The 144,179-nt window shown below is 42.8% G+C and overlaps 1 protein-coding gene and 1 non-coding gene across 2 annotated transcripts; both read left to right on the top strand.

Annotated features, from left to right (window-relative positions):
• The first annotated feature begins 971 nt into the window (after positions 1-971).
• Positions 972-1,081, top strand: LOC126084909 (U6 spliceosomal RNA). The gene has a single exon (XR_007519137.1). It is a non-coding gene; the product is annotated as a U6 spliceosomal RNA (small nuclear RNA).
• A 25,508-nt stretch (positions 1,082-26,589) lies between these two features.
• MAP3K9 (mitogen-activated protein kinase kinase kinase 9) lies at positions 26,590-128,327 on the top strand. Its single transcript, XM_049897951.1, is given in 12 exon segments — positions 26,590-27,305; positions 37,344-37,757; positions 92,598-92,778; positions 103,185-103,333; positions 104,305-104,480; positions 107,436-107,676; positions 109,696-109,856; positions 109,858-109,963; positions 111,086-111,239; positions 115,842-115,954; positions 117,142-117,945; positions 119,336-128,327. Coding segments are annotated over 12 exon segments (3,387 nt in total). The 5' UTR covers positions 26,590-26,902; the 3' UTR covers positions 119,821-128,327.
• The last annotated feature ends 15,852 nt before the right edge of the window (positions 128,328-144,179 follow it).

Genomic DNA, 144,179 nt, shown 5'->3' with positions numbered 1-144,179 from the left:
GATTCTTGGTACAACTGTAGAGGTAGGTGAAAAAAAAAAAAAAAGCAGGTATTAATATTCTTATTTTTATATCTACTTTATTTCTGTCTAGGAGGCTATTTTTTAAAATTTCTCTCTTCCATTTGACTTTACATTTACATTTATTTGATAGCAGAGACCATATTCTATTTTTATCTTTGTATCTCTATCCCTAGTACCTAGCTCTAGGACCTGTGCATATCTGTAAAAAAACCAAACCTGTTGCCGTTGAGTTGATTCCAAATCATAGGAAACCTATAGGACAGAGCAGAACTGCCCCATAGAGCTTTCAAAGAATGCCTGGTGGATTCAAACTGCTGACCTTTTGGTTATCAGCCATAGCACTTAACCACTATGCCACCAGTGTTTCCAGCTCTGTGCAGCATAGTAGGTATTTAATTGATATTTATTAAAATTGAATTCCTATTTTACAAATGGGGAAACTGAGCTCCAGAGAATACAGAGAAGCCCCCAAGAACACCCAGTTATATCATGGCTTACACCAGGCTCCCAAGCTGAGAGAGAGGGTCTCCAACAACACAGAAAAATCATGCAGAGGGCTCAAGATCTGATGTTTGAAGCCTGGGGTCTGGAAGCCTCCAGGAAAACAATCTCAGCCCTCTAAGAAGGCTCCTTGCCAGAGGAGGCAGACAAGCAAATCAGAAAGGCAGGCTATTAAAACTTGTCTTAATAAATTCTAAAAAAGGATTTATTTTCTTTTTTGTTGTTGAAAATGTATGCAGTAACACATATGCCAATTCAATAATTTCTACAAGTGCAATTAAGTGACAATTACATTTTTAAAGTTGTACCACCATTCTACCCACCTTTTCTTAATTATTCCTCCACCATTAACATGAGCTCACTGCCCCTTAAGTTGCTTCTCTAACTTTTCCAGTTGCTGTTGTTGATTTGATTTCATATAGATAGTTCTTTAAAAGAGCACAATGCTCCTGCTCACTTCAGCAGCACATTTACTAAAAAAATTGGAACGATACATAGAAATTAGCATGTCCCCTGTGCAAGGATGACACGCAAAATTCGTGAAGCGTTCCGTATTTTTCGATTCTCAGCCCACTTCCTTGTTCAGAGCATGACCCCCTGCTGCAACCAGATACTGGTACCTACACCAATCACCCCTGCCCCTCTAACACTGTTGGAGAGAGCCCGTACCACAACTTGATGATCAGCTACCTGGACACCTGAGCTGAATCCATACAAGAAAAGTAGATGAACTCCTAGACTGATATACCTGATAACAGCTCTAGCCATCTTCTTTTTGTATGTGTGCATTTATTGATATAAATTGGCCTCTGAGCACTGCTTTTGCTGTGTCCCAGAGGTTTTGATAGGAAGTATTTTCATTCTCGTTGCTTTCTAAGAATTTCCTTATTCCCTCCTTGATGTCTTCTATAACCCAGTCTTTTTTCAGGAGGGTATTGTTCATTTTCCAAGCATTTGATTTCTTTTCCCTAGTTTTTCTGTTATTGATTTTTAGCTTCATTGCCTTGAGGTCTGAGAAGATGCTTTGTAATATTTCAATGTTTTGGATTCTGGAAAGATTTGTTTTATGACCTAATATGTGGTCTATTCTAGAGAATGTTCCATGTGCACTAGAAAAAAAAGTATATTTTGCAGCAGTTGGGTGGAGAGTTCTGTATAAGTCAATGAGGTCAAGTTGGTTGATTGTTGTAAGTAGGTCTTCCGTGTGTCTATTGAGCTTCTTACTGGATGTCCTGTCCTTCTCCGAAAGTGGTGTGTTGAAGTCTCCTACTATAATTGTGGAGGTGTCTATCTCACTTTTCAATTCTGTTAAAATTTGATTTATGTATCTTGCAGCCCTGTCATTAGGTGCATAAATATTTAATATGGTTATGTCTTCCTGATCAATTGTCCCTTTTATCATTATATAGTGTCCTTCTTTATCCTTTGTGGCGGATTTAAGTCTAAAGTCTATTTTGTCAGAAATTAATATTGCTACTCCTCTTCTTTTTTGCTTATTGTTTGCTTGATATATTTTTTTCCATCCTTTGAGTTTTAGTTTGTTTGTGTCTCTAAGTCTAAGGTGTGTCTGTTGTAGGCAGCATATAGATGGATCGTGTTTTTTTATCCAGTCCGTGACTCTCTGTCTCTTTATTGGTGCATTTAGTCCATTTACATTCAGCGTAATTATAGATAAGTAAGTTTTTAGTGCTGTCATTTTGATGCCTTTTCATGTGTGTTGTTGGCCATTTCATTTTTCCACATGCTTTTTTGTGCTGAGATGTTTTTCTTAGTAGCTTGTGAGATCCTCATTTTCATAATGTTTAACTTTGTGTTTATTGAGTCGTTACGTTTTTCTTGGCTTTTTTCTTGAGTTATGGAATTGATATTCCTTTTTGTGGTTACCTTTTTATTTACCCCTGTTTTTCTAAGTAAAAACCTAACTTGTATCCTTCTATATCGTCTTGTATCACTCTCCATCTGGCAGTTCAATGCCTCCTATATTTAGTCCCTCTTTTTGATTATTGTGATCGTTTATCTATTGATTTCCATGATTTCCTGTTGTGTGTATTATTTTGTTTATTTATTTATTTTTTAGAATTAGTCTTAATTTGTTTGTTTTTGTGCTTTCCCTATTTGAGTTGCGTTGATATCAGGACGTTCTGTTTTGTGACCTTGTATTGTGCTGGTACCTGATATTATTGGTCATCCGGCCAAACAATCTCCTTTAGCATTTCTTGCAGTCTTGGTTTAGTTTTTGCAAATTCTCTAAACTTGTGTTTATCTGTAAATATCTTAATTTCGCCTTCATATTTCAGAGAGAGTTTTGCTGGATATATGATCCTTGGTTGGCAGTTTTTCTCCTTCAGTGCTCTGTATACGTCGTTCCATTCCCTTCTTGCCTGCATGGTTTCTGCTGAGTAGTCTGAACTTATTCTTATTGATTCTCCCTTGAAGGAAACCTTTCTTTTCTCCCTGGCTGCTTTTAAAATTTTCTGTTTGTCTTTGGTTTTGGCAAGTTTGCTGATAATATGTCTTGGTGTTTTTCTTTTTGGATCAATCTTAAATGGGGTTCGATGAGCATCTTGGATAGATATCCTTTCATCTTTCATGATGTCAGGGAAGTTTTCTGTCAGGAGTTCTTCAACTATTTTCTCTGTGTTTTCTGTCCCCCCTCCCTGTTCTGGGACTCCAATCACTCGCAAGTTATCCTTCTTGATAGAGTCCCACATGATTCTTAGGGTTTCTTCATTTTTTTAAATTCTTTTATCTGATTTTTTTTCAGCTATGTTGGTGTTGTTTCCCTGGTCCTCCAGAAGTCCCAGTCTACATTCCAATTGCTCGAGTCTGCTCCTCTGACTTTCTATTGCGTTGTCAAATTCTGTAATTTTATTGTTAATCTTTTGGATTTCTACATGCTGTCTCTCTATGGATTCTTGCAACTTGTTAATTTTTCCACTATGTTCTTAAATAATCTTTCTGAGTTCTTCAACAGTTTTATCAGTGTGTTCCTTGGCTTTTTCTGCATTTATCCTAATTTCATTTGTGATATCTTTAAGCATTCTGTAAATTAGTTTTTTATATTCTGTATCTGATAATTCCAGGATTGTATCTTCATTTGGGAAAGATTTTGATTCTTTTGTTTGGGGGGTTGGAGAAGCTGTCATGGTCTGTTTCTTTATGTGGTTTGATATGGACTGCTGTCTCTGAGCCATCAGTGGGAAACTAGATTTTCCAAGTAGTAGGCTGGTACGCTGGCTCCTGGTTCTGAAAACGGTCGCTGTCTGCCTGTATTTGTTCGTTTTCCGTCTCTAAGTCTGTGCTTGTTGTTCAGAGTTTGTAGATTGTTATGTATGTGATCGAGTCCCTTGTTTTTCCGAGTCTTTGTTGCAAGAGGGATCCGCGGTAGCATCCAGCTAGTCCGCCATCTTGGCCCCGCTTCTCAGCTCTAGCCATCTGGGGACAGGATGTCAGAGCTCCAAAGGCAAAAATAATCAAGCTAGCTCACTCAAGCAACCCATCTGGGCATATCAAAACAAAATAAAGCCAGAAGCTAGGATACAGTGAACAAACATAAAATAAATCAGTACAATAACTTATAGATGGCTCAGAGACAACAGTCAATATCAAGTCGCATAAAGAAACAGACCATGATCACCTCAATAAGCTCTCAAAACAAAGAATCAATGAATCTTCTGGATGAAGGGTGCCTTCCTGGAATTACTGGATGCAGAATTCAAAAGATTAATATACAGAACTCTTCAAGACATCAGGAATGAAATTAGGATGATTAGGCAATATGCTGAACAAGCCAAGGAACACACAGATAAAGTAGCTGAAGAAATTAAAAAGGTTATTCAAGAACATAATGAAAAATTTAATAAGCTGCAAGAATCCATAGAGAGAGAGCAATCAGAAATTCAGAAGATTAACAATAAAATTACAGAATTAGACAACTCAATAGAAAGTCAGAAGAGCAGAATTGAGGAAGTGGAAGGTAGAATTGGTAACCTTGAAGACAAAGCACTTGGCACCAATATATTTGAAGAAAAACCAGATAAAAGAATTAAAAAAAATGAAGAAACCTTAAGAACCACATGGGACTCTATCAAGAGAAATAACCTACGAGTGATTGGAGTACCAGAACAGGGAGGGAAAACAGAAAATGCAGAGAGAATTGTTGAAGATTTGTTGGCAGAAAACTTCCCTGATATCATGAAAGATGAGAAGATATCTATCCAAGATGCTCATCAAACTGCACATAAGGTAGATTTTAAAAGAAAGTCACCAAGACATATTATAATCAAACTCGCCAAAAACAAGGATAAAGAGAGAATTTTAAGAACAGCTAAGGATAAATGAAAAGTCACCTACAAAGGAGAGTCAATAAGAATAAACTTGGGCTACTTGGCAGAAACCATGCAGGCAACAAGGCAATGGGATGACTTACATAAAAAATTGAAGGAAAAAAATTGCCAACAAAGAATCATATATCCAGTAAAACCATCTCTCAAATATGAAGGTGAACTTAGGACATTTCCAGATAAACGAAAGTTTAGGGACTTTATAAAAACCAAACCAAAACTACAAGAAATACTAAAGGGAGTTCTTTGGTTAGAAAATCAATAATATCAGGTATCAACCCAAGACTAGAACACTGGACAGAGCAATCAGATGTCAACCCAGACAGGGAAATCACTAAAATAAATTAAGATTAAAAAAAGCTCAAAACAGGGAAACAGCAATCTTATTTAGATCTCCATAGATCTTTCATATGGAGAGGAAGACAAGGTGATACAAAGAAATAAAATTTAGGATTTAGGTTTAAATTTAGAAAAATAGGGGTAAATATTAAGGTAACCACGAAGGAGACGAACTATCTTATACATCAAAACAAAATACAAGAAAAAAATAGAGACTCAGCAGAAACAAAATCAACAGCAACAAATATGAGGAAAAGACAATATATAAACTACGCAGGACAAAAAATTAAGTGGGAAAAAGACACTGTCAACAACACACAAAAAAAGACCTCAAAATGACAGCACTAAATTTAAAGAAAATAAATTTAAACCTATGCATAATTACACTGAATGTAAATGGACTCAATGCACCAATAAAGACAAAGAGAGTGGCAGAATGGATTAAAAAACATGATCTGTCTATATGCTGCCTACAAGAGACACACTTTAGACTTAGAGACAAAAACAAACTAAAACTCAAAGGATGGAAAAAATTATATCAAGCAAACAACAATCAAAAAAGAGCAGGAGTGACAATATTAATTTCTGATAAAATAGACTTTAAAGTTAAATCCACCACAAAGGATAAGGAAGGACACTATATAATGATCTAAGGGACAATATACTAGGAGGATATAACCATATTAAATATTTATGCACCCAATGACAGGGCTGCAGGATACATAAAACAAACTCTAACAGCATTGAAAAGTGAGATAGCTCCACAATCATAGTAGGAGACTTCAACACTCCACCTTCAGTGAAGGGCAGGACATCCAGAATGAAGCTCAGTAAAGACACAGAAGATCTAAATGCCACAATCAACCAACTTGACCTTATAGACATATACAGAACACTCAACCTAATGGCAGTCAAGTATAATTTCTTTTCTAGTGCACATGGAACATTCATTAGAATAGACCACATATTAGGTCATAAAGCAAGCCTCAGCAGAATCCAAAATATTGAAATATTACAAAGCATCTTCTCTGACCATAAAGCCATAAAAGTAGAAATCAATAACAGGAAAAGCAGGGAAAAGAAATCAAACACTTGGAAACTGAACAATACCCTGCTCAAAAATGACTAGGTTACAGAAGACATTAAAGATGGAATAAAGAAATTCATAGAATCCAATGAGAATGAAAACACTTCCTATCAGAACCTTTGGGACACAGCGAAAGCAGTGCTCAGAGCTCAATTTATATCAATAAATGCACACATCCAAAAAGAAGAAAGGGCCAAAATCAAAGAATTATCCCTACACCTTGAACAAATAGAAAGAGAGCAACAAAAGAAATCCTCAGGTACCAGAAGAAAGCAAATAATAAAAATTAGAGCAGAATTAAATGAAATAGAAAACAGAAAAACAATTGAAAGAATTAACAAGACCAAAAGCTGGTTCTTTGAAAAAATTAACAAAACTGATAAACCATTGACCAAACTGACAAAAGAAAAACAGGAGAGGAAGCAAATAACCCAACTAAGAAATGAGATGGGCTATATTACAACAGACCCAATTGAAATTAAAAGAATCATATCAGATTACTACGAAAAATTGTACTCTAACAAATTTGAAAACCTAGAAGAAATGGATGAATTCCTAGAAACACACTACTTACCTAAACACTACTTACCTAAACTAACACGAACAGAGGTAGAACAACCAAATAGACCCATAACAAAAGAAGAGATTGAAAAGGTAATCAAAAAACACACAACAAAAAAAAGCCCTGGCCCAGATGGCTTCACTGCAGAGTTCTGCCAAACTTTCAGAGAAGAGTTAACACCATTGCTACTAAAGGTATTTCAGAGCATAGAAAAGGACGGAATACTCTCAAACTCATTCTATGAAGCCACCATATCCCTGATACCAAAACCAGGTAAAGACACCACAAAAAAGAAAAAGAAAATTACAGACCTATATCCCTCATGAACTCAGATGCAAAAATCCTCAACAAAATTCTAGCCAATAGAATTGAAAAACATATCAAAAAAAAAAAAAAAAATTCATCATGACCAAATGGGATTCATACCAGGTATGCAGGGATGGTTCAACATTAGAAAAACAATTCATGTAATCCATCATATAAATAAAGCAAAAGGCAAGAATCACATGGTTTAATTAATTGATGCACAAAAGGTATTTCACAAAGTTCAACACCCATTCATGACAAAAACTCTCAGCAAAATAGGAATAGAAGGAAAATTCCTCAGCATAATAAAGGGCATTTATACAAAGCCAATAGCCAGCATCATCCTAAATGGAGAGAGTCTGAAAACATTCCCCTTGAGGCTGGGAACCAGACAAGGATGCCCTTTATCACCACTCTTACTCATCATTGTGCTGGAGGTGCTAGCCAGAGCAATTAGGCTAGATAAAGAAATAAAGGGCATCCAGATTGGCAAGGAAGGAGTCAAAGTATCTCTATTTGCAGATGACATGATATTATGCACAGAAAACCCTAAGGAATCCTCAGGAAAACTACTGAAACTAATAGAAGAGTTCAGCAGGGCATCAGGATACAAGATAAACATATCAAAATCAGTTGGATTCCTCTACACCAACCAAAAGAACATCAAAGAAGAAATCACTAAATCAATACCATTTATAGTAGCCCCCAAGAAGATAAAATACTTAGGAATAAATCTTACCAGAAATGTAAAAGACTTATACAAAGAAAACTACAAAACACTTCTTTAAGAAACCAAAAGAGACCTACATAACTGGAAAAACCTACCTTGCTCATAGATAGGAAGACTTTAACATTGTAAAAATGTCTATTCTACCAAAAGCGATCTATAGATACAATGCAATTCCGATCCAAATTCCAATGACATTTTTTAATGAGATGGAGAAACAAATCACCAACGTCATATGGAAGGGAAAGAGGCCCCGGAGAAATAAAGCTTTACTGAAAATGAAGAACAAAGTGGGAGGCCTCACTCTACCTGATTTTAGAACCTATTATACCACCACAGTAGTCAAAACAGCCTGGTCCTGGTACAACAACAGATACATAGACCAATGGAACAGAATTGAGAATCCATCCACATATGAGCAGGTGATATCTGACAAAGGCCCAAAGTCAGTTAAATGGGGAAAAGACAGTTTTTAACAAATGGTTCTGGCATAACTGGATATCCATCTGCAAAAAAATGAAACAAGACCCATATCTCATGCCATGCACAAAAATGAACTCAAAATGGATCAAAGACCTAAAAATAAAATCTAAAATGACAGATCATGGAAAAAAAACAGGGACAATGTTAGGAGCCCTAATACATGGCAGAAACAGTATACAAAACATTATTAAGAATACAGAAGAAAAGCTAGATAAGTGGGTGTAAAAAAAAAAATTTTTTTTTTTTTTTAAGTGGGAGCTCCTAAAAAATCAAACACCTATGCTCATCCAAAGACTTCACCAAAAGAGTAAAAAGATTACTTACAGACTGGGAAAAAGTTTTTAGCTGTGACATTTCCGATCAGCATCTGATCTCTAAAACCTATATGATACTGCAAAAACTCAACTACAAATAACCCAATTAAAAAATGGGCAAAAGAATGAACAGGCACTTCACTAAAGAAGACATTCAGGTAGCTAACAGGTACATGAGGAAATGCTCACGATCATTAACCATTGGAGAAATGCAAATCAAAACTACAGTGAGATTCCATCTCCCTCCAACAAGGCTGGCATTAATCCAAAAAACACAAAATAATAAATGTTGGAGAGGCTGTGGAGAGACTGGAACACTTCTACACTGCTGGTGGGAATGTAAAATGGTACAACCACTTTGGAAATTGATTTGGCGCTTCCTTAAAAAGCTAGAAATAGAACTACCATAAAAAAACCTGCACCTGCTGCCGCCGAGAACGACCATACGATCCAGCAATCCCACTCCTTGGAATATATCCTGGAGAAATAAGAGCCTTTACACGAACAGAGGTATGCACACCCATGTTTATTGCAGCACTGTTTACAATAGCAAAAAGATGGAAGCAACAAAGGTGCCCATCATCAGATGAATGGATAACAGAGGAATCTGGATGGCATTATGCTGAGTGAAATTAGTCAGTTACAAAAGGACAAATATTGTATAAGACCACTATTATAAGAACTTGAGAAATAGTTTAAACAGAGAAGAATATATTCTTTGATGGTTACAAGACAGGGGAAGGAGGGAGAGGAGTATTCACTAATTAGATAGTAGATAAGAATTACTTTAGGGGAAGGGAAAGACAACACAGAATACAAGCGAGGTCAGCACAACTGGACTAAACCAAAAGCAAAGAAGTTTCCTGAATAAACTGAACGCTTCGAAGGCCAGTGTAGCAGGCGCAGGCGTTTGGCGACCATGGTTTCAGGGGACATCTAAGTCAATTGGCATAATAAAATCTATTCAGAAAACATTCTGCATCCGACTTCGGAGAGTGGCATCTGGGGTCTTAAACATTAGCAAGCGGCCATCTGAGATGCATCAATTGGTCTCAATCCACCTGGAGCAAAGGAGAATGAAGAACACCAAGGACACAAGGTAATTATGAGCCCAAGAGACAGAAAGTGCCACATAAACCAGAGACTACATCAGCCTGAAACCAGAAGAGCCCGGGTACAACTGATGACTGTCCTGACAGGGACCACAACAGAAAGCCCCTGAGGGAGTGGGAGAGCAGTGGGATGCAGACCCCAAATTCCCGTAAAAAGACCAGATTTAATGGTCTGACTGAGGTCGTGGTCCTCAGACCTTCTGTTAGCTCAAGACAGGAACCATTCCCAAAGCCAACTCTTCAGACAGGGATTGGACTGGACAACGGGATAGAAAATGATCCTGGTGAAGAACAAGCTTCTTGGATCAAGTAGACACATGAGACTATGTTGGCATGTTCTATCTGGAGGGGAGATGAGAGGGCAGAGGGAGTCAGAAGCTGGCGGAATGGACATGAAAAAAGAGAGTGGAGAGAAGGAGTGTGCTATCTCATTAGGGGGAGAGTAATTAAGAGTATATAGTTTTTTTTAGCAAGGTGTATATAAATTCTTGTATGAGAGACTGACTTGATTTGTAAACTTTCATTTAAAGCACAATAAAAAATTAAAAAAAAAGCACAATGCTCAAGGCAGAAAAGTTTTCTTAATAACTCTTTAATAACTAGTTTAATACTGACAACTTTTGGGAGTTGACTCAGCAGTCTGACATTTGAACTTGATGGGGGTGAAAGGAGAAAGAGGCTGGGAAGCTCCTATTCCATGGCAGGTGGTAGTCAGGGTCACTTGCAAACTAGGGTTTATGATCTCTGAATTGAGTTAGATCTTTCAGTTCTGCCACTTACGAAATGATCTGGGCAAGTCCCTTCCCCTCCCTGTGGTCATCCTCCCGGTTGTGTGCTGGCTTCATAAGAAAATGCAAGTGAAAGCCCTTTATACATGGTACAGCGTTATGTAAGTATTTTCCTCATTCAAAACAGGACAAACAGGAATTGTGCCATGGAGAGATGAAGAAGGCAAAGTCCCTTTCCTCAAAGATCTAATGGTCAAGGAAGGGAAGCCAATGACAGTAGTTATGGATTCAGTTGTGCCCCCCAAAAGGTATGGTGAAGTCCTCACTCCTGTTCCTATGAACAGGGCTTTGTTTGGGGAAATAGTGGCTTCCCTTGAAGATATTATCAGTTAAGTCATACTGGACTAGGGCAGGTCCTAGTCCTACTGTCTTCTGAGTAGTGCCTTCTAAAAGGGGAAGACAGACACGGAAACAGGTCATCCACACAGGGTGAAGACACCACATGAAGATACATTTACAAACAGCAAAGGAATGCCAAGGGTTGCCGATAGCCACTAGGAGCTTGAATAGAGACAAAGAGTTCCTTTGACCAAACCCTCGGAAGGAATTGACACGGCCGATGCATAATCTGGATTTCCAGAACTATGAGAGAATACATTTTTGTTCTTTAAAGTCACCCACTTTGGTGTTTTGTTATGGCAGGCCTAGGACACTTAGACAGCTGTGGCAAGTGGGGAGGGCTTTAAGTGTGGGTTGATCCTGTGGGAGCCCAGAGGAGCGGCTTTCCCTGAGACGGTCAGAAAAGGTTTCCTAGAGAATGGAACATTTGAGCTAGCTCTTAAGGATGGGCAGGAATTCACCAGGTAGAGGAAGTTGTGTTTTCAGGAAATGGTGGAATTATGACAGGGTGACTAGGAACAGATGGAATTATGAAAAGTTGGCCTGAATGTTGTATTTCTGTTGTCGGTATGGCCAGAGACTTCGTATTTATGGTGTGTAGACCGTACTCAGCAGTCTGATTTCAGGGCTATCAACCAAGAGGCTCTTTGAAATCACAGGCTCTCAAAATCTTGGTGCAATCTTTTGGTATCTCATTTAGGTAGGTATAGGATTGATATCCCATTTTGTAGATAAGGAGTCCCTGGGTGGTGCAAATTGTTAATATGCTTAGCTGTTAACTGAAAGGTTGGAGTTTTGAGTTCACCCAGAGGAATCTTGGAAGAAAGGCCTGGAGATCTACTTCTGAAAAATCAGCCATTGAAAACCCTGTGGAGCACGGTTCTACTCTGACATAGATGGGGTCACCATGAGTCAGAATCAGCTTGATGGCAACTGTGTGTTGTTTTTTTTTTTTTTTTTTACTGGTCACAACCCTAGAAGAGAATAACAGCACAGATAGAGGAGTAGGCAAATGAAGGAGGGGGATGTGGGGCAGAGAGGGAGGGAGAGAGACAGTGCACGCAGAAATAGCTGTAGCTCATGATGTATACAAACCATTCAGCCTGTGTGTGTGTAAAGCTATAAGGAGGAGGGAAGGAAGACAGGGGTCATTGTTGAAGTAATTGGAGTGAGAGGAGGCAAATGTATTCGCTGTGGGTTATTAAAAGGCACTAGAACATATTTACAACCTGTGCCTTAAACTGAGCAGAACAGTTAGTAATGACAAGCCAACTCCAAGCTCCAAACAAAAGACACTGAAGTGTGCAAGGTGATGAATGGTTTGGAGCTCAGCTCACCCAGTCTAGTAAGAGGCAGCCTTAGGTAGTAGTCAGAAGGTCCTTGATGCTTGCTCCAGCCATCTGTGCAGTTCTGCCCTTGGGCATGTGCAGCAGAGCACAGTGCTCCATTTCCTTGAAGAAGGAAGAAAAAAATAAAGGAAGGATTAAGATAGATACCTTGTTGCTCATGTCAAAACCAAAACACAGGCCAATCCCCTCAAAGATTTTCATCCTTGTACTTCTAGTCTCAGGTCTGAATGGGGACACTGCTTGCTTGATTTAACTATGAGAAACTACTTACTACATCCCAGAGGCCCAGAAGCAGAGCATGGGAATCTAAACGTCAAGAGATAATAAATAAAAACAGACTTTTGACCTTGACACTGGAGCGTGGTCTGGAGGTGGGAGTCCCTGGTCAGAATGGTGACTTGAATGTGGGACCTGAGCCCAAGCCTCAGACTTCCTGTGCATTCTCCTCAGACCCCAAGACACGCTCACTCTGTCTTCCACGCCAAGAAGGAACCTCTGGACTAGGGATTCTCTGAGGTGAAGGCTAAACTGAGTCTGAAGTGAAGGGTTTCAGCTTGGTCCCTGGCTTTCGAGGACTGAGGCATCCTGCCCAGTCTCTGATTTTATGAGGGAGAAAGGAAAGGGGTGAGATGAAGTGGGGGGTAGGGGGTGGGGGGTGGGTAGGGTTGGGTGCTGCCCTAGGTATCATTGTCTGACAGGTTAAGCTTGAATGAGGATAGGGTTCTCATAGGAGTCCCTGGGTAGTGCAAACCGTTAAGCGCTCAACTGATAGCCGAAAGGTTGGTGGTTCAAACCCACCCAAAATTGCCTCAGAAGATAGGCCTGGTGATTTGCTTTCTAAAGGTCCAGCCTTAAAAACTCTATGGAGAAATTCTACTCTTCACACATGTGATCACCATGAGTCAGAATCAACTCAGGGCAACAACAACAACAGAGTTCTCATAAAGGGACATGAGGCAATCTGCCTCACCTCCAACCCATATTGAGTCCTGAAAGGAAGCCTCTCTAGTACAGCAAATTTTTTAAAAAATAATATTTTATTTACTTTTGATGGACTATACATGGCCAAACATAACCCATTCCCAATTTCTGTATGAACAGTTCAATAACATTGGTTACATACTTCACCTTGTATCACCATTCTATCTCTACCCGTATTGTTTCATCAACATTAATTTAGGCTCTGTGCTTCAGATTAACTGTTGTCAATTTACATTGTTATAGATAATTATAAGAGTGCTATGCTTGAGGCAAACATTCTTTTTTAATTGGGCTAAACTGTCGTTTAGTTTAAAGACAGCTTTGTGGGATAGTTGCGGTTCAAGTTTTAAAGATTCTTTTATGAGCATTAGATTCAGGGGTTCCCCCAGTCTCAATGGATCCAGTAAGCCTGGTTTCCATATGAGTCTGAAGATCTGTTCCATGTTTTTCCTCCTTTTGATTAGGATTTATTTATTGGGTCCTGGGTCAAAACATTCAGTAATGGTAGCAGGGCACCATCCATTTCTTTTGGTCTCCGGGTAATGGAAGTTATAGTTTATGGAGGCAATTAAATCTGTGGTCCATTTCCTTCTCTGATTCCTGGGTCTCCCTCTTTCTCTGTTGTTGTTAGGTACCGTTAAGTTGGTTCTGACCCGTAGCGACCCTATGTACAATTCTCTGTAGTACAGTGAATTTTGCACAAAGATAAACTGCTTCTGGATAAAAGTCTTCCTGTGGCATAAACTGGGGTGGGCTCTGGTCATAGGTGGCTGAGTTAGGATTCCGGCTCCAACATGTATGACTTCTGTAATTTAAAGGCTCTGTGCTCCAGTTTTTATACAAAAACTGAAAAACCAAACTAGTTGCTGTTGAGTCAATCGTGACTCATGGCAATCCCAGGAAATGGTCTCCATAGGGTTTTCAAGGTTGTGAGCTTTTGAAAGTAGATCACCTCGGCCTTCCTTCTGAGGCATTTCTGGATGAGTTTCTACTGCCGACATTTGATTAGCAGCCCAGAGCTTAACCATTTGCACCACCCAGGGACTCCTTTTTATAGGAAAGAGTTATTATTGTTATTTTTTGCAACCATCACCACTATTTATTTCCAAAACTTTTTCATCACTCTCAACAGAAACTCAGTACCCATTCAGCAATAATTCCCCAACCCCCTCCACCTCTCAGTTCCTAGTGGCCACTAATAAACTTTTGTCTCTATGTATTTTCCTATTCTAGATATTTCATATAACTGGGATCACACAATATTAGTCCTTTTGTGCCTGTTTATTTCACTCAGAATAATGTTTCCAAGCTTCATCCCTGTCGTGGCATGTATCAGAGTTTCATTTCTCTTTATGGCTTAGTTATATCCATTATATGTATACGTCACGTTTTACTTATTCATTCATCTGTTGATGAGCATGAAAGGGTTATTAAAAGTACCTAGCACATAGTTTTGGTGAAGATTAAATGAAGGAAGTCATACGAAGTGGTTAGCACATGCTGGATGCACTGATGTGCTCAAGAAATGTTACCTCACTGTCATTCCCCTCCAAGCGCAGCCTGTCCTTTCACAGAGACAAAGACAGTGGACACCAGGAAACCTGATGAGAAAATCTGGCTTCTTTAATACAAATCTTCACGCTCTGAAGAAATGTATTCCACGTAGGAAAAGTCTAAAAATTGGAGGCATTTCACCTGGGACTAGGTTTTGTGCTTCTTCCTCTTAATCAGCATGTTATCTTGGTCAGATTGACAAGCCTCTCTGAGCCTCGGTTTCCTTATTAGTAAAGTTGGTTAAGAGGAATACCTACCTCATAGGAGTTTTTTGAGGGCCCAAAGAGGTAGCATAACCACTTCTATCTGTACAGGGTTGCTATGAGTCGGAATCGACTCTATGGCAATGGGTTTGGTTTTTTGTTTTTTAAATCTGTATTAAGGAGTCCCTGGGTGGTGCAAACAGTTAACATGCTGGGCTCTTAACCACCAATGCCCCCTTTCCTCATCTCTTACCACCCTGGAACTCTCATTCCTACCATGTTGGCCTCCTTGCTCTTGAACACACAGGCCCGTTCTTGCCTCAGGCCTTTTCACTGTTGTTTCCTCTGCCCGGAATGGTCTTCTCCCACATCCGTACAGCCGGTTTCCTCAATTCCTCCACCTTCTTGGCCACCCTGAAATGTAACCTCTCTAACATTTCATATTCTCCTCCCCTACTTTATTTTTTCTTCTTAGCATTCATTCTTCCCTAATATATATTTAAGGAGCCCTGGTGATGCAACAGTTAAGTGCTCACCTGCTAACCGAAAGGTGGGTGGTTCAAACTCACTAGTGGCTCTGCAAGACAAAAGACCTGGTGATTTGCTCCCATAAAGATCTGAACCAAGGTAACCCTATGGGCAGCTCTGCTCTGTCCTATAGATCACTATGAGTCAGAATTGTCCTGACGGCACACAACAACAGCAGCAATACGTATGTGGTTCAGTGGTAGAACTCTCCCCTTCTATGCAGGAGATCTGGGTTTGATTCCTGGCTAGTGCACCTCACGCACAGCCACGGGTTTCAGCAGAGCTTCCACACTAAGACAAGGAAAAAAGGCCTGGCGATCTACTTCTGAAAATCGGCCAGTGAAAACCCTATGGATCACAATGGTCCAATTCCACTGCACACGGGTTGCCATTAGTTGGGGGCTGACTCCACAGCAGCTAACAACAACAACAACAATGAATATTTTGCTTACTCATCTTGTTTACTGTCTGTCTTTCCTGTTAGACTGTGAGCTTGATGAGGGGCTTTTGCCTGTTTGGTCTGTTTTGCTCACTACTTTATCTCCAAGAAGCCCTGATGGTAAAAATGGTTAAGCACACTGCTGCTAACATAAAGGTTAGTGGTTCAAACAAGACCTGTCTGCTCCCATAAAGATTACAGCCTAGGAAATCCTGTGAGGTGGTCCTATTCTGTCATATCGGGTCGCCATGAGTCAGAATCCGGTCCATAGCACACAACAACTCTACCTCCAGTGGCTTGAACAGAGCCTGACACACAGAAGATATTCAATAAATATTTGGTGAATAAATGGATGAGTGAAATAATAAATGAGTGACTTAAAATTGGTTATGGACTCTTTAACAAGTTGTTTATCCTCTCCAGGCCCCAGTTTCTTTGGCTGTGAAGTTGGGTTTTTCACTAAAAAACAACAACAACAAAAAAAAAACAGTTGCCGTGGAGCTGATTCCCATTCAGAGTGACCCTGTAGGGCAGAGTTGAACTGCTCCATAGGGCTTCCAAGGAACTACTGGTGGATTGGAACTGCCAACCTTTTAGTTAGCAGACGAGCTCTTAACCACTATGGCACCAGGTGCTCCATTTTTGCCCTAGATAGCTCTAAAGTTCCAGCTGAAGGAACTTCAGCACAGTCATCCCTGAGTTAACCTGAAGAACTGAAAGCAGTTTTACGGCAAAGAAGACTTTTAGGTAGAGGGTGTGGAGATTTGGGTTCAAGCCCAGTGATACACTTACTGTGTAAATAAATTTGTCTGGATCTTAGTTTCAACAATAAATTCAAAGTGCTCCACCTAGTGACCGCTAACGTTATTTTTCAGCTCTTAAATTGGGAAACCAGAAAAAATAATTAAAAAAACCAAACAGTAGCTGCCATACCTCCCACTACCACACGGGGGCGAAACTGTCTATTATTGTTTCTAAAAAAGTATTGCTGTGCCAAGTTCACAACGAAACAGCTCAACTTTTGTAAAACACGAATTTTTACGGACAACTGTTGAGAATTGCTCATTCATCAAATCTTATTGGTTTGTTTAAATAACAAATAAACAAAAATCTTTAAATTGATAATGTTTCAGACAAGAAGGCATAAATCTCGAAACCAAAACATTTCTAGTCAGTGAGCTGAAGTTTCAGCCAGGTCTTACCACCATGATTTAAGAACCCAGATTTGAAAAGCTGAAGAGCCACAGAAGGAAAGTGAGAAATCTATGCCAACGTGAGGTGAGGGAAGCAACAATTCCCCAACCCCTCCTCCCCTCTAGTGACCACTAATAAACCTTTTTCTCTATGTATTTGTCTATTCTAGATATTTCACATAACGGGGACCACGTCGATTCTGACTCAGAGCAATCCTATAGCACAGAGTAGAACTGCCCCATAGAGTTTCCAAGGAGCACCTGGTGGATTCGAACTGCTGACCTTTTGGGTAGCATCTGTAGCTCTTAACCACTGTGTCACCAGGGTTTCCTCACATACCTGGAATCATACAATATTAATTAAAGCTGAATTAGCTCTAAAAGTAAGTAAGCACATGTCTGTCTACTTATAACCAAAATGAGGGTGATTTGTTCCCTTCATGAGGTAGGAGGGGTAGGGAATGAATGGACTGTTTGGATTCCGGGACTTCTCGATTGCTTGGAAGAGCTGTTGAAGTCTTCGACAGATTAGACAAAACTGTGAACAGTGTGCACGCAGAGTGAGTCCTCAATCGATAATGGCCATTAGCATTATTGTTATTAATATTATTATTCCTGTCATCCTCTGGTTCTGTTTTTTCTCCCTCCTTTCTACCACCTCTCCAACTAACAATAATGCTTTCAGCTTCAAACTTATTTCATTACTACAAAAAGAACCCCAATGATTTTATTGTTCGTAATTCCAGTTACAAAAGTATTACATGGTTCTTTCAGCTATATGGAAAATAAAGAAAAGTAAAATAAAGGCAGTAAAAATTACCCGTATTCACCACTCAGCTCAGAAATCAACCACTAAGATTTGGATAATACCCACACATATACACACACATTTGTGATTATGTTGTATAAAGGATTATTACAATTATTTTTTTCATTTTTCATTATATTGTGTACATTTCCATGTTATTTAAAAATTTTTCACAATCATTAATAATAACACACTTTTTCTAATTAGAAAATCAGTACTTTTTAATGGTAGAAAGTACTGAATAATGCTAAACAAGGAAAAAGATCACTCCTAATCCCATCATCTAGATTGAAGATAATGTGAATATATTTCTTTCCATAATATTAATGAATATATATTTTCCACAAAATTAGGGATATATTGCGTATATATAGTTTTATCTCGATTTATCAAATTTAGTTTAAAATTACAAGAGATAGTTTCCTTTTTCTTTTTCAGTTTCTGTGCTCATTTACACAATCATTACATGCTCTCCAAAAACCTCACTGTAGGGAGAGTTTTCTCTTGAATAAAATCTCTCTTCTTTTGTTTGGACCTATTTGGGGTCCTTGACTGAAAGGCTTAAATAACGTCCTTGCTGGCCAAGCATGGCCTTTTACCAGTTGCATGTAGTCAATTCTGACTCATGGTGACCTGATGTGTGTCAGAGTAGAACTGTGCTCCACAGCGTTTTCAATGGCTATTTTTTTCAGAAGTAGATTGCCATGTCTTTCTTCCGAGGTACCTCTGGGTGGACTCAAACCTCCAACCTTTCTGTTAACTGTTTGCACCACCCAGGGACTCTCAGCATGGATCTAAGAGGGTATAATTTCATAGACAGATGCCCAGGAGCTCTGCAACTAGGTTGGATGATGCAGAAAATCCATTTGACCTTCATTTTGACTTTTAATCCTCAATTAAAGGCTCTGATCACTGTTAAAATGCAACTCTCTGTCCAAAGGTGTGACATAGTCTAGTCCTTTTCTGAATGGGGGTTTTCATAAGAGATGGGAGGGAGAAGAGTGGAAAGAGGGAAGATTTCTTACCATTTTAATGTTTCAGGTCCCATTCTCTCTCAGAAGACCGGAATTAAAATACTAGCAATTGTAATAAGAACACAATTTTTTGAGCACCTATTATGTATTAGGAACCCTGGCGGCACAGCGGTTAAGAGTTCAGCTGCTAACCAAAATTTTGGCCGTTCGAATCCACCAGCTGCTCCATGGAAACACTATGGGGCAGTTCTACTCTGTCTTATAGGGTCTCTACGAGTCGGAATGGGTGGCATTCTGGATGGCAATGGGTTGTTGGGCTATTGTGTATTAGGCACTGCCAGGTGCTTTTCTTACTTCGTTTAATCCTCACAACAACCCCATGAGGTAGGTGGTATTATCCTCATTTTATGAATGATAGAGGGGAGGTTTGGTGAGGTGAAGTGGCCTCAGTTGTTCAGGGATGTGAACTCTTGTCTTTGGCTCCAAAACTTCTGTTCCATCAGTCCCACCGCATGCTCTCCTTGAACATTTACTGAAAATCATATTTAATGCAGAGCTTATAAAGCAGGAACTAGGGTTCCTCTTCGGAAATGGTATAATGTGAGGAGTGAGAGGGGTGGGCTGACTCTTTTAGAAAGGCTCAATAACTGCTTGTGAGATTTTAGCACTAAAGTACTAATTTAAAATGTTTCCCAAAAGAACCGCGGAGAGGGTGAAGTTCATTTACTGAATCTTATCTTAGGCTCAAACAACGGCAACAACTGCTACTACTGGGTGCTAGACTCTGTGCTAAGCATGTAACATACATTGTGTTGTTTAATTATCCCAGGAGCCCAGGGAGGGAAGTATTATTATTGATAATTTCCAGATGAGGGATCTGAGGCACAGAGAGGTTAACTAACTTTTCTAATGACACACAGCAAGTATGGATGCAAATTCAGTCAGACTCCAAGGCCCCACAGTCTTAACTATCAGTCTGTGCCTAGTTTCCTTTTTCTTTACTGTGTTCCTTCCTACCTCCTTTTTATCTTTTCCTCTCTTTTCCCTTCCTTCCTCCCTCTTTACCTTCCCATCTCACTCATTTTCTAGCTATCTCCTCTCTTTCCTTTCTTCCTTCTTCCTTTTTTTTAAAGGGAGAAACCCTAGGTTCAACTTCCAGTCAAGAGGCCTCTGACATTTTCTAGGGTGCAATTAGAGGGTGTTTCCTAGAGTGACGAGCTGAGGAAAGAAGGAAAAGAGTATGTGGAATATTTACTGGGTACTAAGCAGCATGCTAAGAGCTTTTTTTATGTCTTGTCTCTTTTAATCCTATAAACATTAAAAGGTGGGCTCTATTATTACTCCTATTTAAAAATGAGGAAACTGAGGTTCAAACAGGTATCTGTCTTAAGTCACACAATTTTTAAAAAAAAAATTTGTTTATTTTGCTTTAGATGAAAGTTAACAAATCAAGTCTCTCATACAAAAAGTTATACACTTTGCTGTGTACTCCTAGCTGCTCTTCTTTTAGTGAGACAGCACATTCTTCCTCTCCACCCTGTATTACCTGTGTCCATTCAACAGGCTCCTGGCCCCCTCTTCATTCTCATCTCACCACCAGGCAGGAGTTGCACATATAGTCTCAAGTGTCTACTTGAGGCAAGAAGCTCATTCCTTACCGGTATCATTGTCTATCTTAGAGTCCAGTCCAATCCCTGTCTGTAGAGTTGGCTTTGGGAATGGTTCCAATCTTAGGCTAACAAAGGCTCCAGGGACCATGACCATCAGGGTCCCTCCGGTCTCAGTCAGACCATTAAGCCTGGTCTTTTTACAAGAATTTGAGATCTGTATCCCACTGTTCTCTTGCTCCATCAGGGACTCTCTCTTGTGTTCCCTGTCAGGGCAGTGATTGGTGGTTGCCAGGCACCATCTAGTTCTTCTGGTCTCAGGCTGATAGAGTCTCTGGTTTTTGTGGCCTTTTCTGTCTCTTGGACTCATCTTTACCAATGTCTTTGGTGTTCTTCATTCCCCTTTGCTTTAGGTGGGTTGAGACCAATTTATGCATCTTAGATGGCCACTTGCTAGCATTTAAGACCCCAGACGCCTCTCACCAAAGTGGGATGCAGAATGTTTTCTTAATTCATTTTGTTATGCCAATTGACCTAGATGTCCCCTGAAACCATGGTCCCAGAGCCCCATCCCTGCTATTCTGGCCTCCGAAGCATTTGGTTGTATTCAGAAAACTGCTTTTGGTTTAGTCCAGTTGTACTGACTATCCCTGTGTTGTGTGTTGCCCTTCTCTTCACCTAAAAAGATTTTTGTCTACTATCTAGTTTTTTTTAATCTAGTTAGAGAATACCCCTCTCTCCCTCCCCATCCTCGTAACCATCAAAGAATATTTTCTTCTGCCAAGTCACAGTTTTTTTTAAATAATTTTTATTATGCTTTAAGTGAAAGTTTACAAATCAAGTCAGTCTCTCACACAGAAAACCCATATACACCTTGCTACACACTCCCAATTACTCTCCGCCTAATGAGACAGCCCGCTCTCTCCCTCCACTCTCTCTTTTTGTGTCCATTTCACCAGCTTCTAACCCCTTCTACCCTCTCATCTCCCCTCCAGGCAGGAGATGCCAACATAGTCTCAAGCGCCCACCTGATCCAAGAAGTTCGCTCCTCACCAGCATCCCTCTCCAACCCATTGTCCAGTCCAATCCATGTCTGAAGAGCTGGCTTCGGGAATGGTTCCTGTCCTGGGACAACAGAAGGTCTGGGGGCCATGACCACTGGGGTCCCTCTAGTCTCAGTCAGACCATTAAGTCTGGTCTTATGAGAATTTGGGATCTGCATCCCACTGCTCTTCTGCTCCCTCAGGGGTTCTCTGTTGTGTTCCCTGTCAGGGCAATCATCATTGTACCCAGACACCATCTAGTTCTTCTGGTCTCAGGATGATGTAGTTGCTGGTTCATGTGACCCCTTCTGTCTCTTGGGCTCGTAATCGCCTTGTGTCCTTGGTGTTCTTCATTCTCCTTTGATCCAGGTGGGTTGAGACCAATTGATGCATCTTAGATGGCTGCTTGCTAGCATTTAAGACCCCAGATGCCACTCTTCAAGTGGGATGCAGAATGTGTTCTTGACAGATTTTATTATGCCAATTGACTTAGATGTCCCCTGAAACCATGGTCCTCAGACCCCTGCCCCTGCTACACTGGCTTTCGAAGCATTCAGTTTATTCAGGAAACTTCTTTGCTTTTGGTTTAAGTCACACAGTTTTTAAAGAGCCAGGAGAAACCATGATCTTCTGGCTTATGCCAACTTGCATCACTGATTGCTTTTATTTTCCCCTGACTTCTCCTATACTTTTCAGTGTAGTGGAGAAAATGGTCCCTTTTTTTTGGGGTGACATTTGTTAATCACCTGCTCAAGAACCTAATAGTGGTGAAATTTTGGTAATTTCACCTGGCTTTCAAAGTCTGTTACAATCTCCCCTTCTTTTATTTAGTTGATTTTATTTCCCATCGCTCCCTTTATGCACTTTCCTCCTCTCCGGCTGGGTCTATGTTATTGCCACTTCCATGCCTTCTATGTTCCATTTATTAAGTTGTGTATACATCCTTCCATGCTCACCTTAACCACCTCCTCACCCATCAGAAAGGAACCCTGATAGCACAATGATTAAGCACTTGGCTGCTAACCTAAAGGTTGGTGACTCAAACCTACCCAGTGGCTCTGTGGGAGAAAGAGCTGGAGATCTGCTCTCATAAAGATTACAGTCTAGGAAACCCTATGGGGAAGTTCTACTCTGTCGCACAGGGTCGCTATGAGTTGAAATTGACTTGATGGCACCCAACAACAACATCCGCGAGTCTTTCTCTGAGTATTCTAGTCCTCAGTGAAGATAACACTTGGTCACCTCACAGCCCTGATCAAAAACCTTCAGTGATAAATAAAATCCAGGCTTTGCAGCCTGGTATTCAAGTCAGCCTTTCAGTACAAGAATGTACTGAGAACCAGTTATGTGCTAGACACTCTCTACATGCTGGGAAAACTATGGAGAACAAGACAGACTGGCTCTCTGCCCTTATGGAGAACACACTGGACAGTAAAAAAATAATTACAATCGATTAAATAATTATTAGTGTGACCACCGACTGCTCTGACAGGGATCACAGCAGAGGGTCCCAGACAGACCTGGAGAAAAACGTAGAACACACAAATTCTAACTCATTAAAAAAGGACTAGACTTACTGGTCTGACAAAGACCGGAGAAACCCCGAGAGTATGAACAGCATTTTAACTTAGTACTGAAGTCACTCCTGAGGTTCACCCTTCAGACAAAGATTAGGCAGGCCCATAAAACAAAATGAGACTATCTGGGCACACCAGCCCAGGGGCAAGGATGAGAAGGCAGGAGGGGACAGGAAAGCTAGTAATGGGGAACCCAAGGTTGAGAAGGGGAGCGTGTTGATAGGTCATGGCATTGGCAACCAATGTCACAAAACAATACGTGTATTATTTGTTTAATGAGAAACTAATTTGCTCTGTAAACCTTCATTTTAAAGTACAGTTTAAAAAAAAAACAAAAAACTTCATTCCCCAATTACTTAGAATATATATTTTTTGTTTTAACAGAAGTTTACACATACCCAAGATACTTCCAAAATAAAATTTACTTTGAAAAACAATGAAAAAAAATCATTAGTGTGAATCAAATGATTACAAGGTCCTCTGCAGTCTGGTCTTAGTCTATCTTTTCAGAGTTCTTCCTTATCCTTTTATTCCATCCAAATGGGCGCACTCATGCTTTCCCATCTCTGTGGCTGTGCTCACGTCCTCCCTCCTTTCCTGAACATAGGTTCTTCCCTGTTCTACCCGTACTGCTCCAGGACCAGCTCTGGTTCTGCCTCCTCCCCGAAACCCTTCCCGATAACTTTGCCTGAAGGATCTTCTCTCATCTGAATTCTTAACACTTACTCATTCAACAAATAATTACTGAATGACTTCTTGAAATGTTTGTTGAATGACTTTTCCTGAAGTCCTAAGCACATGGTATGGTATTAAACATCTAAATTATACAGAGAATTAAGAGTTTTCCTACTGAGAGGGATCAAGGATTCCCCACCCCAAATTTGTAAAACATACAAAATTACAGATAATTAAAATGACAATAAAAATTACCCAATTACTCCTAATCCTCCTACTTAGACCCATCAGTGACAAGTTTCTATTTATCTTTATAGTGTTTTTTTCCCCTCCCTTTCTGTGTGTGTGCGTCTATATCCTATTTGTATAGTTCTCTTTTACTCCCAAATTAGGATAATATCAAGAAAATCTCTTTTTCTTACAGTCTTTTTAAAATACAAAGTATCCCTGCTCCCATGCTTGTCTCTCATCTGTTTGGAGTGAAATGGTTTTGTCTTAACTAAAACCTAGGGAATTCACTCAAAGACCCATCCATATGTTTTCCAGTTTACTGATTCTATGTACAATAAGAACCTAAACATTGTTTCAGGGCAGGTACTTCAGAAATCATTTCTCGAGACCTACTCTGAGCGCTCTTCAGAACAGCACTGTGTCACGTCTCTTCTTCAGGACCTCAAATGTGTGGGCTGCCTACGTATGATAGCATCACCACATTCCTGTGCAAGCCACAGAGAGTTAGACTACAAGAATATTAGAGAGCTTCCAGTCCAGCCCCCTCACTTTGAAGATGAGCTGACTGCAGTACAGTGTCAAGTACTTGCCCAAGGTTGTGGCAGAGCCAGAAGATGCAGGCCCTGGTGATCTTCCCAAGTTGTCCCACTGTCTCCAACCTGTCTAATAATGAACTCCAAATGAAAATTAAACAAAGAATAGCCAGTGAAGCATTAACATTTGCTAAATAAAGCATGACTATTTTTTTTTTTTTTGTATTCTACCACTAAAGAGCCCTGGTGGCTCAACGGTTAAGCGCTTGTCTCTGCAGGACTGAAAAGCTGGCGGTCTGCTCCTGTAAAGATTACAGCCTAGGAAGCCCTATGGGGCAATTCTTCTCCGTCCTGTAGGGGTGGCTATGAATGGCCTAGATGGCACACAACCATGTTCTACCACGGAAGGAGAAAAGGTAAGGGCAGTCTGGGAGATCTGGATAGATCCTTCAGCACTGACTTGCTTTGGGTTATTAGAAAACCCTTCTTATTGGAATCTACATTGCCAAGATCGGATTAAAGCACAGAAGCCACATCAGGGGCAGCCCATCTCATTCTTAATGTTTGAAGACGGAGTATGACCAAAGGAAGAGGTCGGGCCCTTGTCATAACCGCAGCACCGGCTTTTATGCATCTGATCTTTACAAAAAACAAAAACAAAACACCGTTGCCCTCCAGCCGACTCCCGACTCATACCGACCCTATGGGGCAGTTAGAGTTTCCAAAGAGCGCCTGGTGGATTCAAACTGCGGACCTTTTGGTTAGTACCACCGTGCCACCAAGGTTTCCCTCATCTCTACAGAGGTCACCAAAATCCGAAGGGCAACTGCCTTAGCCAAAAAACAAAAAACTCAGGGACTGTAGGAAAGCGAGTCTCTCAAGAGAAACCAGGCCGGCTTCACTGTGAAAGCTTTGCCAGTCCCAGCAAGGCGGATTTTCGCCTGTCTCACTTCTAAACACGATGCTATTGGAATCTCTTCTTACAGGGACCCAGGACCCAGTCTTCACAAAAGCGAGAGCTGTGGTTTTAAGAATTCTTCTAAGGAACATATTCCAGTGGGCCTAAAGGATGACCCAGGAGATGACAGGTTACGGGGGTGGGGGACGAGGCGGAGGGGCATACTGCAGTTCAGGTGCGGACGCTGACCCCCGGGCTGGACTAGAGCAGAGGCAGGCCCAAGAGGGGGGAGAAGCCAGCAGTGAGAAGGAGCTGGAGAACAAACGGGGGTGTTCTCGCTTCTCCTTTTCTCACTTCCTCAAAGGCCCCTCCAGGATGAAGACTACAGGTGCAGCCCAACGGAGCTCCTCATCAACAACCGCAAACAAAGGGCCCGGCCTCCTCTGTCTGAACCAAGGCTTGGTATTACCTTTCAGGACCCACCTCCTCGCGCACCCAAGGAGGTGGGAGCTTCCTCCTGCCGGGAGGTGCTGAGCTCCCGGAAACGGACAGGTACCGTGGGCCAATGGTTGGACTTGCGGCGGGCCAATGGGAGAGCGAAATGGGTCAACCCAGGTTTGAGAATGACAGAGCCCGCAAAAGGGGTTGGGAACAGGGCTGGGGGCGGGAGGGCGCCTGAAGGCGCAGGGGACGGAGACGGCGGGCCGGCCGCGGCCAATGGGGAGGCAGCGGCGCGAGGTGGGCGGGGCCGCGGCAGCCCGACCCTCCGGGTCCTCAGGGCTGGGGCGGGGCCGCGGTGCTGGGGCGGGGCCGCGGTGCTGGGGCGCGGCCGCGGGGCTGGGGCGGGGCCGCAGGGCTGGGGCGGAGCCAGACTGCGCGCTTCAGGTGGCCCGGGCGTGTGGGCGGTGCTGGGGGCGGGTCCACGGGACCGGGGCGGGTCCGCGGGGCTGGGGCGGGGCCGCAGTGCTGGGGCGGGGCCGCGGGGCCGGGGCGGAGCCAGGCCGCGCGCGTCAGGTGGCCCGGGCGTGCGGGCGGCGCTGGGGGCGGGCCGTGGCGCGGCGCGGAGAGGGGAGCGGCAGTGGTGGCGGCCGAGCTTGCACCGGCTGCGAGCAGGTACGGGCGGCGGAGCGGGCGGCCGTGGGCTCGGCTCGCCGGCCCCAGGCTGCGGCGAGCACTGCTGCCCGGCGCGCCTCCCGGGCGCCGCTCCAGCCCCGCCAGGCCCCCTCCGTCCCTTCCCTCCCCGCAGCCCGGCCCTACCTGCGGCCGCCGCCGCCGCCGCCGCCGTCGGGGGAGGGGGTCCCCCCAGCTCTGCGGAGCCGCATGAACAATAGGCGGCGGCGGCTCCTGCGGGCGGCGGCAGCCCCGCACCCTATGGATCGGCCGCTCCATGGAGCCCCCCAGAGCGCTTCTCGGCTGCTTGGCGAGCGCCGCCGCTGCCGAGCCACCGGGGGAGGATGGAGCGGGGACCGGGGCCGAGGAGGAGGAGGAAGAGGAGGAGGAGGCGGCGGCGGCGGCCCCGGTGGAGCTGGGCTCCGACGCGCCCTTGCCCTACTGGACGGCCGTGTTCGAGTACGAGGCGGCCGGCGAGGACGAGCTGACCCTGCGGCTGGGCGACGTGGTGGAGGTGCTGTCCAAGGACTCGCAGGTGTCCGGCGACGAGGGCTGGTGGACCGGACAACTGAACCAGCGCGTGGGCATCTTCCCCAGCAACTACGTGACCCCGCGCAGCGCCTTTTCCAGCCGCTGCCAGCCCGGCGGCGAGGACCCCAGTTGCTACCAGCCCATTCAATGTAAGGCGAAGGAAGGGCTCGGGAGCCCGGCGGGTAGGGGTAGGATGGAGGCCTTGGTGGTGGTGGGGGGCCGGGGAGGGCTGGGAGCCCTTCATCCGCGTTAGGTGGGGTGGGGGTGATTGACCTGCCTCGGGCCGCAGAGGCTTTAGTAGGTGCAATGGATGAGATCCAGATTCCGCAGGCCCTGCCCGGAGTCTCAGGCTGTTGGGTTTCTTAACCTTTACCTGACGACCTCAGCAGCAATTCCAGATTTCCACATCCTGAAGCCTTAGCATGGAAATCGCCCCATTTCCCGCCTCTTCTCCCCCTCCGCCCCCAAATCTAGAGGGACTTGAGTCTAGTTGGAAGCTTCTGTCTTAACCTTAGTCCTCAAATCAGGGACCTTGCGGACCTCTTCTGTTTCCTGTCCCCGCCCCTTAAAGGCATTTGCTTTGAAGAAGATGGGGGTGTCTCCCGCGGGGCTCACAGTCCCGGAAGCCTATGTAAACTCAAAGCTCAAGCATCTTTGAAACGTCTTGTTAATTTCTTGGATCCTAATCCTGTCTTCCAGAAGTTGTACCTTTAGGAGTCTCACTGTTTGAATAATGGGTTAAGAAGGGTGTGTGTGGGGCGGGGGGGGGGGGGGGGGGGATGGGTGGAGAAATGATAGAGAGGAAAAGGTATGTCGTTCCCCCATGAGAGATTAGGAGTACAAAGTACAGTGGCTAAATTCCAGTCCCTTGACACCCAGGCGGTTCAGACAATACCTTTTCTTCTTTCTCCTCACCCTAGATCCTTGCCTATTTTTGGAACTAGCTAAATCTCGGGTGGACTCTGCCCAGGGTTCGCTTCCAGGGCCTTTCTCCTAGTGTCCTGGTTTCATCAATTCCCAGGAGCCCTCCGTCCCACACCCTGTAATGAAATTTTCTCTGTTTTTTCAAAGGAGTTACTTTGCCATTAGAATTTCCCGATCAATAACACTAGGCAGTTTTAGAAGAAAGATGTAGATATCTTCCTTTCAATTTAGATTATTTTGTATTTGAGGGTTTCCATAATTTCTTCCATATCAAAAAGGTATTGCTAATGCATATTTATAACTTTATTCCATATGTTGTATATTTTACATTTTAGTTGATTAAAAATAATCATTACCAAGGACCAGCCTTCAACTTTTAGTTTTTAAATTTCATTTGTAACAGTTATCTTTCTGAGCCTGTAACTTATTTTCACCTAAACAATCTTTATCTGAAGATGTTTTTTTAAACACCAGCACTTCAGACCAAAATCCTAATGTCTTTTGTTGTTTTTCTGGTCTTTTTTTTATTGTTGGAGATTTGACTGTCAAGTTGTTGTTTAAATCCTTATGGCCCTTTGCTCCTCTCTCTTCAGTTTAAAACTTCTTATGTCTGTTTTTTGATCTGTATAATGCTTGGGGGCAGCAAATTACTTTAAATTATTTCCAGGTGCTATATCTTTTTGATTATGGTTATTGTTATGTGCTATGTGTTGAATCCGATCCGATTCATAGCAACCCTATGTACAACAGAACAAAACACTGCCCAGTCCTGTGCCATCCTCACAATCATTGCTATGTTTGAGTCCATTGTTGCAGCCACTGTGTCAGTCCATCTCATTGAGGGTTTCCCTCTTTTTCAATGACACTTTGCTTCTACCAAACATAATGTCTTTTCCCAGGGACTGGCCCTTCCTCATAACATGTCCAAAGTACATGAGATGAAGTCTTTCCATCCTCGTGTCTAAGGAGCACTTTGGCTGTACTTCGTCCAAGACAGATTTGTTCATTTTTCTGGCAGTCCATTGTATATTCAATATTCTTCACCAACACCATAGTTCAAATGCATCAGTTCTTCTTTGGTCTTTCTTATTCATTGTCCAGCTTTCACATGTGTGTGAGGCAATTGAAAATACCATGGATTGAGCCAGGCACACCTTAGTCCTCAAAGAGACACCTTTGATTTTTAACACTTCAAAGTTTTTTGCAGCAGATTTGTTCAGTGCAATACATTGTTTCATTTCTTGACTGCTGCTTCTGTGGGCATTGATTGTGGATCTAAGTAAATTGAAATTCTTGACAACGTCAATCTTTTCTCTGGTTATCATGACATTGCTTATTGGTCCAGTTGTGAGGATTTTTTGTTTTCTTTATATTACAGTATAATCCATACTAAAGGCTGTGGTTATGGTACTGGGAATAAATTTCTCAAGATGAAGGTCAAAGGTCTGGCATTCTGTTCAGAACTAGAGTTGAAGATGAACTTGGTCGTGTATTGGAAGAAATTTATAGAAGACATTTCCAATTTTCTGGCATATTAGAAAAAGTGTATTTTTAAACATAAGTCAGATTTTAAGGATCTTTGTGGGTAAAGTTTTGTGATTTTTTTTTTTTTCCAGAGACATCTGTGTTAGAGTGGAGAGCAAAGTGAGGTTCATGAGCAGGAACTCAGTTTCTGTAGTCCCTTGTGTTCCTGGCTGTCGTAGCAGTCATGAGTGACTATGATTTAGGTGGGAAGAATCCATGCAGGAGAGCCAGACATGTCGACAGTGTGCTACATTAGAAGCGCCTCCTCCATTAAGGCACCCAGGACTTACCTTTATTATAACAAAAGTTACCTTGGATAGAGTAGATTACTATATCTAGAATTCAGATAATAAGAAAGTAATCAGTATCTTTTACTTATTGAAAGAATTGACTTGAAGAACATGGAATCTTCAGGTCCTGGTAAATTGTTTCATTTGGCCTTACCAGAAATTCTAATCCTGAGTGGAATTAATCTTTGATAACTCAGAAAATTTAATTCCATTCAGAAACCAATTATTGAGTGTCTAGTGAATGACAGACATTCTTTTAGGAACCAAGGAACAAAGAAATAATATGGTAAGGAGATGTTACAGTCAAATGAAGGAGATTGATGATGTCAGCATATTATTTCAGTGTGGTGGCTTAGATAAAGTTGACCATGGGAAGTAACTGACAAGTGTGCCTCTGGTCTGTCTTCCATGTCCTCCAGTTCAGTTAGAGTCACTTAGAAAATAAAGGTGATAGACAACCTTGTTTCCAAAGACTTCAAATGACACTTCCCCAGAGTTGCCCTTTTGAACTTCCCCTTTGGGGCATGTATTGTGACATTATATTCTGGACCATGAAGAGAAGACACTAAGCCAAGCAGTAATGTTCAGTTTCAGTTTTAAATATTGATTTTCAAAATGGAAGTTTTTGTTTTCAAATTTTATTTAAAATAGAAGAGGGGAAAGTTACTCAACCTTATGGTAAAGAAAAAAATGTAATTGTGATGATGTACCATTTTACATTTATATAGTGATTTTATGGCTTCCAATGTAGCTATTAGAATTTAACTCTCCATGAGGCTGACAAATATAAATAACCCAGGAACTCATTTGTCTTCCTTCTTTTAGTAAAAGGTAAAAATTGTACAGTCCCAAATTTATCATCTTGGAAGATATAATCCTAGGCATTAAAAAAAAAATGTTTCTCTTACAAGAGAGTTACATCTGTTTGCAAGCAGGGCATAAATTAAGGTTATTACTAATTCACATCTCTTTTTCCTGTACCCTCTAGAATTATAAGGATATATTTTCAGATGTACTTAAGTTTTTTAAATGAGCGAGTTATGGGCCATTCACTTCCCCAAGCCCACCAGAATGTGCCCATATCTTCAGTCTCCAAGGATACAATTGAGAGGGAAGAACATCTTGATTCTAAAAATGAAAGAAATAAGATTTTTTTCCTGATATTCCTGGAAATATCCTTCTACGGAAACTGAAATATGTGCTGAATGCAACTTGACCTGATTCTTATTTAAAACCAGGTCTTGACTGGAGCAAGAGAATGAGAGCCCTACATACTCTCAGCTGCAGCTGAAGGTCTAATTCCTACCTGAAGGGATTTAAGAGGGAAAGACAAAGAGCCTTACCTTTTTCCCTCTGGTTCTGTCTTCTATCTGTCTGAAAGCTGTGTTCTATCCTTCTTTGGAAGGCTGGTCATGTTGGGTTATATATATTTTTACAACAATTAAAAAGGTGACAACAAGCTGAAATTTTATGCCCTCCCTAAAAAAAGCCATTCACTATTGAGTGGATTGCAAGTCATGGCAACCTCATGTATGTCAGAGTAGAGCTGTGACCATAGGATTTTCAATGGCTGATTTTTTTTTTTCCTTTTGTGACTGATTTATTTTGCTCATCATTATGTTTTCAAGGTATTTTCACGTTGTAGCATGTATCAAGACTTCATTTCTCTTGTGGCTGAGCAATATTCCATTGGATGTATAGATTGCATTTTGTTTATCCATTCATCGCTTGATGGGCATTTACTTACTCTCCACGTTTTGGCTATTGTGAATAGTGCTACAGTGGACAGTGTTGTATATAATCTGGTGTTGTTCCTGCTTTCAACTCTTTTGGGTATGTACCTAAGAATAGAATTGTTGGATTATATGGTAATCCTATATTTAACTTTTTGAGGAGCCACCAAACTGTTTTCCAAAGAAGCTGTACCTTTTTATAATCCCACCAACACTGGATTAGTGTCCCAGTTTCTCCACATCGTGGCGAACACCTATTGTTTTCCATTTTTGTAATCATAGCCATCTTAGTGGGGATGAAGTGACATCTCATCTGGTTTTGCTTTGCATTTCCCTAGTAACTGATGACATTGAGCATCTTCTCATGTGCTTGTGAGCCATTTGTGTTTCTTCTTTGGTGAAATGTCTATTCAAATTCTTTGCTTATTTTTTGATTGGGCTGTTGTTAAGTTGTAGGAGTTCTTTATATATTTTGAACATTAAACTTTTATTAGATATATGGTTTACAAAATTTTTCTTTGTTTTTATAGGCTATCTCTTTGTTAATAAAGTTTTTTTTTGTGCTTTAGATGGAGGTTTACAGAACAAACTAACTTCTCATTAAACAGTACACATATTATTTTGTGACTGGTTACCAACACCACGATGTGTCAACACTCTCCCTTCTCAACCTTGGGTTCCCTGTTACCAGTTTTCCTGTCCCCTCCTGCCTTTTAGTCCTTGCCCCTGAGCTGATGTGCCCCTTTAGTCTTGTTTTGTTTTTTGGGCCTGTCTGATCTTTGGCTGAAGGGTGAACCTCAAAAGTGACTTCGTTACTGAGCTAAAAGTATGTCTAGGGGCCATACTCTCAGGGTTTCTCTAGTCTCTGTCAGGCCAGTGAGTCTGGTCTTTTTTTGTGAGTTAGAATTTTGGTCTACATTTTTTCTCCAGCTCTGTGTGGGATCCTCTACTGTGATCCCTGTCAGAGCAGTTGGTGGTGGTAGCCAGGCACCATCTAGTTGTACTGGACTGAGACTGGTGGAGACTGTGGTAGTTGTGGTCTCTTAGTCCTTTGGACTAATCTTTCCCTTGTGTCTTTAGTTTTCTTCATTCTCCCTTGCTCCCGACAGGGTGAGACCAGTGGATTATCTTATATGGCCACTCACATGCATTTAAGACCCCAGATGCTACTCACCAAGGTAGAATGTAGAACATTTACTTAATAAACTATGTTATGTCAATGGCTGATTTTTGGGGAAGTAGATTGCCAGGCCTTTCTTCTGAGGTGCTTGTGGATAGACTTGAACCTCCAACCTTTGGGTTAGCAGCTAAGCAGTGTAACCATTTGCACTACCCAAGGACTCCAATGTTATACCTATAGAGAATTTATTGCTTTGCCTTCCACGCAGAGGTTTTCGGTCTTCTGTGAAATCCATCAGAGGAGCTGTCCTTTCAGCACCCTAGTTCAGAATCGTCTCTCTTAAACCCTCATTCATTTAAAGTATTTAACACCTATTGTGCATCCTGAAGGAGCCCTGGTGGTGCAGTGGTTAAGACTTGGCTGCTAACTGAAAGGTCAGTGGTTGGAACCCAACAGCTGCTCCACAGGAGAATGATGTGGCAGTCAGCTTCCGTAAAGATGACAACCTTGGAGACCCTATGGGACAGTTCTACTCTGTGCTGTAGGATCACTATGAGTTAGAATCTACTTGACAGAAGTGGGTTTGGTTTTGGTTTTTTAAAGCATCCCTCCCTGGGTGATGCAAATGGTTAACACCCTTGGAAGTTTGATTCTACCCAGAGGCTCCTTGGGAGAGAGCCCTGGTGGTCTACTTTTGAAAAATCAGCCGTGGAAAACCCTAGGGAGCATAGTTCTACCTGGGCAAACACAGGGTCGCCATGAGTCGGAACCAGCTGTATGGCAGCTGAATAGCTGGTGTGTTCTAAGCTTGGCTTCAGAATTGAAAGAAGAGTACAAGAGAAATAGGCAAGTTCCTTCAGGAGAATTCAGTTCAGTTGAATAAGATGTGTAAATACACGTTTGTCAAATAAGTGTGTAACTTTTCATTGGTGTAAAAGAGGGTAGAAAAAAAATGAATGGCCTCTCCTCCATGTCCCAGGAAGCTTCTAACATATCTTACGTGTTTCTCCGAGAGGGGTTCTAGTCTACCTTTAACATAGGCATATTTTTCTCTTTCGTATAGATGAGATCAGGCAAGAATTAGTAATCAGTCAGGATTCATTTTTAGGACCCAAAAACTATTTTAAGCAGAAAAGGATTTAGCACAGGAAATTAGTGCTTACAGATTTATTGGAAGAGCTGGAAGAAGAGGCTCTCGGCTTGACCTCTGGGAATGACTCCCAGAAAAATATTGCAGAACTGGCCCACCAGGGAGGGGAGATGCTACTTTTGCAATTGGGAAGATACAGAATCAGGAGCGACTACTGAAGCATTTGACTTTAAGAACACACTCTTGTAGCTGCAGTCCAGAGATTAGGCAGCCACTTGACTGTGCAACATTGCTCTTGATATCCACAGAGCTAGCGATTGAACACTGACATGCTGCTGCAGAAAACCCCACTTCTCCACAGCCATGCTTGCCAAAAGAAGCAGTAGGAAGATGGTCCCCATCTCACTTGTGCCTTTAAAACCTTCTGCATCTAATTGGCAGAGCTTGTTTTGTGTCTAGCACCCTGGCTGTTAGGAAGTCTGGGAAATGTAGTTTTTAGCTTTCTGGCCTTTGTAGTACCAAAAGGCATGTGGTTGAGGATTTCAGAATCGGTGCTGATTCCTAGACTGCCATATCTGCCACACCATTTATTCTTCAGGAAGATTGTCAGATGAGGTGATAAAACTCTTAAACAATTGGAACTTTTGGGGCCAAGACGGGCCATACTTTTTGTGTGCCAAAAGACAGTCTACCTAACATTTTCTAAGAGTTTGGTTTGTACTGACTGCTAGTGGCATAACAAAATGGAAATGAGTAAAAAAAAAAAATAAAATGCCAATTACATTACAAAATATCCCCAGCTAGGATAGAAAGACTATAATTAAACGAGTACAGATTTTTGAACACCACCAGCATCTAAGTGGAGAATGGAGGAGTAGTGGGCTAGCTGAGGGAGGAAGGGAACAGCCAGCAGTGGGCAGCTCTTCTTTTAATCTTGCCAAAAGTTCAGAAATATATCTCTGTTTAGCAAAGCGTGCTGATTCTCTGTGCTTATTTTGGAAGGTCCAATCCAGCTTTCTTTTGCATATCTGAGTTTGGTTTATTTCTTACTTTTTTTTTTCTTTTTACATTTTGCTTCAACTCTCTAAGGAGCCCTGGTAGCACAGTGGTTCAGTGCTTGGCTGCTAACCCAGAGATCAGCAGTTCAAACTCACCAGCTGCTCCAGGGGAGAAAGATGTGGCACTCTGTTTCCTTAAAGATTACAGCCTTGGAAACCCTATGAGGGTAGTTCTGTCCTGGGGGGGTTGCTATGAATTGGAATTGACTCCAAGACAACGGGTCTGGGTATTTTTTTGGTTCAGCCGTTGTTCACCTACCAAATATTCGGCATGATGAGTACAGAGGTGAATAAGACAGAATCTCTGCCCTTGTGAATCTCACAATCTAGCAGGGACAACAGGTATTGAATAAGTAATTATAACCTTGATGATTCTTGCAAAATAGAGAATGCTATGGAAATGTTTGATGGGGTCTTGACCTCATTTAGTCTGGAGGTTATGAAAAGTTCCTCTTTGGAAGTGATGCTTCAGCTGAGACCTGAGGGTTGAGTATGAGCCAGCCAGGTAAAGACAAAAAAGACTGGAATGATGGAGAACAGGATTTTATGAGACAAAAATAAAATAGCACTTTGCTCCTATGGCACTTAACACCATATCTAACTTAAGATTTAGAATCACTCGTAGCTCTTATTATTGATCCATTGGGTTTTTTCAGACAGAGATGAAGATATAATCACGTGCCTAAAGTTCCTTCTCTGGCTTAGGGAAGGAGAATGAGTGGTTGGGTATGATACTGGGAACACTGGGGAGTGAACTACAGCACAGATCACTGCTGAAGTAAGATGTCTTCTATGAGGTCTTATTTTTCCGTAAGTGTTAGTCACCAGGTCTTGGTAGAACTAAGTTCAGGAGGTCTCCCTAGTTTACTCTGTGCTCACCGCCTTCACTGCTGCTGAGGCTCAGGCCCTCCTCTCATGCTCAGGTTAATTGCAGTGGCCTCCTCAAGGGTTTCTTTCACATCAGGCTCTCTATCTTCCAGGTCATGTTCTACTTGGTTGCCAGACTTGGTTTCCTTTCTAGATTACAGGACTCACAACACTCCCCTTCTTAAAGATACATGACTCTTTAACATTTACAGTGTGAAGCAGTGTGAAGTTTAAGCTCCTCAGAGTGGCTGTCAAATCATCTCACTGCCTGGCTACCCTCAATGGCTTTTGAGCCTCATCTCTTATCCTAATGCATGTAGTCAAGCCTACTGGTTACCCACTGCTGTCAAGTCGATTCTGACTCGTAACTACCCTACAGAACAGAGTAGAACTGCCCCATTTGGTTTCCAGGGAGCACCTGGTGGATTTGAACTGCCAACTTTTTGGTTAGCAGCCATAGCTCTTAACTACTATGCCACCAGTATTTCCTGTAATCTAGCCTAGGCTCCCCAAAGTTCCTAATATGCCAGACACTCTCATGCCCCATGTTTTTGCTCATGTCCATCCCTGGATTGTGCTTCACCCTCATCTCCTTCATTGCCTGATGAGATTTCTTCCACTCATTATTTCGTTTTTAATTGTCGTAAAAATATATAACACAACATTTGCCAATTCAACATTTTTCAGGTGTGTGGTTTAGTGATACCAGTTATATTAATCATGTTGCGCAACTGTTACCCATAATTGTTGCCAAATTTCCCGTCACCGTAAACAGAAACTCTCTGCTTCCAAAATAGTGGCTCTCCCTTTTCCACTCCTTCTTTCTGACCCATTTCTAATGGCCTTCCCTGTGAATCCTTTCCCTGTTTGCCTCCTCAGTCTCTTGTCCAGGTGTGGGGTTTAGAGATTCTCCTAATACTCTGATCTTACCTCTACAAAAGCCGTTCTTACACTATGATTTGGTTGTTGTGTGCCTGCCTTGGCCTTAGATTGAGTGCTTCTCCCCACCTCCAAAAAAAAAACCCCAAACCCATTGCTGTCCAGTCGATTCTGACTCATAGCAACCCTATAGGACAGAGTAGAACTGCCCCATAGGGTTTCCAGGGCTGTAATCTTTATGGAAGCAGACTGCCACATCTTTCTCCACAGAGCAGCTGGTGGGTTTGAACCACCAACCTTTTGGTTATTAGCCGAGCACTTAACCGCTGTGCCATCGGGGCTCCTCTGTCCACCTGCTACATAGTAAAAACTGAGTAAGTCTTGTAAAAACACTCTTCCCAATGACCCCTTTAGTTAAAAAGGTTGGTCTTGGTGCAGGGTCCTGCACAAAGTCCCAAGTGGAATTTATTTAGTGACTATTAAATGCTTACTATGTGCTAGTCACTAATGATAATACAACAGAAAATAAGTTGATCTCAGTTCTTGCCCCTAAGGAGTTTACTTTTTAATGGAGGAGATAGAAAAGCCAAGTGAACAGACAACTTACTATGTTCACTCATCCAGGATGGTTAAGTAGCGTTTCCAGGTCCTAAGGGTGCTTTCTGGTTTTTGACTTGCTTTTCTTCTTCTTTTCTTTCTCAGTGTTAGAGATTGATTTTACAGAGTTAACCCTGGAAGAGATCATCGGCATCGGGGGCTTTGGGAAGGTCTATCGTGCTTTCTGGATAGGCGATGAGGTTGCCGTGAAAGCAGCTCGCCATGACCCCGATGAGGACATCAGCCAGACCATAGAGAATGTACGCCAGGAGGCCAAGCTCTTTGCCATGCTGAAGCACCCCAACATCATTGCTCTTAGGGGGGTGTGTCTGAAGGAACCCAACCTCTGCTTGGTCATGGAGTTTGCTCGCGGAGGGCCTCTGAATAGAGTGCTATCAGGGAAAAGGATTCCCCCGGATATCCTGGTGAACTGGGCCGTGCAGATTGCCAGAGGGATGAACTACTTACATGATGAAGCAATTGTCCCCATCATCCACCGCGACCTTAAGTCCAGCAACAGTGAGTATGAAGAGATGAGGCCGAAGGGTTTTCGAGCAATTTCAGACCCAGTCCATGGCCGCGGTTGCAGTGGGTTCCTACTGACATTCTAGTGGACAGTGAAACTCCTTGCTTGAAAACATTCCATCCTTGAGATGCGGGGGTGGAATGGGTATCAGGAAGAATTGGTTCAGGAAGGGATAGGTTTGGGGCAATTCTGAGCTCATATCAGCAGGCAAGGTTGGCAATGTGTAATTCTGATGTACTGTGAAATAAAACAAATGGATTAATTTTTTCCACTCAAGGGAAGTGTGTATATGATCACAAAAGGGATTTTCCTCTTGGGTGGAATAATAGGTAAAGCAAACTTATACAACCCTTTTGGATTTCTGCATAAACACCCCAACTTGAGGTACCTCCCGAGAAGGGACTATAAGAAGAAAAGGCATGTTGTGTAAGCTGTGAGGCAGACTCAGGTGGTGATGTCAGCTGGGAGGGCACCATCTGGCTGGTGGTATTATAGACCTTCGGGTAGCCCAGAGGTGGGATTAATTAATTGCCATAACTACCTGGTGTTTAATACCAGGGAATTGAGGAGTAACTGGTCCTCAAACACCCAGAACCCATAAACTGGATTGTAAAACAAGTGTTAGACATAATGACACGGTGAGTTGGTAAGAACCTCAGTCTCATCTTGGCTGAGTCAGCAGGGGCTGGGAGTATGCTTCTTTTGTGTTGTCATTTTTGCTCTCTCGTCTAAACTGAGTGGTAGAGAGGATACAGTTGCTTAAAATGACTTTGAGCCTTCTGTCTCAGAGAGGGGAGCATTTGAGTTGAAGGACTTTGGGGGTGACCTGCGCCCCAGAGACTTCCCTCTCTCTGGATCCTTTGGCTGTGAGCCCAGACATCATTCAGATTTTGTTTTGTTCTGAGCTATTCCAGATGTGGCTTACTTTTCTGTTGATGCGTTGGTGAATATACTTACTTTAAAAAAGAGACATTTTTAATTTTAAGCAGTAAGTGTTCATTGTAGAAAAATTATAAAATACAGATAAACCGGAAGAAGAGAAAGATAACCCGTAATGTTTTCCTTCAGAGAGAATTATTACATTTGGTAAAAACTTCCAGACATTTTTAAAGTCTGTATGGTATACACACACACACACACACACACTCAAACATACTTTCCAATTTATTTAAAAAATTTGTATTGTATACAAAATACAATTTGCTATTTTAATCATTAAATGTATAGTTTGTGACATTAATTACATTCACAGTGTTGTACAGCCATTTCCAAAACTTTTTCATCAGCCAATTTACTTTTAATTAGTCCTTATTACCCTTTTACCTGCACCCACTTGCCCCCTTGATAATAGATATATTTATCTTTGCAAGAGTGTGGAACATTAGGTATGTATTTCAATATAATACATCTGAAGGATTTAAGTTGCATAAAATAAAACCTAGTTTCTCTTTTCCTTTTCCCATGGTCCTATTTGTTTACCATATCTCTTCCAAAGTTCCATTTTTAAATGTATTAACTAAATTAAAACTTTGGGTGACCTTTTCGCAAAGTAATTGCTACCTAGAGATTGCTTTGGTTAATGGGATAAGAAGAGGCAATGATATCAGAAGAAAATGTGATATAGAAGCTGAATTTTCTTCAGTTTATTTTTTCTTGAATCCTTCTCATTCTGGGAGAACTAGGCAATGTGCCTAATCTTACATAATGGGGCCCATTTGGAAAGTTGGGCTAGGATAATGGAATTGCAAAAATTAATCATTTCCTCTAAGAAATTTTAAATTGGGGTATAATTTAAAGCTATACAGATAATATTTTAACTTTTTATAAAATTTGTACTTGGGAGCCTAGGCTCTTATGAAAGAAAAACTATCTGCCAAGGCTCTGCTGTTTGCAGGAGAATGTCATTCTCTCTCCAGGAAACAGAGACCTGGTCCTTTCTTTGTCCCTAAGTGGCTTATATGGAGCCTTGGTGGTGCAGTGGTTATGTTCTTAGCTGCTAACCAAAAGGTTGGCAGTTCAAATCTACCCAGTAGCTCCACAGGAGAAAGAACTGGTAATTTGCTCCTGTTAAGATTATAGCCAAGAAAACCCTATAGGACAGTTCTACTCTGTCACATGGGTTTGCTATGAATTGGAATCCACTCATGGCACCTAACAAGAAGTGCCTTATGAGTTTTAGGATTGCTGAGGGGTTACCTATGAGTGCGTTGTACTGTAGCAGGTGCTGGATTTATAGATAGGGCAATATTTTAAATGTCTCTGTTGAGACAATTGATGCCCAGAAACGTACAGGGTCTGTTGGACTGTGTGGTTGGTGCTGATGTTGACACTTGATGTAAATCTCACATGTGAGGTGGGGTAGCTCCCTGACAGTTTCTGAGGGTGGGTGTTTGACCAGGATTATATTTATCCAGTATGAGCTGTGGGTGGGCGTTTGACCAGGATTGTATATATCCAGTGTGAGCTGTGCGTGGGCATTTGACCAGGATTGTGTATATCCAGTGTGAGCTGTGCGTGGGCATTTGACCAGGATTATATATGTCCAGTGTGAGCTGTGGGTGGGTGTTTGATCAGGAGCATATATATCCAATGTGAGCTGTGGGTAGGTTTGGTCAGGATTGTATTCACCCAGCTTGAGCCTTGACAACACCATCACTCTTATCCCATTGCAGTGTGTGTGTGCCTTGAAAATAATTTTAGAAATGTTTGTCACTTCTTTGTACGTTGTCTCCAGTTTGGGAGTCATAACTTCTTCGTGTTTGTAGACGTGGGAACACTCGCCTGTTTCCCTTGCTCTTTTTTCGGGGCTCGAGGGAGTTGGGTTTTCATTACTTGCATGTGAGAGCATAATACTAGGAATCGTATGTGTAAGTTGACTTTGAACTAATAGAGAAAAGAGTATGTCTGTGGAGGCTGTTTTTGTGGAAAAGAGAAAGACATTGGTGATAAATATCTAGCTGTTATAACGATTTATAGTAAAAGGTGCTTTATTAAAAGACTAATATTTTGGTCACCTACTTAAAAAAATCATTTGCTGTTTACTGGCAGTGAAATATGTATAGTGTATGGTATCCGATGTTGATATATAATCTGTATTAATTAAGTTTAGATGTGAATGCACATAATCTAAAAAACAAAATTGCAGTGGTTAAAACAAAGTATATACTTATTTGTCTTCAAAAAGAAGTCTGGAATCTTGCTTTTGGCAATGTGTCCTTAGATATGACGCCAAAAGTACAAGCAACATTAAAAAAAAAAAAACTTAAATTGGACTTCATAAAAATTAAAAGCTTTTGTTCATCAGAGGACTTTATCAATAAAGAGACAATCTACAGAGTGGGAGAAAATATTTGGTAACCATATAGCTGAAAGCCAAACAATCCAATTAAAAATGGGGAAAGGAGTTGGATAGACATTTCTTCAAAGGAGGTATGTAAAGGTCAATAAGCACTTAAAAAGATGTTCAAAGTCATTAGTCATCAGGGAAATGCAAATCAAAACCTCAATGAGATACCACTTCACACTCACTAGGATAGCTGTTATCAGAAAAATGGAAAATAACAAATGCTGGCAAGGATGTGGAGAAATTGGAACCCTCTTGCATTGCTGGTGGGAACGTAAAATGGTGCAGTTGCTGTGGAAAACAATTTGGTGGTTCCTCAAAAAGTTAAACAGAATTACCATGCGGACCAGCAATTCTACTTCCAGGTATATATCCTGAAGACTTGAAAGCAGAGACTCAAACAGATAATTTGTACGCCAGTGTTTATTGCAGCATTATTTGTGATAGCCAAAAAGTGGGAACAATCTACATGTCTATTAGCAGAGGAATGGATAAATAAAATGTCAGGGCAGGGAGCGGTGCAATGGGGAGTTATTGCCTAGGGGTACCTATTTTCCATTTAGGGTGATGAAGAACTTTTGGAAATAGTGGTAATGGTTGCACAGCGTGGTGGCTGTAATTAATGTCACTAAATTGTGCACTTAAAAATGATTAAAATGGCAAATTTTTTGTTAAATATATGTCACCACAATAAAATAAATAAAAAAGTAGTCTGGAGGATTTAGGACAACTTTATGGTGTCATCAGGAACTCACCTCCCACTGTTCATTCCATCATCCTAGTACACGGCTTACATTCTCAGGGTTGCCTCATGGTCCAAGATGGCTGCTGAAGTGCCAGTTATTTGGCCCAAGTCACAGGCCCAAAGAAGGAAGAAAAATAGAAGGGCAGGAAATGGTGCACCCTCTGGCTGAGTGGGCTCCCATCTACTTCTCTGAAGTCCAGTATAGCAAATCTGCTTGCATTCATTGGCCACCATGCAGCCACACAGCCACACAGCCACAGCTAGCTGCAGGGGAGTCTGGGAAATGGAGTCTTTTATTCCGGGTGGCACTGAGCTCAGCTAATAGTCACGGTCCCTGCTAAGGAGGAGGGAGAGTGTGGCTTGTGGGTGAAGCAGCTAGCAGTCTTACCATGGAATCTTAACGTGGAACATGTGTTGGAAAGAACTCATTACCTCAGATACTTAGCATTATACAGCCAAACAAGTTTAGCCAGGCCAAGTGACTGTGGCTCAGACCCCTGATTTAACTAACAGTTTATGCTACTTTACCACATTGTATCATTAGCTTAAACATTACATCTTAAAATTACTAGTAAAAAGCCTTTGGCTATAAAATTTGATTTATATGTTTCTACTCCATCAAATTGGGGAAAACCAATTACTTGATTGCTGGGCAAGGTGCTAGGGAAAGATTGAGGATTTTGTGTAGTAGATAGCTTGGCTTGAAGGCATTTGGAAGAATAGCAATTAATAGTGGCCATTTAAGCCTTATCCAAGGTGAAGGTAATAGTACCATTTTTATTTTATTATTAAATAATTTCTTTCCTCCTCTCAGAAAACACAGAAAAGCGTGCAGAAAAAAAATCAGTGTATGTCTTTCCAATTTTTCTATGTGTTTATGCGTATTTGTTTTCACACCTAAATACCAATTGTCATTGCCGTTGCCTTGACTCTGACTGATGGTGACCCCTGTGTGTCAGAGTAGATCTGTGCTCCATAGGGTTTTCAATGGCTGTGACCTTTCAGAAGTTGATCACCAGGCCTTTCTTCTGAGATGCCTCCAAGTGGACTTGAACTTACAACCTTTAGGTGAGAAGCTGAGCATGTTCACCATTTGCACAACTCAGGGGCTCCCACACTTAGTACCGTAGTAAACACACTGCTTGTAGCATGCTCTTCCCCCCTCCACACTTGTTAGTGTATCGTGGTCATTTTCCTATGTAAATAAATATTCTTGTACAACAAGATACTTAAAGGTTGCACAGTATTCCACTACCCAAACCATGGTCTTTTCAATTGGCTCATATGCACGCGAAAGCTGGACAACGGAAAAAGAAGACAGAAGAATTGATGCATTTGAATTGTGCTGTTGGGCAAAGAATATTGACTATTCTGTGGACTGCCAGAAGAATAAACAAATTAGTCTTAGAAATACAACTGGAACGTCAGAAGCAAGGATGCTAAGACTTTGTCTTGCTTACTTTGGACATGTTACAAGGAAAGACCAGTCACTAGAGAAGGACATCATTTGATAAAGTGGAGGGTCAGTGAAAATGAAGAAAACCTCAATGAGATGGATTGATACAGTAGCTTCAACAGTGGGCTCAAACATATTAGTGATCATGAAGATGGTGTAGAACCAGGCAATGTTTTGTTCTATTATAGATAAGGTCACCATGAGTCGGAGCCAACTTCACAGCAACTAACAATAACAAATTAATTAAACCAAACTCCTATATAATAATAATACCAAAACAAACAAACAATCAAACAAAAAAACAAACCAAAAAAACCAAACCCATTGCCATTGAGTCAATCCCGACTCATAGCTACCCTATAGGACAGAGTAGAACTGCCCCATAGGGTTTCCAAGGAGTGACTGGTGAATTCAAACTGCCAACCTTTTTGGTTAGCAGCTGAGCTCTTAACCACTGTGCCGCCAGGGCTCCATAATAATAATAGAGCGTAGTTCTACTGTGAAACACTTGGGGTCACCGTGAGTCAAAATTGACTCTATAGCAACTTGGTTTGGTTTTGGTTACTGTGCACATGGAACTGTGCTGGGAGCTAAAGATATAAAATCTATTTGGAGACACAGGTGATGCTCCTAAAAGCATAGCCAACAAAAAGAGGAAGCTAAGGGAGGCACTGGGCTTTGTTTTGTTTTTCAGTGGTCTGTGTGAGCATGCGCTCACTTCACCAAGCTCTATTGTCTCACAACAGTCCCTTTCAAGAGGCAAATACGTGCCTCATGAGTGCATCACCAGATGAAGTACTTCCAAGCTGACGCAGGAACTTCTCTTTCTCTGTTACGCTTTCCATTTCTGCACTTTGTGGGTTCTTTGCTATAAGTTCCCGTTACAGAGAGTTGGGGGATGATGGATGTGTTTTGAGGATTTTTCCTGTCCAAAGTTTACAAGTACTCCAGGAACTGAATATATCCTTTGGTTGCTGGAGACTTTACCTGAGGTTAGCTAGCAGCCGCCAGGCATGCCCCAGAGCACCGTGTTCCGTGGATGGGTAGCATTTTCCACAAATATAGAGACATATCTGCAAGCCAAAATAAATACATAAATAATTAAAGTTGAAGCAAACAGTTGGCCAGGTGTACATGACTCAGCAGACAAAACCAGTGAGGCCAGGAGGTCTGACCTGCAAGTCTTGTTGTGTCTCTCAGTTCTTTCACTTTGACTGGGAACCTTGCTTTTCCAGTTTCTTCTTGAGCATTTGTAGCCATTTGCTACACAAAGAATTTTTTTTAATTGTAAAATACATATAACAAAATATATGCCAATTCAACAATTTTTACATGTATAATCCAATGACTTTGATTACATTCATTATGTTGTATAACCATCACCGCTACCCTTTTCCAAATTTTTCCACCACCATTAACAGAAACTTAGTGCCCTCTAAGCCATGACTTCCCCTCTCCCCTCCCTCTTACCCGTGGTAACCACTAATAAGCTTTGGTCTCTATATATTTGTCTGTTTCATGTAAGCGGGGTCATACAGTGTTTGTCTTTTTGTGTCTGACTTATTTCACCCAGCAGAACGTTTTCAAGGTTTATCCCCATCATAGCATGCATCAGAGCTTCACTTCTCTCTACAGCTGAATAATATCCCATTGTATGTATAGACCTCATTTTTGTATCCATTCATCTGTTGATGAACATTTAAGTTATTTCCACCTCTTGACTATTGTGTGTTTGTTTTTTATGTGCCAGTTTGAATGCTTAGTGTTGGCAACAAAAGAGCAAGCAAAGACAGACACAGCTCTGCCTTCAAGGAACCCCACCCGTTAGGTCAGAGAGCCAGATCTTAATCAAAAGGAAGTCAAACAAAAATGTGAAGTGGCTGTGGGGAGGGCTGTGACAGGAGATGCTGGGTGCTGTGAAAATGAGTAATGAAGGGACAAGCCTCAGCAGGGCGCTGGAGAAGTGTTTCCTGAGGAACTTTTGTTTCTGATGTCATCTGAAGGAGTAGACAAAGCGGCCAGGTAGGTGGGGCAAGTAGGTCCTAGGCAGAGAGACCAGCAGGCGCCTGTGAGAGCCTGTGGATTCTTTTGCCACCATCCTTTCCTCTTGTTGAAGGGGCTGAGGGGCCCTTTGAAGAGGATGCAGGGCTCAGGAGGAAAATTGATCTCTGTGGGGCATCTGTTCAAAGTATCTACCTATCCCTTCATTTCCTCCAGACTGCTCTGGAGTGCCACCTAACTATCTATCTTGTTTGGTCACCCTGGGAGCTACTGTAGTGGGGCAGGAAGGAGCTTGGGGCTACGGGCAGCACTTTGTTGTTGTTAGGTGCTGTTGAGGCAGTCCCTGACTCACGGGTATCCCATGCAAAGGAACAAAGCGCTGCCCCATTCTGTACCATCCCTGTGATTGTGGATTGGACTGTTGTGACCCATTGGGTTTTCATGGGCTGATTTTTGGAAGTAGATCACCAGGCCTTTCTTCCTAGTCCATCTTAGTCTGGAAGCTTCCTTGAAACCTGTTTAGCATCCTAACAACATGCAGACCTCCACTGACAGACAGATGGTAGCTGTGCGTGAAGTATATTGGATGGGAACTGAATCCAGGTCTACCTCCTGGAAGGCAAGAATTCTACCACTGAACCACCAATAAAAATCCCCACTGCTATGGAATCGATTCTGATTTATAGAAATGTTATAGGACAGAGTAGAACTGCCCATAGGGTTTCCAAGGCTCTAAATCTTTATGGAAAGAGACTGCCACATCTTTCTCCCGTGGAGTGGCTGGTGGGTTAAACTGCTGACCTTTCGGTTAGCAGGTGAGCACTTTTACCTACTGCGCCACCAGGGCTCCTGAATCACCAGTGCTCCCCTATAAAGCCTGTGTTAGAGTTAGAGCAGCAAGATTGTGTTATGAATCTTGGTCAAGATTTCTAGACTGTGATTGAGGTCTTAGCTCAGGGAAAACAGCCTAGGTGAGGGGTTCTGATTCAGAGTAAGAAGGGCTTAGAAAGGGATGTAGACTCTGTTTTTCAGATGACTCTTTAGTCTCTTCCCCTTTGCCTCTGTTTCCCCTGATCTGAGTTCTGATTGTCTTGAGCGTTAAATAAGTTATTATGCCTCCTGTCCCCTGTATCCCTCCCCAGGCAATTCTGGCTAACTAGCGACCTCTATCTTTTGCATTAGGTATGTGGCACTGTCATCACTCAGGGTCAAGATTGTGCTTCAGGATCTTAAGGAGACAAAACAGCAGGCTGCCTGTCTCTCATTCCCTCTACGTCTCTTGGAAAATTTTCCATTCCTTACCTTGGTGCTTTACCTTGTCCCTAGGAGGTAGCTCAGGTTATTTATGGATAAGGAAACTAACACAGGAAGTGGAGATGTCAGTGGTCTGGGTGAGTCAAGAGAACAACATAGCTTCTTCTCCAAGTCAAGGATGCCCTTCTCTTTACCTTGGAATCATCTTAAACACCTCCGTCAGCCTGTTGTAGACCCATACTTTGCTCCTCTTATAAAGTCAGGATTCTTAATATAGTTGCCTCTGAAATCCCTGCAATCTATGCAAAATTGTAGGTAGATTCATTTTGGGGGGAGAGGGTCCGTAACTGTTATTAATCCAAGACTCAGAGAAGGTTATGAGTCAGCCACCATTATAGAGAGCTTAAGTTGGGTATCTATGTAAGAGGTGGGGTGGTGCCTGGGTGGCGCAAATGGTTAAGCACCCAACTGCTAACTGAAAGGTTGGCAGTTTGAACCCCCCTCCAGAGGTGCCTTGGAAGAAAAGCCTGGCGATCTGCTTCTGAATGGTCACAGCCATGAAAAACCGTATGGAGCACAGTTCTACTCTGCACTCATGAGGTTGCCACGAGTCAGAATCGACAGCAGCTGGTTTGGTTTTGGTTTGGTGCAGTGGAAGGAGCACTGGCCTGAGTGCTGCCCTTGGGACTGACTGGCTGGGTGACCTTGAGCAAATTATCTCTCTGGACTAAAAATTCCTCATCTGTAAAATGAGAGGCTTAGATGAGAGATTTCTTCATTCCCTGCCAGGACTGACATAAGGTGATATGAAGTGTGAATGTCTTGTTTGGGGAGCAGGTAATGACTGCACTGTCCTAGTCTGTGGGTTAGGCTACAGTGTGCCCAGATTCCCCTCTTCTAGCCTTCTGATGCAGGTGTGGAAGCTCCTAAAGGGAATGGTCCCAATGTGATTTAGCAGAGAAAACAGTTGACAGGAGCCCACAGGTGCTCCCTTCCCCCAGTGCAGCCCAGGCTGTGACAGATGGCCTTGCTGAGAGAAGATGCACTGGTTATATGAATCATGGCAGGATTCACAATAAACCAAGGACAGCCTTGGTCCTGGAGGCAGGATGCAGTTAGCCAAATGCTACTGTCTGTCCTTGGAGCTGAGCAGGGGGCACCCTGGTCTCAGAGCTGGGCCACTGCTTAGATTTGCAGGGATTCACTTGCTTCCTGCTCACTTTTCTGAATTGACATGGGCCTTTTTCAGACCAGGAGCAAGACCCCTTAAGTGGTTTTAGCTTTGTGCCTCTGTATCCTTACTCACCAACAGTATCTCAGGAAGACTTTGAGCCCTGCGCAACCCATTATACCATAAGAGTGAAACACAGGAATTAGACACCTTCAGAGCTGTGGGTTGCATGTCCTTTTCCCTCCTAACTTAACTTTTGCTCTCTGCAGGAAACTTAGAGGTTTTGATGTGAGAAGAAGACATTTTCCCCATTAAGCTTCGAGAACCACTGTGGTCAGTGGGATAGGAGCCCTGGTGGCGCAGCGGTTAAGCACTTGGCTACTAACCAAAAGGAGAGTGGGTTGAACCCATCAACCATTCTGCGAGAGAAAGATGCAACAGTCTGCTTCGGTAGAGATGATAGCCTTGGAAACCCAATGGGGCAGTTCTACTCTGTCCGGTAGGGTCAGTATGAGTCAGAACTGAGCTGCTGGCAATGAGTTTGGCTTGGTTTTGGTAGTCAGTGGAGGAGTCCTGGGTGGTGCAAATGGTTAAGCACTTGACTACTAAGTGAAAAGTTGGTAGTATGAACCTACTCAGAGGCACCTTAGAAGAAAGGCCTGGCAATCTGCTTCTGAAAGCTCACGGCCTTGAAGACCCTATGGAGCACGGTTCTATTCTATACACATGGGGTCACCATGAGTTGGAATCGACTTGATGGTAACTAGTTTGGTTTTTTAGTGGTCACCGGAGAGAATATTGGCTTGGTAGTCAGGCAGACTTGGATTTAAATCCAGACTTTGCTACTTCCTGAGCGCCTGGCATCAGTCATGTGGTTAGTCGCTTGAAGCTCCGGGAATCTCATCTATAAAACGTGGACAATACAGAAAAGAGCAGTGTTGTTTTAAGATGGCATGGAATAATATGAGCAAGGTATCACTCGAGCGCAGTATTGAATAAATGGCACTTTGCCTTTTCTCTTTCCAAGGAGTAGCTTAGGAGAACCTTCTTTCTATTCCTTGTTATTTAGGTGTACATAGTATATGGCTGGAGCCCTGACAGCACAGTGGTTAAGAGTCTGGCTGCTGACCAAAAGGTCAGCAGTTCAAACCCATCAGCCACTCCTTGGAAAGCCTGTGGGGCAGTTCTAATCTGTCCTATAGGGTTGCTGAGTTGGACAGCAACAAGTATAGTTGGGTTTCCCTTTTAACATGTGTGAGGATTCTAGGCAGCTCTGAGGTGCCCTCTCCCAAGCCAGTGAGGTGTAGTTTTACCCTGCCACTGAAGTGGGTAGGTTTATTTCAGCTGAAGCTGCAGAAAGGGATCGATACCACCAGCCCCTTCTACCTGCATTGAGATGCTTGTGGGAAAGGCTGTGTCTCTGTTTCCTCTGGACCCAGCTGTAACTCAACAGTGCTCGGCCCCCGAGAAGTGCCGTCTTGTTGGTCTGTTGTAATGGCCTTTGGCCTGATTGAGTGGGACAGCTGGCTGGTTTTATGGCTCTGCTGGACTCTCAGCTGATAATTAAAATGCTTTTGCTCCAGGAGGAAGGCAATATATTTCTCTCCCTTCCTTTTCTGCTGCATCAATCTGCTGCCCACGACGTCAAAGGGAGTGCCTTCTTTCACATCCCCCTCCTGGCTGCCCCAGGTCAGCTTAGCATTCTTGTTGCAAAGTCTTTCTTAAGACTCTGCAATATTTAGGGCAGGCCAAAGGGAACTTATTTTGACTTTTGTGGTCTTACTTTGGGAGGAGAATAGAGCATGTTTGCCCCTTTCCCAACTCCATACAACAACAGTATTTCCTCCAGCTACTCCCCAGATCTGTTGGTGCCTAGCAGTCCTCAAGAATTGTTTGTGGTTTTGATCATCACAGATTCTAGCACCGCGCCTTGGCCTGTGCGTTAACCTGCACATAACTTCTCTAAACAACGCCAAACCTCGACTCCTTTAGAGCCCATCTCTAGAAGGTAACCCCCTCCCATTCCATTAGACATTAGCCTATTTGAGCTCTGGATGAGACTGGATTTGAGTCCTGACTCCATTACTTGCTACCTGGGAACCTTGAGCCTTAGTTTCCACAACTGTAAAATGGGAGTAAACATGATACCACTTATGTCATCTCATAGGGTAGAAATGAGGACTAAATAAATAATCTAGGTGAAGTTCTTAGCAATACCTGGCACATAGTAAGTACTCACTATAAACCCAAACCCATTGCCGTTGAGTTGATTCTAACTTATAGCAACCCTATAGCACAGAGTAGAACTGCCCCGTAGGGCTTCCAAGGCTGTAAATCTTTACGGAAGTAGACTGCCACATCTTTCTCCCCTAGAGCAGCTGGTGGGTTCAAACAACCGACCTTTTGGTTAGCAGCCGAGCACTTAACCACTGTACCACCAGGGCTCCTTAGTACTCAACATAGTGACAATTATTATTGTAATTCTGGCTCCCTGGGTTACACTAAAGATCTAAAATCCCTCAGTATCTAGATCCATTGTTTGTGCTTGTACTTTTGGGTATGTTTTGTCTTGTACTAGTATATTCAGTGCTTTAGTTGTATTTTCTACAATTGTGCTGTAAAATCAAAATGAAATACATGCACATGGTAAAAAATTCAAATAGCACAAGATTGAAATACAAAGAAAAGTCTTTCCTACCTCAAACCCTAAATTTACTTCTTAGAAGCAAATGTAGTTAAGTTGTTATTTTGGCCTCCTTTGATATTTTTTTTTTTTTCGTGAACACAGGAATCCCAATAGGATTCTTGACAGAGGGGTGTTATTGTTTTTCTTGTATGTCTTCTTTCCATCTTCCCCTGCTCCCTTCCTGCCCCGGGTCCCTCATCCTATATAAGGCTGTGCATACAGCAGGCCAGATATTTGGCAGCAAATCCAAGGTTGTTTTGAAATCTTGTCCTGTTCTGTCCCTGGTTTCTTTCTGGATGGATTCAAACTCCTTTACTGAAGGAGCTGAATTTGTTCTTGGTAAGCCTTGCTCTTTTATACCCATTTCATGAACTTCTCAGGAGCTCGGGGCCCCAAGAGGAAGCTGTTTCTTGGAGCAGCTCGGAAAGTCGAAAGCGTGATGTTTGACGCTGGACTTACCCAGCTGCGAAGACTCTGTCTAACCATCCCTTAAGCACTCAGCCCCTGACTACCTGTGCACAGGAAAAGGAATCCTGGAGGGGATCAGTCAGTAACCTCTCTGCCATTGGCACAGGTGTGTGAGGGAGAGTTTTTCTCTCCCTCTCCTCCACCACAGGAGACCTAACCCTTCCAACTGTTTGGATTAAATTAATAATACAATTAGCTTGCCTTTCCCAAGTACATAGCAGCTGATGACAGGGAAAGACCCCTTCCCCCATCAAGTCCTGTGGATGGCAATGGAAAACCAACTGAGGACTTAACTTTTTCCCATATAAACTTCTCTCAGATGATTTTAAATCATTAGTGTAACATGATAGTATCTGATTTTTTCCTTAGCTTATTCTTCATAGTGACAACAATAAATGGCCCTTCCTTTTCTTCCCCAGTATTGCTAGAGATGGAATGAAGAATAATCATATTTTCTATTTGATTGGTGCTTTAGAATTCAGACTGCTTTTTATACACACAGTTTTATTTGAAATAGCATCTTCCTGAGGTACTCAAGGCAGAGGTGATGGCACCCCTATTTTATAGAGAGGGAAACTGAGGCTCAGAGAAATTTATGGCCTTGCCAAGGACACGTATCGAGAGAATGGGGAAGCCTGAACTCAAATTGTGGGCTTTCGAGTGCTGTTGTGATCGCCTCAGTTCTGCCCTTTGGGATTAGATTGCAGCCTGAGACCCTCTCTTGGCAGCTTGTTCTGCAGGACAGCCTCCATGACTCACCAGAGTCTGAGTGTGATGGGGCTGGACCTCAACTGCAAACCTTTTCTTGGGGGCCGTTGTGGGGCAAAGTATCCCCACGTCTAGAATTTCAGGAGATCTTCCAACCAAGGGACCTGTGACACCTCCAGAGCTGACGGCCCTAAATTGCTTGGGAGCTGGGAGCCAGTTTCTCATTTCACCTTTCCTTCTCCAAAGGTATGCTTTGAATTATAAACTTCCCTTCTGTAGCCTCAGCTTTGCTTCTTATAAGTGTTTGTCCTGAAGCAAAATTATGCTTACAGCTGTCCAAAAGTTAGGCCATGACAGAAGTTTCCACTTGATTGGACTCTTGTTTTTGCCTGCATTTGTGTTGTGGTTTTGTTTTTGTTTAAACAAGGGATAAATGCATAGATTTCAGATAAATTCATTGATACTTATTTGTGGGAATTTTTTTTTTTAGTGTTCAAAGAGGGTTTGGACACATTTATTGATAGCAGCCCCTGCACGGTTGGTCTCATGTTACGGTTTTCAGCTTTGTGTCATCTTGGAGATGAGCAGGCCTTTCCAGGGTGTTGCCTTTACAGCTGAGTTTATAACCAGATAGACTGTGTCAGACCAGTGTGGTGATTCCATTCCCCACAGATGAGAGTGAGGCAGGTTTTGGATGCCCACTTATATTTTTAGATTAATATCATGAAAGACAAATTTGACTTTTTACCATTCATTCTTTAATGCCCAGTCTGGATTGATTGCTGGTGGAACAGCACTCAAACTATTAAGGGTGAAGCTATCCAGCCTTTTCTATCTCTTGCCTTAGAAAGAGAATTTTTTTTTTTAATTAAAAAAAAAAAAATGTTTAGCGTGGTAAAAATATTTATAACAAAACATTTGCCATCTCAACATTTTTACATGTACATTTCATTGACATTAGTTTTGTTTATCATGTTGTGGGACATCACTATCTATTTCCAGATTCTTCTGTCACCTTAACAGAAAGTCAGTGCCCCTTAAGCAATAACTCCCCATTTTCTGCCTCCCTCCCACCCCTGGTATCTACTAACAAGCTGTGGTCTGTATACATATGTATATACATATACATACATATGGCCTCTATACATAAACTATGGTCTCTATACATTTGCCCATTCTAGATGTTCCTATAAGTGAGATCATACAATATTTGTCCATTTGTGTCTGATTTATTTCACTCAGCATAATGTTTTCAAGGTTCAGCTATATTTTAGCATGTATTAGGACTTAATTTCTCTGTATGGCTGAATAATCCCCTGTTATATGTACGTACTGCATTTTGCTTATTCATTAATTTGTTGATGAACATAGTTGTTTTTGTTAGATGCCGTCGAGTTGGTTCTGACACATAGCAACCCTATGTACAACAGAATGAAACACTGCCCCATCCTGCACCATCCTCAGAATCATTGTTATGCTTGAGACCATTGTTGCAGCCACTGTGTCAATCCATCTTATTGAGGCTGGTCTTCTTTTTCACTGACCTTCTACTTTACCATGCATGATGTCCTTCTTCAGGCACTGGTCCCTCCTGATAACATGTCCAAAGTATGTGGGACAAAATCCTTACTTCTAATGAGCATTCTGGCTGTACTTCTTCCAAGACAGATTTGTTTGTTCTTCTGCCAGTCCATGGTATATTCAATATTCTTTGCCAACACCATAATTCAAATGCATCAATGCTTCTTTGGTCTTCCTTAGTCATTGTTCATCTTTTGCATGCATATGAGGTGATTGAAAATAGCATGGCTTGAGTCAGGCGTACCTTAGTCCTTAAAGTGACATCTTTGCTTTTTTAACACTTTAGAGATTGTTTGCAGCAGATTTGCCCAGTGGAATGTGTCATTTGATTCCTTGATTGCTGCTTCCATGGCTGTTGATCGTGGATCCAAGTAAAATGAAACCCTTGACAATTTCAGTCTTTTCTTTCTTTACCATGATGTTGCTTATTGGTCCAGTTGTGAGGATTTTTGTCTACCTTGAGGTATAATTCATACTGAAGGCTGTGGTCCTTGATCTTCATCAGTAAGTGCCTCAAGTCCTCTTCACTTTCAGCAAACAAGGTTGTGTCATCTGCATATTGCAGCTTGCTAGTGAGTCTTCCTCTGATCCTGATGCCACGTTCTTCATATAGTCCAGCTCCTCAGATTATTTGCTCAGCATACAGATTGAATAAGTATGGTGAAAGGATACAGCCCTGATGCACACCTTTTTTGACTTTAAACCATGCAGTATCCCCTTTTTCTGTTCGAACGACTGCCTCTTGGTCTGTGTACAGGTTCCTCATGAGCACAATTAAGTGTTCTGGAATTCCCGTTCCTCACAGTGTTGTCTAACTTGTTATGATCCACACAGTCGAATGCCCTTGCGTAGTCAATAAAACGCAGGTAAACATCTTTCTAGTATTCTCTGCTTTCAGCCAGGGTCCATGTAACATCAGCAATAATATCCCTCCTTCCACATCCCCTTCTGAATCCGGCTTCAATTTCTGGTAGTTCCCTGTCCATGTACTGCTGCAATCACTTTTGAATGATCTTCAGCAAAATTTTACTTGTGGGTGATATTAATGATATTGTTCAGTAATTTGTACATTCTGTTGGATCACCTTCCTTTGGAATGGGCACAGGTAGACATATATAACTTAGGAAGATAATTTTTACTTTGCTGCTGCTGTTGGTTCTTTTGAGCTTTTGGATTACAGAATTGGGGGGAAAGGAGAGGGAGACAAGGATTAGGATCCTACGAACTTGATCTTGTAGAAATACTTTTTTTTTAAAGGAATTTTGAACAAAAAGTTGGAAATTTCTTTTTGTAAGGGCAGTGGATGAGAAATAAAAGGGGAGGGGAGTTTGAAGAAGTGTTGCTGTGGGCCATATGAATCCTCTGGATACTTAAGAAAAATGAGTAAAGAATCCAACTAATGTTGATTTACTTTAGGCTATTGCCTCGCCCGCAGCCGTCATTTGACACAGTTCTGCCCTGTGATTCTAACGTGTGAGCCTATGGCTTTATGTGCGTGACTCTACATTGCATGGACCACATATTTGTTGTTATTGTTGCATGCTGTCGAGTCATTTTTGACTCATAGCAATCCCATGTGACAGAGTAGATCTGCCCCATAGGGTTTCTTGGCTGTAATCTTTACAGAAGCAGATCGCCAGGTCTTTCTCCCTCGGAGCTGCTGGGTGGATTTGAAGTACACACCTTTTGGTTAGCAGTCAAGTGCTTAACTGTTTGCTCCACCAGGGCTCCTTTAGGTTCCTTATAAGCATTTTGGTGCTCGATTTGATATTTGTGTATTGGAAGAGAGTCTGGGGATGGGAATGACCTTCTAGGAAGAGTAAGGATGTCCTTGCTCAGGAAGAAGGAGATATTCTAAGAACTTTCTTTACATGGACGCTCACAGAGGGCAGAAAATAAGGCATATGAGCATTTTCCCAGCAATCTGTCGGTATGCCCTTGTGGCTACCTTTCCCGGCAGCAGGAAAGGAAAGAACAGACCGGCTTCTCCCTGAAAACTGAGGTGTGCCACCGTGAGAATCTGTGTAATGTGAGTTTGCCCAACCATGGTAAGACCCTCAACTCTACCTCACAGGAAATAGGGCTTGTAGAGCAATCTTTGGAGGTAGGCTGAGAAGCTACAGACACAGGCCTTGTTTTACCCATCCCATGGGCACGGCAGTGGGAGGAAGGAACTAGAAAAGGCATCCGTTGCAAAGACTGAAAGACCGTGAGTCAGAGCAAAGCTAGCCTTAGCCTGAGGAGGTACTTGAGGTTGGTCCCTCCCTGCTCTTAGAGAGGTTGAGGAGTGATTCATAGGAAACTTTAATCTGTGTTTCATACCTTTCCAGGGCTATTAAGGACTTGTGGTTCAAAATGGTAACTCCCAGTGTTTTGCGCCTTTGCGGTTAGGGCTTCCTTGACTGAGAGGTGATGGAAGGAACGTGGTATCTGTGGTGAGTTGTGCTGCTTCCTCCCCTGCCCTCAAATCCTTTCTCCTCTGTGATGCCCTGGGTGAAGTACAGGTCATAGATCATGGACTGTTTGCATTGTGTGTGGGTTGCGGTTCTCAGCCAGCTGAATCACCTAACAGGTCCCAGTGAGAAGCTGAAGTGCCTGCTGTTGTGTTAGATGCTGTGGAAAGTACAAAAAAAAGGTTCTTTTCATCTTCGAGAACCATGGTATGGAATAGCTGCCAAGGGGTACGTTGGATGGGGTCTGGAGAAGGCAGAGGTTATTGGAAGGCTTTTGTGGAGTTGTTAGGCCTTGAAGAATGAGTAGGGTTCAGAGGAGGGGTTAGTAAGAGGGTGGGTGGGCCACAACATTGACCTTCCTGGGAAGGTTGTCTCCCCTGACTCAGACAGGCCAAGTGTCTGTCAGTGCTCTTCCCCATTTCCCTGAGGTTTTTGTTGTTGTTGTTGAGAATATACACAGCAAAACATACACCTATTCCACAGTTTCTACATGTGACATTTAGTGATGTTGATTACGTTCTTCGAGTTGAGCAACCATTCTCACCCTCTCTTACTGAGCTGTTCTTCCTTCATTAACATACATTCCCTGTCCCCTAAGGTTCCTATCTAATCTTCTGAGTTGCTGTTGTCAATTTGATCCCATACAGACAGTTCTTAAAAGAGCATAATGTTTAAGGGAGACATTTTTTATTAGTTAAGCTAAACTATTCTTTGGTTTTAAGAAGACTTCGGGGGATATTTTTGTTTCAGGGTTTAAAGATTATCACAGGGTAATGGTTTCAGGGGTTCATCCAACCTTCATGGCTCCAGGAAATCTGGAGTCCATGAGAATTTGAAATTCTGTTCTACATTTCCCCCCTCTTTGACCAAAGATTCGTCTACAGAGTCTTTAATCAAAATGTTCTGTAAGTAGCCAAGCACCATCCAGTTCTTCTGGTCCCGTGGCAAAGGAGGCAGTTGTTCATAGAGGCAATTATCCACACACTCTGTATTCCTTCTATTCCTAACTCTATACTTCTTCCTCTGTTGATCCAGGATAGTAGAGACCAATTGTAGTGCCTTGGATGGCCACTTGCAAGCTTTTAAGACTCCAGGCATTATGCAACAAACTAGGAGGTAGAACAGAAGCACTAAATATGTTATTAGGTCAGTGTCTTAGTTATCTAGTCCTGCTAATAACGGGAATACCACAAGTAGATGGCTTTAACAAAGAGAAGTTTATTCTCTCACAGTCTAGTAAGCTAGAAGTCCAAATTCAGGGCGCCAGCTCTAGGGGAAGGTGTTCACTGTTGGCTCTGGAGGAAGGTCCTTGCCATCCATCTTCCCCTGGCCTAGGGGTTTCTCTGAGCAGAAACCCTGGGTCCAAAGGACGCACTCTGCTCCTGGCACAGCTTTCTTGGTAGCATGAGGTCCTCTTGTCTCTCTTCTCACTTCTCTCTTTTATATCTCAAAAGAGATTGCCTTCAGATACAATCCAATCTTATAGATTGAGTCCTGCCTCATTAACATGACTGCTGCCTATCCCATCTCATTAATAACATAGAGGTAGACTTTACAACACATAGGAAAATCACATCAGATGACAAAATTGTGGACAATACTGGGAATCATGGCCTAGCCAAATTGATACACATATTTTTAGGGGACACAATTCAATCCATGACAGCCAGTTAACTGGGATGTCCCAAGAAACCATGATCCTAAACCTCTATATCAAGAAACCAAATTCCATGAGGTTTTTGGTTGTACATAATCAGCCTCAGCAGCTACTTGTTTTGGTTGTTGTTTTTGATGCAAATATATCTATCACACAACTTCTGCCAATTCAACTTTTTACAGGTATGCAACAGGTTGACAGCAATTACAGTAATCGGCTGTGCAGCCTTACCCTTGATCAGTGTGATATTTTCGTCACCATTAACCACCCCTTTTCCTCTTCCTCCCACCCCTGGTAACCACCAATAAACTTTGTTCTCTATACGTTTGCCTTTTCTTGTCTTTTTATATAAGTGAGGTCATACAATATTCGTCCTTTTGTGATTGACTTATTTCATTCAACATTATGTCTTCCAAATGCGTCCATATCGAAGCACGTATCAAGACTTCATCTCTCCTATTGGCTGAGTAGTATTCCATTGTAAGTGTATGCTACCTTTTGTTTATCCATTCATCTATTGATGGCCATTTAAGTTGTTTCCACCTTTTGGCTATTGCGAATAGTGCTGTAATGAACATTGGTATGCATGTCTCTGTTTGAGTCTCTGCTTTCAAGTCTTTTGGATATATACCTAGGAGTGGAATTGCTGGATCATATGGTAGTTCTGTTTTTAGTTTTTTGAGACACCACACTGTTTTCCACAATGGCTATACCATTTTGCATTCCCACCACCAATGGATAAGGGTTCCAATTTCCCCACATCCTCACCAGCATTTGTTATTTTCTGTTTATTTTATCTTAATCATCCTAGTGGGAGTGAAATGGAATCTCATTGTGGTTTTCATTTACATCTCTCTAATGGCTAATGACACTGAGCAACTTTTCATGTGTTTGGTGGCCATATGAATGTCCTCTTATGTGAAATGTCTATTCAAGTCATTTGCCCATTTTATGATTGCTTTGTCTTTTTGTTGTTCAGTTGTCAAAGTGTTTAAATATATTTTGGCTATTAGGTTCTTGTCGGATTTATGGTTTCTGAAGATATTCTCCCAGTTGGTAGTTTGTCTTTTAACTTTTTGGTAAATTCTTTGATGGACAGAAGTTTTTAATTTTTATGAGGTCCCATTTATTTATTTTGTCTTTTGCTGTTTGTGCTTTTGTTACTATATTAGATAGTCCATTGTTGAAAGCTAGGCCTGGCAGTGTTGCCCCTGATTTTTCTTCTAAGAATTTTATGGTTTTAGTTTGCACATTTAGGTCCTTAATCCATTTTGAATTTGTTTTTGTGCATGTTGTGAGGCGTGGACCCTGTTTCATTTTTCTGCATAGGGAAATCTAGTTTTGCCAGCACCATTTATTGAAGAGTCTCTTCTTTCCCCGTGGAATGGACTTAGCACCCTTGTCAAAAATCAGCTGACGTAAATGTGCGGGTTTATTTCTGAACTCTCAGTTCTATTCCATTGGTCTGTGTGTCTATCATTATACCAGTACCAGGCTGTTTTGATTACTGTAGCTGTATAGTGTGTTTTAAAATCAGGAAGTGTGAATCCTCCTACTTTGTTCTTCTTTTTCAACATTGCTGTAGCTATTCAGGGCCTCTTGCCATTCCACATAAAGTTGAGGATTGGTTTTTCTGTTTCTGTAAAGAAGGCTGTTGGAATTTTGATCAGGATTGCGTTGAATCTGAATAGATCGCTTTGGGTAGTATTGACATTGTAACAATATTAAGTCATCTAATCCATGAATATGGAACATCTTTCGATTTATTTGTCTTCTTTAATCTCTTTCATCGTTGTCTTATAGTTTTCATTGTGTCATTGTTTTATAGTTTTCATTGTGTAAGTCCTTCATATTCCTGATTAGATTTATTCCTAGGCATTTTATTCTCTTAGATGATAATATAAATGGAATTGTTCCCCTAATTTCCTTTTCACATTTCTCATTGCTGGTATATAGAAACCCAGCTTATTTTTGTTTGTTGACCTTGTACCCTGCAGCTTTGCTAAATTCCTGTCTTAGCTCTATCTACAAGTTTTCTTGTGGACTTTTGGGGGTTTGCTACATATAGCATCATATCATCTGTAAATAATTTGTCTTTTCCAATCTGGATGCCTTTTATTTCTTTTTCTTGTCTCATTGCTCTGGCTAGGACTTCTAATAGAATAATGAATAGAAGTGGTAGGAGCAAGCACCCTTGTCTTGTTCCCGATTTCAAAGGGAAAGCTCTCAGTCTTTCTCCATTAAGTATAATGTTGGCTGTTGGCTTTTCATATAGTCCCTGAATCATACTGAGGAATTTCCCTTTCATCCCAATCTTCTTTAGGGTTTTCATCAAGGGAGGGTGTTGGATTTTATCACATGCTTTTTCTGCATCCATAGAGATGATCATGTGGTTCTTTTCCTGTGTCATATTGATGTGGTGTATTATGTTGATTGCTTTTGTAATGTTGAACCATTTTTGCATTCCTGGAATAAATCCCACTTGGTCATGGTATATGACGACTTTAATATGCTGTTGGATTCTGTTCACTAGTATTTTATTGAGAATTTTTGCATTTATATTCATAAGAGATATTGGACTGTAGTTTTCTTGTGATGTCTTTATCTGGTTTGGGTTATCAGGGTTTGATATCAGAATGAATTAGAGATTATTCCTTCCTTCTCTCTCTTTGGAAGAGTTTAAACAGTATTGGTGTCAGTCCTCTAAGTGTTTGGTACAATTCCCTAGTGAAGCTATCTAGGTCTAGGACTTTTTTGTGTGTGGTGGGGGGGGGGGTTTTGATCAGTGACTTGATCTCTTTAATTGTTATGGGTCAGCCGAGACTTTCTTTTTACTCTTGAGTCAGTTTGGGTAGGTTGTGTGCGTCTAAGAATTTGTCGATTTTATCTAGGTTATCCAGTTTGTTGCCATATTGTTGTTTATAATATTCTGTCATAATTCTCTTTATTTCTGAGTCAGTTGTAATGTCCCCTTTCATTTCTTATTTTGGTTATTTGGATCTTTTTTTTTTTTTTTTCCTACTTTGTCACTCTAGCTAAAGGTTTGTCATTGTCATTGATCTTTTCAAAGAAGGAACTTTTGGTTTTATTGATTCTCTCCGGTTTTCTGTTTTCAATATTATTTATTTCTGATCTTTAGGCTTAGTTTGTTCTTCTCTTTCTAATCTGGAGTTGTCGACTTAGGTTGTTAATTTGAGATCCTCCTCCTTTTTATGCAGGCATTTATTGCTGTAAGCTTCCTTTACTGCCTTTACTGCATCCCATATGTTTTGGTAAGTTGTACTTTCATTTTCATTTGACTCTAAGAAATTTGTGATCTCCCTTTATTTCTTCCTTGACCCACTGGTAGTTTAATAACATTGTTTAATTTACATATGTTTGTGTATTTTCCAGGTTTTTTTCTTTTATTGATTTCTATCTTGACTCTGTTGTGGCCTGGGAAAATACTTTGTATAATTTCAGTCTTTTTAAATTTGTCTAGACTTGCTTTGTGACCTAACATGTGGTCTATTCTGGATAATGATCCATGTGCACTGGAGTAGAATGTATATGGTGCTGTTTTGGGGTGGAATGTGCTCTCTATGTCTGTTAAGTCTAATTGATTGGTAGTGTCATTCAGGTCCTCTGTTTCTTTGTTGATCGTCTTTCTAGATGTTCTGTCCAGTATTGAAAGTGTTGTACTGAAGTTTCCAACTATTGTTGTAGTACTATTTCTCCATTCAATTCTATCAGTGTTTGCTTATATGTTTAGGTGTCCCAATGTTGTGTGCATATATATTTATGATTGTTAAATCTTCTTGATTATTTGATTCTTTTATCACTATATAATGTCCATCTTTATGTCTTCTAACAGATTTTGTCTTAAAATCTAATTTGTCTGATATTAGTATGCCACCCCAGCTCTCTTTTGGTTATTATTTGCGTGGAATATTTTTTTCCATCTTTTCACCAATCCATTTGTTTCATTGGGTCTAAGGTGTATCTCTTGTAAACAACAATAGTTGGATCATATTTTATGTCCATTCTGGCTCTCTCTGCCTTTGGATTGGAGCATTTAGTTCATTTACACATTCACTGTAATTACTGATCAGAAGTGACTTTTGCCATTTTTTTTATTTTTTGTGTCTTAAGCCTTCTTTGTCCTTGTCCTTCAGTACTGCTTGCGTTTGTGTTTTGTTGATTTATCGTAGTGAGCCTTTTTGGTTCCCTTCTCCTTTCCTTTTATGTATTTTTTTGTATGTTTTCTTATTGGTTACCATGAATATTACGTTTAACAGCTTTTTTTTATTTATTTATAACATCCTAGGGTAAGTTGAAACTAACTTATCTTCAGTAGCATACAAGAAATTCTTTATACCATTCCTTCCTCCCATTCCCCCGTTTTGTTGTTATCATAATTATGTCTTTATATTTCATATGCCCTGTAACATAATTTTATCCTTGCCTTTTATATATTTGTTATTAAAAAACATGAAGGACAAAGCATTTAGAATTATCAAGCATGAATACCTTTTACTAGCTCTTATACTTGTCCATACATTTCCCTTTACTAGGAATCTTTCTTTTTATATACATAAAAAGTATAGCTTTGAATTACTTTCTAGTATCTCTTCCCTTCCATCTACAGAACTCCAGTTGGTATTTTTTGTAGGGCCAGTCTGGTGGATATTAACCCTCTCAGCTTCTGTTTGTCTGGGAATGTTTTAATTTCACCCTCATTCTCAAAGGCTGGTTTCGCTGTGTATAGTATTCTGGTTGACTGTTTTTTTCTTTCAGCGCTTTAAATATATCATTCATTGCCTTCTGGCATCCACTGTTTCTGAGGAGAAATTGGCATTTAATCTTATTGGAGGTCCTTTGTATATGACTGTTTCCTTTTCTCTTGCTGCTTTCAGGATTCTCTATCTTTACTTTGACGTGTCTTGGTGTAGATGTCTTTGGGTTTATTCAGCTTGGGGTTCTTTGAGCTTTTTGATTTGTAGATTCATGTCCTTTGTTAGATTAGGGAAATTTTCTGTCATTATTTCTTCACATATTTTATGTCCCTTGCTCCCTGCCATCTCTGGGAATTCCCATGATGTGTATATTAGGTCTCATGTTGTTGTCCCATAATTCCATTAAACTGTGTTCAGCCTTCTTGAGCCTCTGTTCTTGCTGCTCTTCAGCATCTGTAATTTTAAGTATCTTAAAAAGTATCTTGAATAAATCTGTTGGTAAGTCCTTCTGTTGTGTTTTTCATTTCAGTTATTGTCCCTTTCAGTTGCAATATCTGTTTTTTTAGATCCTTATTTTTTTCTTGCGTTGTTTTCCCTATTTCTTTTAGCTCTTTGTGTTTTCCCTTATTTCTTTAATTATGTTTAATGTTGTTGTATTATATTCTTGTTTTTTTTTTCATTATTTGGTCTTCCCTAGATGCACTTTTACTCCTTTTGTCATGTTCATTTGGATGGGCCGTTGTTTCTGTGTTCTTTGTGTGTCTTGTGGTTTTTTTGTTGGGGCATCATAATTTTCAACAGTGTTAGCTTTCTCAGTTTTCTCCAGCATGTGGTGTTTTAGCCTGCAGTACTTTCTGCCAAATACTCTTAGGCAGGCAGAGCCTTCAGCCTTTGCTTACTCCTTCCTTTCTCTCTCTCTGATAGCTCCTTTCCCATCCCTGGTTCAATTAGGATTCAAAAATTCCAGATCTTGGTTTTCAATTTCCAGTCTCTCCCAAACACACCAGAGACCATGCTGTGGTCAGTCTGTCCACCAGTGGGCACTGCCACTCAGGCGAGATACTAATCAATCTGTCCACGAGGGGGTGCAGTCACCTCTCTCTGGTTATTATTCCGTTCCCTTCACTATTTCTGCCATTAGGTTTTTAGCTGGAAAACCCACACCTAGCAAGCCCCTTTGGGGCTGGGTGTTGCCCTCTGGTTTTGCCTGAGCTTTCCTTCCCTGCTCTGTGGTAGGTGCTTAGAGTTGAGCTGGCATTCAGAGGAAGCACAGGCAGACTTTCTTACATTTCATGAGGAGAAGGGACTGGTACTCCCCAGTAGGATCCCTGAGGGTGCTCCCTTGTTTGTTTCAGAGCCCCAGTAGCCCTGTGGTGGTTGGGGGAGCAGTTTTCACTTATGTGACCTATCTCCTGACTTCACTGTATTGAACCTTCTGTAGGAATTTGTATCAGTCCAGCAGCCGACAGTTACCCATTGGAGGAGGGGTAATCATACTCTGAATGGATCCCCAGGGAGGTCTGTCTTATTGCTAGCATAGCCTGCCCTGTAGTATGTTGACTGTGAATGTAGCCTCCACTCAAGATGTCTGCTTCCTAGCACACAGCAGCCTTAGTCAGCAGTCATCATCACCAACTGGAAGGGGGAGTAGACAGACCCAGCCTGATCCCCAGGGAGGACTGTCCCGTTGTTTTCAGAGGCCTAAACTATGGGGTGCACAGGGAAACAGGTAGAATACTGACTGTGGGAGTAGACTCCACTGCAGGTGCCTTTTGTAGCAGTTTACAGCAGACTGGCAACCAACAATTACCTGGTTGGGGAGGGGGTGTCCTGCTCTGGTCAGATTCCCATGGAGGTCTGTCTTGTTGCTATCAGAGACTGTCTGATAGATTGCTGGCTGTGAGTGCAGCCTCCACTCAAGACTCTGGCTTTCTAGCACACAGCAGCATCAGTCAACAGTCCTCACCACCAACCACAATTGGGGGCAGAATAACCCTATTGACCCCCACAGAGGTATTCTTGTTGGTTTCAGAGGCCAGAGCTATGGGGTGTGCAGGGAGGCAGGTAGAGCGGTGACTATGGGAGCAAACTCCACTGTGTCCCAATTCACAGTAAGCTTACAAGTGATAGTGTCCAGGTGGGGAATGAGTTGTCACACTCCAGACAGACCCCCAGGGAGGTCTGCCTTGTTAGTATCAGAGCTCCCCCTCTGTAGCATGTTGTCTGTGCGTGTAACCTCCACTAAAGATGCCTGCTTCCTAGCACACACCGGCCTCAGTCAACAGTCCTCAGCACTGACTGAAAGGGGGAGCATACAGACCTCCCCTGATTCCCTGGGAGGTCTGTCCTGTTGGTTTCAGAGGCCTGTACAATGGGGTATACAGGGAAGCTGGTAGAGTGTTGACTATGAGAGCAGACTCCACTGCACAGGCCTCCTGTAGCAATTCACAATAGGGTTGCAGCCAACAGTGTCTGAGTGGGGGAGGTGCTGGCACACTCCAAACAGACTCCCTGGGAGGTCTGTCTTATTGATTGTTGAGCAAAAGCTTGGGGTCCTGTCTCTTTGTATAGGCAGGGGCTGTGGTTAGGAATGCGGGCTCTTTTTCTGGGGCCCCTTACCCAGTTCACAGAAGTTGGCAGCCCATGTGGCTGGCCGCAGGAAGGGGCAGGGATGGTGGGAGAAGCAATTTTCCTACACAACTCATTGTTGATTCCTTGATTCTTGCCTGTCTGCAGTTCCCTGCTGCTTTCCTCTGCTACCTGATTCAGAGTCCCTCAAAGCTGAGCACTGTTCCCTTGTTGTATTTGTGGGAGAGGGTCAGAATGATGATCTCTTTAGACTGCCATCTTCCCAGAATCCCCCTTTTGGATTCTTTTGGAAATTCCCAGACGTGGAATATTGGACAGGGAGGCCATGTTTCAAGGCAGTTGAGTCTCCCATATGGAAACAGCTCCTCTAAGTGACTGAAAAGCATGCATGGCACAGTTTTGTATACTGAGTCAGACAGGTCTAGCTTTGTGCTAGGTCCTCGACCTCTGAACCCATTTCCTCTTTTGTAAAATGGCGATAATCCTAGTATTTACTTATAACCTTGTGTTAGGAACTAGATGGAATTATGCATGTAAGCCCTTAGCATAATGCCTAGCACAAAGTAAGTGCTCAGTAAAAGGTAGCTTTTTCTTTTTAAAAAAATTATTTCCCAAAACAGCTACTTCTCTGGCAGCAGCAGTTATGAAGATAGAGTCACAAGTGTGTTTCTTGCTGTTTACACTATTACTGCTTTGGGATAAACCACCCCAAACAAGAACCATTTTATTATGCTCATAGAGTCTTTGAGTAAGGTATTTAGAAAGGGCACACTAGGGGTGGCTTGTCTCGGTTTCTCAGTGTCTGGGACCTCGAAGGCTCAGAGTAACTGTGTGAATGAAGATGGGAACCATCTGAAGGCTTGTTCACACATGTCTGGTGCCTGGGGTAGACAGACTTGAAGACCAGGACTGCTGACGTGTAACCCTATGTGTAACTCCCCCATGTGGCTTGGCTACCTCGTGGCATGGCTGTCTCAGGGCTCTTGCCTTCCTGCATGGTAGCTCAAGGCTTCAAGCTCAAGTGTTCCAATGAACAAGACAGAAGCTGCATCATGTTTTCTGATCTAGCTTAGAAGTCATGCAGCATCACCTCCACTGCATTCTGTTTGTTAAAGTGGGTCACAGGCCACTTTATTGGATATATTGAAGTCCTAATTTTGGTACCTGTGAATGTGACCTTGTTTGGAAATTGGGTCTTTGAAGGTGTTAGCAGTTAACAAGAGGTCATACTAGAGTAGGGTGGGTCCTAATCCAATGTAAGTGGTGTCCTTATACAAGAGGAGAAGAGACACAGAGACATACAGAGGGAAGACAGCCATGTGGCAGCAGAAACAGAGACTGTAGGAGGTGGAGCTACAAAGCAAGGAATGCCAAGGATTGCTGGGAGTCACCAGAAGCTAGGAAGACATAAGGAAGGCTCTTTCACTAGAGCCTTCAGAGAGAGCATGGCCCTGCCAACATCCTCATTCCAGATTCCTAGCCTCCAGAACTGTAAGAAAATAAATTTCTGTTCTTACAAGCCACCCATTTTGTGATACTTTGTTATGTCAACCACCCAGATTCAAGGGGAGGGAACATAGACCTACTTCTCAATGGGAGGATGTCAAGGTCACATTGGAGGAGAGTGTACAAGATGAGAGATCTTGTCATACCATTTTAGAAACTACAGTCCGCCCTTCCTACTCAGGGAGTGCTGTGGCAGAGCTTGGGGAGATGAGATAAGGTCTTGGAGAGCCTGTGCAGCAGTAGCACCCCATGCCCACATGCCAAGAAAAAAGAACTATTTTTTGTTGACAAAAGAATCAAGGGTCGGATGTGCTGCCTCTTTTTTGATTATTTTTGTCTGACATGTGGCTGGGGGTCTCTGAGGCATGCCAGGAATCTGGCAACTCTTCTCAGTTCGTCTGAGATGGTAGGGGGAAAATTCTGGGCAGGAGGGTATTTGGGAACCATCCTTTAATAAGGAACGTGGCTGCCCAAAGGCTCTGTCTTTGGCTTTCTGTTTCCTGCTGGTGATATCTGTGTCTAGATAGGCTCAGGGCTGGAGCCCCAGGTGTGCTATCTGGGCACGAGATAGCCCTGGCTGCAGGTATCCAAGATGACATCTTTTGAAGTAGGCATATTTTAGGATGTTCGAGGGAGCAAGGTATCCTGCAGACCACACTGGGAGGTTTGGCCAGAGAGATGGCACTGATTTTTCTGTTTTAATCACATGAAGCTTGGCTATTTAAAAAAAAAAAAAAAAAACCTTTACGCAGCAGCATGACAGAGGTGGGAAGGGGGTACAGCATCGAAGAAGAGATGAAAGTGAAGTTCCCATGGACAGCTAGGTCTGGTCAAAGAAGTTATATTCAAGGCTGATGAATTGTGTTGTAACTGCTAGAGGCCAGCCATTTTTAGTCTCTCTCTCTGTCTAAAATTTCTTTATCATGTCCCTTTCTACTCTCCAACCCAACAAGGCAGCAGAAACCAGGGGTTTGAACTGGTTCTTCCTGTCTCATTGTTGGCCGAGGAAGTGAAATCGGAGTAGACTTGAATTTTTAAATTTGGGTGAACTGGAACAATAACCATAACAGGAAGAATTACAGGTGAAAGCCCTACTAGAAACCTAATCTACCTCTTAGAAGACAAGGGCAATGTACGTGTTGCATAGCAACAACTCTTGCATGTCGAATTTTGAGCAGAGTTGGAAACACCAGTACGCCACTCAAAGATGGCATCCAATTGCCCTGCTTTGAATGTGTGTCACTCTCCACAGTCCTGCCAATAATCCAGTCTCATGCATCAGGCTCCTGAAAGGACTCACTATGCCTCTTCTTAGTTTCCCATTCCAGGGCTCCCACCTGTAACTTTTCCCGTTCTGGTTATTGTTCTGGATCACCTAAATTGTAAAAATACAAGTCTGTTCCGGTTTCGCTTCATCGGCCATGACTGAAATGATTCGAACCGATTCGAAACCCTGGCAGAAACCCACACCTTGTGCTGTTGATTGTGACAAGCACAGGGGCGCAGGAAGAAGGCTGGTACTTTTAATTACTTTTCAAGTGCTAGTCCACGCATATACATCCAGTTTCCCCTGATTCCCCACATATTCTTGAGATTGCTAGCCAGAGTTTGAACTGAGGCTTTAGTATCATGTTGTTGTTGTTTGGTGCCGTCAAGTCAGTTCCCAGTCATAGTGACCCTGTGCACAACAGAACAAAGCACTGCCCAGTCCTGCGCTATCGTCACAGTTGTTGCTACACTTGAGCCCATTGTTGCAGCCACTGTGTCTGTCCTTCTCGTTGAGGGTCTTCTCTTTTTTGCTGACCTTTTGCTTTACCAAGCATGATGTCCTTCTCCAGGACTGATGCCTCCTGATAACATGTCCAAAGTATGCGAGACGTAGTCTTGCCATCCTTGCTTCTAAAGGAGCATTCTGGTTGTACTTCTTCCAAGACAGATTTGTTCATTCTTTTGATATATTCAGAATTCTTCGCCAACACCACAATTCAAAGGCGTCAATTCTTCTTCGGTCTTACTTATTCATTGTGCAGCTTTCGCATGCATATGAGGTGATTGAAAACACCATGGCTTGGATCAGGCGCACCTTAGTCCTCAAGGTGACATTTTTGCTTTTCAACACTTGAAAGAGGTATTTTGCAGCAGATTTTCCCAATGTAATGGTGTCTTTTGATTTCTTGACTGCTGCTGCCATGGGTGTTGATTGTGGTTCTAAGTAAAATGAAATCCTTGACAACCTCAGTCTGTTCCCCATTTATCATAGTCCTGTTAACTAACCAGTCTGTCTGAACACTGTGGTGCCTGGGTGCCTGTCCGAGGTGTAATGTCTACAGCATAAGACATAGCCAACTCTGGGAAGCTTATCTATCAACTCTGTCCCCTCTGACCTCACGCTTTGCTCTTACCATTCCCCGAGCACCTTGCTGCATGCCCTTGGCTGACATTGTGAAGCACAGTGCACTGATATCTGGATCTAATTGGTCCCAGATGAATGAGTGCTGAGCTGCATCAGTAAGTAATGTCTGGTCTCAGCATGCCAGAACTGTGGAGCTGTAGCCAGTACAGGTTGGTGGCTATAAACCGGCAGGCAGAAATGGGACCATGTTCCTAGGTGTTGTGGGGGAAGTTCAGTCCTTGCTGGAGGGGAAGAGTAGCGGTGCCAGTTGGCCCAGAAGTAGGACAAGTGGGACCACTAAAAGGCCCTGTACTCACAAAATGCTCATGCCTTCCTGTAAGATTGATGACATACAGGTACCCAGATGGAGCAAGAGTGAGGGGATACCAGAAAGATTTCCTGGGTCTTGTTGACTGCCTCTCCCTATATGTGCCATTAATTACTCCATCTGGTTGACCCGTCATCCCTGTCCCCAGTTCCTCAGTTAATCCTTCACTACCTTCTCCTGGACAGTTGTAATAGGTTATTTACTATGTCCATGCTGCCAGTCTCTTGCTTTCTCAGTGAATTTGTCACATTGCCACCATGGTTGTTTTGCTAAAACACAAATCTGATCACACCACTTCCCTGCTTAAACACTGCCGGTGGCTCCAGGGTAGAGTCCAAGCTCCTAGCCATGGTCTATAGTCCTTTCTAGCCTTGCTCCAACTGTTCTCTCCAGTTCCATCTTTTCCCTTTTCCCTCCATGAATGTTTTGTTCCAGTTACAAGGGACTAGTCACTATCTCTTAGATCCTTCAAGGTTTTCTTTGTGTTTTTTCTCCCTTTTGGGCTGGAATCACATTATTCCCTCTGCTGAGAGTGGGCTTCTCCGTTTTACCCCTGGGCCAAACTCTGTCTTTTTTTTTTTTAATAGCTAAAACAGTAGTTCTGTGACCTCCTTCCCTGAGTCCCTCAGGTAGACTGAGAACTTCTCCTTCTGTACATCTGTTTTTCCAGCATCCACCATAGTAGGTACTCAGACAAGATGAGCAGATGCGGGTCATCATTAAGAGCAAGGGAGCTGAAGGCAGTTGTCCCAGTTTGCTACTTGCTGGCTCTATAACTTACGGGAATCTCTTTACTTCTCTCAGCCACAGATTCTTCATCAGTAAATAGAGATAAAAAACAATACCTATTTCATGAGGTTTCCAAATGAAATTGTAAGTGCTCATTAAATGCTAGCAATGATAATGATGATAGTTATAAGTGTAAACTTGATGTCACAATGAGTAGGAGTAGAGAAGTGAGAATGAGGAAAGTTCCATCCTGTTTTCTTTTATAGGATCATCTATTCATTTCTCTTTCTCTTCCTTTCCCTTTTACCTATGTAGAAGACTGTTGACTTTTTCAATAGCCAAAGCAATTGATATATCCTCAAGCAGAAATGTTAGTAAGGAGAATACTTGGTCTTTTGCAGTGACAAGCTTTATTCTCTCCTGGTTATAATTCTGGTCCTGGATATTGGTTGTATTTTAGAGGCTTTAGCTGGAGCTGGGATTTAGCAAGTCTTAAGTACCTTTCCACCATGATGATGGTGCCACTTTACTAGAGAGCAGGATGGACGTCACAGTTTTTCAGGGTGGGGCCTCATGATCCTGATTTTATTTCTCCTGGACAAAGCCCAGTGTCTCAAGAGTTGACTTACTAGAGCATGTGACCCACTGGTAAGGGTCTGATCTTATGTTCAGGACTCTACCTAATGTACCCTGACCACTTTTAATACTACCATGATAGCCTGGAAGGGTAGACTTTCTGACCCTTGGGCTGTAATGGGAGCAAGAGGAATCTTCTTGCATGAAATAACCTTTGTATCCATCTTTTGGGGTAAAAAATGGTCCTTCCTGGGGTGAATGAGGAGTGAGTAATATTTCTTCCATGGTTGTCTGTGGCCATTGGTGAACAGTGGAGCGAGTTCCAAAGATTTTGAAATTGACACTTCCTTGCCTTTCTGATATATGAATCTCTGCCTTTCTTACCACTTTCTGGAGGCCTTTCTTTTGGTCTGGGCATGAATTACTAAGCAGGACACACATTTTAGAAATGAAAAAAAGAGAGGTGAATGGTGATTGGGCATGGGTGCAGGTAGGAACTGGAGATTCCCCTGTGAAAGGGGTAGTGAGATAGGACTGGATCCAGGAACAGGGTCCCGGACAGGTAGAGAATTAGTGTTTCGTAGTTTTTACAGACTACTGGCTGAAGGGTGAAGATTCTATAAATTGAAGTGGAGATCCTGAATTGGGCCCCACTGAACAGCTGTTATTTGGCCTGCCTGCTACTGCTTAACACCAAATACTTACCTGTGTTGAGGGTAAAGGTCTAATGGAGATTGCAAAACTTCAGAGCCTGGGGCTTCCTCTCCTTTGTTAGTTCTCATGCTCACATTTCTGAACATTTAAGTTTTTTCTTCCCAGCTTTCCTGTTGACCTTACTTATAGCAAAGAACCTAGATATAACATGTAGAAGTGTGTGGCATAAGGATGATCAGTGGTATTAAGTTTGCAGGGTCCAGTCTGTTCAGCTCAAAGCAAAACTCAACATTCTAAAATGGTTTCACACCAGATATGGCAGGGTTAGTTTTCCTGTCCATCAACGCCTTCATTCCTGTCCGACGTCCAACTCCCCACCCCAAGCTAATGCATTGTCTCAGCCCTGGTGCTTTGAAGCCACATTTGGTCTAAATTATGCCAGGTGAGATGTTGCCTGCCAGCAAGCTTTGCTACCACACCTTGCCAAATCTGTCCTAGTTTGATCCTGAGTGTCTGTAAGCTTCCCAAATATTTACAGTCTTAACTTCTGAAGCACTCGCATTTAAGTGGGCCGGGGGAAAGGAAGGCTAGTTCCCTACCTTAGAAGGATATAGGATAGTACTCAGGTGGTTTGGTTTTAGTCAAAGACCCTGCTTAGAGGTAGAATTAGGTTTAAACCCTAGTTTGGTGGCTTCTCTGCCAGTTCTCTTCAGTTCTAAATCCAGGTTTCCTTCCTTGTCCCTGCTGGTGAGAAGTAGCTATCAAAGTGACAGCACTGTGTGGAAAACCACTCTTAGTGGTGGCCCATGTTAAGCAGTGGTATAGGCTCCAAGTGTATACAAAAAAAAAAAAAAAACCCAGTACCTTTTTTTTTTTTTTTTTTTCAGGACATAGAAAATTAATTTATGAAGTAAGACTTTCTCAAGACAAAATGAAGCTGTGGGCCATACTCTGTTGTGTATGAGGAAGCAACAGACCATAGGGCATTTGGGGGTACAGTAGAGATGTAACTTCTCCCCAAGTGGAGAGGGCACCGTGGTATAGTGGAAGGAGCGTGGGCTTAGGAGCCAGAGTGGGAGTCAAATCTTGGCTCTTTTTCTTAGTAGATGTGGAGAAATTATATTTACCTCTGAGTTCCAATTTTCTCATCTAGAAATGAGGATACTAACCACCTTGCAGGGTTACCAGGAGGACTGAATGAGGTAACATATGTGAATTTTCTGGTACTGAGCCTGCGACATAGTAGGCATGCAACGAATGGTAGCTGCTGCTGCTATTATTATTATTAAATTACTAATTGTTTATATTAATAAGAAATACATGTTTACTGTAGATGATTTTGAAAATGTAGATTAGTATAAAGAAAAAATTGTCACCCATAATCCCATTACCCAGACATCCGAAAAATCCATTGCCATGGAGTCAGTTCTGACTCATAGCAACCCTATAGGACAGTGTAGAACTGCCCCATAGGGTTTCCAAGGAATGACTGGTGGATTCAAACTGCCATCCTTTTAGTTAGCAGCTGAGTTCTTAACCTCTGTGCCACCAGGGCTCCCTCCAGATATAGCCACTGTTCCAGTAAAAAAAAAACCTAGTGCCCTCGAGTTGATTCCGACTCATAGCAACCCTATAGGACAGAGTAGAACTGCCCCATAGTGTTAGTCTTTTGATATATATCCTTCAGGTGTTTTTCTGTGTAATAGGTAGGTAGGTAAATAAATAGATAGACAGACAGACAGAAAGAATAACCTTAAAAACAAGAAGAAATATCAAACTATGTACTTTTTGTATACTAATGTTTTCATTATAATATAGTCGTATCGTTCTATATTATTTACCTTTACTACACCTTTTAAATTTTTTTTTTAAGTAACACATGTATAGTATCTAATTTAAGCCAAATTATATTACAAAGTTCATAATAAAAAACAAAGATCCCCTCTTCTTTCCTTTCAGACCCTTGAATCTCTCACCTGGCTAGACATTGATCTTGAGGGGAGATACTGGTTTAATTTATATTTGAACACTCACTGCTTAGTACAGTGCCTGATACATAGGGTTCTGTACATGTTTTTTTTTTTTAAGTCAACAGTTATTATAGAATGTGACATACAACTTAAAAACATGCAGCTGAAACATGTTTCAGATAGATTCATTTTATAGCTTATAGGAGAGGATGTCCAAATCTTTGACTACATTATATTGAGATTTTATTGACTGGAATGTTACTTTTGGTTTAAATTTGTGATTTTAATATATGTGTTTCTGTTTTGCTATAAAGAGATTTCTTTAATAGTGGAATTGGATTTTGTATTAGACTAGGTTAGCTATGAGAAACAGACACCCAAAATAACAGTGGCTGAAATAAGAGAGAAGTTTATTTTTCTTTTGCATAAAAGTCTGGCAGGAGCAGTCCACAGCTAGTATGGCATCTCTGTTCCATGAGCCTTAGGGATCTTGTTGTTGTTAGGTGCTGTCAAGTCATTTCTGACTCATAGCAACCCCATATATAACAGAATGAAATGCTGCCCAGTCCTGTGCCATCCTCACAGTCGTTGCTATGTTTGAGGCCATTGTTGCAGCCACTGTGTCAATCCATCTTGTTGAGGGTCGTCTTCTTTTTCGCTGACCCTCTCCTTTACCAAGCATGTTGCCCTTCTCCAGGGACTGGTCCCTGCTGATAACATGTCCAAAGTACAGTGAGACGAAGTCTTGCCATCCATGCTTCTAAGGAGCATTCTGGTTGTACTTCTTCCAAGGCAGATTTGTTCGTTCTTCTGGCAGTCCATGGTATGTTCAATATTCATCACCGACACCATAATTCAAATGTATCAGTTCTTCTTTGGTCTTCCTTATTTATTGTCCAGCTTTTGCATGCATATGAGGCAATTGAAAATACCATGGCTTGGGGTCAGGTCTATCTTAGTCCTCCAAGTGACGTCTTTGCTTTTTAACACTTGAAAGAGGTTTTAGGGATCTAACCCAAAAACTAAAGCCGTGGCTGTTGGGTTGATTCTGCCTCATAGCGACCCTGTAGGACAGCGTAGAACTACCCCATAGGGTTTCTAAGGAATGGCTGGTGAATTCAAACTGTCAAACTTTTGATTAGCAGCTGAGCTTTTAACCACTGTACCACCAGGGCTCTAGACTCCTTCAGTTCATGACTTGTCAACTCTAGGGATGGTCTTATCCTCATGGTTCAAGATGGTAGCTAGGCCTCCAGCCATCACACTCTTGTTCCAGGCAGCATGATATAGGAACGGCTGAAGAAAGGCCAGTGTCCTTGAGCTGGTATTTTTTAAAATAGGTTACAGAAAGTAGCAACACGACACTTCTTAGTCACTTGGCCACACCTCTTGTCAAGGAAGACTGGGAAATGTAGTTAATGTTATGAATGGCCAGATGCCTATCTTGAAATTAGGAGTTCTGTTACCATGGGAGGAGGGGAGAATAACTACTGAAGGGCGGCTAGCTGTCTGGGTCACAGATTTTAGGCTCTTTTCCTGTTATTAATCCCTTGTTAGTCCTCCATGGTATGCTTCCAGGACTGCTAATGTAGCACTTTGTTTCTGCTGTGTTGTCAATTTGTTTTCTCTTTCTCACTAAGTCTGCTGACTGTGTCCTTCTGTTTTAACCCTTTCTTGGAGATTTCTCTCCCATTCACTTCTCTGGAGTGGGAAGTTTTGAGACACCTGTTTGGATGTGAGATAATGGCAGATATGTAGGTCCTTTCTTTAGGAACAATAACCTGCTTGCTTTCTGCATAATGGCCTTCTGGCCCTAGTGGTTTCCAGTGGTGGGCTGCAGATCTCTGGGGAAAGGGCTTTTGCAAAATGTCTTTAAGTCTAACTGTGTTTGTAGAAAGTGTAAATTTTTATACTTCCATTTTTCAAAGGTGAGTCGATGCTGTTGTATTGATAAATAAAAATGCAAATGTGAGTAGATGCTATAGTATTGATAAATACAAATGCATTTAAAAAGCTTTTTATTAATGGCTGATTAGTATGGCAGGGTAATCTGAAGCCTTACTTCTGATTTCTTTCAGGGCTGGGTTTATATCCTGGCTCTTGCTCTTCCCACCTGTGCACCATGAATTTCAGTCTCCACATCTGAAAGTGGGCTGTCATAATACCCACTTTTTGGGTTAATGAGAGGATTAAGTGAGATAATGAATACAAATCACTTAGTTCAGTGTATGGTACCCAGTGTTGTTGTTAGGTGCCATCGGGTCGGTTCCGACTCACAGCGACCCTATGTACAACAGAACAAAATATTGCCTGCACCATCCTCACATGCTTCATTAAGGTCGACTCCACTTTGAGGAGGCAGCTCTTCCCCAGTCATCTTTTGAGTGCCTTCCAACCTGAGGCGCTCATCTTCTGGAACTATACCAAACAGTGTTCTGCTGCTGTTCATAAGGTTTTCACTGGCCAAATCTTTTCAGAAGTAGACCGCTGGGTCCTTCTTCCTAGTCTATCTTAGTCTGGAAACTCAGCTGAAACCTGTCCACCATGGGTAAACCTGCTGGTATCTGAATATTGGTGGCATAGCTTCCAGCATCACAGCAACACGCAAGCCCTTACAATACGACATGCTGACGGTAAGGCCCTTGTAAACGTTAGCTGTGGTTATTGTTTTCTTCTTAATCAACACATGCTGCAAATACAGCTACCGTCATAATGTCATTTTTTTAAACTGAAAGGACATACTTTAAAGGGTTGAGAATCATTGCTATAGCTTCTTAGGAGATTTTGATGATGGCTGCATTCCTTGAACAGGTATTTTAGGGGCCTCTGCCTTAATTGATTTAATCAGAAACCTTTTAGGATGATTTGCATGCATGCATTCATGACAAATACTTATAATGTACCTATAATGCCTCTTCAGATTGCAGGCATAGAAAGGGCACCACTGGAGTTTCAGCTATTGCTGTAGATTGAGGACATTGGAACAGGCCATTGCACCGAATATTCTGGCTTTGTCAGGAGTGTATTGGACACATCCATTCACTTCAGTTTCCTCTTTTGTACCATGAGAGAGTGGATCCTAAATACCCAAGGAACCGTTTCTCTCCACCTTTCCATCCTTCTTCCATCAGGACTTCCGGCTGCCTTTGCCTGTGTGTTTGTTGGGAAGCACAGCTCTGCTGGTTGTGCCAGTGGAACTCAGTGCAGCTCTGCTGACAGTGCTGAACCAGGCTAGGGCTTTAGCTGCTGTTGGCATCTCCCTGCCGGCTCCAGGCAGCACCACACCTCTGCTGAGGCCGCAAGTCGGGGAGCCTAGGTGGTGAATCACTTGCCTTGGTAAGCAAGACCGGCCTCTGTTGGCCTTGCCTGGAGGGACAGAATTGGCAGAGGACCAGGGGCCAGGAGAGGCTGGGGGGTACACGCTGGCCATGCTCTCGCTGCGTGGTCGTGGTCTATGAGTCAGGCTCTCCTACAGCTCTTGCTGAGTTGGCACGTTAAGGAGTCTGCTCAGTGTTAGCAGCTGGCCTATTGGCATGCTAGGCTGCTGCAGTGAGGATGGTATCCAAGAGCATCTTTCTTCTTCTACTGGAGACAATGTACTGTAGGAAGCAAATGTCTCAAATACTGACTCAGGCACCCTAAGCCTCCGACTGGGTCTGGCAAATAGAGTTTTTCTCTGGGGTAGAATCTTCTTGCCTAAATCCTCTTTGTGCCTGGGTTTAGCTGTTTTTCAACTCAGATGGGTCGGTGGAGCTTGGTTGGCCCCAGATAAAGACTAACATTGCTTTTAGGGAACTACAGACTACAAGAATATCAGAAGTGGGACATAGGGGCCTGGTGAAAATCACACAGTGGTGGAGCCAGGACCCAGACATTCTCGGTCTCTCTATTGCTGGTTTCATTCTGCCTTGCTGTGGTTCAGAGATTGTTCTTGTTGAGGTGGGAGAGGACTGTGAAGAAGATCTGGTGGTTGAACTTAGAGCTTCAGCAGGAACAGCAGGGTCACATATGTGCACTCCTCTGTCACTCTTTCTTAGGACAGATTTCGCGTATTGGGAAAAGATGGGAGAGCCAAGCCAAGGAGACCTGGAACCCTTTGTAGGGTATCTTTGGATACAGATGACCCCAGTTTCCTTCTCTCTCAGACAAAGCTAAAGATAGGTTCCAGCCTAGGTTGGCAGGTTTAACACATACAAATGCTTCATCTACTTTTGCCCCCTCCCAGAACCCAGCTAAAACTACAGCAAACCCACAAGGCTGACAGGAGAAGAGATAACAGCAGGAAAGTTTTGGGTCCTGGAAAACAGATGGTTGTGTGGTAATTGACATAGGAAATTCAAGAAAGGTAATTCTAAGCTGACAATGGGGAGAGCAGAGAATCAATTAATTTATACCATGTAGGAGGAAGAGCCAAGATGGCAGACTGGTCAGACACACTAAGCTATTCTACTGCAACAAAGACCTGAAAAACCAACTAAAACAGAGACAGACATTAATCCTGGAACCCTGAACCTTAAATGAAGGGATAAAGTATTAGATCGGAAGCCACTGAGAAGAAGAAACTGATAGAAAATGGCGAAGGAGTAGAGATACAGAGTAGAGGTTCCTGGCCAAATGGCATGACTCAGCATGGATATCTTGGAATACAAGCCAACAACCCTGCATACAGAAAGGCACCTCCACAGAATTCTCAGTAGGAGATAGACCTGAGCGACCAGCCCTGCACATCCAGACAAGGTGCTGAAAACTATTGTCCCCACAGATGAGCAAGCAACAAAGCACACCCAGTCTGCCCGCCCAAACATAAAACGAAAAAGCAGGATGAAACAAACAAACCTACAATCAATAAGTAAAGATAATAAAATACCTGAGTGTCTTGGAGACAGCAAATGATATCAAAACATATATAAAAAAAAAAAAGGGACAGGATGGCACCAGTTAGTGACCAAAATAAAGCACTAGATGACCTCCCAGCAGAAGAAAAGGCACGGAAACTACCTGATAGGGAATTCAAAAGTCTTAATATCCAGGGCTCTTCAAGAGATTAGAAAAGAGATCAAGGAAAACACAGACAAAATCATGGAGAAAACAGACAAAACCAACAAAAGCAGCCAAAATCAAGAGAAACACAGACAAAGCAATAGAAGAATTTAAGAATATAGTACAAGAAGAAAATGTCAAAATAAACAATTAGAAATCATACAAAAACAACAATTATAAATCCAAAAGATAAATAACAAAATTTCAGAAATGGACAACAGAATAGATTTTAGGAGCAAATTTTGAAAAAAAATGGGAGACAGAAACAGTGAAATTGAAGACAAATCCATGGATACCACTTTGCTTGAGGAAAAATCAGGGAAAACAATGAAAAAAACCTAAGAACTATGTGGGATACAATCAAGGGCAAAAATTTGCACATGATCAGAGTTCCAGATCACGGGGAGAAAATGGAAGACACAGAGAAGATCATTGAAGATTTGCTGAGAGAAAACTTCACTAATATCATGAAAAATGAAAAGCTGACCTTCTAAGAAGCTCAACAAACCTTGTACAGGATAAAACCAAATCCATTGCTGTCGAGTCTATTCCGACTCATAGCGACCCTATTGGACAGAGTAGAACTGCCCCATAGAGTTTCCAAGGAACACCTGGTGGATTTGAACTGCTGACCTTTTGGTTAGAAGCTGTAGCTCTTAACTATTATGCCACCAGGGTTTCCCCATATAGGATAGACCCCTCCCCCTGCAAAAAAAAATCACCAAGACATATCATAATCACACTTGCCAAAACCAAAGACAAAGAATCCTGAGAGCAGTTTGAGAAAAAAAAAAAAAAAAAAAAAGTCACGTACAAAGGGGAAGCTATAAGACTAAGCTGTGATTACTTGGCAGAAACCATGCAGGCAAGAAGGCAATGGGATGACGTATTTAAAACCTTGAAAGAAAAAAAAAATTGGCAACCAAGAATATTATATTCTACAAAACTCTCTCTTAAATATGACAGGAAAATTAGGACATTTCCAGATAAACAGAAATTAAGGGAATTTGTAAAAACCAAACCAAACTTACAAGAATTATTAAAGGGAGTCCTTCAGTAGAGAATCGACATCAGAAAACAACCTGAATTTAGCATACAGGCCAGCATCAGCCAGATGCCAACCTAGGTAATGAACTCTCAGGATAAAACAAAACAAAAAGACCTAAAACAGGGAACTAAAGATATCAATCTGTAAATGAAGACTGCATCAGAATAAAAGTGGAATTATACAGTGTAGGTATAGAACTTTCAAAAAGAGAGGAAATCGAGGCAATATCAAGTAATAAAGGACTGGTTCAAACTTAGGAAGATAAGGGAAAATTTCAAGGTAACCACAAAGAAAACAAACCTACTCATCAAAATGAAGAAAAACATAATGTCCCAGTAAACACAAAATCTACAATAATGAAAAATGAAATTCCACAAACAAAAGGAACCCAGCACAGGAGAGTAAGAGGACAAACAAAACATCAGCACCACAGGGAAAAAAAAAAAAAAAAGCACTGCAAAATGGCAGCAATAAACTCACACTTATTGATAATCATACTGCATGTACATGTCTTAAATGTACCCATAAAGAGACAGAGAGTGACAGAATGGATTAAAAAAACACGATCCATCAATATGCTGTCTACAAGAGACACGCCTCAGACACAAAGACAAATATATTAAAAATCAAAGGATGGAAAAAATATATCAAGTAAACAGCAACCAAAAAGGAGCAGGAGTGGCAATACTAATCTCAGATAAAATAGACTTTAGAACAAAATCCATAAAAGGCAATGAAGGACATTATATAATGGTTAAAGGGACAATCCACTATGATGACATAACTATAATAAATATCTATGCACTAATGACAAGTGCTCCAAAATATATAAACTCTAACAGCACTGAAAATAGAAATTGACAGTTCCACAATACTAGGAGGAGACTTCAACACACCACTCTTGGTAAAGGACAGAACATCCAGAAAGAAACTCAGCAAAGATACAGAAGATCTAAAGGCCACGATCAACCAACTTGACCTCGTAGACATGTATAGAACACTCCACCCAACAGGAGTAAAGTACACATTCTTTTCCAACGCACATGGAATGTTCTCCAGAATAGGCCACATCTTAGACCACAAAGCAGCCCTCAACAAAATCCAAAACTCTGAGATAATGCAAAGTATCTTCTCTTATTCAATACCATAAAAGTAGAAATCAGTAGCAGGAAAAGCAAGAAAAAAAAAAAAAAACATGGAAACTGAATAACATCTTGCTTAAAAACCACTGGGTAATAGAAGAAATCAAAGATGGAATCAGACAATTTCTAGAATCAAATGAGAATGAAAACACATCATACCAAAACCTTAGGGACACAGCAAAGGCAGTACTCAGAGGTCAATTTATTGCAAGAAATGTATACATCAAAAAAGAAGAAAGAGACAAAATCAAAACATTAGCCCTATGACTTGAACAAATAGAGAACAGCAAAAGAAGCCCATAGCCACCATTTGTGTTGTTGTTGTTAGGTGCCATCGAGTCAGTTCCGACTCATAGCAACCCTATGCACGACAGAACGAAACACTGCCTGGTCCTGCGCCGTCTTTACAATCGTTATTATGCTTGAGCTCATTGTTGCAGCCACTGTTTCAATCCACCTTGTTGAGGGTCTTCCTCTTTTCCGCTGGCCCTGTACTCTGCCAAGCATGATGTCCTTCTCCAGGGACTGATCCCTCCTGACAACATGTCCAAAGTATGTAAGATGCAGTTTTGCCATCCTTGCCTCTAAGGAGCATTCTGGCTGCAAGTCTTCGAAGACAGATTTGTTCGTTCTTTTGGCAGTCTGTGGTATATTCAATATTCTTTGCCAACACCACAATTCAAAAGTGTCAACTCTTCTCCGGTTTTCCTTATTCATTGTCCAGCTTTCACATGCATATGATGTGATTGAAAATACTATGGCTTGGGTGAGGTGCACCTTAGTCTTCAGGGTGACATCTTTGCTCTTCAACACTTTGAAGATGCCCTTTGCAGCAGATTTGCCCAATGCAATGCGTCTTTTGATTTCTTGACTGCTGCTTCCATGGCTGTTGATTGTGGACCCAAGTAAAATGAAATCCTTGACAACTTCAATCTTTTCTCCCTTTATCATGATGTTGCTCATTGGTCCAGTTGTGAGGATTTTTGTTTTCTTTATGTTGAGGTGTAATCCATACTGAAGGCTGTGGTCTTTGATCTTCATTAGTAAGTACTTCAGGTCTTCTTCACTTTCAGCAAGCAAGGTTGTGTCATCTGCATAACGCAGGTTGTTAATGAGTCTTCCTCCAATCTTGATGCCCCATTCTTCATATAGTCCAGCTTCTCGTATTATTTGCTCAGCATACAGATTAAAGAAAATAATAAAGATCAGAACAGAAATAAATGAAAAAGAGAATAGAAAATGCATACCTCAGAATCCTAAAAGACATAGGAACTGGCAGCGCCAGGTACCTCTGGAGTTGGGGTTAAGGGGGTTGCTAACATGAAAAGGATTGGGTAAAAACTGTGTGAATTGGTTCCCATGGATCTCTCCTTTTTCTGTGCCATGCAGCCATGTGACTGCCCCTCCTTCTGGAAAGGATAAAACAGAGCTTGTGGACGGGAGGGCACCAGGCACTGTGAAGGGTATGAGTACACTTTATAAAAAAAGATGGAGTGATGATTACTGTTTATATACTAAAACCTGTATGCCAAGACTGCCCAACCCTTGTCGTGACTTGATTGCCAGCCGTAGGCCATCAGACCTTTGTTTTCCCAGGAGGAGTTTGAAAGAGTGCTGCTGACCGAAAGCTGACCACTGCAGGAGGAATGACCTCAGATACTCGTGCCGAGGCTTACCTGGATCTCCCCACCCTTAAAAAAACCAAACCTGCTGCCATGGAGTTGATTCAATTCTGATTCATGGATCCTCTATAGAAAAAGCAGAACTGCTCCATAGAGTTTCTAAGGCTGTAATCTTTACGGAAGCAGATTGCCACATTCTCCTCCCATGAACGGTTCAAATTGCTGACCTTTTGGTTAGCAGCTGAGCTGTTTAACCACTGTGCCACTAGGGCTCATTGTGTCTTCCCACAGTGAAGCTCAAGTTGGCAAATTTCTCCTATGTGCTTAGAGGTTATAGTCAGCTTCTAAAGCCCTCTCTTTTTCTTTTTTTAAACTTCTTATTATGGAAAACATACACGTTAATAAGAGGAATGGTATAATGCGTCCCACATACTGATCACCCAGTTTCAACAATTACCAACTCATGGGTAATCCTGTTTCTTCTGTCATCCCACTCCCTCCCTCCCCACCCCCCACCCCCGTGTTTTGATTATTTGAAGCAGATCTCTGGTATCATGTCATTTTATTTGTAAATATTTCAGTATGTATTTATACAGCATAAGGACGCCCTCTTTTAAACATAAGCACGATATAGTTCTTTAATCATGAACAAATGACCAAGGATTACCATACCTCTGAGCAAAAACACATTAGAGACTAAAGCACAAACAAAAAAACGTAGTTGGGAGGAAACAAACTACACTGGTAGAAAACAAAGAAACAAAAAAGAACCATCAGTGGTACATTCAGGTAAATGGTAAAAAGCTTTATTCTTGTCTTATTCATCTAGTGCTGCAATAAGAGAAATACCACAGGTGGATGTCTTTAACAAAGAAAAATTTATTTTCTCACAGTCTAGGAGGCTAGAAGTCCAAATTCAGGGTGCCAGCTCCAGGGGAAGGCTTTCTTTCTCTGTCGGCTCTGGAGGAAGGTCCTGTCATCAATCTCTCTCTGGCCTAGGAGCTTCTCAGGTGCAGGGACTCCAGGTGGGATCTCCATGTCTCTCTGCTCTCTTCTCTCTTTTATGTCTCGAAAGAGATTGGCTTAAGACACAACCTAATCTTGTAGATTGAGTCCTGCCTCGTTAACATAACTGCCACTAATCCCATCTCATTAACATCATAGAGGTAGAATTTACAACACAGGAAAATTATATCAGATCACAAAACAGTGGACAGTCACACAATACTGAAAATCATGGCCTGGCCAAGTTGACACACATTTTTGGGGGACACAATTCAATCCATAACAATACTCATGTTACGAAAACAGCCATTACATTTCTTCTTCTCACGCAATTTAAAAAATTGAGAGAATAAGAGCTCTCTTAGAAATTAAAACTATGATAAACCCATTGCCACTGAGTTGATTCCCACTTATAGCGACCCTATAAGTCAGAGTAGAACTGCCCCATAGAGTTTCCAGGGAGCGCCTGGTGGATTTGAACTGCTGACCTTTTGGTTAGCAGCTGTAACACTTAACGGCTATGCCGCCAGGGTTTCCAAAACTATGATACCAAAAACAAAACCAAACCCAGTGCCATCGAGTCGATTCTCACTCATAGCGACCCTATAGGACAGAGTAGAACAGCCCCGTAGAGTTTCCAAGGAGCGCCTGGCGGATTCAAACTGCCGACCCTTTGGTTAGCACCCTTAGCACTTAACCACGACGCCACCAGGTTTCCAAAACTATGATAGGAAATGAAAAACCCAGGAGAAGGATTAAAAGAAAAGGTGATGACATCTCCCAGGCAGAAGAGCAAAAACAAAAAGTGGTGCAAAAAAGAGTGGAGAAAAGATAAGAAAATTGGACGACCAGTCTAGAAAGCCCAATATAGGAATAATAAGAGTTCCAGAGAGAGAGAACACAAAAATATAGGGTGGAAAATTAACAGTTAAATAATTCAAGAAAATTCCCTGCAGCTGAAGGGGATGAGTGTTGCCATTTGAAAATACTCAAACTAAATTCTCACCCTAAGGCATATCCCTCTGAGAGTTTAGAACACTGGGGATTAAGAGAAGAAACTAAAAATAAAAAAAAATGCAGAGAGAAGAAAAAATTACATCATATACAGAGGATCAGAAAGCTAATTGGCTACGGGATTTTTAACAGCAGTGTTTGAAGCAAGAAAATAAGGCACTGATGCTTTCAAAATTATGAAGAACAATCTGCAATCATTTTAATGCCAAGTATGGGGATTGGAATATAGATGTTTTCTGACACTCGAGGTCTCAAAAATGTACCTTTCATGAATACTTTCTAAGTAACTACTGGAGAATGTGCATCACCAAGCTAAGAGAAGAAACCAGTCTAGAGGGAAAATGGAGCACAGGGTACAGGAATTAGCACAGGGAATAGGAATTCACACAGGAGAGAGATGAAGGGAAACCCCTGAGGACTGTGAAGGGACCAGACATAATGGACGGCCAGTTTAGATCTGAGCAATATGACTCAGCGCTGTCATCACTGACTTACCTGCTGCCAGTGTCCCATTGATTTACCCTGGCAACTGACTACCTGGCCTGGATTCTTACCTGTGTTTGGCTATCTTGATCATATGCTGAAGAAGCTTCCGTTTACTCCTTTCCTGCTGACCAGATAGATTCCCATTTTACCCCCACAGGAACCTTTCTTTGCCTGGCTCTGCAAACTGGAGCTAGGCCATACTGAATTCAGAAACAGAATATACAGAATTGGCCACCTCTCCTCCCCCAGGCATATTCCTAACAGATGTCCAATACCTGACCCACTACTGCCAGATACATGCTGTGGTCGCCCATCCAGGTTTTCGAGGACTCACTCATGAGCTTGCCACTGACCTTCCCACTGTCAATTCTCTTGGACCATGGCCAGAGACTGTTTAGTTTATTTCCTCCTGGGAGGCTTCATTTAACAAAGGCAATATTTTTACCGTTGCATGGTGGTGTGTGTTGAATTGTGTCCCCTCAAAAGACATGTTGAAGTCCTAATCCCTACTACATGTGAATGTAACCTTACTTGGAAGTAGGGTCTTTGGAGATGTAATCAAGTTAAGGTGAGGTCATACTGGATTAGGGTGGGCCTTAATCTAATGACTAGTGTCCTTGTAAGAAGAAGGAAGTTTGGACACAGACACACAGAGAGAAGAATGCCATATTAAGATACAGAGACAGACACACAGAGGGAAGATGGCCATGGGAAGAGAGAGGCAGAGATTGGAGTTATGCTGCCACAAATCAAGGAACGCCAAGGGCTGCTGGCAACCACCAGAAGCTAGAAGACAAAGTATTCTTTCCTTGGAGGGGGCATGGCCCTGCTGACATTTTCATTTCAGACTTCTGGCCATCAGAACTGTGAGAGAATACATTTCTGTTGTTCTAAGCCACCCAATTTGTGGTCATGTTACAGCAGCCCTAGGACCCTAATGCACACAGCTGCATTTGTGCTTGCCATGCAATTTTTCATAATAAAACAATATCTTATTTGAGGATATATATGCATAGCTGGAGCCCTGGTGGCGCTGTGGTTAAGAGCTTGGCTGCTAACCAAAAAGTCGACAGTTCAAATCCACCAGCCACTCCTTGGAAACCTTATGGGGCAATTCTACTCTATCCTATAGGGTCACTATAAGTCAGAATCAAACTGACAGCGATGGGTTGGTTGGTTATGCATAGGTGGTGAAATCATAAAGGAAAGTGAAGGAATGAATAATACCTATGTGGAGAATGTGAGGCATTTGGGGAGAGGGATAGGGATGTGATGGGGAGGGGCACGTGGAGCTTCTAAGGGACTAACTGGGTTTCCATCTTATTTTTTTTTAAATCATACATTCATGTTTTATACATTCTTCTATCCATCCATTGGCACTGAGGAAGAAAGGCCTGGCAATCTACTTCTTTAAGATTACAGTCGTGACAACCCTGTGGAGTATGGTTAGTTCTACTCTGTAACACATGGGTTGCTATGAGTTGGAATCGGCACACCAACTGGTTTGGGTGGTTTTTTTTTTTTACTGTGTATAATACATTTGACAATAAACTTTTTTTTTTTTTTGGAAAAAGACCAAACTAAACAAAACTCAACCCTCCAGAGTTAGGCCAGCTGCTAAACTGTGGAAAGATGGCACTGAATCATCTGAAGGACGGGCGCCTTGGTGCCAAGGTGAGCACTTAGCAAATTGGAGGCCCTTGTGCTAATGGCGATGAATAATAAATAAGAAAACTCAAAATGATAAATCATCAGCCAAAGCTAAGTTTACCATTAGGACCTAATGGGAGAGTCCTCTCATTTATGCCAAGTTTTGAGAGCCAAGGCTTCTGCTAAATGGTATTAGGTCATACTCACAAAGGCCTTTGTGGCCATCCCCCCGATTTGTCTCTCCTCTCTGATGTCTCTAGCAGGGGGTGGCCTTGAGGTCATTGTAGGTGTTCTGCAGACTTGTCATTAAGTAACACTGAATCTGATAAAAAGCTATTCCCTCTTCAATTATCTTTCAACTTCTCTATATGAAGGATCAAAATTATTTTTGGTGCTAAACCAGTTGCCATCAAGTCATTCCAACTCATGGGACCTCACGTGTGTGAGAGTATAACTATGCTCCATGGGGTTTTTAATGGCTGATTTTTCAGAAGTAGATCACCTTTCTTCCAAGTCACCTCTAGGTGGTCTCGAAGCTCCAGCCTTTCCATTAGCAGTCGAGTGTGTTAACCATTTATACCACCCACGAATAGTTCCTGGTTTGGCTTTTTTTTTTTTTTTTTTTAACACTTCCTAGTCTTTTGTTTCTAACAGAAGAAGCAGGCTCAAAACTTTGAGTAGTAGCAGATATACTGAAATACGATAACATTTGTTTTTGTTTTCATTTTATTTGTACAGTTACCTAATGTTTGGAAAATATTTAATTTTTCCATTTACAATAATGACATAAAATTTCCCTTTCAGTGATTTTTTTTATGTTAACTTAAAGGAAAATACTAAGTGAATGGTATATAAGGTGATTTCAAGATCTGGAAAAAATCAGGAATATGGTTTTTGGATTACTGAGTTTTGGAAAACCGTGCTTATCTTACTGATTGTAGCAAAATCTTACCCCTTATTAACGCACATTTTATATTGAACTGATATTCAGATTTTGTCAGTGATCTTTACATGTAGAATGTGGAAGGCCCTTGAGGGTAGAGTCCTCAGCTTATCTTTCCTTGTATCCCCCAGCCACACCCCTACCCCCAGGGGTACCAGCTGGTAGATGTGTTAGTCACTAGAGAGCACCTGGCTGAGGTATTGCTCCTTCTTCACTCTTTACCCTGGGTGGTACATGCCTGCCTCCCCACAGTGCCTCAGGGAATGATAATACTGGGGGATGTACTCCATCATGCCCTGCACCAACAGCATGGAGGAGTGGACAGTCTGAGAAAGTGCACAGACATTCCTTCAGTCAAATAAGGGACCAGTGAGGGCAGGTTCTTTCAGAGCCTGGTCCTGTGATTGGGTCCCTGGGGGAGGGGAGGAGAGAGTTCAGAAGAAAGAGAATGAGTTTCTTGCCCTCAAGGAGTCAATTCTGTTACATTCTAGAGGAAATGATGAGACATATGTACCTGCAGCAATTGGCAATGAGTAAAAGAAGCACACAGTTGTATGCCATTGAGTCGATTCTGACTCGTAGTGACCCTATAGGACAGAGTAGAATCGTCCCATAGGGTTTCCAAGGCTGTAAATCTTTATGGAAGCAGACTGCCACATCTTTCTGCTTCGGAGTGGCTGGTGAGTTCGAACCACTGACCTTTCGGTTAGCAGCAGAACACCACCATTGCACCACCAGGGCTTCCTAAAAGATGTATAACCCACCAAAAACCCACTGCCGAAGTATATGTACTGTTAATTTGGGTGGTACTGGTTTTAGGTGCTGAAGGAATAATTCAGGTAAAAGGAGGGTGGTGAAAACTAATTAATCAGTGAAGGCAGATTAGGGATCATCAGAAATCGAGATAGGCCTTGGAGAATGCCTGGGATTCCTTTCTGCCATTCTCTGGATGATACAGCGCAGTGGGGAAGAACGGGGCTCTGAATTCAGCTCTGGATTCGCCTCCCATCCCTGTCCCTGTCTAACTGTGGGCAAATGACTCAACCTTTCCGTGTCTGTTTCTGCATGGGTGAGATGGGAATAACAGCTACACTTCATAGAACTGATTAACCAAGGTGATGCATATAAGCCTCTCAGTATCATGTCAGCTACATAGAGCATGATGGGTATTGGTGCCTGTCATTATTAATCAACCTTAATTTATTTCTATAGTAAAAAATGTATTGCATGCTCACTATGCGTTAGGGACTGCCATGCTTCCCAAATCAATACCTTGAGCTCTAGTCCCATAGTTTCCACTTACATACAAGACAATTAATCATTATAGTAATAATAACAGTTGTAGGTTCTGAGTGCCTATTGATGCGCCAGACACACTCTCTCTGCTAGATGCTTTATTCTTGTATCTTCTTTAATTCTGCATTTTATGGAAATAGGAATTGAGGCGCAGAATTTATGGAGCATGTCCAGGGTCACACAGAGTGTCAAACTCACACAGAGTGTCAAACCTGGGATTTCAAGATCGTGCTCTTTTTTTCTGTTCCACATTGACTTCTGTTACTGTCAGCTTAAACCCATTTTGTGTAAAACCAAATTCAGCTTCTTCAAATTGGCTTCTTCCCTCAACTTCCCTCAGGGGCACCACCATTCTCCCTGTCACTCAGGCCAGAAATGCTGGTAACCTCTCCCTTGTCCATCAAGCTCCTGTATCTAGTTAGTCACCAGGTCTTATCTGTAGTTCAGATGCGTCTCTTCACTCTGTTACCTCTACCCTGGCCAGTCCCCCATTGACTTAGGCCTGGACTCGTTCGTTGTTCTCGGCATTTTCTCTTCTACCCCACAGGTGAAAGGTGAGCGGGGGCGGGTTAACCAATAAGCAAGGTGTGCATGGGCTTACTTGTGTTTACTTACTAATCTGTCGTATGCAATTTCACATGGGTTTCGCCACAAAGATGTGGTGAAAAACAGTGAAATTGTGCGCTACAGATTAGTAAGTAAACCCTTGCATTGCATACCTTGCTTATTGGGTAATCTGCCCCTGAAGGTGAGGTTTACACAGTACACTCTCGTGGACTTCACCAGACTATGACAAAACATTTAAAACTTGCCAAGTAGTAAAGCACAATAATTTGCTATTGCCACAGCTGTTTGTCAGCGATGGAAGTTTACAGTGGGCTAGCTGCAGGGGTATAGATAAGTCAACTTTTCTCTCCCACATGGGAAAGCATGGGGGAAGGCAACCAAGGCAGAGAACCTGCTCCACTCTATTTGTGTTTTCAAAAGTAAAGCTTGTACAAACTTTAGTGCTTTAATTATTAATAGTATTAGATGCTTAGTAGATAACAGTATTTCAGAACACAATTATTGAGATGGAGTCCCTGGGTGGTACAAATGATTATCATGCTTGACTGCTAAGGCTGGAGGTTTGAGCCTACTCAGAGGTGCCGTGGAAAAAAGGCCTGGCAATCTGCTTCAGAAAAATCAGTCATTTGAAAACCCTTTGGAGCACAGCTCAACTCTGACACACATGGGGTTGCCATGAGTTGTAGTTGATTCAACAGAATCTGGTTGGTTATTATTGAGAATCATTTACTAGGACTATCTGCCAGGATTACTAGCTGGCTTCTGCGTGCAGCCCCTCCTCTTTGCTGAGGACAGGACCTCTAAGCCAGGGATTCCATAACTTGGATGCCTTCAGAGGCCCTGCTTGTCAGTAAATGCTTGTGGCAAGCTCTGGGTGTCAGGCAGCAGGGAATCGTGGGGATTAGGTGGTACTGACCCACATCTGCACTATCTAACCAAAAACCAAACCCGTTGCCATCGAGCTGATTCCGACTCATAGTGACCCTGTAGTACAGAGTAGAACTGTTCCACAGGGTTTCCAGTCTTTATGGAAGCAGACTGCCACATCTTTCTCCCCTGGAGTGGCTGGTGGGTTCAAACCACTGCACCACCAGGGCTCTGTTTAAGGCATTAAAATTCAGACTAAGTCCCTGGGCTGATTCCTGCCCATCTCTATCCTTCTGCCATCCCTGTTGAGTCATCTAACAAACTAGTCTATTTTAAAAATCTTTATTATGTCATAAGTTTATAAAAACTTGTTTCATACAACTGAATCAAAACTTTCCTGACTCACCGTCCAGCAGAAAACCTGAGGACACTTGTCTGGTTCCTCATGTGAAACTTCACGACTACCTACCTCCCAGTACCCTGTCCCAGCCACCCGAAGGTTTGGGGTGACAGGACTGAACCCCACTGGATGTGTAAGGTGAAGGGTTCTCTCTGAATCTTTGGTGCAAGGGCGCCTCAGAGAGAAACCATCGGCAGTTGGTGGCTGTCTTTATACAGGTAATGGTGGCTTTCTTTAGCATCGTTTGCCCGGCACTCTGAATACATGCTTGTCTGTTATCTCTGCCCTAGGACAGGGGAAGAGAAGACAGAGGATTATAGAGAAATTTTTGTTATTAGATGAAATGGAGAACTTTTTTGTTTTTAAAACTCCCCAAGTGTTCTAGGCCCAAACTCATTCAGGATGCTAGAAACCCTGTGTGGGGAGAGATGTTAGGAGAGTGGAGGAGAGGGTGTGGAGGAAGGGGAACTAATCCCTTAGGTCGAGGGAGCTGTCACAGTTTTCTTCCCTGCCTCCAGCTCTATAGCTGCTTGTAATCCCTCTTTACTACTGATTTTGAGAAGCACATAGGACCTAGAGATCTTTGGCTTACGTCCTTTCAATATGGAACAATTCAGTGTGTGACTTTTGGGACCTACCAAAGGCCACTGCCCTAAAAACAAACAAACACACCCTTATGATACCCAAAGTGCCACCATCACAGATTCCTTTCTTTACTGAGCGAGTTTGAGCTATCTGAGAATCTTCTTAAAATGCAAATACCTCTACCCAAACCCATTGCCATTGAGTTGATTCCAACTCATAGTGACCCTATAGGACAGAGTAGAACTGTCCCATAGGGTTTCCAAGGCTGTAACCTTTACAGAAGCAGACTACCACATCTTTCTCCCTGGCAGTGGCTGGTGGGTTAGAACCACCCAGTGCTTAACCACTGTGCCACTGGGGCTCACTATGGAGTAACACAGTAACAGGGCTCAGAACTAAGTTGTGGGTTTTACTGCTTGCCTAGGTAGAGCTGAGTGGGGCAACTGAGTCAACATTTTTCTAGTTATTGTGTCTTCAGAAGATTCCTTTCTCCACATTCCCCCATTTGGACTTGAATGGCAGGGTTGAGGAGAGAGCCTTTCTTCCTTCTCTGAAATCCTGTATACTGAACTCTGAATTCCAGGTGACTTAGTATCTGGCCCAAAAGGGGTGTACTTACACAAGGCCTTTGGAATCATACCAGTTGCTGTTACATGAATTCCAGCTCATGATGACCCATGTGTGTCAGAGTAAAACCGTGCTCCATAGGGTTTTCAATGTCTGATTTTTTGGTTTTTTATTTCTTAATAAATATTTTTACTTTGAAAAGCATTCAGCTGTGAGGATAGGACTGCATCTGCCTTATTCTCCGTTCTGTCCTCAGCACATAGCATTAATCCAGGAGCATAGTAAGCGGTTTTAACCGTTTGTTAGTTTACTCAACAGGCTCCCATATGTATAAGAACCAACACTCTTGGGTAACCATTCACCAACTCAGTTTTTCTTTTTTTTAATCTTTTTTCTTTTTTAATTGTACTTTAGATGAAGGTTTACAGAACAAACTAGCTTCTTATTAAACATTAGTATACATACTGTTTTGTAACATTGGTTACCAACCCTATGACATGTCAACACTCTCCCATTCTCAACCTTGGGTTCCCTATTACCAGCTTTCCTGTCTCCTATAAATGGCTGAATTTTTGGAAGTGGATCATCAGGCCTTTCCTCCAAGGTGCCCCTGGGTAGACTTGGTTAGCAGCCACGTGCCTTGACCAGGAACTCCATACCACTTTTGGAAATGGAGGCACATCCAAGGAGCTAACTGGTGCCCATTTAGACAGAGTTCCTTATGCTCTTTTTAGGGTGACTGGCTCCCACAAGAGTGCACTTTTTAAAATTCTAATAAAACATTTGGGGGGTGCACTTCTCACAGGGACCATCATGTGGGTGAGGTGGCCTTCTCAGCAGCTGCCCTAGGAGAGCCAAGATGGCACCCACACTACAGTGGTTTCATGTCAGACCTTGAGAGACAAGGTCCAGCGTATAATTGGTCCAGTGCCCTGTTCCTCCTTCATGGGCAGGTTCATAGAGAACATCATGGTGTGAACATGTGTATGCCCCCTCACCTCCCCAGCTTGCTAGTCAGTTCTCACGGACATTCTTTCTTAAGAGCTGAAGCAAAGTAACTGGAGAGGTTCATGGAAAGTCTTCACTGTCTGCAACCTGGACAGTCTGCTGTGCATCTCCGCTCCTTGTGGTCCATGAGGGGTCATAGCCCAGGGGTGCCCTGAAAGACAGAAAGCCCAAGCAGTCCCTTCTCAGAAGGGTCCACTGTGGCCTCATAGCTCTTCTTTCTCAGGGTGTGAATGGGCCGAATGGCATCAAGGTTAAGAGAGCAGGTTCTGGAGTCAGGTGCCAGGGTTCCAGTCCTGGCTTCTTAGTCAAGGTGACCTGGGGAAAGTCGTTTAATGGCACTGGATCTCAGCTTCCTCATCTGTAAAATGGAGATGGCAGTGGTACCTAGCATATAAGATTATTGTGAGGATTTAAAGCGAGAATACCTGTAAATTACTTGGCACAGAGCCAGATGCCTTGTGGGTGTTTAAAAAATGATGTCTCCTACCATCAGTCTGTGAGGGAGGCTGTGAGAGAAGCCAGGAAAATGACAGGGGGGGCTGTATATTCAGTGGTCTCCCTGTGATTGATGCAAAGTCTCTGATTTATTCTGTATTCCTTTCCTTGCCCAGTATTGATCCTCCAGAAGGTGGAGAATGGAGACCTGAGCAACAAGATTCTGAAGATCACTGACTTCGGCCTGGCTCGGGAATGGCACCGGACCACCAAGATGAGTGCGGCAGGGACATATGCTTGGATGGCACCCGAGGTGATTCGTGCCTCGATGTTTTCCAAAGGCAGTGATGTGTGGAGGTGAGCTCCGGTGGTACAGGGACAGTGTTCTTCCAGGTCTCTTTTGACCGCACACATGCTTTAGGACTTGGAGAATCCACGTTACGTAGAATCCCAGACACCTCAAGCAGGTCTAAATGACCCCTGAAGATCATTCCGCACTAATTCTCACATTGTTAGGGGATAATTTCCAATGCTTCCATCTACCAAAAGTCCCTCCATTGCTGTGGAGAGTACCACTGTTATGCAGGTGCCTTGGTGTCTGTGATTGCTCTCTAGGAAAGGCCATAGATTTCAAGAAGAGCATATATTTCCATCTATGACCTGCAGGATGGTAAGGGCACCCAGTCTCACTCCTGGAAACCCTCCTCAGGGTCATCCTGCTTGCTTAGCAGCAATGCTGAGCTTTTAGTTAAAAGGCCGTTACTGGTGGACTTGGAAAGAGGGTTAACCAGGTGTCTTCGCTGTAAGCTCCTGAACATATGAGTATTCTTTGTATGGTCTTGGTGGGCTGGTTAATTTTCCTTTCCTGTTACCGGTTAAGCCTTTAGTCAAGGCTCTGTCTATTGGACATTGATCTAGAAATAGAAAAAGAAAGATCCCAAGCATGAACCAAATACTGTAGAGTCACAGGCTAGAAATGACCAAGCATACCCCTACTAAATGTCAGCCCAGCATGTTGCAAGGATGTGGATCTATTTAAAAAGTCTTGTCCCCACTGATGGCATGAGCAACTACAGAGTATACATTCTTACTTCTGTGGGCAGTAGCCATCAGCTTGGTATACAAGAGAAAGGACTATATAGATTATCATTGTACTTCAGCCTATGAAGGTGTTGCTTCCTCATGTGTGAGCTTTGGATGTATAAATATATATTTTTAATAGCTTTACTGAGATATAATTCACATATCACGAAGGTCACCCTTGTAAAGTACACAGTTTTAATGGCTTATGGTATATTCACAAAGTTGTCCATCGATCCCCACTGTATTATTTTCCCGGGACTGCTGTAACAAATTAACACAAATTTGGCTGCCTAAAACAACAGAAATTTATTCTCTCACAGTTCTGGAGGCCAGAAGTCCAAAATCAAGGTGTCATCAGGCTGCACTGCCTCCAGAGGCTCTAGGAAGATTTTTTTCCTTGCCTCGTTCGTTTTCTGGTGGCTCCAGGTGTTCCTGGTTTTGTGGCAGCATCATTCCAATCTCTACCTCTGTGGTCACATCGCCTTTCCTCTTCTGTCTGTCTCTGATCTCCCTCTGCCTTTCTCTTACGAAGACACTAGTCACTGGATTTTAGGGCCTACCTGGATAATCCAGGATGATCTCCTCCTGTTAAGATCCTTAATCTAATTACATCTGCAGAGACCCTTTTTCTAAATAAGGTCACATTGACGGGTCTAGGGATTAGGACGTGGACGTATCTTTTTGGGGCTACCATTCAACTCATTACGACCACTGTCTAATTTCAGAATATTTTTATCAACCAAAAAGGAAACCCCATACCCATTAGCAGTCATTCCCAAATTCTCCCTTCCCCCTGCCCCTGGCAACCACTAGTATGCTTTTTGTTTTTATGGATTTGCCTATTTATGGATTTGTTTTTATGGTGGCATAGTGGTTAAGAGTTCGGCTACTAACCAAAAGGTCGGCAGTTTGAATCTACCAGGTGCTCCTTGGAAACCCTATGGGGCAGTTCTGCTCTGTGCTATAGGGTCACTATGAGTCAGAGTCGACTCGACAGCAACAGGTTTTTTTATTCTGGATATTTCATGTAAATGGAATCATAAAATGTGTGCGTTTTTGTGTTTGGCTTCTTTTTAGCATAATGTTTTCAAGGTTCGTTTGTGTTGTAGCTTTTATGAGAACTTCATTCCTTTTTATTGCCAAGTAATATTTCATTGTATGGATATACCAGATTTATTTATTCATCAGCTGATGGACATTTGGGTTGTTTCCACTTTTTGGCTATTATGAATAATGCTATGAACATCTGTATACAGGTTTTTGTGTGGAGATATGTTTTTAATTCTCTTGGATATATACCTATGAGTAGAATTGCTAGGTCGTATGGTAACTCTATGTTTAGCTTTTTGAAGGACTGCCACACTGTTTTCCGTAGTGGCTACACCATTTTACATTCCTACCAGTGATGTATGAGGGTTCCAATTTCTCCACATTCTCGCCCACACTTGTTATTTTCCATCTTTTTGATTATGATCATCCTGTTGGGTATAAGGAAACCCTGGTGGCGTAGTGGTTAAGAGCTACAGCTGCAAACCAAAAGGTCAGCAGTTCAAATCCACCAGGTGCTCCCTGGAAACCCTATGGGGCAGTTCTACTCTGTCCTGTTGGGTTGCTATGAGTCAGAATCAACTCGATGGCAATGGGTTTGGTTTTTGGTTTAGTTGAGTATAAAGTGATTTCTCATTGTAGTTTTGATTTGTGTTTCCTTAATGGCTAATGTTGTTGAGCATCTTTTCATGAATTAACTGACCATTTGTGCATCATCTTTGGAGAAATGCTTATTCAGATCCTTCACCCATTTTTAAATTTAGTTATATGTCTTTTATTGTTCAATTGAAAGAATCCCTTATATAGTCTGTATTCGAGTCCATTATCAAATGTATGATTCACAAATATCTTCTTTCATTTGGTAAGTTGTCTTTTCACTTTCTTGGTGATATCCTTTGAAGCACAAATGTTTTTAATTTTCATGAAATCTAATTTATCAATGTCTTCTTTGGTTGCTTGTGCTTTGGTGTCATATCTAAGAAAACGCTGCCTAATCCAAAGTCATGAAAATTTATCTCTGTGGTTTCTTCTAAGACTTCAGTGGTTTTAATTCTTAAATTTAGGTCATTGATCCATTTTGAGTTAACTTTTGTATATGATGTGAGGTAGGATCCAACTTCATTCTTTTGCATGTGTCCAGTCATCCCAGCACCATTTATTGAAAAAACTATTCTTTCCTATTGAATTGTCTTGGCGTCCTTGTCAAAAATCAATTTGCCAAAAATGTGAGGGTTTATTCTCTCAGTTCCAGTCCATGGATGTATATGTCTATCGTCTTGCCAGGACTACACAGTCTTGATTACCATCTCTTTGTAGTATGTCTTAAAATTGGGAAATATGAGCCTTCCAACTTTGTTCTTCTTTTTCAAGATTGTTTTGGCTATTCTGGATTCCTGGAGTTTCCATATAAATTTTAGGATCAGTTTGTCTGTTTCTACAAAAAAGGCTTCGGAGATTTTGATAGGAATTGAATTAAATCTGGAGGTGTTGTCATCTTAACAATATTAAGTCTTCCAATTCATGAACATGGAATGTCTTTTCTTCAGTGATGCTTTGTAGCTTCTGTATATTGAATCTTATTTTATCACACATTAATGACAGGGTGAAGTACCTAATGTAAAGAAGAGAGTTTATCTTTCCTTAAAATATCTGACCATATATTTTTGAGCCATATACTGATACTCAACTGTTTTTGATATACAGAAGTGGTAATTTTGTATGCTTCAACCATATGCTAATGAGATTAGCTAATGTATTAATTAAGCTAAGCTGCTATAACAAAGAGACCTATAGATATGGTGACTTAAATAAAATTGAAGTGTATGTCTCTTTCAAGGAGTAACCCAGCCACTCCAGCTAGCAGGGCACCTCTGCCCCATGAGATCATTCAGGAACTCAGGTTCTTTCAGGCTTGTTGCTCCATCATCCCTTAGTGCCTTGTCTTTGTCTGAATGGCTAAATCTGAATGGCTGTTACTTCTGTATTGCAGCCTGCAGAAAAGGGGGAAATGAGCTTAACCGTGGTAAGTAGCTTGTCCTTAATTTGGAGGTGACCCAGAAGTTGTACACATCTCCTCTGTACTCTCTTCTTTGCCTGCAGTTGGATATGTGGACACACCTCCCTTCAAGGAGGCAGACAGATGTAGACTCCAGCTAAAAGGGAAGAATGGTTTTGGGGGAACAATCAGCCACTTGCCATACTACACTTTAGCTTATCTTCCTTTACGGGAAGCCATGACTTCTCAGTAACATGACCGTTTCCTATTCCTATATTCCTGCTAGGCTTGTTTCCTGATCCTGGCCCTGAAATCTTTCAGGTTAGATTATCACACACTCCAAGGGTTTCTGGCGTTAAGATGTTTGGACAGAGTTGCCTCAGGTATCCAGGCATATTCTTAGTGGGAAAGGAATGCCCAGATGCCTAATATAGGGTCTAATCCTGGTGACAGAAATGGTAGGCGGGGAGGGCAAGGCTGTTGTAGGGGTGAGTCCATTATAGAAGGAACAAGATAGGATCTTTCAACTTTTTCCCAAAGTATCCTTGTTCCAAAGCCTAACCTCCAGGCCTTGCCCTTCAGCCATAGATCCCAAAAGCAGGTTTGAGGAGCCTCTGCTGAGAGGCATCTGGTGAAGTTATTCTACTCTCTGAAGGGAATAGCTTGGTGGTAAACCCCAAAGCGACAGCTTGTTGGATGAAGTGTTTTGGAAGTTGTCATTGAGTCTGCTAGAGGGTCTCTAGTTTAGAATTGTTCCCAGGACTTAAGTCTCCTGACTCAGCTTGGTTGATGAATGTGGTTTGAAAACATAGTTCGCTCTGCTCTCTTCCAGCTTTCTCAGCTCCCATGCTGCCCGATTTCCTGCTAGGACACAATTTATCGAACCCATTAAATAGGCCTTTTAATCCTCAAGGCTACTCATCTAAGGGGCTCTGATCTCACACCTTTGCCAGAAGAAAAAGTGTGCCCATTACTATCCTTCCAGCAAAACATGTACACCAGTGTTTTCCACCCACAAATGCTTAAGGGCTAGGCTCAGTGCTAAGTGCTCTATACCTTTATCTCATTTAGTCCACATACACACGCAAAAAACAAACTCAGCCAAACCCACTACCATCGAGTCGATTCCCACTCGTAGTGACCCTGTAGAACAGAATAAAAGTGCCCCTATAAGGTTTCCAAGGCTGTAATCTTTACAGAAGCAGACTGCCACATTTTCTCCTGGGGAGTGGTTAGCAGCCAAGTGCTTAACCACTGCACCACCAGGGCTCCTTTTCTTCCTCACAATAATTCCCCAAAGTAGGAGTTATTATTTCAGTTTTACAGTAACAGGTGAGGTGAGGCTCAGACAGTTTAAGCCACATGCCTAAGTTCACCCAAGCTGTGATTTAGAACTAGAGTATGTATATCTTGAAAGGCTGTGCTTGTAGCCAGGCCGCTATCTATATGCTCTTGTTCCCGAGCCTTGGGTAGCCTCTTCCGGAATGACTGATTCACCATGCCTGTGCCCCACAAAAAGGACTAAAGCATGGCTAGGAACTCAAGATAAAGCTGTTTCTGAAATCGATTTATAATTGATTTATTCATTCAAGAAATGTTTCTTGCATGCTTACAGTGTGCCAGGCACGGAGCTGAGCCAGAGCCTTCCCTTCGCCCCTAGGGCTCACTCAGAGCCTGGGGCTTCTAGGCTTCAGCTATTGCCAAGTGCCCAAGGCCAGCTGAGTTTGTCTTTCTGCTCTTCAGGCATGGTTCTCCAGGCCTCTTCTACCTGCTGTGATGGAGGCTAAGGTGATCATGGCTCAGATCCTCAACTACATAAATTTCCCAATTTGCTTGGATTGGGAACTGCTTTGAAAAGAGTAATTGCTCAAATTTTTCCCGTTGATTGTGCTGTGCGGAGCTGTGGTACAGCCAGAGGGTATCCTCCCCCAGTGTTGTGTGTGGGATGCGGTGGGGGCGTTTTGTTAATCATTTTAACTTTTTAAATTATAGTAGTAAAGCATGTTCACTACAGAGAAAAAAAAAGTTAGAAAATATGAGTAAACAAAAAGAGAAAATGACCCTAACAACTTCTAAAATAATCTATATGGATATTCTGGTGAACTCCTGTTCATGTGCTTACCCCACCCACCCCTTTAAATGGGATCATTCTGCTTTGTAAACTGCTTTTGAACACAATATAGCATGAACATATTACCATGTTAATAAGTATGCTATGTCAAAAAATATGCTAGTCTATATGTTACATATGTATGTTAAAAAATACGTCATCATTTAGAATGAGGGTTTGGTTAACAAGAAGAAGAAGAATATTGCATGTTACTTTACAAATTGCAAAGTGTTTTCATGTGTATCAGTTGACTTGCCTTTGCCAAAGATCATTAAATAGTCAGTGTGGTTCCCGGAATGTGGGGTCACAGCTGATTACCAAGTGCAAGAGCTTCGCCAGCCCACCCCATTCAAGGGAGACCTTTCCTTTTAGAGCCTGGGCCACCAGGTCGACAGTCTTAGAGATGAAACAGGTTAATAAGAAAAACAGTTCTGGTCCAGCCCAGGTGTGGAATTGCTGTGCCTTTGGCTGGGAAGGGTTGCTATCCACTTAAAGACTTTGAAAACAATAAAATAGGTGCCCTCACTACTTCTGACCCTAGCAAATGTTTGAAGGGATTACTGAACCTCTGGAGGTGGTTAATTACTGACGCAAATGAGAATTCCCCGAGGGCTTGGGTTTAGGCAGTGAGGACTCCTGGGGAATTGCAGGCAGCTCTGCGGGAGCTGGTGGTTCTCTGCTGGGGGGACAACGTCGAGGCAGTGCGTTAGTTGAGCTGGCCCTTCCAGGCTGCTTGTAATCAGTGTTGCAGGGACCTCTTGGCCTTTTCAACAGCAGAGGGTGGCAGAGTAAGCTAAACCTGAGGTAAATCACGTTGACTTCTACTGCCTACCACCCCTGGAGCTCAGATCTATCTAACTTTTATTTTTTCAGTTTTCTTCTTGGATTCTGTTCCTACCAAAGGAATACCAAATCTTCGTTTATATCCCCTACCTTCTGTTATAAAATAAAGAGGAGCACCGTCAGAGGAAAACTTTGACTGGATTAGACATCCCCAAGAAGATATAGCCTCTTGCCTAAATGCTGTTGTCCCTCAGCAAGGCTCTTCCTGACCCTCACCAGACACCTCATGTCAGGCCCTTTCCATTTGCCAGCCATTGGTGGTAATTTCTGGATGAGGAGTTCTAGCTATTATTGTTATTTATTTCTTGCAACTACTTTGTGAGGTAGGTATTGGTGTCCTTGTTTTACAGGTGAGGAAACTAAGGCTGAGTGAAGTTAATTTGCTTTCCCAAGGTCACACAGCTGGAAAGTGGTAAAGTCAGCATTTGACTCAAGTCTGTCTTAGGTAGCATTCCTGCCTCTTAGCAGCAGTCGTCACATTTCTCTTAGCTGCATTGTTGTTAGTTGCCATCGAGTCAATTCTGACTCACGGTGACCCCATATGTGCGGGGTAGTACTACCCCATAGGGTTTTCAAGGCTATAACTTTTCAGAAGCAGTTTGCCAGGCCTGTCTTCCGAGGTGCCTCTGGGTGGGTTTGAACTGCCAACCTTTTGGCTAGCAGTCAAGCACTTAACCATTTCTGCCACCTAGGGGTCCCTCTCTCAGCTGTAGAGCCCTTCAAATGGAATAGGATGCAGAAGAGCAAAGAAACAAGCCAGGTAAGGGCAGAGCTATCCTGGTTGAAGCTAGGAGGGAGAGAGTCCCTGGCTCCTCCTTTTTTCAGGAGGTTTGAGACAATCTCCATGGGACAACCAGGGCTCATGGGTTGAAAACCACCACAAGGGATGCAAGAATACATGTTTGGATCTTTGAAACACTTCACTGTCTTTCCAAAAAGTTAGAGCTCAGACACCAGTCATCTTTCCTGTATGGAGGAAAGGCGTTGCCTGGGACTTTTGGTTATTGTTCCCCAGGGTGAAGGAGGGCATTAATGCCAAGAGAAGGAATCTGAGGATGAGAGTCACTATAACCATATGGTCAGCAATGCCAAGGGTTCTCAGAGGTCACTGGGCAGAAGCTGCCTATTACGAAGACCATTTAGATAAGTCACATTAAAGGTTTGGCAGGAAGTGTAACAGTGCGATTCTTTGTGGTGTTCAGGGCTTACTCTGTAGCACCCAGTGCAGTCTGCAGGACCATCTGACCATGCATTCACTCACTCAGTCACTCAGTCACTCAGTCACTCAGTCACTCACTCACTCACTCACTCACTCACTCACTCACTCACTCACTCACTCACTGACTCACTCAATGACTGCTTACTGTGTACCAGAGATAGTGCTAGGCCTGGGAATGCAAAGATTAAAAACTGCACTATCCCTTCCCTTTAGAAGCCCATAGGCTGGTAAACAAACAACATATAGGAGCCCCCAAAAACGACAGAGTAACATCTAGAAATGTTAGGGAAGGCTTCCTAAAGTTCAGCATTGTTCCCATCAGCCTCAGGTTAAAATCCAACTCCTGTCTGTCAGCCCTCGATCCTGGAAGACCTTCGACTATCCACCAGACTTTGTTCTGTCAAGAAACAGGAAAAATGATAGTATTTGGAGAACTTGCTGAGGTAAAGGACAAAGACATCATCTAAGATGACTGGCCAGGCCACTCTGAGGGGCCATCTGCAGCCCCTTGTGTGCCCTGTCACATTGGTTGGCATACTTCTCTGCTTTGGGCCATGCCAAACCACTTGGGGTTCTTTGAGGGCTCTTGTTCGCTTGCCTTTGCACATGCTGATCCCTCTCTCTGGAGCACTGCACCTATCCTGATTTGATTTAGGTGACACTCCTTTATGTTCTTTTACTGTCTATATCATGACTCATTTCTCTATATTCTCTCTGCTGTTCTATCCCTCGCACTTATCTCTTTGTGGATAGACTATGTTTTTATTCTGTATCCCAGTGCCTAGCATCCAGCTTGATGCATAGTAACATGTAGTAGGTATTTCAAATGAACAAATGAATAAATGTGGGACATTTGAGTTGAATTTGAATGACTGTTAGGAGTTTACCAAGCAGAAAAATGGTAGAAGGCCATTCCAGAGAGAAGGAGTTGAAAGTTGGTCTAGGGTCCACCATGACCCACTCTGTGTTTGCCCTTAATATGTGCTGCCAAACCTATCTAAGACTTGATTTTGTCATCTTCAAAATGATGATGATACTTATCTGACAGTTTGTTATAGACGTTAAAGATGATGTTTGCAAAGGGCTTTAGCATCCTGTGCATACAAGGTACCATGATACATACATGCTGGGTTTATTATTATTTTTAAATTAATATGACCTTTGTTGCTGGTTGGAAACTACTGATGAGTATTATAAGCCATTTAGGGTTTGAGTTGAAAATACAAGGAGAGTCACTCTTCTGACTGTTCATAACCTGTGGTCTCTTATCCTGGCTGATTCCTGAAAGGATTGAACGCTACATGATGTTTGCCCAATTCTGATTATGAATTTGTAGAATAATTATTCCACTAAGCTTTGTACTTCCCATTCTCTGACTGACAGGATGTGGAAAAGAAATTCTTTATGTGGACTTGAAAGATAGCGAGGGAATACTGAGGCTCTCACAGTGGCCACGCTGCTCTCTGCTACTGATACTGTCTACCCTGCGAAACTTTCCCCTTTCAATTAGACGGAGGTCTCTGTTAAGGGCTCATTAGCACTGATCTATGTACAGGTATCTATTCAACGTAGTGAACATTTGAAAATCTTTTACAGGAGCAAAATCTGCTCATTCTAGGTGGTAAACTGTATGCTTTTCTGCTAAAGAAAATAAGCATTTGTGACTAAAGCTGAAGTTTCTCAAAACTTTATAATTGGGAAGCTGCCTCTTCTTTCAGTTTATTACTAATAACAAAAACAAAATAGCTGTAGCCATTGAACATTTCCCTTGTTCCCAATGCTTTAGGAGCTCATTTAATTCCCTGAAAGCCTTGTGAGACTGGTAGTGTTGTCTACACTTTACAGATGAGGAATTTGAGGCTTGGAGAGATGTAGTAACTTGCCCAGGTTCACATAGCTAGAAAATGATGGAACAAGGCATTGAAACGAAGTGTGCTTGACTCCAGAGTTTTTGCTTTTAGCTAGTAGGTTACATGTTGTTGTTAGTTGCTGTCAAGTCGGCCCCTTACTTATGGCGACCCCACATACAGTGGAACAAAAGGCTGTTCGGTCCTGTGCCATCCTCATGATCGGTTGCTGATTGGACTGTTGTGATCCATAGAGTTTTCATTGACTGATTTTCAGAAGTAGATTGCCAGGACTTTCTTCCTAGACCATCTTAATGTGGAAGCTCTGCTGAAACCTGTTCAGCATCACAGCAACACGCAAGCCTCCACTGACAGCTAGGTGGTGGCTGCACATGAGGTCCTTTGGGCAGGAATTGAACCCAGGTCTCCCACATGGAAGACGAGAACTCTACCACTGAACCACTACTGCCTCCGTTTTATATTACATCAATGCATCTACTGCATTAGTCACCGTATGTGTTGGGGAGAACGTGAGATGCTCAGCAGAGCTTCATGAGCTATTACATATTTCAGTGACGTTGTTGCTATGGCTTATTATGTGGTTTGTCTTCTCCTCAGCTATGGGGTGCTGCTTTGGGAGCTGCTCACTGGTGAGGTGCCCTTCCGAGGAATCGATGGCTTAGCAGTAGCTTATGGAGTAGCCATGAACAAACTCGCCCTTCCTATTCCGTCTACATGCCCAGAACCTTTTGCCAGACTCATGGAAGGTAAGTGACCCTGGCCTGAGCAAAACTGGGATAGCACTTGGTAGATTTTGACCAATTCCTATAGGATCAATTACTGAAAGAGGAGATAAAGTATTAGTCACCCAGGGAGGCAGCATTTGGGCTTATATTTAATTAATAGTCAGGATTGGATAGGTGCAGGGACTGCTGTATTTTATTTCCAATTTCACTGTTGACTGTAAGATAATGTCAGCATCCTGCTAGCTTGATGTGTCACGGATGTTTCTTCTGTCAGTCTTCAGTAGCTGTAGAAGTTAGCATAGTAGCTAAGGCCTAATGTTCAGTGCTTCTTATTCTGTATTTAATATAGAATAAGACCTATAGCAGTGTTTATATCAGACCTCTGAATAGCTCATACATAAAAATGAAGAACATCTGTGAAGAAAGGAACTCCAAAAAGTTATCTAGTCAAATCTCATCATTTTGTAAGTAAGAAATCTAAAACCAAGAGAAGTGGTTAGGTGGTCACCCCACTAGTTAGTGGCCAAGCTGGGATTAGATAGAACTCACTTTTTCTGACTCCCATTCTAGTGTTTTTTATGCTTGTCTTTACGTCATCTAATTGAGGTGGGGAAGAGTAGGGCATTTATTCATGGGAAATTGAGGCCCAGGGCATCATTACCCATTGTCAGCACTGGAATCACATAGAGCCATATAGTAACATGGTAAATTGTAGTAGTGAAGACTCCTTGGGTTTGCTTTTCTTACACTTAATTGACAGTCAGGATTGGATGGGTGCTGGGACTGCTGCATTTTATTTCCCATTTCACTCTTATGATTGCCATGTTGAGCTCTTGCTTTACTTCTGAGCCCTGTTTGGAGTTCTCTAAATTCTAATCTCTGCTTTGAAAGGAGAAATGAAGTTTTATGGTAAATGGCATCACTGAATATTCTAGCTCTTAGATTTGCCTCTGTCCATTCATGCTTTCTGTCTACTCATGTGTTCCATTCAGACTGCTGGAATCCTGATCCCCATTCACGACCATCTTTCACAAATATCCTGGACCAGCTAACTACAATAGAGGAGTCTGGCTTCTTTGAAATGCCCAAGGATTCCTTCCACTGCCTGCAGGATGACTGGAAACATGAGATTCAGGAGATGTTTGACCAACTCAGGGCTAAAGAAAAGGTAAAAAAAAAAAAAAGCATGCATTCAGTCAGTGGATTTTCTGCCCTTGAGGCCTCTGGACTACATCTGCCTGACCACCCTGATTCCAACGCTACCACCTTTGTGCATGGTTTGATATAACAAGGCAGCTCCTTCCTTCTAGGCTTTATGTGGAGAGAGTTCTCCAGGCCTCAGGTGTGACCTGAAATGGTAGAGACTTTTTCTTTCTTTTTGGGATGTGGCAGGAATAAGAAGGGGGAGTCATGAGCCCAGCTCTCCCCTACAGAGTATCTAACTAATTGTCTAAACCTGAGAAAGAGCACTATTTGGGATTTACCAGTAAAAATTCAGGAAGGTTCAAGAAAGGTTTCGTGCCTCTACAGTGGCCTGCTAGAAGGAAGTGAACTAAATATAGGACCACGTTAACATTGAGGAGGATAGTTATGACATCCTGCCAGTGTCTTGGATATCAGAATCAGAAACAGAATATGGGGTGGAAATACCATGGGTCTGAAAGTGTTATGGCATTTCTCATATTCTTATGAAAAGGGCTCCAAACCCAAACCAAGTGGGGAGTTCAGAGGCTCCTGGCCTACCAGAAATCTGCCTTTTTGTTTCAGTGGTCATTCCCTAAATGACCCTTTTCTGCTCCCTTGTTGTCTAACTAGCATCGGTGTCCACACAGGTGAAGGTAATCACAAGTAGTTATACAGGGGCTGCAGGGGTGGCTAGGGCCATGAGGATGTCCTCATAGAATGGTTCGCTTCTTCTTTCTCTTCTTCCCACTATGGGAATTTGGAAAGTTAATAGCAATATGGTAATAATAGAAGCTAAAATTATATATGGCTTTTTGGTATTGTATATGGTTTATGGTTTTCACTTGAAAGGTCTTATCTGAGCATTATGGCCCCTGCTGCCAATACATAGGGCAGGTGCGATTATCCTTTCCATCTCAGAGCTGAGGGTCAGTGCCTTGTCTAAAGTCACATCACTAGTACGTGGGAAGCAGAGCCTCCAAGCTTGGCCTTCTGATTCTAAAACCTATATTCGTTCCAGTACACATTGTTGTTCCCCTAGCCAAATGACTTAATAACCATTTCTGTACCTGATTTGGAGAAATTAAATTCTTCTTATGCAACAGCAATCCTAAACACAGTTCTGTTCAGCAAATCACAGAATTGAGCTTATGATGAATGGGTGGGTGGGTGGACCTACACTGACCATTGACCAGAATGATTCAGAGACTGTTCCTATCACTAATGCTATTCCACCTAGAAGAACCCTCATAGTTGCTGGTTTTTTCTTAAATTGCCGAATCACTGACTTTTGCTTACCTTTCTTTTGATTGATGAAATTGTAGGGATACCAGAAAGTAAGGAAGAGAAGAGTTGGAGTTTGTCAATAAGTAGTTACTAGAAAAAAAATCAAACTCATTCTCCTAATCCAAAACCAAAACCCACTGCTGTTGAGTTAGTTCTGACTCATAGTGACCCTATAGGATAGAGTAGAACTGCCCCAGAGGGTTTCCAAGGAGCAGCTGGTGGATTTGAATTGCCAACTTTTGCTTAGTTGCCGAGCTCTAATAGGTAGTATTTATGGAGCATGTAGTATATGACATGTTCTAAGTAATTCATATGAATTGTCCTTTGTAGTCCTGTAAGGTAATAATTGTCTTATGTAATACAACCCTATATACATCATATATAACATGATGGCCAAGACCACACAGTTAAAGATGGCAAAGCTGGGACCTGAATTCAGGCAGTTTGCACCAAAACCTTTGTTTTTAGCCACTGTACTATGATACCTCTCCTTTATAAGGCCTGTAGTTGGGCAAAGGGTAAGATGTATGATGAGATTTCTCTACATAGAGATTCCTCTTGAATCATTCTGTATATGGGAGATGTGATTTGCATACTATATAGTTGACCCTCACATAGGTGTTTTACAAGTAGGAGTCTTACCATGTTTGAGAGTCCTCTGGGTATGTGATCCCATAGGTGAGTACTCCAAAAGTATCCTGGTTTAGCATAAGATTCAGCTAATTCTTCAGGTTGGCTCAATCTACTGCTTCTAGGTATTGTGAGGGTGGATTGGTGTCTGGGCTAGAGTTCAAGTCCCCTTGAAGAAAGGGGCTGAGATCCACAATCCCTTGGACGTGAGCTTATGGAAGAGAAGGACTTAGGAAGCTTGAAATTAACTTGAACTTTGCAGCTTTTCCATTTAGCTGCAAAATCAACCAGTTAGGAATAATCTTTATGCTGATGGTGAAAGCAAAATAGTGGACAGGGAAGGCAAGGACTTCGAGGGCACATACCAGTTCATTTTCTTGGGGCTTATTTCTTCAAAGAAGGAAAAACTGGAAAGTTAAGCTCGACTTTCAGGAACTTGCAATGAATCTGTATTCCCATAGAGAAGGTTTGCACTGATAATAATTGTCTTATATCTCCTTGTCTGCTTATTTCTCATTCATTTATTTATTGATTCAACAGTTATTCAACAACTATGGAGTACCTACTTTGTACCAGTTGACTCTGGTATAAAAAAAAAATACTTCATATAATGTAACAAATTACAATAGAACCAGGTCTGTAAGATTCAAAAACATGATTATATTTCCCAAGCACAAGCAATTTTAAACAAGATTCAGGAAGTGACTGGGAGCTCCCAATTGCCCTCTGTAGGGCCTGTGGCTTTAGCTACTCTGGCTGTATCCTCAGCATGGCTGTTCTGAGCCTTCCTTTCCCCATCATACAGGGTATTCAGGTGTTCACTTACCATTAACTAGGTATTGGGCTTGCTGTCTCCGCCGGGGACTTGGAGTATGGGGGTAGCAGCATAGATGCTCTTTGGGGCCTAACCAGCTCTCCAGGTTGCCATGAGCACTTACCCTCCAGTCTCTCAGGCCTTACCCCCAGGACCCCTCTGTGCTTATTGCCCCACTCTTCCCTCCGGTGGCTCCCACCTTGCCCACAGGAGCTCCGCACCTGGGAGGAGGAGCTGACGCGGGCAGCACTGCAGCAGAAGAACCAGGAGGAGCTGCTGCGGCGCCGGGAGCAGGAGCTGGCTGAGCGGGAGATCGACATTCTGGAACGGGAGCTCAACATCATCATCCACCAGCTGTGCCAGGAGAAGCCCCGGGTGAAGAAACGCAAGGGCAAATTCAGGAAGAGCCGGCTGAAGCTCAAGGACGGCAACCGCATCAGCCTCCCTTCGGGTGAGTGGCCCGGGCCTGCTGGGAAATGAAAACAGAGCCTGGTCAGGGAGCAGTGGCAGGGGGCGCGTGGGAGCTGGGGATTGAGCTTGGAAACCTCAGTAATGGCGCTGGTTTGAAATGAGCCATTCCATTCAGTGGAAGGACAGTGGTCTGCTGAAAGTCTGCCCCACTTTAGGGCTTCGTTGAGTATGACTGAACGCAGAGTATGAAATGAAGACAGAGCAGGCAAGCAGGGTCCAGGCTGCTTGGAGCATGCTCACTCATATGGGGACATTTCACACTTTAGGAAACTTGGAAAGGGAAACATGTAATTGGAAAAAAAATTTTTTTTCCCAGACTAAGTGTGTGTATGTATGAGACAAGAAAAATCTTGGCTCTGAAAAATAACCAATCTCACGATTCCTTTAAATAATCAGTTCTCTGAGTGTAGTTGAGATTAGGTTAAATTTATAAGAATTTGATTTACACCTAACCTTTTAGAAACACACTGTCTGATGAAAGGTACATTTATCATATATACAGCCTTGGGACAATGCCGAGGGAGAAATAGGAAACTGTCGATTAGAATCATTGCATGTATGGTGTACGCATTGAAGTAGGTGAGTGCTCAAGTGTGTGTTTATGTAGATAAAAGCATTCAGATGTGTCCTGATTCTGTAACCCTAACCCTAACCCTGATAAGCAAGTTTATCAGAAGTATAATGAACCAAAAGGACATAGCATAATAAACTCGTTGCTGTCAAGTCAATTCCGACTCATAGCAACCCTACAGGACAGAATAGCACTGCCTCATAGGGTTTACAAGGAACGCCTGGTGGATTTGAACTGCCAGCCTTTTGGCTGGCAGCCGTAGCTCTTAACCACTATGCCACAAGGATTTCTAAATAGCAAAATAGGAGCAGTAAAAACCAAACTCATAGCGACCCTGTAGCAGTGGGTGATTTTGAGCACTAGGATGGTGGCTTAAGTACAGATAAGGGAATTAATTCAGTGAAATTGAATGAATGTGTTCATGTTCACTGGTTTCCTTGTTGCCTGTTTTTTTCTTTTCAGACTACCTGGAATCTTTAAGCACCTCTTGAGCATCTAGCGTGTGCCCAGATTACTGCTGGGTTCTGGGATAGAGAAAAACTGTAGTTCCCACCTTCAGAGAGTACACAGTCTAGTGAGGAGGAGTTGTTTGTTGCTGTTGAGTTGATTCTGACTCATGGCGACCCCATGTGTTGCAGAGTAGAACTACTCCATAGGATTTTTAGGGTTGTGGGTTATGGCCTTTCAGAAGCAGATCACAAGGCCTGTCTTCCCAGGCACCTCTGGGTGGGTTCAAACTGCCAACCTTTTGGTTAGTAGTGAGCACTTAACCATTTGCACCACCCAGGGACTCCTCTAATGAGGAGACCTAGGTGCAGACAAGCAGCTGTTTGTTATACCTGTTTGACAGACAAGGAAACTGAAACTCAGAAATTTCAGAGCCGAACATAAACCCCGGTTTACTGACTTTAAGTTCTACATTCTTTATGCATGTACCTTTGGAATACTTCAGAATTTGGGCTATTTGCCCTTCTCCTTCCCTTCCCTACATTCTCACCAAGGCTAGTTCTTAATAACTCACTCTGTCCACTTTTAGTGAGAAGCATCTTTTCCCTATTTTGGTTTCTCCAAAAAGGGGCATGTCGTAATAGATTATATGAAATAGAGAATTTTAAGTTAAATTTTTTTAGAATAATCAACAAGGTTTTATGTTCTAAAAGACGATTCTAAATATGTCATTGCTGTACGTATGTACATTATAGAGACAGCTTGATGAAGACTGTGTAATAAAGTTCACTCAGATAAGGAATTTTCCATCTTTCCATACCTGCATCTTCCATGCCCCTTTGGGAAAAAGAGAACATTTCCCAGATGTGAACAATGAGCTTTTCAGGAAACCGGAGTCTGTCCCTCAGGCATTCCAGGCAATGTCAGTCTCCTATGAGAAAATTCTAATGCACACACATGTGTTTGTCTTTTCCCAAGCAGATTTCCAGCACAAGTTCACAGTGCAGGCCTCCCCAACCATGGATAAAAGGAAGAGTCTGATCAACAACCGCTCCAGTCCTCCTGCAAGCCCCACCATCATTCCTCGCCTTCGAGCCATCCAGTGTGAGACTGTTTCCCAAATTAGCTGGGGCCAGAACCTACCAGGGGCACCTGTCCCCTGCTCTATCCAGCCACCGACTGGTCCAGGCTTGCTCCATCCATAACTTCTGCCACCTCACCTGGACAATGTGTATATACATGCACATATGTACGCAAATCCTTAGCCCTCCCCCTTGTCTCTCTATTAACTTTACTACTTGCTCCTGTACCTTTTACTCTTAGTCAGATACCAGTTTGTGGGTATCCATAGTCTCTTTAGTGAATTACAGAGTGATTTGGACGCTGGCGTGTGATGTAGACCCAGGTTGGCACCCTGGCTTGGGGACCTTGCGTGCTCTCTGCCGTATTTGGGGCATTATTGTTTTTCTTTTGTCCATGCTTCCCACGGAAGGGCTTTGCAAAGTTTAGCTTCTAAGGAGAAGCTAAATTTTTTAGCTTCTGCCAAATACCTTATGGTAGGCCAAATCTGGACCAATTTGTTGAAAAAAAAAAAAAAATAGAGAAATTTCACCCAAAAACCTGGATTTCTGGCTTTTTTAAAAAATCTAATCAGTGGGGCTTTTTTTCCCACGTGGCCACAGTTGGCTGGAATTGATGATGGCCTCCACACATTCTGTGTTTTGCCTTAGTCCCTCAACTCCCTGTTTTTTGGTAACCGGCTCACTCCACTCATTTATGATACATGCCTGGTCCCTGAGGCACTTGGGTTTCAGTTCTTGCTGTAAGGTATCAGTGTGAGAGGAATATTCCTTCTCTCTTATCTATTATATTTCTCTAGGTTCTTCCTTCGCCCACTTTGCCTACTCCTAACTTCCTTCTCCTTAGACTTGAACTCCTTGTTTTCTTTCTTTCTAGTCCGTTCTTCCCAAAACTTGTTCTGCACGTCCATATCTTTCTTCCCTTTATCTCTCCCTCTACCTCCTTTTCTTCCCACTTCCCACTGCCCCATCTCACCCAACACAACAAGTTCCTTAAGTCAGATCTATTTGGAACTCTGACGTCTGGTTGGCCTAAGCTTCAGCTTTACATTGGCCTTATGAGAATTGAGGAAATTTTTTCATGTATACTTTGAGAGTGCTAAATAATTGGTATCTGAGAACTCTATTACTTTTCTAGAAGGCTCTACTCGGGCACAGAGTTTTTGATGAGGTCTCACTTCTTCCTTGAAGCTCCAAGTATGTGTGCGTGTGTTTAGTGGAGTAGAGGCTAGTTTGGGGGGAGGCTCTGTCTGTCTCTTCTCCAGACTCCATCCAACCTTTGTTATTCACAGTGACACCAGGTGAAAGCAGCAAAACCTGGGGCCGGAACTCAGTCGTCCCGAAGGAGGAAGGTGAGGAGGAGGAGAAGAGGACCTCAAAGAAGAAGGGACGGACATGGGGGCCAAGTACACTTGGTCAGAAGGAACTTCCCTCAGGAGATGAAGGGTAAGAGCCAGATAATGTGAATTTCTTTCTCACTTAAAAATGGGTGCATCATTTTAAAAATATGATAGAAAACATCTTTTCCTCTGTTGTATGTTTTAGTGCTTTCTGAGAAATTACAAGCTTCTTGATCTTTACCACAGAGTTTTCCAAGTTCCTTGTTCCCTGGAACTTCCTAGAATAGGAGGCAAGTTTTTTCCACAAAGGGCCAGATAGTAAGTATTTTAGGCTTTGTGGGCCATATGGTCTCTGATGTGTCTAATCAGCTCTCCTGTTGTAACACAAAAGCAGCCAATGAGTGAACCTGGCTGTGTTCCAGTAAAACTTTGGAAATGAATAATGGTGTAAGACCCAAAAAAACCAAACCTATTTCCATCAAGTCAACTCTGACTCATTGTAAGCCTATGATGAACACGATTAATGTCACTAAATTGTACATGTGAAGAATGTTGAAATGGCAAATGTTTTGGTACATACACATTTACCATAAAAATAAAAAAACATATAGTGGGCAAGATTTGGCCCACCAACTACAGTTTGCCAACCCCTGGAGTTGTTCAGTAGTCTAGACGTTGTTGTTAGGTGCTGTTGAGTCAGTTCTGACTCAGTGACCCTATGCACAACAGGACGAAACACTGCCCAGTTCTGTGCCATCCTCACAATCTTTATGCTTGAGCCCATTGTTGCAGCCACTGTGTCAGTCCACCTTGTTGAGGGTTTTCCTCTTTTTTGCTGACCTTCTACTTTACCAAGAGTGATGTCCTTTTCCAGGGACTGATCCCTCCTGACAACATGTCCAAAGCATGTGAGATGTAAGCTCGCCATCCTTGCTTCTAAGGAGCATTCTGGCTGTATTTCTTCAAAGACAGATTTGTTCATTCTTTTGGCAGTCCATGATATATTCAGTATTCTTCACCAACACCATAATTCAAAGGCATCAATTCTTTTTCAGTCTTCCTTATTCATTGTCCAGCTTTAACCAAATATAAAAAGTTCTGTGTGAGTGTTCTACTCATATCTTCCTCTTGCTCTTAAAATACCTATTCAGAGGAAGGAGAAGAACAGGGATCACAGGACTCTCTTGACAGGAGTCTCATCCTGAAGCGGGGTCAGGCAGAATAATCCAGCCCTGGTAGTGCCAGTAACCAGTTGCCATCAAGTCAGTTTCGACTCATGATGACCCCATGTATGCGAGACTAGAACTGTGCTCTATAGGACTGATTTTTTTGAAATAGATTGCCAAGTATTTCTTCCAAGGAGTTTCTGGGTGGATTTGAACTTCCAGCCTTTTGGTTAGCAGCTGAGTGTGTATTAACCATTTGCACCCACCATGGACTCCAGTTGAATGTAACTCCAAGGCCACTAGTACTTCTTTCAGCACCCCCCATAGCCACACTGGCACGTGTGAGCACCCTCTTTGGGAAAAGCACAACGCACACCTTAGTGCCTTGGATGTGCTTGTCTTCCTGCTTGTGGACTTGTGGCCTAGGAGTTAAATTCTCCCTAGTCCCAGTTCTTCATAGGCCAGTCACTCATCAGGTAGTATTGAAGATACAACACCAGACTGCCAGTGAAATCCTGGCTCCACCCTTCCTAGCTGTGTGATATTATGCCTCAGTATCCTCATCTGTAAAATGGGAACAGTCATAGTGCCCATCCCATGGAGTTGATGTGAGGATTAAATAAATTCATGCTCATGAAGTGCCTAGAAGATTGGCCAGCACATCATAAGCATTGTAAATAATAGCTATGATGATTATCCTCTGCTTTTTAGCAATTCTCTTTCATACTTGAAAGAATTTACCTAGTGTTTTATACTTCATGTTCCTGGTGTAAGAGTCTAGGTCAGTGTTTCTTGACTTTTCTAAGTGTAAGGATAAGCAGTCCCCCTACCTCTGCCCTTTTGAGTGATTTTCCAAAGAGCTTCCAAGGGTGACTTTCAGGCTTTAGATCCCTGCTCACAGGTGCCCTGAACCTGTGATTGGTATAGGTAATCCTTCAAATACTAAGATTTCATGTTCAAGTCTATTTTCCCATGTCAGATCTGAGCTGAAGGTGAAGATAACAATTGAGTTCATAAAGGTCTGACTGACTGAAGCCAGGCTTCAGAAAGTACTGAATACTTTTGCATGGCAAATTTAGGTATATAAAGCAAACTACCTAATCAATGTGAGAACTCAGTGATTAAACCCTTGGGAGATGGCAAATTGCTCTGCTATGCTACGTTCTCTAGTAGCAAGAGCCCCCCCAGTCTGTCCTCTGAACCATGGGCTGGAGGGGGTTGAGCCAGGTCTGAGAAACTTAGCCACCCAGAATCCTTTGATATTTCTGACATTGGTATGATTCCACATAGGATTTACCAGGCTGGCTATGGATTTCAATAGTTTCTGTGGCTCTGCTTCATTTAAAGGTTTTTTTGGTTTGTTTTGGTAATCAAATAAGTTTATTTTGCTACAAAGTCTTAACTGTGCAATTTTCTTCCTCTCTATATAAATTCACTCTCACAAACTTTTGAAGCAATTCGAAGTATATAAATTTTTTGTGATCCTCAATTCCTGTTGAAGAAATAAAGTCTCAAAGACCTCTTTGATGTCAGGAATTTTTTAGAACCTCTATATGAGTCCGAATTGACTCCACAGCAATGGGTTTGGTTTGGTTGGTGTATGGTAATATTTCTATTTTTAGTACCTGTTGCCTGAAGAAAATATGTAGTAAAAAAAGCTATCTAGAATTCAGTAATGTTAAGTGAATTTGTGTTTTGTGAATCTTGATAGCATCTTCATCCTTTAAAAAAAAGATATCTATCTGTTGGACACTTTAGTACCGTCTGTACAGAGTTGGGGTGTGTATGAAGTCACAGGCCCCTTGCAATTATGCTGTGGCTGCCCAGGGACCTTTGTCCCACAGATCGGGAGGTCCTGGGCCAGTAGCAGCTCCAGTAGGGCCATCTCGTTAGATTCTTGTATGGTGTGAGCTTTGCTGACCAGGCAAGGGGAGGGTGGCTGGCAGCACAGCTAGAGTCCAGCCTTGAGGATTCTGCTGTGGGAGAGGCTGTGCTGGATGTGTCCTCTGTTGCCTGCTGCTGATTCTCTTTATTCATTGAAGATCCCCTCAGAGACGTGAGAAAGCTAATGGTTTAAGTACCCCATCAGAATCTCCACATTTCCACTTGGGGTGAGTCTAACCTTCACCCTTTCATCACCTGTGCTGCTGATAGTAGTCCCCTTGCCATTTCCTCGTTCTCACAGCATCTCCCCTAGAATCAAGCCTCATTACCAGGGCTGTGCTGACTTGTTTGTTTGTTTGTTTTGTTTTTTTAAGCAGCACCATTGTGCACCGTGGGAAAATTCCTGTGTTGATCTCACTTTTTCTCGTTCTTTGGCCAAACCCTTTTTTGGGATACCCTTGGTACCCTTAGTTTTAGGGAGATGATACATGGCTATTTTCCCTTAGATTTTTAGCACTGGTTTCGACTTTGCTATTATTGATTTCTGGGATCCAGAGCTGGAGGTGATGTTACAAGCTTTTCAGTTAGGAATCTCAGGCTATGAGTTTAGCAATATTCTTATCTCTGGCTCTGGATTTTGGTCAGAACCAGTGGTGTGGGAATGTACTTTATTTTATGGATATTTCTGATAGTACTTGAAACAGAGTTCTGAGGCTAGGGAAAAAAATTGGTCCTTCCATCTCCCAGTAAAAATGTTGAATGGTACTTTCTAGCCCCACCCCCCCCCCAAAAGAGCGACTTCTGGTTATAGTCCTGGTGTCTCCAAGGCAGCCATTGTCCAGAAATTACTCAAGCTTCCCTTACACTATCCTCTAGGGAAAAGACCAGTGCTTCTGGGCCTCTTATTCCCCTATTATTCCCCATCTGAGTGTGTGGGGCACCCAGTCTGTATCCTCAGAGAGTTACCGGCTTGCCAGCATGAACTGATTACAGGGTTTTGAAAGCAAGGTCCTGTCTACCGCCTCTCCACCCCGAGACAAAGCGGAGGGATCAAATACAATATTACATACAACTTGCACAGGTCTGTCCCAAAGTGCACTGGGTTGGTGCAGCCTTGAGAGGCAGTTTTGTTGGTTGATTTTTGTTTTTGAAAAGTGGATGGCTTTGAAAGTTGCCTAAGCATGCCATACGCTTGGAAGTAGAGCTTGAGAAGTTGTATAAGTAGAGTAGCCTGGCCCATCTCTATCTCTGCAGGTGCTCAGTGCTTGCTTTGCATTGCAGGTACTTGCATTGCAGTATTTCTAATGTGTTGTATTCAGCATCTGTGGGTTGATTGCCTTTCCCTTAAGATGAGCTCAGGCAAGACCTCAGCCAGTACTGGTTCTTTCTGTCTGCTTGCCAGCCTGCCTACCAGGTCTTTCCATAGCAGCAGCTTGTGAGGGACTGGATGTCATGCCACCGCTTTTCTTTCCCTAGAGCATGTGCATTTTTGTTTACAAAGTGAGTGGGCTCTATAGGATTTGTTGCCTGTACTCCAAGCCTCTTGGGCTTTGGCATAATTGAGCAGAAGGGGAGAGATGTTTCCAGAGACCCATGGATCTGAGCATAGAGTAAGGGAAGGAACCAGTTCTAACGTGTCTCCATTTCTGCTTATTCAGCCTCAAGTCTCTCGTAGATGGATACAAACAGTGGTCATCCAGTGCCCCCAACCTGGGGAAGGGCCCAAGGAGTAGCCCTGCCCTGCCAGGGTTCACCAGCCTTATGGAGATGGGTAAGTATCGCCATTGTCTTGATTCTCTCCCTGCTCCCTCAGAGAATTCTTGGCTAAGCTTTGGGATTGTTTAGGAATCCCTCATGCTATTTCATGGTGGTAATCTCTTTTATTCATCTCCTAGCCCCCTTTATCCAATTCCCTCTGAGTTTAACCTGCATCCATTTCACTGAGTTTTCCCAAATCACACTTTCTTCCTACTGCTGCCTGGAGCCTGCCCTTGGCCTCATTCCCAAGAGGACAGTTATAGTATCCCTAGAGGAGTGCAGAAGGGTGAGGCCGTGAATCAGGCATTTCCTCTTTCTGGGTTTGTTTCCTTGTATTTTAATGTAGGCAGTCAGCAAAGCTGGGAATGGTGGTAGGAGGCACTGCAACCTTCCTCCAAGGAAGCTTTTCCAGTGTTGCCCTGTGATTACTGCATGGGCAAGATCTTCTTCAGGCCCTCCCTGTACTCTTATCTCTGTAGGTGTCCAAAATTTTTTTTTTTTTAATAGCTCAGTCCGTAGAGTAGAATGGCCTTCACTCATGTAGGGGATTCTAATCTTTTGCAAGAGATTTGTCTTAAAACAAGTTTCTAGGTCATTATTCTAGAAATTCAAGGGCCTTCCAATTTTAAGGTACAAAAAAATTAGGAATGTTTCTGTTGCATCCAGTGTTCTGGGAAACTCATACTGCATTTGGTCTTATGGATTCTGAGGCCCTGTCTCTCTCCAGGAGGGAACCAAAGAAGTGCACCAATGCTCACAATGCTTCTCCAGAATGGACTACACTACATGGTGCCCAATCCCTTTCCAGAACACCCAGTCCTTAACCTAGAGATGTGGTATAGGCCTCTCCTATCTTCTTTGTGTTTAGGAAGCCTCCCAACTCTTTAGGCCTCTTTTCCATCTTCAGTAGAGGATCCTTATGGAATGAAGTAGCAAGTTAGCAGTCCTCTGTTCTGCAAATAGAGACACAGGCTCTGGAATGGAGAGAGATTTCCCCATGCTGGTCAGAGTTGACTGTGGAGAGTAAAGCCCTATAGGTTTGATGCCCAGTTCCTTATCCTACCTACCCATCAGACTGTTTGGTCTTTGCATCCCTGGCACTAAACAAGGAGGCCTGGGGTTGGGGGAAAGGAGCAGAATCTTATTCTTGTTGCTTTATTCCCATTTTCTATTTCACCTCCATTCCTTTCATCTTCACAGAGGATGAGGACAGCGAAGGCCCAAGGAGTGGGGAGAGTCGTCTACAGCATTCACCCAACCAGTCCTACCTCTGTATCCCATTCCCTCGTGGAGAGGATGGGGATGGCCCTTCCAGTGATGGAGTCCATGAGGAGCCCACCCCAGTCAACTCAGCTACCAGTACCCCTCAGCTGACGCCAACTAATAGCCTCAAGCGGGGTGGTACCCAGCACCGCCGCTGTGAGGTGGCTCTGCTTGGCTGTGGGGCTGTTCTTGCAGCCACAGGCCTAGGATTTGATCTGCTGGAAGCCGGCAAGTGCCAGCTACTTCCCCCGGAAGAGCCTGAGCCACCAGCCCGGGAGGAGAAGAAGAGGCGCGAGGGTCTTTTTCAGAGGGCCAGCCGTCCTCGTCGGAGTACCAGCCCACCCTCCCGAAAGCTCTTCAAGAAGGAAGAACCCATGCTGTTGCTAGGTGACCCTTCTGCCTCCCTAACGCTGCTCTCTCTCTCCTCCATCTCTGAGTGCAACTCTACCCGCTCCCTGCTGCGCTCTGACAGTGATGAGATCGTGGTGTATGAGATGCCCATCAGCCCAGTTGAGGCCCCACCTCTGACTGCCTGTACCCACAATCCCCTGGTCAATGTCCGAGTGGAGCGTTTCAAGCAAGACCCCAACCAATCCTTGACTCCCACCCACGTCACCCTTACGGCCCCCACACAGCCAAATAGTCACCGGCGGACTCCTTCTGATGGGGCCCTTAAGCCAGCGGCTCTTCTAGCCAGCAGAAGCCCCTCCAGCAATGGGTTGAGCCCCAGTCCTGGAGCAGGTGAGTCCTGTCCTCTTCCTCTTTCCCTTCTTGGTGCCTCCTGGGGGAGCAGAGATACTTGCAGGTACCTCATTACCTCTTTCTGCCTCTGGATTTGAATGAACTCTATTCTTCCTTCAGACTCGGCCAATCAAGCATTTGGTTGATTGATCTGGGGTGGGAGAGATAGCCAGGGCTGGTTGAATTCTTTCCGTCCTGTGTCTCGGGGGTCTTTCCCTGTGGTGTGGGAAGAAGATGGACAGGTTCTAGGAAGAATCAAAACCAGGAATCCTGTGAGATATTCAGGCTCTGGGTCTTCAAGCAGTGCAATGCCTTCAGGGTACAGGAATGGCTGGAGTCCAGCTCCTGGTTATTCCCTAAAGAGGATACTGAAGTTACCAGGAAGGATACAGGGTGGGTATTTTCTGCCACATAGCTGGACTCTTGCCTCTCATTACAGCATTAGCACAGACACTCATCAGGCAGGCTTCCGCCCATTCATCGTACCCTTCAACATGTACCCCCTTACTTCCACCTGACTTCAAACCCGGATATGTGTCCGCATAAATTCCTACACATGTGCGTACACTTCTCCACCCGACACCTGATACTCCTGGGCATCCTGGATGTATATACCCTCATCCAGAGTTTGCCCCCATAATCCCTTGCTCTGTATAAAACCAAAATCTGACTTGGAAGCTCTCCTAATCCCACTAAGAAAAGGAGGATGGCAGTAACCCTTCCAGTGAGATTTGAGTGTGAGTGATGATTGTATTTTACCATTTGGCTTCCCTCTCCTCATTTGAGATTTTTTGTTATATTCATATACGTAACCTATTTGGGAACAGAGACCCTTTATTATTCATTTGAGGCCTCTGATACCTAACTCTGTTCCTGTCACATGTTTGTTAAATGGATGAATAGTGAATGAACGGACATTCCCTGAAGTCAGGGGTTGGCAAGCTTTTCTTGTAAAGGACCAGATAGTAAATATTTTAGGCTTATGGGTTGTACAGTCCCTGTTGCAGCTATTCAACTCTGCTGTTGTAGTGCTAAAGTGGATAATATGTAAATGAATAGGTATGGGTGTCTTCCAATAAAACTTTATTTACAAAACAGGTGGTAGGCTGTACTACAGCTAGTAGTTTGTTGACATCTGCCTCAAGTTATTTCATTAGAGATGTGGCTCTGGATGTCCCATTCTTATTATCAGTTGCAGGGATCGTGGCCTTCTGGTTCACTCTTGTATCCCCAGTGCCTCCCAACACACTGTATGGCACACAGTAGGTGTTCAATAAATATTTGTTGACCAAATGAATAGGGATATGGCAGGGTGGGGTGGGAACAGTGGACGTCTGGTTCAGAAATCTGGTACCATCATCTGATGTGTTTCTTTTTGTCTCTTGACCAGGGATGCTGAAAACCCCCAGCCCCAGCCGAGACCCAGGTGAAGTCCCCCGTCTCCCTGACCCCAATGTGGTCTTTCCTCCAACCCCAAGGCGCTGGAACACACAACAAGACTCTACCTTGGAAAGACCCAAGACCCTGGAGTTTCTGCCTCGGCCTCGTCCTTCTGCCAACCGGCAACGGCTGGACCCTTGGTGGTTTGTGTCCCCCAGTCATGCCCGCAGCACCTCCCCAGCCAACAGCTCCAGTACAGAGACACCCAGCAACCTGGATTCCTGCTTTGCTAGCAGTAGTAGCACTGTGGAAGAGCGGCCTGGACTCCCAGCACTGCTCCCATTCCAGGCAGAGTCGCTACCCCCTGTTGAGCGGACGCTTCTGGACCTGGATGCCGAGGGTCAGAGTCAGGATAGCACTGTGCCGCTGTGCAGAGCCGAACTGAACACACACAGGCCTGCCCCTTATGAGATCCAGCAAGAATTCTGGTCTTAGCATGAAAGGGTTGGGGTGGGCAAGGGGGAAGCAGGAAGATGTGGGGAGAGCTGGCTGGCACAGCCCTTTCTCAGAGTTGGACCCCCTGCGAACCAGCCCTACCTCTTGCACTGATAATGCACTTTGAAGATGGAAGGGATGGAAATAGGGCCACTTCAGAAAGTCTCCTGCCCTGCAGGGTCTTTCTACCCATGTCCTCTGGGGGGGCTGTGGCCATCAGCTCTGGCTGTGTAGGGGACAGAGGGGTGCGTGCATGTCCCCCATCCTCCAGTTTTCCTCGCCTTTTGGGTGACCCTGCAGAGTCACTCAGCCAAATCAGTCTGCTGCTGTCTCTCCTCAGCCAGCTGGGTATGCACAGAGCCTGTCCTGGGTTCCCTTTGTTTGCCCTGAGTTCAATCTTCCCTAACACCAGTATTGGATATTCTATGATTGATTTTGCACCCCCTCCACTCTTCCCCCAACACCGTGATTCAACTCTTGTTTGGTGTGAGATGTGAACTTTTCTGTGTCCTAAGCTCTTCCCTGCCTGCTGAGAACTGAAGGCAAGGTGCCCCAGTGTGGGGGCATAGGAGTAGATGGACCTGGCACTACCTGCCTGCACTTCCATGTGCTCAACCTACTTATATGAGCCTACAGGTGGTATGGGGAGCTGCCCCAGTGAGAATTGGGGAAAGGGGAAGAGTTAAGAAAGTACAGTCAAGTTGCAGTAAAGAAGTAACAGTCTGTCTGTCCTCATTCCTTCTAGAAATGCTCAAAGAAGGACAGAAACCATCACCTGTTGAAGGTATCCATCTGCCTACCTGGGGTCAGGACAGGGTCATAACTAGGTTCTGATATGAACATATGCTCATCCCAGAAATGGTTTCTTGGGAGACACATCCACTGGTGCCAGTTCTGAAGCCAGAGACAAAGTTCCTGTGTTTGTCCCTTTTGTTGTCTGATCTTTGTGTGTCATTCCTTCCCTTGGTCTTTCCTCTGATCCCTGGAATTAGTTGACTTAAGGCTCCGTGTTTGGTTGATAGCATATCACTGTGCAGCACCAGAATAGTAGGTGTGGGTATGCCCTGGACTCTGGGAGTTGGAAATTGGGGGTTTCCTTCTCAGCTGGGCCATCCATTTTGTGAAGTAAAATGGGGCCATTCATTAGTAACAGTGTTCTTAAATGGATGTGGTAAAGGGATGATTTTTTTAAGGGGCTTAGTGACCCACTCATATACAATAGCCTTCAAGTCCCAAGCACTGAAAATTGACCAAGGCCTCTTCTTGTCTGTGCACACAGGCAGCCTCTGACATTGGGCTCTGGACAGAATAGGAAGGACAACAGAGGCCAACCCTGGATTTTCTGGAATTTGTTTCCTTAACTTGAATGTAGAGCTTCTTCTGAAGCCTTCTCATATGTATCGTCACCTATTCTGCTTACTCTGAGGCCTCCTGTGTTATATGGGGACAGTTGTCTTTATTTAGGAACCACAACTAGTTCTTAGGTCCTTCTCTTGCCTCAAGACTAAATGTTGTGCCACTGTTCTTTATTATGGAATATTGCTCTGGAGATGTTGGAGGCTAATCTGGAGGTTTCTGCATTTGCTGCTCAGATGCCAGAATGGGGAGAGTTGTGTACCTGGTACAGATGGTGAATTTGGCAGCTGCTGTTTCTCTATAACTGTGATAGAAGTCTCGCCCTGGGGGTGACACAAGGCTTGGCCTGGTTTTGGAATTGTTTCTTGCTTTATGAATCCACTAGCACTTTGGTTCAAGGGCCTCACTAAGTTTTGGGTGGGGAGGCACTGTTGGTTCTATTGCCCGGGATTTTGTTATTGCATTTCATGTCTCTCCTTCTCTTTGTTCAGCTAAGCCAGTAAGTAAGAGATTATTTTTGTCCCGTGCCCTGAGTCCTAAGCTAGGGTGGAAAAAAATGTGAATCCCCTCAGCAATTCCAGCCAACCAGTGACTCTTCTTCCTTCTTGTTGGGGTGGTTGTTGTAAGCTGCTGCTGAGTTGACTCCAACTCATGGCGACCTTATGTATAACAGAACAAAACATTGCCCGGTCCTGTACTGTCTTCCTGATCACTGGTATCTTTGAGTCCGTTGTTGTGGCTGTTTTGTCAGTCCATCTCATTGAGGCTTTTCCATGTTTTTCTTGGCCCACTAGTTTACCAAACACCATGTCTGAGTCTAGCAATTGGTCTTGATGAAGAGAAGCACACACATGGTTCAGTTCTCTGCCCTTCCTCTCGTTCCTCTGCAACCCCAATCCCTAAGCCACCAGCACATCTGTAAACCGTTGACCACACTAGATGGATCTCTGGTGGGGTACAGCCTACAGCTCAGCCCAAACCATGCTGGCTCTGGACCACACCCTCTGGTATTAAGCAGAGATTTTTCCTTTGTTATTTTTTTACTTTTTGTCATTTTGTTAGACTTCAGTGATCTTTCTTGGCAGTCCTTAGTGTAAACTGAACGATAGTCACCTGCAATTGAGTGAGAGGTCGAACCCAAAGGATGAGTAAAATCTCTTTGGGAAGGAAAATTGCAGAACCAGAGCTATTCCAACGGTACTACTGTGAGCTTTCATGAAGATGGAGGAGTTAACATCTCTCAGCTCCTGCTATATCTTCCAGTCTCTGACAGCCCCCTGCCTGCAGCACTCTCTTTGTGGAGCAAGGCTGGAGATGGGTTAAGGATCTAATATTGTAGCAGGTTTGAGTTGCTTTCTGTCTACTCAGGTTCCTTGCCCTATGGTTGTGATCAGGAGCTGACCATGAAGCTGTGGTGAAGTGTAGTAGCTGGTCTTCCCTTTCTCCTCTCCCTTCCTTTTCTTTCCCCAGTGATGTTTTTGTTCTGCTCTCGGCAGTGTGCTCACTACGTAGAAGATAGTGATAGGAAACAGATATGGTTCTCTGCCCCTTTTCCTGGGATCCTTCAGCTCCTATCACTGATTCCAAACAAGACTATTCTCTCTTTATTCCCTTGGAGATCCAGACCCTGCAAAAGGGTTGAGTAGATTTCCATGTTATCCTTATATGTTATTTCTAAGAGGCTTTGGGGGATGCTCTTAACTTGGTATTCTTTGGCATCCCTAGGGTCTGGTCATAATAACAATAATAATATGAAGGAGAATAACAATAATATCTTACATTTGGACAACTTGGAATAGTTCTAACCTTTCCTTCTGACTTTGACAAAATTATATAATTTTCTTTCGACATTTGATCTCCTTGCTGGTGAACTGGATGCTTCAAGATGAAAGTTTAAGTGAAAAGAAATTTAAAAGACGTTTGGACTGATTGCTGAGTCGGGCACCAGGCTCTGAGACCTAAACAAGCTGGTCCTGTTCCTCTTTTGCCGGGTGACCTTGGGGTTGTCTCTTAGCCCATCTCAGATTTCCTTCCTTGAAAAGCGATCATCACATGTTTCCTTCACAAGGGCAATGGGAACCTGTATCAGAGAAGGTCAGTGAAGCACTGTGATTCCTCACCAGCTCCTAGAGAAGTTTCCTTCACCTTTAGAGGGAGAATTGCTGAAGTTGACAAAATGTGGCTTTCGCCACCTCTAGGGGACTTACCTTTTGTTTTTTCCTTTGGCTTCTGAAAGAGGAGTGATTTCGAGTCGGCTTAGCATAACTAATGGGGACCACGGTCAGGGACAGGCTCACCTACTGCATATATGTATGTAGCACCTGGTTTTACAAGCATCCTTTTCTAATTTCCCCACTTGTCAGGCTGATTGATCTCCCTCACCATTTGTGTTTTGTTGTTGTTAGCTGCCATCGAGTCAGCCCCAACCCCTCCCCTCATGGCAACCCATGAACAACGGGATGAAACACTGCCAGTCCTGTGCCATCTCCATGACAGATTGTAGATCGGACCATTGTGATCCGTAGGGGTTTCATTGGCTGAGTTTTCAGAAGCAGAGCACCAGGCCTTTCTTCTAGTTTGTCTTAGTCTGGAAGCTCTGCTAAAACCCGTTCAGCATCCACGGACAGATTGGTGGTGGCCACACGTGAGGTTCATTGGCTGGGAATCGAATGAAGGCCACCTGCGTGGGAGGCAAGAACTTTACCACTAAACCACCAATGCCTCACTTGTGTCTTACAGAGAAGGAAATGGAAGATGGGGAGGTTGGTGGCAACATCAGGATGACAGTTTGGTCTCTCTGATTTCCCAAAATTGGATTTATTTAGAGCCTGGAATCAAGCTAATTACTAGAAGAATCTTTGGGGAGTGGTTCCCCTCACCCTTGGGATTCCCCATAAGGCCCCATTTCTCTCAGGCCACTCAGGGATACAGCAAGACACCCCAAGGGAGCTAGGCCTGACATTTTGTTGAAACTCTTGCCTCCACAGTCCCCACATTGGAGCACCCCACCATCCCCACCCTCACCCCTACCAGCACCATGTTGAGTAGGAACACACTTCTCTGGGCTTCCTATAACTCTTCAAGCTCATTTTTCACAAAGCAAAGAGCAGCAGATACTAAAGACTGAATGACTGTGAATGGTGCACTTCAGGGTTGTTATGTCTTTCCACCTGGCCCCTTTCTGCTTGTCAAATCTTAATCTCTTCTCACCTGTTTGAGTCTATGCCTTTGAGTTCAGGTGTGTGAGGGCACAGTCAGGCAGGCCAGAAACACCGTCTTTCTGCCTCTCCGAGGATTTGGGGGAGGAAGCAGGTGCTGCTGTTTCCGTAGTGCCAGGCTTTTTGCCGAGGGCTCTGCCAGAGATTGTAGACCTGAGAAAGTGGGTCAGAGGTGAGATCAGCCCGCCTCACATTGTGATCATAAGTAAAGATGGTGGCCATGGGAGGCTTGTGACTTAAGCCGCCCACTTGTATGAATTTGCAAACATGTCTTTCCCTCTCTGGACCTCAGAAGCTCAACCGTGAACTGGGAATGCTGCTGCCTTCCCTACCTGAAGCAAGAAGCCCTTTTAACTTTAAAAATTTTGGTCCTGGAACCCCAAGGCCAATATCGATAAGCAACACCTTGCTAATTGCATTCCTTTGTGGAAAGAAATAACTGTGGGTGTGGGTCTAAGTACATGTATGTTTGCGGGTCAAAAACAGTCAAATATTGGCAATTTTTTACGGTTCAACCTAACAGACTACCTACCTCTCTCCTTGGCTTCAGGCCTGAGGATGACTCCACCTTGTCAGAATACGGTTGTTAGGAACACATTCTCAGATATGTTTCTTCTTTCAAACAAATCAACATTTCCCTAGATAAGGAATTCAAATGAATAAAAATCCACACAAGAAAGGAAAACCCACTGCTGCTCCTGGGGAGTCCTCACTCCCTAGATTTTCCCAGCCTCGCTTGAATCACTCCACCTCAGGTGCAGGTGTTGGAAGGCATAAGTTGTAAACTAGAACCCCGCTGAATTAGGGCTGATTAACAGAGCATAGGAGCCCAGTTTCCCTAATTTGCCTCACCCAGCCATTGACTTCTACACCTTTCAGACGGTTGACTGGGTATTTTCCAGCTGTCCAGGTGAGATATTAACACTCAGCCTCTCCCCACCACCCCACCTTTTCTTGATCCACTTCCTGTCTTGGGCCCTGGAAGAGCCTGGCAGCACCCAGGCTTTCCCTAGGCTACTTAGGGAGTCTTGGGCTGGGCTTGCTCCTGGCTGTGGGGCTGAGTATCCCTGAGAAGCCTCCGTAGGACAGGTCTGTCCTGATTCTTACTGTCTGTGGTTACCTGCATCCCCTGCAGGGAGCCTGCTTTGGGCTTTAACTCAAGATTGCAGCTAGAAAGAGGACCCTTAAGGCCCAACTGGTTATCAGAACTTTCTAGCTTTTCCACACCTCTCTTTGTTTCCCTTGGAAACAGCCATGCCTTTCCCCTGGCCCATCCTTCTTCCTGACTGGTCTGACCCATCCTCCTTGCAAACCCCCACCACCTAGTTTGACTAGTCTGATTGGCAGGTGTGGACATAGCAGCTAGATAGGTATCTCAGGATGAAACATCAGAATACAATTCTGGGGGTTCAAAGACAGCCTTTCCTACTGGGACCTGTGGGATAGACATTCACGAATTCTGAACCCAGAAGTCAGAATGGTGTGTGAAGGCCCGTGGACATGGAGTTACTTACTCTATACTTACTGAAGTCCAAGGGAAGGTTTCAGAATTAATATGTTTCTTCACACCTATATACCTGCCTAGACAGATGCTGGCTTTATTTAAAGTTTTTTGATATTTTTTCATTAATTTTGATTTTTAAAAATACTGCCTTGAAATTTATCTTGATTATTGAGTTTTTGGCATCGCCTTAATTTTGTATCCAATGGGATTGTCTCCCTCACTTCCCTCTGGTCCCACCTGCCTGTCCCCCATCTGGACCTGTGAACTAGCTTAGGCATAATCGCGAAGTAGGTTTTAGCCAACCTTCCATATCTCTTGGAGCCCTTGTGGCACAATGGTTAAGAGCTTGTCTTCTAACCAAAAGGTCAGCAGTTCAAATCCACCAGCTGTTCCTTGGAAACCCTAGGGGCAGTTCTACCCTGTCCTGTAGGGTCACTATGAGTCAGAATTGACCACAACAGGTTTTTTTTTTTTTTTTTTTTTAATGGTCCATATCTCTAGTTCTTGCCCTTCCTCTCCGGTCCTGAGTAAGGCGGTAGCTCTCTGGGGATGTCTGCATTTACACTGGAGCGTGTTGACTTAAAACAGTGACACATCTAGGATGGTTTTCCTGAGTCTTTAACTTTGGACCTGTAACTTGGCTATGACTTTTCCTTGATGTCCTCTAGCTTCTTTGCAGGGTCTCTGAAACCTGACACCACTTGGAGGGTGTATGTGTTTCAGGGACATGGGGAGCTATTTCAGTAGAGAGGATCCTTTGGATTGTCATCCTAAACCTCTTTGGGACATCTTTTAATTTCAGGAGAAGTGAATAAATCTCATTCATCAATTCCCAGGCTGAAGGGAAGCCTCTTCAATCCCTTGCTAGGGAACAAGAGCGGCGTTTCCTAGCACTGAGACTTCAGAAATGTCAGCCACTTATACCACCTACACAGTCACTGTCACTACCTTTTAGTATTCTCTATCATCATAATTTCATTCTCATCATTTATCTCTACCTCCAGTTTCATAAACCATGCTGGCTATGGCTCTTCTACCACTGTCAGAGTGAGGCCTGGGTTTATCCTGAGCCTAGATACTAACAATAAATTCTAAGATCTATTCTGTCTTCTGTGTTTCTTCCCTTTCATAGTGGTTAATATTCATGTATTTTGTGACTCCTCAAAATAATCTGGTAAATGGGCATTATTCTTATCGAATAATATGGAATGAGGCTCAGACAGTCATGTAATTTGCCCAGGGTCATACAGCTAGTATGCAATGTTGCTGACTCAACTGAGTTGTTGGCTCAACTGAGTGCATTTCCAGGCTGTTCAGAAGCCCTGGGATAAAAATGGCATAGCTTAGCCCACCTAGGCTTTGTGCTCACTCTTTGTCCTAAGAGGAGTTGTGTCCTTTGACTCATCGGTCAATTACTTGTGTGACTAAAGACACTGAGCAGGACTTGTAACCTCCCCTAAGCTCAGCTCCCTTCCTCTCTGCACCTGGCTGCTTTTTCCTCCATCACTGATATGTTTTTATTGTGGATTTTTTTCGTTAATTTTGATTTTTAAAAATACTGCTTTGAAACTCTCCATGAGTTTTCAGGGATTCTTACCACATGGGGACTGAATGTGTCAAATCTGCCACTCTTCTCCCAGTGCCACTGCTGAAGGTCTGTGGGTCTCTTTCTGTGTCCAGCCTATCCCAGAAACAGTAGTTGCCCCATTATTGCTCTACACCTCAGCTCAACCCCTTCTTCCCAGTCTCCCAAGTTTGGAAGCCTTATTGTAGCTCCTGTCACCCCCGTAGGAAATTGAAATCAGGCTCTTGCCTTTTTCATATTGAGCCACATGCCCTTGGTACCTACCCAGTTGTAGCAAAGAAAGAGATGAACTTGTTTTCTCCTCTAATTTCTCTCACTACCCATTCTTCTCTCTCTCTCTCTCAGACAGACATTTTGTAGTCTAAGATTGTATCTTCTACAAGGTTAAGGAAAGAAATTGGAGATGGGTTATATTTAGTTCCCAGAAAAGCTTTCTTTGGGATTTTCCTTCCCCTTAGAACCTTTTAAAGTGAAAGTTCACCTATGTGTTTGTTTTGTTCCTATGTAATTAGCTAGTGGCTTTTCTCCCTAGACTTGCTCTGCTCCCATGCCTTGTCCATGTGCCCTGTCCCTGTGTCCTTGAATTCCCATTTTGCTTTGGGGTTTAAGTTATTGTATGTTGTCAACAATATTTAAAAATGGAAAAGTCCTGAAGGAAGCTTATCAGGTTCTTTTCTTTGGCCTTTTTGTTGCTGTTGTTCTCCAGGTACTGTAAATTGTTAACTAGGGATGCCAAGCCGGCTTGGTTCAATGGCTAAACCTCTTATCGTGTTACAGTGTAATGCTGATCTCAGCCTGGTCTCAACACCAGAGCGCACAGACTTGAATAAAACTGTTAAAACAATTACCTCTTGTTCATCGTGTTACTTTGTAAACTTTTCCTTTCCTCTCTTTTTAATTATAACAGATACCCAGCTAACTGGGCTATTCCTAGGAATTTCCCAGTGGGTGTAGGAAAAAAAATAACTATGGAGAGAGAGATGGATATGCTGCAGGAAAGAGGGGGTGGGTGAGAAGCCTTTCTGAAGGGTCATAGAGCCCCAACTGGCAGCAGTGGCCTTTCTGAAACATGATGCTAAAGGGCCTGCCCCGATGATTCAGTCTCTTCCCACAATTGACTTTCACGCAGGTCATGGGTTTGGACTTTTTAGAGCCACTAGCAAGTGTGTGCTATCTTACACTCCCTACCAGTCTCCACCCTGACCTTCCTGGTGGAGTTGTGAATGGGGCTAAGGGGACAAACATGAATGGAATTGTAGATACACAGACTACAGTTTGCCACTGTGAGTCATGGATTCCTGTGGCCCTAATACTCTCAATGGCACTTGTCAGCTGTGTGACCGGATAAGCCACTTAACCTCTCTGGGCCTCTTCTGGTGCAAGTTGATCTCAAAGCAGCCTTTGTGCTATCACTTAACATTATTCTGTACTGAGTAGGGATAAGGGTAGAAGCAGACAGGAAGAGTCTTATTTGGGGTCATTCCTGATTCACTTATTTCATTACTCAGCAGCACATGGGAAAATGGCTTCTGAACTTATGTATTAAGACAGCCTCATGCTTTAAAGCTGTGACCTTTCATTTTACTCCTTACCTCTTAGTCTCTTCCTCTGCCACCTGGGGAGGAGTGTTTGTGAGGTGGGGTTCTGTGCCTTGTGCTTAGACTGTGCGGGGGATGCTGACCTTTTGCTGAACTTCAAGGACAGTTTAACCACGGTCCAGATAACCTTTGTAAAGCAGACTGGATAAAGCTGAAAAATTGACCAAACTCTTTGCTGGAGAAGATAGTGTGAAATACGCCCGTATGCTGCTGGCATGTCTGTAAATTGCTGCATGTTTCTGGAAAGCAGTTTGGCAATGTGGTATTAAGAACAGAAACATGGGCTCAGTAATTGCATAACTAGCTACAATATGCCAAGCATTGTGCTGATCTGACCTGCATTATCTCATTTACAGTATCTCAGCATCTATTTTAGAGTTGAAGAAAATAAGGCTCGGAGAACCAAGTAATATACCAAAGACCACACAACTGGCAAATAGTGGTGCTGGAATTTGAACCCAGGGTGTCTAATTCTAGCATTTGTACTTGTATCACAGGAACAAGTCGATACAGACAAAGATGTGCTTACAAGTCATCCCAATATGACCCAAACAAGGTTTTTTGTTTGTTTGTTTTTTAAATCTACTTCTACCCTCTTCCTCAACCAACATAGAATCTGTGAAAGCGAGAGCACGAAGGCCCCCTTTACAAACTAGAAACAGTCTAGGTGCCGAAACACAGGGTGTTGGGTAAACTCTTTCTTTGCAAGGCTGCAAGGCATTTATTGAACACCTTTATGTGCCAGGTGTCAAGTTCATTTAGACAGAGCCCATGGTCCGCTGGGATAGACTAAAAATGAGATCTGTTTGCTACAATGTGATCAGTGCACTGACAGGGTGCTGGGGAGCACTGTGGACAGGAGTTAGCCTGAGTTGAGCTTCACAGAAGACTGCATGAAGGAGCTGACACCTGAGCTGAGTCCTGCAGGATGGAGAGGAGCAAAGGCCTGAAGCATGAAACGGTCCCTTTGAAATTAAGCAGCACACTCTGACTCTTCCTCTTTTGAAAGGGACCCCTTGTGATACCTCACCCTATGTCCCTATCTTTGGTTTCATGATACAACCATAGAAAATACAATGTCCAAAAGACCAAACCCAAACCCATTGCTGTTGAGTTGATTCCGACTCATAGTGACCCCATAGGGTTTCCAAGACTGTAAATGTCTACAGAAGCAGACTGCCACATCTTTCTCCCACGGAGCCACTGGTGGTTTCGAACTGTGACCTTTCAATTAGCTACAAGTCAATCGCTTTAATCATTCGCCACTGGGCCTCCTTGAAATGTTACATAGCCATTAAAATTAGATTCTTCAAGAATAATGAAGGAAATAGGAAAATGTCTGGGATAAACTAAAAGAAAAAGCAGATTACAAAAAACTTCAAAAACAGTTTGATCTCAACCACATACAGAAAATATATTTGCTTCCCCTTCCATCTTTTTTTTTTAAAAAAAGACATTTGATAGGCATAGGAAAAAGTATGGAAGTCAGTGATGGTTATCTTGGTGGGGAGGCGTTATGGATGACTTAATTTTTTTTTTAATATTTCAAATTTCTAACAATGAATATGTTACTTTTATATTCAGCAAAACAATGGCAAAATAATGGCTAATGCACTCAGCTACTAATTGAAAGGGCACAGGTTCAAGTCCACCCAGAGGTGCCTTGGAAGAAAGCCTTGGTGACCTATTTGGGAAAAATCAGCCATTGAAAACCCTGTGGTGCACAGTTCTACTCTGACACATATGGGGTCATCATATAAGAAATACCAAAATGAGAGACGGTGCTGGATTGGTGAGGTACCTGCAGAATGCAGGCAGGACCTAGTGAGACACATGAACAGGAAGTTTTAAAGAGAAGCACTGTGCAGGTCTTGTAGAGGCCCTAACTGGTTAAGAATGTCACGTCCTTGACAGCATGTAACATGCTCTTGCATTTGCAGGACAGACACACACCGCTCCATGAAAGGAGGTGGGCTGGGTGCAATTATACCACGCCCTGTTTACTTGCCTGTGGAATGTGCTTCATTCAAGGCCGAGACTGATGTCCTAATCCTCTGAGCCCTCTGGTTCCTGCCCGATCTAGTCAGACCAGCTCAAGCTGAAGAACAGGCTTTGGCATGCAGGGTGGGTGTCACCTCTGCTGTTCTGCCTGTCCTTTCCCTCAAACACTGGTCATACTGCTGCCTTCCAATCAGGAGGGGCTGTTGTGTGATCTCATTGGGAGGCATTGAAGACTTCTTTGTGATAAGTAGAAGGAAAGAGGGGAAGGTTGGGACAGAAAATCAACCCTAGGAAACATGCTTATAGAACACAGGTCTGATGATGTCACACCCCAATGTCCACAGGAAAAGATCCAAATTATTTAGCATAATCTTGAGGTTCCTTTATGATCTGGCCCTAGCATAACTTCCCAAACTCCTATTACAATTTCCCTGCCCCAGCCCTTCCTACCCCTAAGGCTGTACACTTCTCTGCTTCCTGCAAGACTTGATCTCCTGGGGCTGGAGGCCTCCTGCTGGAGAAAGCATTGCGCTCCTTAGGAGCAGACTCTCTCTGGTTACCTATTCAGGTGTCTAGGTGGACTGTAACCTAATCATGTGGTCACCAAATTAAATGGTTGAGTTTGGGGAAAAAGGGTAAGATAGAGTTAGGCAAGAGAAAAAGGGAAATAGAAGACAGGAATAGAGAAGGGATTCTGCCTCAGAAAGCCACAGTTTCCTTGGTGAGACCAAACACTCCAGGGTAGACTGAAGAATGCTTACCAAGTACTGTGGAGACACGGAAGGCAGGCAGGCAGGCAGGCAGGCAGGTGGGCGGGCGGGCGGGAGGGAAGGAAGGAAGGAAGGAAGTCTTTAGAGCCATGGTCAGTGAGAGGCGGTCAGTTAAAGGGACACTGACTCCCCCATCTTGTTCTGTGTTTCACTCAACCTGAAGGGAATGATCCATTCATTCCTCCATCCGTCTAATAAATACTTATCGACAGCCTACTCTGAAGATTCAGTTTAACTGGCAAAGTCCAGTTCTGTTAGGGGTCAGGCAGGCCAATGAGTGAAGCATTCTTAGGACAATACTATGTGGTGAGGCACTGGAGTGATTGGAGAGGCATGCCCCATCAAAGGGCATTCACTTAAAAAAAACCGTTGTTGTTGTTAGGTGCCATTGAGTTGGTTCCCACTCATAGTGACCCTATGCAAAACAGAACAAGACACTGCCTGGTCCTACGCCATCCTCACAATCATTGTTATGCTTCAGTCCACTGTTGCAGCCACTATATCAATCTATCTCGTTGAGGGTCTTCCTCTTTTTCGCTGACCCTCTGCTTTACCAAGCATGATGTCCTTCTCCGGGGACTGATCCCTCCTGATAACTAAACCAGAAAAACCAAACCCGTTGCTGCCAAGTCAATTCCGACTCATAGAGACCCTATAAGACAGAGTAGAACTGCCCCTTAGAGTTTCCAAGGAGTGTCTGGTGGATTTGAACTGCCAACCTTTTGGTTAGCAGCTGTAGCACTTAATCATTACTACGCTAGGGTTTCCTTCCTGATAACTAGTAATATTTAAATACTTCACCTCTATGTTTTAAAATGCCTGAGAGTGAAGCAGACAGAAAACAGCTCCTGCCTTTTGGGATTTTACCATCTAGTGGGGAAAATCAGGTAAGGCAACAGATGATTAGGGCATTATGAGAATATGTGTGTGGGATGTGTGTGTAAAATGGGGTGGGAAGTGATCTCCAGGTTGAGAACTGAAAGATGAGCAATATTTAAATAGTCAGCTTGTTGGTGGTGGTAACGGAGATTCTAAGTACTGGGAACAACCCAAGTAAAGGGGATTTTTATCCTCTGCCAGCTTGCTATCCCTGGGTGGTGCAGATAGTTAAACGCTACTAGCCAAAAGGCTGGCCTTTCAACCCACCCAGTGATAACTGGGAGAGAAAAAGAAAAGATAAATTTTTGCATAGGTGGGAGATGGAGTGGGTGCTTCCAGCTGGGTTATCCCTGCCCTGGGGAGGAGACTTTCTTTGGGGAATCAGAAAAGGGTACCAAAAAACCAAAACCAAACCTGTGGCTGTCAAGTCGATTCCAAGAAAAGGGTACCAGCGATGGAAAAAAGCATGCGGGGTGAGGAGTGTAAGAGATGGGTTTCAGGCATGGAGGATCTTTTCCTTGATCCTCTCTCTGAGCAAATGATGTGACAGAATGTAATAGTCCTTCCTTCCTTCCTCCTACAGCCTATATTGGGAGGTTTGGCCCACTGTCGTTAGCTGCCATTAAGCCGATTTCGGTTTGTAGTGACCCGATGTGACAGAGTAGAAGGGCCTCATGGGGTTTTCATGGCTGTAATCTTTACATAAGCAGATCGCCAAGTCTTTCTTCTGCACAGGTGTTGGTTGAGTTCAAACCACTAATTTTTCAGTTAGCAGTTGAGCACTTAACCATTTGTACCACCAGGGCTCCTTTTTTGTCCCACTAGAGCAACCATTTTCAGTGTGGCCCATAGATCCCTGAGGTCTGCAAGGTCAAAACTATTTTCACAATAATATTAAACTGTTGCTTGCTTTTTTCACTGTGCTGACATTTGCATTGAGGATGCAAAAGCAATGGTGGGTAAAATTACTGGCACCTTAGCACAAGTCGTGGAAGTGATGGCGAACGGTATTGACAGAGCAAACAGAAGAATACTTGGCATCCCTCACTGCCATGCGCTCGCAGTAACAGAAATGTCAGCTTCACTTATGTTCTTGGTAAAGCAGTAAACATTACTAATTTTATTAAACCGTGACCCATGAGCACATCCTTTTCACATTCTGTGTGATGAAATGTGAAGTTCACATGAAGCACTTCTGCTGCGTGTCAGGGTAAGAATGGTTGTCTCTAGGAAAAGCGCTTGTACAGTTGAGTTGCCAGCTGGACTAGCTGCCTTCTTTTTCATGGAACCCCATTTTTAATTGAAAGAATGACTGTCAAACAAACGATGGTTATTCAGATTTGAGTATTTGGTAAATATTTTCTCAAAAATGAACAAAGTGAGCCTGTTACTTTGAGGAAAACAATGGACAGTATTTGTTGCCAATGAAAAAATTCCAGCTTTCAAATGAAATTTAGAGTTTTGGAAAACTTGATCTATCATGAGCTTGACAGCTTTTTGATACTTAAAGACTTTTCTGATGAGATTGGTAGTGATATTAATGCATGTGATATTAAAAATCTTTCTAATGTTTTCCAAATGACGGATGAATGAAGTTAAAAAATCCATGCCTAGGTAAAAGCTCCCTTCAAAGTCCAAGACAGACCAAACGGATTTTAATGCATTATATGAAAAGTTCATGGATCCATCTTCAATTTCCACATTCCAACTAACATTTAAGAAACTATGACTTGTCAAATTTTGGTATCGTATCAAAGATCCTTTGATACAATTATTTGAAAATCCTGCTAAAATACTCCTCCCTTTTCAAACTACATATCTGTGTGAAGCCAGATTTTCTTCATATATTTCAACCAAAACAAAATACAGTAAAACCTGTGAAAACTAGAACCCCTGTAAGACGGAAACCTGTCAGAGAAGGAAAATTAAAATATTTTCCACTAATAGAAAGCAACAGAAAAGTGTTACCTGCACTTCATCAAAGGCAGAAAACTTATGAGACCCGGGAAAACAAGGCAGCCTTGTTGAGTTCTGGCTATCACAGATTTCCTAATACCAAAAAAAAACAAACCCAGTGCCATCAAGCTGATTCCGACTCATAGTGACCCTATAGGACAGAGTAGAACTGCCCTATAGAGTTTCCAAGGAGCGCCTGGCGGATTGGAACTGCCGACCCTTTGGTTAACAGCGGTAGCACTAAAACCACTACACCACCAGGGTTTCCAGTAATTTTCTTATAACACACAACACACAATAGGATAGATAAATAGATATGACCCACATACACAGCAAAACTTTGGGGTCTTCTGAAAACACTAGAGGCCACTAGATGGCGGTGGTGAAAATGAAGAGCAGAAAGCGTCTATGTGTACGCATTTGTGGGGGCGTGGGGGCGGGGTGAGAGAGAGAGACAGAAAGACAATATAAATGTGAAATTTGCAGTAATGAGTTCCTAACAGTAATGATATTTATAGACTCTATAGGACAAACAATGGCAGGCCTAGGACTTAATCGGCAGGTTTTAAAAATCTATATTAGATAAGCAGATTTATACCAAGTAATATATTGCTTTTTTTTTGTTTTTTTACTTCTAACAAGAGCCAAGCACATTCCTTGGAGAAGCTCCTTGCAGCCTCAGAAACTAAGTAGATTAAACTGAAAGAGCTCAGTCTTTTCCATTTTGTGTTGCTAATAAGATAGCATTAATCTCTGGGGCTTAAAAGCAAAATTTAGGCAGAACCATTCCAGTAAGGCATGTATTGTAGAAACCTGACGGTCTGAAGCTCATTCACACAGGTCCTTGGAAATCCTGAGAGAGAGGAGGAGGGGGTGGGGGAAAAGGGGAGAGAAAGGTACCTCTGGGAGAGTCATTTGGGTCTCTGAGTAAGAAAATAGTATAAAGGACTAGGCTTCGTGTGAAGAACTATAAACGGATATTGGGAAAACTTGCAGGTCAAACGTTTTTTTTTGTTTTCTTTTCATGGGAAGTCTAAAACAGCTGAAGAAGGGTGGAAGTCTCTTCCAGAGGTGAAGTTTTTATTGGAAATGTTTTTTAAGAGTCACCGGTAAAATAAGCCACAGCCTAAACTGGGGACTGGCTCTCTGAATGGGTTTAACAGCTACTAGAGAGAAATGCCCCATGCGTCTGTCAGTTTGTCGTATTGTGGTGGCTTGCATGTTACTGTGATACTGGAAGCTTTGCCACTGATATTTCAAATACCAGCAGGGTCACCCTTCGTAGACAGGTTTCAACGGAGTTTCCAGACTAAGACAGACTATTAAGAAGGACCTGACAGTCCTACTTCTGAAAAAATTCATCAGTGAAAACCTTATGAATAGCAGTAGAACATTGTCTGATATACTGTGAAAGTTGAGCCCCTCGGGCTGAAAGGCACTCAAAATTCAACTGGGAAAGAGCTGCCTCCTCAAAGCAGAGTCAGCTTTAATGACATGGATGGAGTCAAGCTTTCGGGACCTACATTTGCTGATGTGACATGACTCAAAATGAGAAGAAACAGCTGCAAACATCCATCAATAACTGGAACTTGGAATGTATGAAGTATGAATCTAGGAAAATAGAAAGTTGCCAAAAATGAAATGGAATGTATGAAAATGGATATCCTAGGCATTAGTGAGCTGAAATGGACTGGTATGGGCCATTTTTGAATCAGTCAGTCATATGGTCTACTATGCTGGGAATGATAAATTGAAGAAGAATGGCATCACATCCATTGTCCAAAAGAACATTTCAAGATCTGTCCTGAAGTACAACACTGTCAGTTGCAAGGAAGACCAGTTAATACTACTACTATTCAAATTTACTCACCAACCACTACAGCCAAAGATGATGAAATTGAAGACCTTTACTAACTTCTGTAGTCTGAAATTGATCAGACGTGCAATCAAGATGCATTAATAATTACTGGTGATTGGAATGCAAAAGTTGGAAACAAAGAAGAAGGATAGGTAGATGGAAAATATGGCCTAGGTGATAGAAATGACACCAGAGATCACATGATAGAATTTTGCAAGACCAATGACTTATTCATTGCAAATATATTTTTTCAACAACATAAACATGCAAATATATTTTTTCAACAACATAAACAGCAGCTATACACATGGACCTCACTGGGTGGAAAACACAAGAATCAAATAGATTACATCCGTGGAAAGAGATGATGGAAAATTCAACATCATCTGCCAGAACAAGGCCAGGGGTCGACTGCAGAACAGACTATCAATTGCTCATATGAAAGTTCAAGTTGAAGCTGAAGAAAATTAGGACAAGTCCACTAGAGCCAAAGTACAACCTTGAGTATATCCCATATGAATTTGGAGAACATCTCAAGAATAGATATGACACAAAGAACACTAAAGACCGAAGACCAGATGAGTTGTGGAATGACATCATGGACATCATACATGAAGAAAGCAACATGTCATTAAAAAGGTAAGAAAGAAAGAAAGAAAGACCAAAATGGATGTCAGAAGAGACTCTGAAACGTGCTCTTGAACATCGAGTAGCTAAAGCAAATGGAAGAAGTGATGAAAAGAGCTGAAGAGAAAATTTCAAAGGACAGCTTGCGATGATAAAGTATTGTATGAAATGTGCAAATACCTGAAGTTAGAAAACCAAAAGGGAGAGCACGCTCAGCATTTCTCAAGCTGAAAGAATTGAAGAAAAAACTCAAGCCTCGAGTTGCAATATTGAAGGATTCTACTGAGAAAATACTGAACAAAGCAAGAAGCATCAGAAGATGGAAGGAGTACACAGAGTCACTGTACCAAAAAGAATTGGTTGACATTTAACCACTTCTGGAGGTGGCATTTGACCAAGAGCTGATGGTTCTGAAGGAAGAAGTCCAAGCTGCACTGGAGGCATTATTGAAAAACAAGGCTCCAGGAATTGATGGAACACCTATTGAGATGTTTCAACAAACGGATGCAGTGCTAGAGGTGCTCAATAGTCTATGTCAAGAAATTTGGATGACAGCTGCCTGGCCAACCGACTGGAAGAGATCCATATTTCTGCCCATTCCAAAGAAAGGTGATCCAATAGAATGTGGAAATAACCAAACAATATTATTATCACATGCAAGTAATTATGTTGCTGAAAACCATTCAAAAGTGGTTGCAGCAGTACATCAATGGGAGAACTGCCAGAAATTCAAGTCGGATTCAGAAGAGGACATGGAACAAGGGATATCATTGCTAATGTCAGATGGATCTTGGCTGAAAGCAGAGAATACCAGAAAGATGTTTACCTGTGTTTTATTGACTATGCAAAGGCATTTGATTGTGTGGATCATGACAAATTATGGATAACATTACAAAGAATGGGAATTCCAGAACACTAAATTATGCTCATGTAGAACCTGTACATAGACCAAAAGGCAATCATTCAAACAGAGCAAGAGGATATTGCATGGCTTAAAATCAAGAAAAGTTTGTGTCAGGGTTGCATCTTTTCACCATATTTAGTCAATCTGTATGCTGTGTAAATAATCTGAGAAGCTGGATGATATGAAGAAGAAAGAGGCATCAGGATTGGAGGAAGACTCATAAACAACCTTCGATATGCAAATGACACAACCTTGCTTGCTAAAAGCGAAGAGGACTTGAAGCACTTAACTGATGAAGTTCAAAGACTACAGCCTTCAATATGATTATGCCTCAACATAAAGAAAACGAAAGTCCTCACAACTGAAACAATAAGAAAAGATCCAAGTTGTAAAGGATTTCGTTTTACTTGGATCCACAATCAGCACCCATGGAAGCAGCAGTCAAGAAATAAATGACACATTGCATTGGGCAAATCTGCTGCAAAAGACCTCTTTAATGTGTTAGAAAGCAAAGATGTCACGTTGACGACTAAGGTGCGCCTGACCCAAGCCATGGCGTTTTCAATCACCTCATGAGCATGCGAAAGCTGAGCAATGAATAAGGAAGATGGAAGAATATATGCCTTTGAATTATGGTGTTGGCAAAGAATATTGAATATACCATGGACCGCCAAAAAAAAAAAAAAAAAGAACGAACAAATCTGTCTCGGAAGAAATACAACCAGAATGCTCCTTAGAAGTAAGGATGGTGAGACTTCGTCTTGTGTACTTTGGACATGTTATCAGGAGGGATCAGTCTCTGGAGAAGGACATTATGCTTGGTAACGTAGAGGGTCAGTGAGAAGAGAAAGACCCTCAATGAGATGAATTGACAGAGTGGGTGCAATGATGTGCTCAAGCATAACAATGATTTTGGATGTTTCAAAATCTACACACTGTCCCCATCTCAAAGAATCTTGTTTTCCTCAGTTGGGAACAATGAAAACAGAGTTACTTGGAAGCTTATATGGGTAATAAGCAAAACTATTGCTTTGAATGACACCCGACCATGGACTGATGACTGAAGCTTGAGAGTGATTCACAGGCTTCAAGGGAACTGGGGACTGAGGCTGTTTGGTGAAAAGCATAAAGGTTACCAGGGAAGTGGGTGAACAACGAGACAAACTCTAACAAAATATTAGCGGCACAAGTAAGTCCTGTTTGTTAGTTTGTTTTTAATTGCACGGAACATGGTTGCCAGGGTTTAATATTGTAGTGCTCTAAGCATATAATTAAGCAAGAGGCCTTAGTTGGCACCAGTTGGGATACCAAGCTGTTGATGCAGCCTATGATAATGATCTTCTGATATTAAAATTCAAGGGCTGAGTGTATGTATGTGTCCCTAGTCCTATTTGCATATTTTTTTCTCTAGGTCTCCAAGCTCCAGGTAAAAATTACCAGCCCTGGATAAGTATGTTTTTTTGCTGCCTGTGTGAATATCCCTGTCTCAGTCAGTCTCAGTCAGTCTGGTGGCAATCAGTTCAGCTGAAGTGTTTTCTGGACCTGAAACAGAGATCATTTCAGTCCAATCACAAGCCATCTCAGTTATGACAAGTGCCCCATGCAATCTCTTCTTAACATCATGGAATTTTAGAGCTGAATGTGAACTTGGCAATTATCTTTTCATTTTACATACGAAAAATCAGAGGGCTAGAGTCATGAACTGACATGCTCAAGGTCATTCAGCTGACAGGTGGCATTAGGAAAAGATCAGAACTAGAACCCAGGGTCCTTTTGTATAATCCTGTGACCCTCTTAAGTCTAGAGCAGTCTTTTCTCCGTCCTCCCACCCCTAGCTTCTTCAACATGGATTTGTAACCTTTTTGAAATATGTGCTCGTTTCCCAATCTTTTGCCAGAAGCATGGCCATGCTGCTAAGGTTTCATGGAGAGAGAAGAGGAATGTCACAGCGCAGGTAACTAAAATGACTTGTCAAACAGCAGAAGATAGTTCACTTTCCAAAGTCACGAGGGAACCATTTCACCAGAGCAAAGGCAACTTACTTAGTGGACTGTAAAGGCCTGGAAGAATTCCTGCCCCTCCCCAAAATGAGTAATTTCCTCCTTCAGCTCTGCCTGCACAGGCCCATTACATCATAAAGACATTGCACATATACCTAGCAATTATCTTAAGTGGGAGCCAGCCCTCTCAAGAGGTTCTTTTTGGTCCTTCCTAGCAATATCCTCAGAGGTGGGTAGGCAGATGGAGGGGAAGAGAGAAACACAGAGGGTCCTGAGAGTGACCAGGAGTCAGGACAAGATCTCCGAGCTTCTTGACCACCCCTCCTGCACTCTGCCCACTTCGACCTTGCTGCTCCTGCAGCAGGTAACCCACTGCCGTCAAGTCGATCATGACTCATAGAGACCCTATAGGACAGAGTAGAACTGCTCCATAGAGTTTCCAAGGAGCACCTGGTGGATTCGAGCTGCCGACCTTTTGGTTAGCAGCTATCGCACTTAACCACTATGCCACCAGGGTTTCTGCTGCAGCAGTTAGTAGATTTTAAAGAACCTCAGTTTCCCTTTCCCTGGTCCAACTAAGTGGAGTGTCTTAGTCATTTAGTGCTGCTGTAACAGACATACCACAAGTGGATGGCTTTAACAAAGAGAAGTTTATTCTCTCACGGTGCGGTAGGCTATAAGTCCCAATTCAGGGCTCCGGCTCCAGGGGAAGGCCTTTCCTCTCTGTCGGCTCTGAAGGAAGGTTCTTGTCATCAGTCTTCCCTTGGTCTGGGAGCTTCTCAGCACAGGAACCTCAGGTTCAAAGGACATGCTCTGCTCAAGGAGCTGCTTCTTGGTGGTACGAGGTCCCCATGTCTGTCTGCTCACTTCTCACTTTCATATCTCAAAAGAGATTGGCTTAAGATACTACCTAATCTTGTAGACCTCATCCGTGTAACTGCTGCTAATCCATCTTATTACATCACAGTGATAGGATTTACAACATACAGGGAAATCACATCAGAAGATAAAATGGTAGACATACAATCATACAAGGGAATCATGACCTAGCCAAGTTGACTGATATTTTGGGGGGACACAATTCAACCCATGACACAGAGTTTCTCAGGTCCTCCTGTTAGAGGTGAATAAAGGTAAATCTTTGGAACTTTGGGATAGAAAACAATCTGTGTTTAAGGTAGCTATATGTCCTGGATATCTTGGATGCCCTGATTTCAAATATTCTGTCCTTCCCTCTTTATAAGTTCATGCACTTATTGAAACATATCCTGATGTTTTTGATTCTGAAGATAAAGACATTACACATTTCGGAAATGTAATTCTTTACCCACTACTTGGTATCTGACTTTGAGCCACGCAAAGCCTTCTCTGGAAAGAACGGAATCAACCCACCCAATCACACCAGCCTATCACCTAGGGTGCGTGTGATGGGGCCTTGAGAGAAACGGTGAGTATGGGTTTGGGAATCTGCCCTGGGTTCAAACCCCTATTCTGTAATTTATAGTAGGTTGAATGGTGCCCCCCCCCCACCCGCCAAGAGATATGCCCACGCCTTAACCCCCAGAACCTGTGAGTTTGACTTATTTGGAAAAAGATGTAATTAAGCTAAGAGTCTTGAGATGAGATCACCCTGGGTTACTCAGGCTAGCCAATGAGAAGTATCTTTATAAGAGACAGAAGAGGACAAGGCACAGACACGTGGAAAAGAAGTCCACGTGAAGACAGAGGCAAAGACTGGATAGGTATAGCCGTAAAGAATTACAACAGCCACCAGAAGCTGGAAAGGTAAGGAACAGATTGTCCCCCAGATTCTTCAGAGGGAGCACAGGCCTGCCGACACCTTGATTTCAGACTTCTGGGGTCCAGAACTGTGAGAGAATAAATTTTGGTTGTTTTATCAGAGAGTATTTTTGTTCGTTTTTTCCTATAGCTTATTTTTGGAAGTAGATCTCCAGGCCCTTTTCTGAGGCACCTTTGGATGGACCCTAATCTCCAGCCTTTCAGTTAGTGTGTAAACTCCTTGCGCCACCCAGGGAAATTGTGGTTGTTTTAAGCCACCAAGTGTATGGTAATTTGTTAGGACAGCCCTAAAACTCTAATACAAGGCTTTCTAACTTTGTCTCCTACTGCTTCTCCCTTCATTTCCTCTGCTTCAATGCACTGGTCTTCGCCTGTTCCTCTAGTACTCAGTGCCCCTCTCAGGGTCTTTTCACTTGTGCTTCCCTTTCTCTGGAATGTTCTTCCCCTAGAGATCCACACACCTACACCCCGCCTTTTTCAGGCCTTAGCTCAATTTATACTGCACATATCAGTGTAAATTGATATGATGTAGCCCAATTAGGAGCTATTCTTCTGGTAGGCAGGATCTCCTTCCATGTCATGGCAGCTGAATCAATGACCCTCATGGGGATGGCAGGCTATGGGGGTGGCTAGATCAGTGTTTGCCGACATCAGAGTGGCCAGGCCAGCACCTTCCCTGACCACTCTCTGTAAAACTGCTATCTTCCTCTCCCTCACTTCAGCTTCTCCCTTGCTTCATGTTTCTCCATAGCCCTTAAAAAACCCACCCAGGCCAGCGAGCCTGGCCCCCTCCCCCTGAGCTTCTGCAGGGGGGGCTTTGTGCTCGGCCTCGCACCTGCACTGCCTGCCCCCTGCTGTTTCCACTCCGTGCGCAGCTTCACCTGCCCCCAGCCAGCGCTTCCTGCTGGGGTTCCTTGTCGCGGTCAGGGGAGCCTGCCCTCCTGGCTGTGGTCACCCTGCCTTCTAATATGCCATATAATTTACTTATATATTTCATTGATTATCTTCCCCAACTAGTAGTTCACCCATCACATCACAACCTGCCTCTGCTTCTGTTTGTCTTCCTTCCTAATAACTCCTTTCTCTAATGGGTACACTCCGTGTTTCCCCTGAGCCCCAGTCCTAGGCTGTCGGTCCAAGCTCCCACCCCCATGAAGTGCAATGTGGAAAAATCTGTCTTTCCTCAGCTTCGGCCCCTGTAACAAGAACCAGCATGTTCCTACAGTGACAGTAACACACTCTGACCCATCTTTTCAATCTTGCTTCCTGCTCCATTTCCTGCTGGTAGGGTGGATAAAAATCTTTGACCAATGTCTAGGATTGCTATAAAGTCACTCTCAAAGCCCATGGAAGAATCCCAAAGGAATGTCTGACATGCAGGGGGAGGAAGGGAACCCTTTGTCTCACTTTTGCTGTTTTCTCTGGAATGTTTTCCAAAGGACACTGGTTCATTGACAAGACGTCTCCTGGGCCTGGGTGGTGGCCTTCCTCCCTTTCTCATCCCTGGCTTGTTCCTGTCCTGGCAGTCTTCTCTTGCTTTGGGGCCAGAGAACCAGCTTCATCAGGTGTGCCCTGAACCCTGCTGGTGGAAGCATTGGTGTTTCATCTCCAGCTCTACCCGGAATCTGGGTCACTCTGTTGAGAAGCCACTGGAGTTTCACACCTTTGGAAAAATTTGGTCAATAAGAAGACCGCAATGATGAACTGATTGCTTGCAGGGCTTACAGCTCAGGTCTGCATATGCCTGGACCAGCACTGAATCAGCAATCCAGAGGGAGGGGCCAGCAACTCCAGGATAATGCTGGTTTCCCAGCTCCTCCTGTTCCTATCAGGCTTCCACGACATCCTATTTATCTCACCACTTCTTTTTTTTTTTTTCTTCTCTTAGTACAGCCTGTGTGCATCCTTCTCCTCTAGGACCCCACTGCCCACTTAATCTTTATTTTTTAGTTTCCTTTCTGTGTTTTCCTCCTCACTCCTGCTCCACTCCACACCATCTTCAGTGAGAGCAAGGTCTTGGAAAATGGAGAGGTAGTTCAAGTTCATCTTTGGCCTTTGGCTCCCAGTGTTCCTTTTCTGTATTCTTATTTTTCCCTCTTTCAGGTATCTGCCTCCTCATGCTCTTCTCCATGCATCATATCACGAACTGTTCTTAGGAAAGGATTGTCTATCAGTCATGTGTACCTTAAGTGACGTCATGACATGATGTTTTGGACATGCACGCATGCATTCTGGAGTTTAGTAGCTTGGTCTGCAATCCAGACTTTGTTCCTTACATGCAACTTTAAGTATGTTACCAAATT

The sequence above is a fragment of the Elephas maximus genome, chromosome 10 (genome assembly GCF_024166365.1).
Source record: "Elephas maximus indicus isolate mEleMax1 chromosome 10, mEleMax1 primary haplotype, whole genome shotgun sequence".
NCBI classification, from domain to species: domain Eukaryota; kingdom Metazoa; phylum Chordata; class Mammalia; order Proboscidea; family Elephantidae; genus Elephas; species Elephas maximus.
Note: the sequence above shows the minus strand (reverse complement) of the source record. Positions and strands in the feature narration are given on the sequence as shown.